Source organism: Cyprinus carpio, unplaced genomic scaffold, assembly GCF_018340385.1.
Source record: "Cyprinus carpio isolate SPL01 unplaced genomic scaffold, ASM1834038v1 S000006494, whole genome shotgun sequence".
NCBI classification, from domain to species: Eukaryota; Metazoa; Chordata; class Actinopteri; order Cypriniformes; family Cyprinidae; genus Cyprinus; species Cyprinus carpio.
Genome location: NW_024879167.1, coordinates 212,869 through 357,047, shown reverse-complemented (window position 1 = coordinate 357,047; position 144,179 = coordinate 212,869). Strand labels below are relative to the sequence as shown.

The 144,179-nt window shown below is 37.9% G+C and overlaps 1 protein-coding gene, 1 long non-coding RNA gene and 2 pseudogenes across 2 annotated transcripts; 2 read left to right on the top strand and 2 right to left on the bottom strand.

Moving 5' to 3' along the window:
* Positions 1 to 1,703, bottom strand: part of LOC109062044 — a 9,284-nt pseudogene extending 7,581 nt beyond the window's left edge.
* Positions 1,704 to 8,866: 7,163 nt separating this feature from the next.
* LOC122143736 (polyglutamine-repeat protein pqn-41-like) lies at positions 8,867 to 38,878 on the bottom strand. The gene is made up of 5 exons (XM_042754339.1): positions 38,773 to 38,878; positions 12,857 to 12,954; positions 12,062 to 12,723; positions 10,135 to 11,749; positions 8,867 to 9,528 (listed from the first exon to the last, which is right to left on the bottom strand). Exons 2-5 carry the CDS (start codon positions 12,858 to 12,860, stop codon positions 8,867 to 8,869), a joined length of 2,943 nt encoding a protein of 980 aa, XP_042610273.1. The 5' UTR covers positions 12,861 to 12,954; positions 38,773 to 38,878.
* Positions 38,879 to 63,593: 24,715 nt separating this feature from the next.
* Positions 63,594 to 118,422, top strand: LOC122143737 (annotated as a pseudogene).
* LOC122143738 lies at positions 85,336 to 85,704 on the top strand. Its single transcript, XR_006159333.1, has 2 exons — positions 85,336 to 85,410; positions 85,566 to 85,704. It is a non-coding gene; the product is annotated as an uncharacterized LOC122143738 (long non-coding RNA).
* Positions 118,423 to 144,179: the final 25,757 nt, after the last annotated feature.

The window sequence follows — 144,179 nt, the reverse complement described above, 5'->3', positions numbered from 1 at the left end:
GCTATATTATTATTATTTTATTTTTTTATTTTACCTGGCATTAGAGGAGGCTGCTCTCTTTCTGTCTTCTTGGTCCGTGACCTGTCTGTCTGTGGAAATTTGTCTCTCTGGGAAGATTCATGGATGATGGTGTGAGTTACAAGCTACATGTAAAAATAAAAAATCAGGGAAATAGGTTAAAAAAAAAACAGGGAATCACAATATGCATTAATATTATAATATGCACAAAATAGCAGCATTTTTGCTGCTTTGTGATTATTATGATAACGAATTCCTGAACACATAAACACACATACACATGTTGGGCAGAAACCAGAACATTCTGCAGAGAGAATGTTTTCTAAGAGCATGCTTGGATTTTCTTGCCCATGATGAGCAAAAGTATTTCAGAACCCCAAAGGATACAAAGATGATGCGCTTGTTCACAGTGAGCTTAAATTCATGATGAATTATAATTTATAAAATGGCATTGAGGATCATCCTAGGTATGTCTTTATAAATGAGGCCCCTAGATTTCTAAGCCCTGCACTCTATTTTCTATTTGCTGCAAAATGTTGTTTTTTTTATATTATATTTTTGTGTTAATTATTTGAGGTTTTTTTGAGTTTGTTATGGTTTATTTTTTTGTTGTTTGCTTTTCTTTTTTATTGTTTGATTAATAAAGCACATTATAATTTAATATTTTACACTAAACTAATAGAGTGATACTTATTTTGGTAGTTTGTTTTAGTTAAGTCTAATCAGTTTGAAAGGATATAGCATGCTAAGTCAGAACAGTCTGAAGGTATGACCTGTGTTAAGTGCATGCAAGTTCTCAAGCCAGTATAATAAAACTTACCATCTCTACTGCTTCCGTCTGTAATTGTCTGTGCCTATGTGATCCAAAAATAGCAGATTTTGCTCCTGCAGCAAGTCCTAATCCTCCCAGTAATTCTTGGCTAAATCCAGTTGCTCCTGCTGATGCTGCTGATACTCCCAGTGATGCACTTCCTGCTGCTGCTAATACTCCCAGTGATGCTTCTGATTCTGTTTGTAACACTCCTCTTGATAATGCAGATTCTGCTTGTGATACAGCTGACTCTGCTTGTGATGCTGCTAAGTCTGCATGTGATGCTGCTGATTCTGCTTGTGGTGTTCCTCCTGATGCTGCTGTTTCTGCATGTAATGCTACTGATTGTGCTTGTAATGATCCTCCTGATGTTGCTGATTCTGCATGTGATGCTGCTGATTCTGCTTGAGATCCTGCTGATTCTGCTTGTGATGCTAGTGATTCTGCTTCTGATGCTGCTGATTCTGTTTGTAATGCTTCTCTTGGTGCTGTTGATTTTGCTTGTGATGCTACTGATTCTGGTTGTGATGTACCTCCTGATCCTGCCAATTCTTCATGTGTTGCTGCTGATTCTGCTTGTGATGATCCTCCTGATTCTGCTGATTCTGACTGTCCTGCTCCTCCTGATGCTGCTGATCCTGACTGTGCTGCTCCTCCTAATGCTGATGATTCTGCTTGTGATGCTCCTCCTGATTCTGATGATTCTGACTGTGCTGCTCCTCCTGATGCTGCTGATTCTGACTGTGCTGCTCCTCCTAATGCTGATGATTCTGCTTGTGGTGTTACTGATTCTGATTGTGATGTTCGTCCTGATGCTGCCATTTTCTGCTTGTGATGCTCCTCCTGATGCTGATGATTCTGCTTGTGGTGCTACTGATTCTGATTGTGATGTTCCTCCTGATGCTGCCAATTCTGCTTGTGATGCTGCTGATTCTGCCTGTGATACTCCTCCTGATGTTACTGACTCTGCTTGTGATGCTGCTAAGTCTGCATGTGATGCTGCTGATTCTGCTTGTGATGCTGCTGATTCTGCATGTGATGCTACTGATTCTGCTTGTGATGCTCCTCCTGATGCTGCTGATTCTGCTTTTGATGCTGCTGATTCTGCCTGTGATACTCCTCCTGATGTTACTGATTCTGCTTGTGCAGGATGGTGCAAATGAGGAAAGGGATTATCTTATTTTATAAGGTACACCAAATTTCATTTTTAAAGGGGTCATATGATGTGATTAAAAATTTTTCTTTCTCTTTGGAGTGTTACAATCTCTTGGTGCATAAAGAAGATCTGTAAAGTTGCAAAGACTAAAGTCTCAAATCCAAAGAGATATTCTTTATAAAAGTAAAGAGTCAACCACGCCTACCTAAAACAGCTCATTCAAATGCATAATTTGCATAACACCGCCCAAATGTTCATGCAAAGAAAGAAGGCGTGACTTTTATTCTCCCTGTTGCTGCCACCGCCATGTTGTGGAGAAGCTGTGTGTTTCGTTGTGAAAGCAAAACTACTTTGTTTGACCTAAAATACTTTGACTGCAAGGACAGTCTGGCGCTTCTGACTCTCAGCCTGTAAGTAATTTTTTTATATTTAAATAATTTGCCAATGATGATTCAAGTGAGTTTTGAGCAGTGTAGAGTAGGCTTGTTGTTCTTAGTTGTTGACTAAGCTGTAATGCAGGCAAAACTATTTCACAAATGCTTATAGGTCAATAAAATTGTTGAAAAACATTTATAAATCATTTGGTAACACTTTAAAAAAATGTCTAATTTGTTAACATTAGTAAATGCATTGGTAACACTTTATAATAACTGCATCCTATGAATCATTAGGTAAGGATTAGTAAATATTCAGTTCATCCTCTATAAAGCCTTGTCCCAACATTAATAAGTCATTAGTAAGCAGTTTATAAATACAGCTAAAAATACCTTGCTCTTGGTTTATAAGCACATCTATTACAAAGGAGATTAAAGTTATCTTCGGAAGAAAAATAAATAAATAAATATATAAATAAACAAAAACAACACACAGGGATACAGAACTCAGAAATATTTATTTCATTATACAATAAAATGAAACAGTACAACTGTACACTTGAATGTTTTTATATAAAATTATATATAAGAGTTTTTTTATTTTTTTCATTTTTTTTTTTTTATCAAGTGTACAGCTGTGAAGTTTAATTTTTTTGCATATTGAAAAAATATTTCTGTGTTTTGTATACCTCTGTGTTGTGTTTAACTTTTCTGTTTGGAAGATAAATTATCCTTTAAATCTCATTGTAAATGTTTTAAAATATATAAATAGTCCTCACTTTAGATGAGCTCACAAAAATAGATGGCTGGCAACAACTAAATGTTTTATAACAACCTGACTTAATCATGAATTACAGCAGGAATATGTGTTAATAAAGCATAAATTAACACACTGTGCAACTATTATCATGTGTCTAAACAATGAGATTTATATATTTACATTTAAACAGTTTATTAATCATTTACTTACACTTTCTTAATGATCTTATCAACCACTGACAACTCCTACAGTATAGATGTGCTCAAGAACAAAACATTTATAGCTGTATTTATAAACTGCTTACTAATGTCTATTAAAGGGGTGCTATTATGCTTTTTCACTTTTTCGACTTTAGTTAGTCTGTGATGTTGCTGTTTCAGCATAAAAAAGATCTGCAAAGTCCAATTCGTAAGGAGATATTTTACTTACCAAAAATCACTTTTCAAAAACCACAACGAATGGCTTGTTTGGTCTACAACGTATATTTCACGAGTTCACACTTACATATAATTAGCTGAAGTATTATAATGCATATTTGGCGTGCTGTCCGGGGAAGGGCTCCGAGCTCGGGAATGGCCTGAACCTAGAGTACCCCCCCCCCCACATAAAAGTGTAAAATGAACTCTAAGAGGAGGAAATGGGGTGGAGGGGGGATGCTGATAAACCATCAATTGATAGGGGTAAGACAGCTGTATTTATACCCTGGTGTTGATTATCTTAAGTGAGCTCCACCTGTGCTAATTAGGCTAAGTATCTGACGTGCTCCTCCCGAACCTTGTTAATAAAACATAATTTCACGAGTTCACACTTACATATAATTAGCTGAAGTATTATAATGCATATTTGGTGTGCTGTCCGGGGAAGTGCTCCGAGCTCGGGAATGGCCCGAACCTAGAGTACCCTCCCAAAAAGGCAATAGTAAAAGGACAGCCGCCAGACTATGGACCCCCCCCACAATAGCATTGAGATCTGGCTGGGGCTGATATTTGGAAAGTCAGCTGGTTGGCAGGCCAGAAGAGCCTACGTACTCTGGTGGGAGCGTTTGGAATACATTTGGAAAGGTAGGCCCTACTGGCTACTGGTATCGGACTATGTGATTTGGGGCGCCCAGTCGGGAGGGCTCGAGCCATTGCTCAATCATGGCACCTCATTGCATTGGAACGGATGAGCCCTACCGGCCGATGAAGGAGGAACAGCATGATTGAATAGCCCGACCAGGAGGGCCCGAGTTGCCTCAACTGGAATAGATCACAGTGTTGGCGTACGGGCCCTACTGGCTGATGAGCCCCTGCTAATCAGTGGGCAACCAGGGCAAATAACTGAACCGAGAGGGCCCATGAAGACTCTGACTGGAGATCGAGACTCAGTTGAGCAGATAAACAGCTTTTGGGCCGCCAGCAAAGAGGACTCTAGCGACATCCGACGGGAGATCAATACTCATGGCATCAGATGGATAAGACCTGTTTGTGGGCAGCAAGTAAAGAAACCCAACTGGGAGCACTCTCGCTGACATCTGACACGAGCACAATACTCAACGGCATCAGACGGGTAAGCCTCGCCGGCTGGGGAGTGGGAAAAGGAAAACCCGACTGCGCGGGCTCTCGTGGCATCCTATGGGAGATCAGGACCCAGGACATCGAACGGGTAAGCCTCATCAGGTGGGGGGAAAAGATTTGGACAGCGTTTGGCAGGAGGTCGAGACTCTTAACATCGTACGGCTGAGCATCGCCACCCGCCAAACAGGAACGAAAAGTTAGGTGGCCGTGAGACTCTCGCCGACGTCCGATGGGAGCTCAATACTCAAGGCATCGAAAGGGTAAGCCTTTTCCGACCGTAGCATGGAGAAAGTGAAGTTTATGTGGCTGGGAGACTCTCGCCGACGTCCGATGGGAGCTCAATACTCAAGGCATCGAACGGGTAAGCCTCGCCGACCGTAGAAAGGAAAAGGTAAGGTTGTCTAGCCGGGAGGCTCTCACCGACATCTGATGGGAGCTCAATACTCAAGGCATCAAACGGATAAGCCTCTCCGGATTCAATACCTCTAATAGTTCAGACTGTGTTCAAGAAGGCACCATCCATAAGGGACAAACTTGTAAGAAGTTACCTTCCAGGTCCTAGACAAAAAACATGGCTAGAAAAAGGGTTGTGGGGAACCTATAGGTGTGGATCTTGCAGTCATTGTGAGGGTGTCATTCAAAGTAAGACTTTTTGTGATCTGAGAACACAGAGAGAATTTAAGACTAATGGTTTTATTAACTGTAAATCTGAATATGTGGTCTACCGCCTACAATGCCCATGTGGGTGTTTCTATGTGGGCAGAACTAAAAGAAAACTAACAGAGCGGTTTTATGAACACAAATACGCAATTAGAGTCAATAACGAAGATTACCCCATGGCCAAACACTATAAAGAAATACACCATATTGACCCTTTGTCTTTGAGAATTCAGGGCATTGAAATTATTATTAAATCAATACGGGGAGGTGACATATCTGACATGCTCCTCCCAAACCTTGTTTATAAAACATAATTTTCCAGGACTTGTGATATCACAAAAATTGACAAATGGGACCAGACTTTGTTGAGCTGCACTAGAGAAGGCAGCGAGTGTTATCACTATTTCGTAGACACGCTAGCTTCCCAAGGCAGACGAACTTAGAGTGGTTACAATCATCTGAGTTTAAAACACACTCAAATTGATTTGATTTTGATGCAATATTTACACTGAAGCTGGCAACAGGCGGATATGGTAAGGGAATGACATTTCCCGACCAGGCATCGAGTGCTGCCAATCACAACACACACTGGTCCAGCTAACTTCTCGTTTGGCTCTCAACAAAGGCGGACGCATTTTCTCTCCCTCTCCTCCCCCTTACCTTCCCTGCTTGCTCTCTTGTCTCGTCTATTGTCTAATACTTTGAGAGACTCTCTCTGCACTGCTCTCCAAACTGAAAAATCATGTTTTTTATCAACTGGTCTCTCAACGCAATTGACACCATCTTCTCGACGAGAAGCTTGGGTTTGGGGGAACCTGATTGCCCTGCCAGGACGTTCGCAGCTGGCTACACGATAGACGCATGGGAGAGGTGGCGGGTAGTGCGTCTGGCGGTTCTTTCTGTGCAGAACATTGAAGATATCTACCTATTTGGAACCATGATAACAGGTCTTCTGCTGATTGGATTAGGCTTTGCCCTGGGTTATCGAAGAATTCAGAAAATGGTAACAGCTGTCCAAAACCTCACAGGGCTGCCCGTTATGATTGAAGTAGTGGGCAGAGCGGTCAGCACTGAGACTGAGACTATTAACCGCAATATGGATACCATCACGGAGAAGCTCACAGGTTTGCAAAGGAAAATGGATGGATTTGGAGACCAGAATGGACAAAGAGAGTAACCGTGTAAGTTGAAATGCGGCTAATCGCCCCAAGACCAAACAATCGCAATCTTATCTTCTTTCAGCTCCCCTCAACCAGCACTGGCCTCAGCCCCCGACTTCCACAGACACCTGCTGATTGTTGATTCTGTCTGGGACCTGATCAAGGCTGTCTCCATGGCAACTTGTTGTGTTGCTATCACAATCTACGGACTTAGGTACCTAGATTTGAATGCCAGCGTGGCGGCTCTTCAGGCCTACAAATACACGAACTCTTACATACATACATACACACACACATACGCACATATATACAGATATGCATTCACCCCCCATCCCTTGCCTACACCGCTTTGTACCGCCTGTCTGACAAGCGGGTCTGTGACCAGCGCCGAGAATGGCTGCAGGACCGGATGGCTGCTTGTCTGCACTGGATTACCTCGACCCCCCTCTTCCCCTCCCCTGTTGCAAACTCTTGTGTTTATGCTGTATTGATTATGTGCTGTTGTTGCTGAGGTGTTTTTCCTGTTCTCACACTGTACTCCCAAAGGAGCATAGTCTGGGGGTCATGTTATGCTGTATTTCTTCCTCAATTCCCTGTCTTCCTGTCCTGTCTACCCCCTTGGCATATTGTATGTATGTTGTGTATACATATGTATGGACAGGTTGATGGCTAATTTCGCTGGTACTTGTGACTAGTGACAATAAAGGGCTACTACTACTACTAACCAATCACAGCACATTTCGGATTTCAGAAGGCGAGTCTTCATTTGATACAGGAACTATATGAGCCGTTCATGCCAGACTGGGGAGAGAGGTGTTGTAATAATGTACAATATAAGAAAAATAATGTGTTTTTCGAACAACTTAGTATGAGAGCCTGTTCTAGTAGACCCCCAAAACAAAATCAAGACTTTGTAAAAGAGCATAATAGGACCCCTTTAATATTGGAACAATGCTTTATAAAGGATGAACTGACTATTTACTAATTATAAAGTGTTACCAATGCATTACCTAATATGAACTAACAATGAACAATATATTTTCACAGCATATATAAATGTTTGTTGATGTAAGTTAATTAAAATGTTCATGTTAATTCACAGTGCATTAACTTTGTTTAATGTTAACAAATTAAACAATTTTAATAATGTTTAAGTTTTGAACATTAACTAACAATAATCGCTATGTAATTATTGTACATGTTAATTTATATAGTTAATGTTAATAACTGAAACCTTATTGTAAATTGTTACTAAAGTTTTATATATTGTTCTGTGTATGTCTTTCACAGTCTTGATGGTTTTGATTAACCCTTTAAATGTCATATCCCTTAAAACCACACTGCTAGAGGGTTACTATAAATGCTTGTGCCCACTGGGCACAGTTTTCCTGATACCACTGGGGTGGCGTTTGCACTGATGGTTTGGGCTCGCCATTGCTGCTGGCAGCTATATTTTTATTATTTTTTTAATTTTTTGTTTATTTTTTATTTTACCTGGCATTAGAAGAGGCTGCTCTCTTTCTGTCTTCTTGGTCCGTGACCTGTCTGTCTGTGGAAATTTGTCTCTCTGAGAAGATTCATGGACTTTGGTATGAGTTACAAGCTACATGTGAAAATAAAAAAAAATCAGGGAAATTGGTAAAAAAACAGGGAATCACAATATGCATTAATATTATAATATGCACAAAATAGCAGTATTTAATCTGCTTTGTGATTATTATGTTAACAAATTCCTGAACACATAAACACACATACACACGTTGGGCAGAAACCAGAGCATTATGCAGAGAGAATGTTTTCTAAGAGCAGGCTTGGATTTTCTTGCCCATGATGAGCAAGAGTATTTCAGAACCACAAAGGATTCTTGTTGGCATTCTGTGGGTGGAGATGAAGCATTTGTTCACAGTCAGCTTAAATTCATGATGAATTATAATTTATAAAATGCCATTGAGGATCATCCTTGGTATGTCTTTATAAATGAGGCCACTAAATTTCTAAGCCCTGCACTCTATTTTCTATTTGCTGCTAAATGTCATGTTAATTCTCTCAGCTTTTTGTGAAAAAAATTGCAGTGAATTACAGAGTGCACTACTTTACTTTTTAATGTTAACAAATCACTGTAATGAAATGATTAATAAAGCATATTATAATGTTATATTTATTTTTATATTTATTATTTTATATACACTAAACTAATAAAGTGATAATAATTTTGGTAGTTTGTTTTAGTTAAGTCTGATCAGTTTGAAAGGATATAGCATGCTAAGTCAGAACAGTCTGAAGGTATGACCTGTGTTGAGTGCATGCAAGTTCTCAAGCCAGTATAATAAAATTTACCATCTTTACTGCTTCTGTTTGTAATTTTCTGTGCCTATGCGATCCAAAAATGGCACATTTTGCCCCTGCCAAAAGTCCTAATCCTCCCAGTAATCCTTGGCTTAATCCAGTTGCTCCTGCTGATGCTGCTGATATTCCCAGTGATGCTCCTCCTGCTGCTGCTGAAACTGCCTGTGATGCTCTTCCTGCTGCTGCTGAAACTCTCAGTGATGCTCCTCCCGCTGCTGCTGAAACTCCCAGTGATGCTCCTCCCGCTGCTGCTGAAACTCCCAGTGATGCTCCTCCCGCTGCTGCTGAAACTCCCAGTGATGCTCCTCCTGATACTGCCAGTGATGGTCCTCGTGATGCTTCTAAAACTGCATGTGATGCTCCTCTTGTTGCTGCTGATACTGCCAATGATGCTCGTCCTAATGCGGCTGATTCTGCTTGTGATGCTCCTCCCGATGCTGCTGATTTTGCTTGTGATGCTGCTAATTCTGGCTGTGATGCTCCTTGTGATGCTGCTGATTCTGCTTTTGATGCTCCTCCTGATGCTGCTGATTTTGCTTGTGATGCTGCTGATTTTGGCCGTGATGCTCCTTTTGATGTTGCTGATTCTGCCTGTAATGCTGATGATTCTGCTTGTGGTGCTACTGATTCTGATTGTGATGCTCCTCCTGATGCTGCCAATTCTGCTACTGATGCGGCTGATTCTGCCTGCAATACTCCTACTGATGTTACTGATTCTGCTTGTGATGCTGCCGATTCTGCCTTTGATACTCCTCCTGATGTTACTGATTCTGCTTGTGATGCTGCTGATTCTGCCTGCGATACTCCTCCTGATGTTACTGATTCTGCTTGTGATGCTGCTGATTCTGCCTGTGATACTCCTCCTGATGTTACTGATTCTGCTTGTGATGCTGCTGATTCTGCCTGTGATACTCCTCCTAATGTTACTGATTCTGCTTGTGATGCTGCTGATTCTGCCTGTGATACTCCTCCTGATGTTACTGATTCTGCCTGTGATACTGATGATTCTGCTTGTGGTGCTACTGATTCTGATTGTGATGCTCCTCCTGATACTGCCAATTCTGCTTGTGATGCTGCTGATTCTGCCTGCGATACTCCTCCTGATGTTACTGATTCTGCTTGTGATGCTGTTGATTCTGCCTGTGATACTCCTCCTGATGTTACTGATTCTGCCTGTGATACTGATGATTCTGCTTGTGGTGCTACTAATTCTGATTGTGATGCTCCTCCTGATACTGCCAATTCTGCTTGTGATGCTGCTGATTCTGCCTGCGATACTCCTCCTGATGTTACTGATTCTGCTTGTGATGCTGTTGATTCTGCCCTGTGATACTCCTCCTGATGTTACTGATTCTGCCTGTGATACTGATGATTCTGCTTGTGGTGCTACTGATTCTGATTGTGATGCTCCTCCTGATACTGCCAATTCTGCTTGTGTTGCTGCTGATTCTGCCTGCGATACTCCTCCTGATGTTACTGATTCTGCTTGTGATGCTGCTGATTCTGCCTGCGATACTCCTCCTGATGTTACTGATTCTGCTTGTGATGCTGTTGATTCTGCCTGCGATACTCCTCGTGATGTTACTGATTCTACCTGTGATACTGATGATTCTGCTTGTGGTGCTACTGATTCTGATTGTGATGCTCCTCCTGATACTGCCAATTCTGCTTGTGATGCTGCTGATTCTGCCTGCGATACTCCTCCTGATGTTACTGATTCTGCTTGTGATGCTGTTGATTCTGCCTGTGATACTCCTCCTGATGTTACTGATTCTGCCTGTGATACTGATGATTCTGCTTGTGGTGCTACTGATTCTGATTGTGATGCTCCTCCTGATACTGCCAATTCTGCTTGTGTTGCTGCTGATTCTGCCTGCGATACTCCTCCTGATGTTACTGATTCTGCTTGTGATGCTGCTGATTCTGCCTGCGATACTCCTCCTGATGTTACTGATTCTGCTTGTGATGCTGCTGATTCTGCCTGCGATACTCCTCCTGATGTTACTGATTCTGCTTGTGATGCTGTTGATTCTGCCTGTGATACCCCTCCTGATGTTACTGATTCTGCCTGTGATACTGATGATTCTGCTTGTGGTGCTACTGATTCTGATTGTGATGCTTTTCCTGATACTGCCAATTCTGCTTGTGTTGCTGCTGATTCTGCCTGCGATACTCCTCGTGATGTTATTGATTCTGCCTGTGATACTGATGATTCTGCTTGTGGTGCTACTGATTCTGATTGTGATGCTCCTTCTGATACTGCCAATCCTGCTTGTGTTGCTGCTGATTCTGCCTGCAATACTCCTCCTGATGTTACTGATTCTGCTTGTGATGCTGCTGAGTCTGCCTGCGATACTCCTCCTGATGTTACGGATTCTGCTTGTGATGCTGCTGATTCTGCTTGTGATACTCCTCCTGATGCTACTGATTCTGCTTGTGATGCTGCTGATTCTGCCTGCGATACTCCTCCTGATGTTACTGATTCTGCTTGTGATGCTGCTGATTCTGCCTGCGATACTCCTCCTGATGTTACTGATTCTGCTTGTGATGCTGTTGATTTTGCCTGTGATACTCCTCCTGATGTTACTGATTCTGCCTGTGATACTGATGATTCTGCTTGTGGTGCTACTGATTCTGATTGTGATGCTTTTCCTGATACTGCCAATTCTGCTTGTGTTGCTGCTGATTCTGCCTGCGATACTCCTCGTGATGTTACTGATTCTACCTGTGATACTGATGATTCTGCTTGTGGTGCTACTGATTCTGATTGTGATGCTTCTCCTGATACTGCCAATTCTGCTTGTGATGCTGCTGATTCTGCCTGCGATACTCCTCCTGATGTTACTGATTCTGCTTGTGATGCTGTTGATTCTGCCTGTGATACTCCTCCTGATGTTACTGATTCTGCCTGTGATACTGATGATTCTGCCTGTGATACCCCTCCTGATGTTACTGATTCTGCCTGTGATACTGATGATTCTGCTTGTGGTGCTACTGATTCTGATTGTGATGCTTTTCCTGATACTGCCAATTCTGCTTGTGTTGCTGCTGATTCTGCCTGCGATACTCCTCCTGATGTTACTGATTCTACCTGTGATACTGATGATTCTGCTTGTGGTGCTACTGATTCTGATTGTGATGCTTCTCCTGATACTGCCAATTCTGCTTGTGTTTCTGCTGATTCTGCCTGCGATACTCCTCGTGATGTTACTGATTCTACCTGTGATACTGATGATTCTGCTTGTGGTGCTACTGATTCTGATTGTGATGCTCCTCCTGATACTAACAATTCTGCTTGTGGTGCTACTGATTCTGGTTGTGATGCTTCTAGTCCTGTTTGTGATGCTGCTGCTGCTATTGCTGCAGATCCTGATCCTACAATTAGTGTTGCAGTGGGTAACGCCTTTAAACACCATTCTACTGCTGCTTTTACTCTTTTTATCAAGGCTAAAACCCACTGTAACTTATCTATTACCACCTGTATTTTATTTACCACCCAATGTAATTGTGTTCTTGCTATTGGTACTATTGCAGCTCCAGCCATTGCTCCAGTTACTGCTGATGCTGTCAGTGATTGTGCTCCTACCAGTGATCGCAATATTGCTGCTGCTATTCCTGCTAGGCCTCCTGCTACTGCTGTTACTAATACTTCTCCTGTTTTTGTTTCTGCTTCCCATAATGATTGTAAAATGCTTACTCCAGCTGCAGCTCCTGCTGCTGCTCCTATTACTGTGTCAGCTATTGTTATTCCTGACATTGCTACTATTACTGCTACTGCTACTGTCACTGCTATTGTTACTGTTAGTGGTTTTGGTTTCCATGTTGCTTGCAGTGTGTATTGTAGAGTTGCCCTTTGTTCTCCTGTTGCTTCTTCTCCTGGTCCTGAAAAAAATAAATAAAAGAATAATAATTTTAATCAACATGTCATCATCACAGAAATACAAACATCTTACGATTTGCTCAGCATATGAATAGGATAATGATGTTATCCAATCATATAAATTTAATGTCTTACCCATGTTGTCAGATTTTAAATCACCAGGATATGAGGATTCAGATCTTCTAATCACTCTTGTCAAGTTCACACAGGGCCTGCCTGTGGTTTGTGGAACTCTAGGCAAGATCATGACATAATATTGACATAATATTAAAATGTAACAACTACAATCATGACAACTGCACTGAAAAATAGATGACTAAAACAAGCACACTGTACATAGGTTGTTGACCAATAAAATGTCCATGTCCATTTTTTAACATTAAGTTAAAATGTGTACAGTATATTTAAGGCACTACTTCACCATTAATTATTAAGTGTTTCAGTATTTTACTACTAAAGTTGTGACAAATTATTGAAAATACAAATAAATCATGTTGTGCTTAATATGAGGTCATACAAACTGCAGGTCTAGAATTGAAGTTTACATTTAAAATATGACACTTGAGTGCTTGATATTCCATGTAATCAACTCATATAACTACATATAAACACTTAGGGCTGCTAAATAAATATATGTAAAAATTTATGTTTTCAACATTTATAGTCCCTGTTTTCTCCAATACATAGATTGACGCTGTCACTGTCTGGTCACAGCCAATCAAGTCAATTCAAGGGCTGAAGCATAATTCCTTCTCCCGCATCTATCACCATCCTCCTTCTCATTTGAGAATAACCTTATTCAACGCACAAAACAAAGCAGGTGTTTCATGTTAATCCAAACGATTACAGTAGATGCAAATAGACATATTTACAAAAACAATGCTAATAACTGAGATGGAGATGATGGATGGTGCAAAGGAGGAAAGGGATTACCTTCTTTTATAAGGTAGACCAATTTTAATTTTTAAAGGGTTCATACGATGCGATTAAAATTTTTCCTTTCTCTTTGGAGTGTTACAATCTCTTGGTGCATAAAGAAGATCTGTAAAGTTGCAAAGACTAAAGTCTCAAATCCAAAGAGATATTCTTCATAAGAGTCAAGGACGCCTACCTAAAACTGCTCATTCAAACGCCCCCACATGTTTACGCCACGATGTGGGAAGATTTACATAACACCGCCCAAATGTTCATGAAAGAGAAAAAAGGCGTAACATTTACTTTTGCTGTTGCCGCTGCCGCCATGTTGTGAAGACACTGTGTTTCGTTGTGAAAGCGAAACTACTTTACTTTGTTTGGCCTAAAATACTTTGCCTGCAAAGACAGTCTGGCGCTTTTGACTGACAGCCTGTAAGAACGTTTTTTTATATTTAAATAATTTGCCAATGATGATTCAAACGCGAGTTTTGAGCAGTAGAGTAGACTTGTTGTTTGTTGTTTCTCAGATCACAAATGCAGACATGGTTTTATGTTTATGCAGCGCGATATGCAGCGAGATTTGCAACGCAACATGTAAAAAGACCGTATAAGTCATTATAATCAGTAATTATGTCCCCACTGGATGCCACATATGCCTTATTTGTAATGGGTTTTATTGTTTTTTCTCGTCTAGTGATGTCCGGATCGCAAAAAAATCGTTATATTTAACTGGATCTTCTTTAATTCCACCAAATTAAACTGAATTGTTTGATATGGTTCGCGTCTCCAGTATACACTAATCCACAAAATACTTAAGTTATTCAGTTTGTAAACATGCCTGACACTCCCTCTGACACAAAATAAACCAATATCCTGAGTTATTCAGTTACTCCTAACAGTACATTGACTGAACTGCTAAAAGAGAACCGATGATGGGATGTGCACGAGCAGAGCAGTTGGATGGCACACAGTGTTAAGAGGCCTAACATTTCCATCACACACTTGAGGGATTTGGCCAATCACAACGCACTGGATAGCTGGCCAACCAGAGCACACCTTGCTTTTTGTTTGTATAACTGTCTACGACAGACACACGCATCTAAACATAGGTTCCTACGTTGCGGAACGCAAACCGGACTTTGAGTTCTTGAATGCTGGCGCTTTGTTTATAGACACCGCATCAGAGCCCTTTGTCTGGGCTGCATGGGCGCGGCCGAGGAAACGCTGCCGGAAAAGAGGGAAGAGAGCCGGCGTCCTTGTCAGACTCAGACGTCTTCCCCTCCAACCTCCTCTCCCATCCATTTTGCTAGCTAACATTCAGTCACTGGACAACAAACTCTGCGAACTGCGGGCGCGTATCTCATACCAACGAGAAACAAGGGACTGCTGCATTATTTGCCTCACAGAAACCTGGATGTCTGCAGTGGTTCCAGACTCAGCAATCAAGCTTACGGGGTTCTCCGTGCACCACTCGGACAGAACGAAAGAGCTCACAGGGAAAAGCAGAGGTGGGGTGTGATGAAAGGAACCTACACTCTATTAAATCCTTCTGCTCCCCTGAGCTGGAATTTCATATGCTTCTGTGTCGACCATTCTGGCTACCGAGCGAATTTACAGCGGTCATAATCACAGCCGTTTACATTCCTCCTCAAGACAACACAGACCAGGCACTCAAGGAATTGTATGGGAATATAAGTGAGCAGGAAACCGTGTACCCAGATGCAGCGTTTATTGTTATGAGGGACTTTAACAAAGCCAACTTCAGAACAATAGCTCCAAAATATTTTCAACACATCACCATCCACATGCGTGGTGATCATGCACTGGACCACTGCTACTTTCCTTTCCGGGACGCCTACAAATCTCTCCCCTGCCCACCTTTCGGCAAATCGGATCACTCTTCCATTCTGCTGCTGCCTGCTTATAGGCAGAAACTGAAACGGGAAGCACCCGCCCTCAGGACAATTCAATGCTGGTCGGACCAATCAGACGCTATACTACAGGACTGTTTTGATCACGTGGACTGGGACATGTTCCGGGCAGTGTCTGATGACAACATGGATGCGTACTCAGAAACTGTAATGTGTTTCATCAGGAAGTGTGTAGAATCCAAAAACTGTGGATTTATAGGGATGTTCGAGCAGCCTTGTCAGCGCGGACACCCGTTTTTAAATCTGGGAATGCTGATGATCGCAAACAAGCCAGCTATGATCTCAGGAAATCCATCAAAGCTGCCAAAAGACAATACAAAAACAAAGTTGAAGAACAATTCAACACGAACGATGCAAGAAGCATGTGGCAGGGAATCAATAACATCACAGATTTTAAAGGCAATAAACCAGCTACTGTGAACATTGCCGCCTCTCTACCGGATGAGCTTAATAACTTTTATGCTCGTTTTGAGGCTCACAACACCACCCACACAGAGAGCGCTCCTGCAGCTGCTGCAGAAAATGTGAGTGCACTCTCCACCTCTGTTGCGGATGTAACCCGATCCTTCCGTCGGGTGAATATCCGCAAGGCTGTGGGTCCTGATGGCATCCCAGGCCGTGTGCTCCGAGCATGCGCATTCCAACTAGCTGGTGTTTTCACAGACATTTTCAACCTCTCCCTCTGTCTGTGGTTCCCTCGTGCTTCAATATATACACCATTGTGCCCACACCAAAGAAAAACAAATTCACAAGCTTGAATGACTGGAGGCCCATTGCTCTCACACTCATCTACAGTAAGTGTTTTGAGAGACTCGTCAGAGATTACATCTGCTCTGTACTGCCTGCCTCATTGGATCCGCTACAATTTGCATATCGCAGCAACCGTTCTACAGATGATGCTATTGCTTTCACCCTACACACTGCTCTCTCCCACCTGGAAAATAAGAACACCTATGTGAGAATGCTGTTTGTGGACTACAGCTCAGCATTTAAATCCATAGTGCCCGCCACACTTGTTGCGAAGCTCCAGACTCTGGGACTAAACAGATCTCTGTGCAGCTGGATCCTGGAGTTCCTGACAGGCAGAAGTCAGGTGGTCAGAATGGGCAACAACACTTCATCCCCGCTGACCCTCAACACTGGTGCTCCTCAGGGCTGTGTCCTCAGCCCGCTCCTGTACTCTCTGTACACACATGACTGTATAGCCACACACAGCTCCAAATTCATCATCAAATTCGCTGATGACACAACGGTGATAGGCCTGATCACCGACAATGATGAGACAGCCTACAGTAAGGAGGTGAGCACCCTGACTAAATGGTGTCAGGAGAACCACCTCTCATTCAACATCGACTAGACCAAGGAGCTGGTGGTGGATTTCAGGAGACAGAGCAGAGAACACAGACCCATGACCATCGACAAGACACCTGTGGAGCGGGTAAGCAGCTTCAAGTTCCTCTGCGTTAACATCAGTGAGGATCTCACCTGGTCTACACACACTGACGCAGTGCTGAAGGCGGCACATCAACGCCTCTTCTTCCTGAGACAGCTGAGGAAGTTTGGAATGAGCCCCAGCATCCTCAGATCATTCTACACTTGCACTATAGCGAGCATCCTGACAGACTGCATCACTGCCTGGTTTGGAAACAGCACCGCCGGCAATTGTAAAGCTCTGAAAAGGGTCATGCGAACTGCCAGCCGCATTGTTGGAGGTGAGCTTCCCTCCCTCCAGGACATCTACACCAGGAGGTGTATAAGGAAATCCCGGAGGATCATCAGTGACTCCAGCCATCCGTCCCACAGACTGCTCTCTCTGCTGCCCTCAGGAAGACGTCTCCACAGTATCCGATCCCGCACTAGCCAACTGAGGGATAGGTTTTTCCCTCAGGCTATCAGACTTATGAACAGTCAGAACTAATACACTCTACAGCATACTCCGACAATATGGTATGCCACACGCTGCACTTTAACAGTTCAACACCAAACTATACATACACATTGCATTTAATACAATAATCTGCCTGCTACCACTGGATACCATCCGATGCACATCCATGACATTTCTGTATCCAGTTCACGTACACTCTGTTGCACCTTAGCATATTTTCATGCATATATATGTTTACATATTGTAGAATGTGTACATTCTGTGTATAGTGTATAATGTGTAGTGCTAACTGTATGTATGTACATATTGCGTAAAATGTGTAGTGCTAACTGTAAGTATGTCTAATAGTACACTGTGTGTACTGACTATATGTATGTGCATATTGCACATTTTCACCTGTTGAAGTCTGTAAAGTTATATGTTAGCTGTTTCTGCAATTTCTGGAGCACGCTCCCAAGAATTTCACTCACCAAGGCACATGTGATGTGGGGATGTGACAATAAAAGTGACTTGACTTGACTTCCACAAAACGATCCTCATATAAGTCCCTGGTCTGTCTAGATGATGCAGAACATAATGCAGTCCAATGTTTACTGAATCATCCACAGACCTGTTTGCTCTGTAGGCAAACTGAAAAGGATCCAGTAAGGGTCCAGTAATGTCTTTCAGGTGGGCCAGCACCAGTTTTTCAATGACTTCATGACCACAGTTAGAGTCACAGGCCTGTAGTCATTTAGTCCTGTAACTTTGGATGTTTTTGGGATGGGGATGATGGTTGAGTGTTTGAAGCATGAAGGGACTTTGCACAGCTCTGTTGAAGATCTGTGTGAAGATGGGGGCCAGCTGGTCAGCACAGGATTTCAGACAGGCTGGTGTGACACAATCTGGGCCTGGTGCTGAAGACCTGGCACACCTCATCCTCACTGATCTGAACTGCAGGTGTGGGGGAGAGAGGGGTTGCAGGAGGTGTGAATGGTGTGAGCGGTTATTGGAGAGGTGTTCAGAGCGGGTTGAAAGAGGTGTGAATGGTGTGAGCGGTTGTGTGGAGAGGTGTTCAGGGCAGGTGATGGGTGTTCTTTCAAACCTGCAGTAAAACTTGTTCAGATCATCTGCCAGTTGTTGATTCTCCACAGTGCTGGGGGATGGTGTCTTGTAATTGGTGATCTCCTTCAGACTTTTTCACACTGATGCTGAGTCGCTGGAAGTAAACTGAGTCCTTATTTTTCCAGTATAATTCCTCTTTGCCATATAAACTGATATAAGATGTTACAGTCTCTGTGAGATTGTCCAGATCTGTGGCAGCAGCTTCAAAAACACTCCAATCAGTGAGATTGTAAATCCTGCTCTGCTTCATTAGTCCATCTTTTTACAGTCCTTAATACAGGTTTAGTTGATTTTAGTTTCTGCCTGTAAGTCGGTATAAGATGAACCAAACAGAGTGATATGCATCCTTATTGTGGTGTAACAGTGATCCAATATATTACTTTCTCTGGTGGGACATGTGATGTGCTGTCTGTATTTTGGCAGTTCACGGGAGAGATTTGCTTTATTAAAGTCCCGAAGAATGATTAGGACAGAGTCCAGGTGTTGTTGTTCTGTCTCTGTGATCTGATCAGCAAGTTTCTATAAAGCCAGGCTCACATGCGCTTGCGGAGGGATGTAAACGCTCACCAGAATGAACGAGTGAAACTCCCGCGGTAAATAGAACGGCTTGCAGTTAATGAAGAGTGTTTCTAGATCTGAACAGCACATCTTCTTTAACACTGTTACATCCGCACTCCACTTTTCGTTGATGTAAAGGCATGTCCCGCCGACGCCGCGCGATTTCCCAGTTGATTCTGCGTCACGGTCTGATCTGAACAGCTGAAAGCCCGGCAGATGGAACACGCTGTCTGGGATGGCGTCGTTTAGCCAATTTTACATGAAACACAGAGCAGCAGAATGTGAGAAATCCTTATTTGTCCGGGAGAGCAGAAGGAGTTTGTCCGTTTTGTTGGGTAGAGGGCGGAGATTTGCCAGATGGATGCAAGGCAACGGTGTTCAAAAACCGTGTTTTTTGAATCTCACAAGCGCCCCCACTCTCTTTCCCCGTCCTTACGTCCTGAAGCACGTGATCAGCGTAGCTGCTCTGCCGACGAAAATTTCCAGCAAAGCATCAGATTCGTTGAAAACCGGTAATATATGGGGAGATGTGTGGTGCCGAATGTCCAGCAATTTGTCCGTGGTGAAACTGATTGCAGGAATATAACTAAAGACAGGACAGACTAACAAAAACAACTGGAGAGCACGTCATGGAGCCAGCCATCCTTTATCTGCGCCAGCGTTAACTGTATAATAAAATAATACAGACCCCTTTTCGGTTAGTGAAAATGGCCACTGCCAGATGCAGTTAGAAATTTACTAAAAACAAGCCTATACCTTACCAAAAAGCAGTATACTCCAAGTTTATTTTATTAAGTACACTTAAGTAAAGTATTTTTAAGTATACTTTATGTAACAAGTATACAAATATCAGTTTTCTAGTAGTATACTTGTAGGTGTACTGTTTAAATACTCCTTGGGACTAAATTGGCCCACTTTCTAATATATAAAAGTTTACTTTTAAGTATAACAGCAGCAAACTTTGAGTACACAACTAGTTACCTCTATGTTTGTAGTTTGTACTGCAATTATACTAAAAGTGAACTTATAGGTATACTGATAGTTTACTAATTAAATACTTTGTACACTTTGAAGTGTAGTCTCAGTAAACTACTAGTTAAGTAGTTTTATACTGCAAGTATACTCATAAGTTTTCTTTAAGTGAACTTTACATGATTGCTTCCATTGTCCTCATTAGTAAGTCGCTTTGGATAAAAGCGTCTGCTAATGACTAAATGTAAATGTATTTATTATTGAATTATTTAAGTCTCCTGTTTAAAAAGACGCGCTATACAGGTGCTGGTCATATAATTAGAATATCATCAAAAAGTTGATTTCACTAATTCCGTTCAAAAAGTGAAACTTGTATATTATATTTCTTTCATTACACACAGACTGATATATTTCAAATGTTTATTTCTTTTAATTTTGATGATTATAACTGACAACTAAGGAAAATCCCAAATTCAGTTTCTCAGAAAATTAGAATGGAAAGGATTTTTAGAAATCTTGGCCAACTGAAAAGTATGAACATGAAAAGTATGATCATGTACAGCACTCAATACTTAGTTGGGGCTCCTTTTGCCTGAATTACTGCAGCAATGCAGCGTTGCATGGAGTCGATCAGTCCGTGGCACTGCTCAGGTGTTATGAGAGCCCAGGTTGCTCTGATAGTGGCCTTCTGCATTCTTGGGTCTGGCATATCACATCTTCCTCTCCACAATACCCCATAGATTTTCTATGGGGTTAAGGTCAGGCGAGTTTGGTGGCCAATTAAGAACAGGGATACTATGGTCCTTAAACCAGGTACTGGTAGCATTGGCACTGTGTGCAGGTGCCAAGTCCTGTTGGAAAATGAAGCAGGAAGGAAGCATGAAGTGCTCTAAAACTTCCTGGTATACAGCTGCGTTGACCTTGGACCTCAGAAAACACAGTGGACCAACACCAGCAGATGACATGCCACCTCAAACCATCACTGACTGTGGAAACTTTACACTGGACCTCAAGCAACGTGGATTGTGTCCCTCTCCTCTCTTCCTCCAGACTCTGGGACCCTGATTTCCAAAGGAAATGCAAAATTTACTTTCATCAGAGAACATAACTTTGGACCACTCTGCAGCAGTCCAGTCCTTTTTGAAGTGAGACGCTTCTGATGCTGTTTGTTGTTCAAGAGTGGCTTGACACAAGGAATGTGACAGCTGAAACCCATGTCTTGCATACGTCTGTGCGTAGTGGTTCTAGAAGCACTGACTCCAGCTGCAGTCCACTCTTTGTGAATCTCCCCCACAATTTTGAATGGGTTTTGTTTCATAATCCTCTCCAGGGTGCGGTTATCCCTATTGCTTGTACACTTTTTTTCTACCACATCTTTTCCTTCCCTTCCTTCCCTCTCTAATAATGTGCTTGGACACAGAGCTCTGTGAACAGCCAGCCTCTTTTGCAATGACCTTTTGTGTCTTGCCCTCCTTGTGCAAGGTATCAATGGTCATCTTTTGGACAACTGTCAAATCAGCAGTCTTCCCCATGATTATGTAGCCTACAGAACTAGACTGAGAGACCATTTAAAGGCCTTTGCAGGTGTTTTGAGTTAATTAGCTGATTAGAGTGTGGCACCAGGTGTCTTCATTATTGAACCTTTTCACAATATTCTAATTTTCTGAGATACTGAATTTGGGATTTTCCTTAGTTGTCAGTTATAATCATCAAAATTAAATTAAATTAAATTAAATTAAAAAGTTAAATTAAAATTAAAAATTAAAAGAAATAAACACTTGAAATATATCAGTCTGTGTGTAATGAATGAGTATAATATACAAGTTTCACGTTTTGAATGGAATTAGTGAAATAAATCAACTTTTTGATGATATTCTAATTATATGACCAGCTTAGTGTTAGCGGTCGACTGATATATCGCCAATATCGACCGATATTTGGCATTTTTCAAATATCGGCATCGGATGAAAATTTTTTCTGCTTGGCCGATGTATTCGAGGCGGGACTCTTGTTTTGACGGCGCTGAGAGCAGAAACACCTGAGCGGACACACAGTGCTCACACACTCTCTCTCTTGTTCATCGTCGACGTTAACAGTTCTGTCTAATACGAATAGATGTCTGTCTAATAATCAGATAGAATGGTTAAACAAAGGAATTAATGTATACAAAAAGTATTATAACGATTGCTTTTATATTAGACCTATTATTAATAGAAAGGCAAAAATTATAATATGTTCACGTTTGCTGTCAGCATTAAGCAAATACGCATTTATATAATTTAAACATCTTTGAATGACTAATGAACATTTAATTTCACAAACCTTGCAAACTTTTTTTAAATCCAGCTGTGAGATCTTGTGAAGTGTGCATTTTTATCCAGCATGATCGCGTGTTCTCTGTGTGATGGTCGGTCCGTGTGAATTGAATGCTTTAAACTTTAAACTTTAAACTCGTGATTTCAAAGTCATATTCATGTCATTTTTTCTGTGTGCTGTATGTAAAATGAGGGTTACCCTGGCTTTATTTAAAAAAAAAAAAAAGATTCCCAGAGCACACAAACTTCCCAGAATACTGAGTGCCCTCTAGGTTACAGTGTTTACTTTCTTTTTAATTATATTTTTATGAAATATTTATTTATTTGTGAAAAATACTGTCATCTGAATTACAGTGGTTACGGAAATTATTCAGACCCCCTTAAATTTTTCACTCTTTGTTATATTGCAGTCATTTGCTAAAATCATTTAAGTTCATTTTTTTTCCTCAATGTACACACAACACCCCATATTGACAGAAAAACACAGAATTGTTGACATTTTTGCACATTTATTAAAAAAGAAAAACTGAAACATCACCTGGTCCTAAGTATTCAGACCCTTCTTTTCTAATACAGCCATGAGTCTTTTTGGGAAAGATGCAACAAGTTTTGGATTTGGGGATCCTCTGCCATTCCTCCTTGCAGATCCTCTCCAGTTTTGTCAGGTTGGATGGTAAACACTGGTGGACAGCCATTTTCAGGTCTCTCTAGAGATGCTCAATTGGGTTTAGGTCAGGGCTCTGGCTGGGCCATTCAAAAACAGTCACGGAGTTGTTGTGAAGCCACTCCTTCGGTATTTTAGCTGTGTGCTTAGGGTCATTGTCTTGTTGGAAGGTGAACCTTCGGCCCAGTCTGAGGTCCTGGGCACTCTGGAGAAGGTTTTCGTCCAGCATATCCCTGTACTTGGCCGCATTCATCTTTCCCTCGATTGCAACCAGTCGTCCTGTCCCTGCAGCTGAAAAACACCCCCACAGCATGATGCTGCCACCACCATGCTTCACTGTTTGGACTGCATTGGACAGGTGATGAGCAGTGCCTGGTTTTCTCCACACATACCGCTTAGAATTAAGGTCATCAGAGACCAAGATAGAACTTTTTTTTAGCAATCTCCATTCGGGCTTTCATGTGTCTTGCACTGAGGAGAGGCTCCGTCGGGCCACTCTGCCATAAAGCCCCGACTGGTGGAGGGCTGCAGTGGTGGTTGACTTTCTACAACTTTCTCCCATCTCCCGACTGCATCTCTGGAGCTCAGCCACTGTGATCTTTGGGTTCTGACTACAGCTAAATCCGAAAAATGCTAAATCCGAAAAATGCACTGACTACAGCTAAATCCGATTACTACTCCAATGTGATTGGAGTTAGCAATGGGAACTCTAGGTCTGATTCTTTGCCATCTGATATGTATTCCACTGACTTATGTGATCGCTTTTTGACTTTTTTTTTACATCTAAGGTTGAAAATGTACATCGGCAATTACTTACTGGTACTCTTCACAATGACTCTTGTCAGTCTATCACTCACACACCTCCCCACTCTGTTTTCTCTAACTTTACACTACCAACTATTTCAGAGATAGTGGGTCTGATAGGTAAATCTAAAATCTTCGACTTGTCAGTTAGACCCTCTACAAACTCCTTTAGTAAAAGCTTGTTTACCAGCCCTTTTGCCGTTGATTACTAAAATTGTTCATGGTTCACTTGATTCTGGTTTTGTATCTCCATCTCTTAAATCTGCTATTATTACACCCATACTTAAGAAACCAGGGGGTGATCCATTTAATTTTGAAAATTTTCGTCCAATTTCAAATTTACCATTCATCTCTAAGGTAGTTGAAAAGTGTATTGCAAATTCAAATTCATGAACATCTGTCCAATAATAACTTGTATGAACAATTCCATCTGGTTTTCGTCCCCACCACAGCACTGAGACTGCTCTTGTCAGAATAACCAACGATCTACTGTTGGCAGCTGACTCTGGGCTTTTAACTATACTTGTCCTTCTTGACTTGAGCGCTGCCTTTGATACTGTCTCACATAACATACTTCTTGACAGATTAGTTTCCATTGGCATTACTGGCACTGCTCTGTCTTGGTTTAGTTCATATCTATCTGGACGCAGTCAGCGTATTCAATTAAAAGGTTTTAGTTCAAGACTATCTACAGTCACCACTGGTGTTCCCCAGGGTTCTGTTTTGGGCCCGCTTCTCTTCATTATATATATGCTCCCTCTTGGTGATATTTTAAGGAAATATGGTATTAATTTTCAATGTTATGCGGATGACACCCAACTTTACCTGTCTGCCAAACCTACCGGTTCTTTTCCTCCGCCATCTTTGTCAAGCTGTTTAGCTGAAATTAAAGACTGGCTTTCAGCGAACTTCTTGAAATTAAATGGCAATAAAACTGAGGCTCTGCTTGTTGGCACTAAATCTGTTGTGTCTAAATCTAATTGTTTCTCTTTACACATTGATAATACTGCAATCTGTCCTTCCTCTCAGGTTAAAAGTTTGGGTGTCATCATGGATAGCACACTATCTTTTAAAGCTCAGATTAATAATATCACATGGATTGCATACTTCCATTTGCGCAATATTAATCGTCTACGTTCATTTCTTTCAAATAATACTGCAGTTCTCGTTCACGCACTAGTCACCTCACGTATAGACTACTGCAATGCTCTTCTCACAGGTATTCCCTCCAAATTGCTGCATAAGCTTCAATTGGTTCAGAATTCTGCAGCTCGTGTTCTCTCTAGACCTTATACTGATCACATTTCTCCGGTTCTCCAGCAATTGCACTGGCTTCCAGTAAAATATAGAGTTGAATTCAAAATCTTGCTACTCACTTATAAGGCACTTCATAATCTTGCACCACAATACCTTACTCAACTTCTCCAGGTTTATACTCCTTCACGTGCACTTAGATCTTCATCTTCAATTTCTCTTGCGGTACCTCGGATTCGACTTACTACTATAGGTGCCAGATCTTTTAGTTATGTTGCCCCCCGCCTATGGAACTCTCTTCCCCTCAATGTTTGCAATAGCGAGTGCTTGTTGACTTTTAAAATGCGTCTTAAGACATATCTTTTTATACAGGCTTTTTTATAACATGTTTTATTGAGACTTAAATGCACTTTATATGTATATTCTGTTTGTTTTTTTTGTTTGTTTTGTCTTATGCAGTGACCTGTATATTGCTTGTAAGGTGACCTTGGGTGTTCTGAAAGGCGCCATGAAATAAAATGCATTATTATTATTATTATCATTATATAGACAGGTGTGTGGCTTTCCTAATCAAGTCCAATCAGTATAATCAAACACAGCTGGACTCAAATGAAGGTGTAGAACCATCTTAAGGATGATCAGAAGAAATGGACAGCACCTGAGTTAAATATAAGTGTGTCACAGCAAAGGGTCTGAATACTTAGGACCATGTGATATTTCAGTTTTTCTTTTTTAATAAATCTGCAAAAATGTCAACAATTCTGTGTTTTTTCTGTCAATATGGGGTGCTGTGTGTACATTAATGAGGAAAAAATGAACTTAAATGATTTTAGCAAATAGCTGCAATATAACAAAGAGTGACAAATTTAAGGGGGTCTGAATACTTTCCGTACCCACTGTATAAGCATGTTTCTTTTACACATTTATTTTTTAACCCATTGTCAAATGATTTAAAATTTCTTAAATATTAATAATAATAATTTTAAAAATAATTAAAATTAATAATTAAAAAAATTATATTGGCTATTGGCCCCCCTGCTTTCCAAGATTTTGGCATCGGCATCATCTGTCAAAAAACACATATTGGTCGACCACGAGTATGTATATATATATATATATATATATATATATATATATATATATATATATATACTGTAGTGGTGTGAATTCCCAGAGGAGACATGGCAAAGAGAAATTGGAAAAGTTGCTGCTTAAGTTTTTATAATAGCAATTTGCATATACTCCAGAATGTTATGAAGAGTGATCAGATGAATTGCATAGTCCTTCTTTGCCATGAAAATTAACTTAATCCCAAAAAAAAAAAACCTTTCCACTGCATTTCATTGCTGTCATTAAAGCAGGGGTTCCCAAACTTTTCAGACCGCGACCCCCAATATTAGATTGCTGACGACCCGCGAACCAACCCCCCCCCCTCCCCACCCCTCTCTGTGTTTCCCTCTTGTGAGGATTTGTGATTTGGTTACATACTGACAGAGCTAAAACAAAAAGGAACACAATCTCTAAGCCAGGCTATTTTATTAACAAATTATGGACAAAAACAAACACATCCATAACTGTGAAATGCTTACAGACAGAATATGAACAAGCTGCCTATAACACGCATACAATAATAACTTTGTATTTTTATATATTGTATATATAAAAAACGCCTTACATACATGTATGGATTTCCCAATCAGGACCCAGATTTGGTCAATGGGTGGAACAGATAATTTTATATTTTTATAATTATAACTTCATTTAAGATTACAAGTAGCTAAACAGCATTCAAGACTGCAAGAGTTCCAATCTATGTGGGCCTTAGTACTCTTTTTGATGTTTTTTTTTTTTTTTTGTGATTGCATTGTTTGTGTAATATGTGCTAAATTGTGAATAAAAAAAAATAAATAAAAAAAACGCCTAATGTGATGGATGGGCGCTGTGCGCGGAGCAAAGCAGGTCCACTCTAGGTTTAATTTTGGAGATCCCCACCCGCAGATCATCTTCCACGTTAAGCCGTGACCTGTGTTTATTCTTAATGTAAGTCAGCGCGGAGAATGTCTTTTCACATAAATACGTCGAGCCAAACTGCATGAGGACATCCAACGCGGCTTTCGACAACTGTGGATATTCCAGCGCGACAGAAACCCAGAACTCATCCAGCGTCTTGCCGTCAAATGCTGTCCTCAGGGTTCGATCGGTTGAAAGTTCTATCAGCGCATCTTCCATATCTGACGCCAGATGATTTGCCGTGGTTACATTAAATGGTGACCTTATCCAGTCATATTGGTCGGGAGCGTCTCCTTCAGGGAAATACTTATGAAAGTGATCCAAAAGGGACTGAAGGTGAGCCGTAATAGACGCCTTGATGCTGTTAACACTGAGTGCATTTTCCTCCATGAATTCTTCCAGTTCAGAAAACATGTCTATGCGTCCCATTTCCACTCTCTCTCTCCAACGCACCAACTTTCTCGCAAATGCCTGCACTTTATCGTTAAGGTACAAGATGTTTGTGTTTTCACCTTGCAGGGACACGTTTAGTCCGTTGAGTTTTTCAAAAATACATGACAAATATGCCAGTCTTGTCACCCGTCAGCATCAGACAGATGGTCAGCTAGTGGGGATCTTTGGTCTGTGAGGAAAATGCGCACCTCATCCCGCAGCTCGTACAGGCGTCTCAGCACATTTCCTCGCGACAGCCACCTGACTTCTGTGTGTAGGAGCAGGCCTTTGTGCTCTGATCCCATTTCATTACAGAGAGTGGAAAACAGTCGTGTGTTCAGTGGACGTGATTTTATGTAATTAACAATCTTCACAGCAGTGTCAAGAACATGTTTGAACTCTGCATTCAGGGTTTTGCACGCAAGGGCTTCTCTGTGTATGATGCAGTGCGTGAAATTGAGGTGAGGTGCTACTTGGAGGACTCGTGCCTTTAGTCCTTTCTTTTTTCCCAGCATTGCCCTAGCTCCATCTGTGCACACTGATATACACTCGCCCCAAGATAGTCCTGCATCTTTAAGTTTGCTGTCCAGCTTATTGAAAATGTCCTCGCCCGTGCGTGATCCCTCCAGTTGCGTACAAAATAACATTTCCTCATTTAGTTTCCCCTCAAAAATATATCTGACAAATACAAGGAGTTGAGCGGTGCTGGACACGTCTGTAGATTCATCCAGTTGTAAGGAGTACCTCCCACTCTTCTTCACTCTGTCAATCAGTTGACACTTGATATCCTGAGCCATGTCTGTAATGCGGCGGGATACAGTCCCATCAGAGAGCGGCACTTGTTCCAGCTCAGCGGCCAGTTTATCTCCATGCATGACGCGACTCATAACTATTGCTGCTGGTTTGATTAAAGTTTCTCCAATGGTGTGTGGCTTTTTGGTCTTTGCAATTAACCCTCTGGAGTCGATTAACGCGTATACGCGTTTTGGGGTATTTTCTCCTGATAACCCCGAAAAGAACTTAAATTACACTTTCAGTTTTGATCGTACAGAGAAGAGCAATACATCAATCGAATCTGTAAAGGGGTCTACTTTTTTTTGTATACAGACATAATAACAACAAAACTTTGTGCACTTATAAAATAAAGATAACAAACAAGGAGTGCTGTCTGCAGCCTTTGTCTGCGCTGATCTTCAGATACAAATGCGTCATTAAAATGAACTGTAACTCAGTGAATACTCAACGAAGAGACATGAGAGAGATATCTATAGAAAGCCTGACATGTCTACTTTTAAACTAAACGAGTGCTGCTGAAAACAAATATTCTGTGATAAAGTAATCCATATGAAAACAACCCGATGTCCGTTTTTCACGTCTTCCTTCATTATCTTCTAATGCGACCACGCCCCCGCGCCGAGCGCGCTTTTGAGATTCAAATGTTTCACTGAAGCGCGCGCGGCTTTTGAATACGCCCACACAACAGAAGACAACGCAGCGAGACTGTTCTTCAAGTTTTTTTTTTTTTTTCTGTTTGCTTCGCGATGAGAGGAATAAGACATAATTCACCCCAAAAAGATGTGATGTGGTTGAGGATTTGAGATTTGGATTTCCTCAGAAAAAAGAATGAAGCACTTTATTCAGCAGAGATCATAAACATGAGTTAGTCTCTTTTTATTTATTTATATACTTGTACTAGTTTTCACATAACGTGTAAACATTTTACTAGTTAGACTTTTTTCCAAAGACTTTTTCCAAACTATAATTCCTGACTAAATGTATAATCAAGTGAAATATATGAAGTTTCAATAACAATATACACTACTATACCATTCAAAAGCTTGATGTACATAATAAATGTAACAATAAATGTAACTGTAACAAATGTAACAATCATTGCTGTTCTTTTCAATTTATTCCCCCTAAAAAAACTAAAAAAAATTATATTCTCAGCTCTTTTCAACATTAATAATAATAATAATAATAATAATAATGATAATAATAATAATAATAATAATAATGATAATAATAACAATAAATTTTTTTTTTTAGTAGAAAATAAGATTGTTAAAAGGATTTCTGAAGGATTGTGTGACTGGAGTAATGATGCAAAAAATTCAGTTTGAAAGTCAGCTTTGATTGTTCCTAATAAACTGTTTAACTGCACTCACAAGTGAATATTAATTATGTTGTGGGATAATTAAATATATTCTAAATAAACTACAAACATAAAATTATATACATTTATTTTGTCCTCACATTCTTTCTTGTAACTCATCCCTCTCAGTGACACAGCTGACTGAATGGCTCATTATGCAGCTCATATGCGGGCCTTTGTCTTCTCAGGTGTGAATTCATGATAGTTGACGCCTACTCGCATATGACTTTTACCAACAAAAAGTGTCTTTAGAAAATTTAAATCAATATATTGTTTTCTGTAAGTGAGTAAACAAGATGATTTTCACATCATTTAGAAAAAAAAAATTCTAGGCTACAAGCTCCAGTTCTCAAAATTCCTGGGAACCAATTTTCTGTATGTGTTTTATTGCCTTATTCAAGTGATTTAACATTTTTAGTTTTTCACTAACCACGCATAACATTTTTTTTCTCAAAAACACAATCATGTACATACATGCTGCTCACATATTATTATAGCCCAGTGTCTGCTGATTACAGTGAGATTAGACTTTAGCCATTTAGATATTTATAAGAAACTGAAAAAAGCACAAATGTCAGGGCATGACAAAACTTCTCCAGGCCCCAAAAATACCCTTAGACTCCAGAGGGTTAAATATGCCACTTCATATGAAGCCTTCTGAGCTTTTGTGGGGATAGCTGTTTGTTTAAAAATTACTTTTTTTTGTCCCTGTAACTCTTTCTCCTTTCTGCGGAAAAAGTCAGTGGGTTTATCTGTGAGGCTGGGGTGTTTGGTGTTCAGGTGTCTTTGCATTTTCACGGGCTTCAGACTCTCATGTGCGAGGACTTCGGAGCACACAACGCATTGAGGGTGTTGTACCTGATTTATAACAATGCACGTGAAACCATATTTTATGTATTCCTCTCTGTATTTTCTGGCTTTCGAGGAGGGATGGTCCGTTTGCGGGGCACGGGTTTGGCGGGCTGCCCTTCCAGAGGTGGAGGGTAGTCCTGACGGCTCATCCTCTTCTCTGCCCTCTGTGTTTTCTGCTGATCCCGTTCTCTCATCAGCAGGTATCTCTGCTCCCTTCTCGTTCTCTTTTGATGATAATAACCACCGTTTCATTTTTTATCAAATTTAGATCTCAAAATAGACCGGTCGCTGTTTAGCAAAACACAAATGTGCATCTAGCTAGCTAGCGCATGTTGTTGTGCTGTAAATTGTGATTGACAGGTCACTGTCATAATTAATCGGAGCAAACAAAGTTTTATTTTCCAGTTTATTTAAATTATCCTAAATTTATACTCACATCATTACAACCTTTTTTTAAGGCGAGACACTACAGGTGAATAGGGTATTTTTTTAACTAGCACATATCACCATGAAACTTTCCCAGTTGATTACCTACGTTGAGATGAGAAAAAAATGTATTACAAGTTTTCTGTAATTTAATGTTTAAATATGCAAATTAGGCAATATCTAATTAAATATGCGCTAATTTGTATATATTTAAAAAACGAAATCTGAGTATTGGATAAATCCAGATTAAAAATTATTTTTTCATTGTGCTCACATATTAGATGGGGAAAAATTACAGAGGGATTTATTGATATCTACTTTTGTTATCCTGTAAATCAGAATATACTATCAATAGCCTTAAAAAATGATTTTCGCCATGTTTTTTTGTAATAAAATGATATATAAATCAGGCTAGGAATAATATATTTACAAATCCCTCTGTAAATGTCTTCATAATATAACTAGGTAAAAGACTGGAAAGTTTGGTGTATATAGGTGCTACTAAAGTGGAGATTTCGTACTTGGAGTATGAGAGAAAGGTCATTTTGAACAAACAGGCTTTAAAGATTTATCATCAGCCAATGAGATTGCGCATTCAGCCCTTTTACTTTCGCGATTGGTTGCTGATAAAAAGGAAATGACCATATTTGGATCTGACAGCATTGTACAGTGAAGAGAGAGCTTTCCAGACGTGCCTGTGATGAAAGAGAGCAGACAGAGATCGCGGATTGGCAGGATCATTTACAACGCTAACTTTTGTTGAATTTACGCGAAATCTACAGACGCAAACAGACAAAGTGTAATAATATAAAGACCTAAATGTGTATTTCGGACTTTTTTTTCACCATCTCGCATTGACATATAAAAAAAAAAAAAAAAAAAAAAAAAAAAAGGTTTCTGTAAATCATCTCGCGACCCCCCGCTCCCCACTCCGCGACCCCCCGGGGGGTCGCGACCCCCACTTTGGGAACTACTGCATTAAAGGACCTGCTGAGATCATTTCAGTAATCATCTTGTTAACTCAGGTGAGAATGTTGACGAGCACAAGGCTGGAGATCATTATGTCAGGCTGATTGGGTTAGAATGGCAGACTTGACATGTTAAAAGGAGGGTGACGCTTGTAATCATTGTTCTTCCATTGTTAACCATGGTGACCTGCAAAGAAAACGCGTGCAGCCATCATTGCGTTGCATATAAATGGCTTCACAGGCAAGGATATTGTGGCTACTAAGATTGCACCTAAATCAACAATTTATAGGTTCATCAAGAACTTCAAGGAAAGAGGTTCAATTCTTGAAAAGAAGGCTTCAGGGCGTCCAAGAAAGTCAAGCAAACGCCAGGATCGTCTCCTAAAGAGGATTCAGCTGCGGGATCGGAGTGCCTCCAGTGCAGAGCTTGCTCAGGAATGGCAGCAGGCAGGTGTGAGCGCATCTGCACGCACAGTGAGGCCAAGACTTTTGGAAGATGGCCTGGTGTCAAGAAGGGCAGCAAAGAAGCCACTTCTCTCCAAAAAAAAACATCAGGGACAGATTGATCTTCTGCAGAAAGTATAGTGAATGGACTGCTGAGGACTGGGGCAAAGTCATATTCTCCGATGAAGCCCCTTTCCGATTGTTTGGGGCATCTGAAAAAAGGCTTGTCCGGAGAAGAAAAGGTGAGCGCTACCATCAGTGCTGTGTCATGCCAACAGTAAAGCATCCTGACACCATTCATGTGTGGGGTTGCTTCTCATCCAAGGGAGTGGGCTCACTCACAGTTCTGCCCAAAAACACAGCCATGAATAAAGAATGGTACCAAAACACCCTCCAACAGCAACTTCTTCCAACAACCCAACAACAGTTTGGTGAAGAACAATGCATTTTCCAGCACGATGGAGCACCGTGCCATAAGGCAAAAGTGATAACTAAGTGGCTCGGGGACCAGAATGTTGAAATTTTGGGTCCATGGCCTGGAAATTCCCCAGATCTTAATCCCATTGAGAACTTGTGGTCAATCCTCAAGAGGCGGGTGGACAAACAAACCCACTAATTCTGGCAAACTCCAAGAAGTTATTATGAAAGAATGGGTTGCTATCAGTCAGGATTTGGCCCAGAAGTTGATTGAGAGCATGCCCAGTCGAATTGCAGAGGTCCTGAAAAAGAAGGGCCAACACTCCAAATACTGACTCTTTGCATGTCATGTAATTGTCGATAAAAGCCTTTGAAACGTATGAAGTGCTTGTAATTATATTTCAGTACATCACAGAAACAACTGAAACAAAGATCTAAAAGCAGTTTAGCAGCAAACTTTTTGAAAACTAATATTTATGTAATTCTCAAAACTTCTGGCCACGACTGTATATATATATATATATATATATATATATATATATATACTGTATACACACACACACACACACACACACACACACACACACACACATCATATATATATATATATATATATATATATATATGAATGTAGCAGAGTGAGGTATAGACCCAGTATTATTGGCTAGCGCAGTGGTCTCCAACCCAGGATGGTAGCTCTCCAGGAGCAGGGTTGGAGATCCCTTGGCTAGCGTTATCCAAACAAGTGAACCTATCAGTGGTTGTACTTGATCATCATTGGTCAGTTGGGTAAGTTTCATGAGACAATTAGTACCCGTGTTGTGAGTATTGTGTGGGTTTAGTGTTTGTTTTGTTTGTATGAATGGTATTTTTTGGCTGCTTGGGATGCATCATCCTTGTTAGAGAGTTTGCTAGCAGTTGGGTTATCCTCCTGTCTGTGTGTGCTGGCTGATGGCCATTTTTTTGGCTAGTTCCTGTTTTAAAAGTGCCTTTTGCCTGTTAAATAGAGGCCTTACCTTGTTTGTTTTTAGATATAGGCCTGCAAGAAGCTGTAATCCTGTGTGGTGAGCGACCATGTGAATTGCAGCATTGTACTGTTTCCTAGGTAGGTATGGGGAGGTTATAGTTTGTTTTGAACAATGTTTTTATGTGTAACCTTTTATTTAACGTTTAGCAGGTTTGATTGCACTTCCAGGGGTTTCTAATGATCTTAATTGAAGCCTAATGAACATCAAGTAACTGACTGCACCTCTGCTCTGCTCTTGTCTTGTTCAGAACTCATCTGGTTCCATCTGTTTTGTGTGGATTTAGGTGGGAGGGGTTGGCCATGATACCCTGTACTGTGTGTTTACATGGAGTGCTGTGTTTAACTTTGTTTATTTGTTTTTTCACAAGAGTGTGTGTGTGTGTCATGGGTACTGAGTGTGGGATAGAAATCTGGGGGTCCTTGTTGGACACCTACCTCTTTATTCGTTATCCTTTTTGTATTGTACTTATTGTTTTGTATGCAGTGTTGGGGGTGTAACGTGTTACTGTAATTAAATTACTTATCCACTGAAAAAGTATAGTAAGGGATTACTGTTCATTTTTAGGTAATTTAATTAGTTACTTATAAAGTACTTGCATTACATAAAGTAAATCATTTAAGCAGTTCTAAAATCAATATCGAATTTGAAATCTAAATTTACCGTCTAAAGATAATTTAATGCAGCGTCTTTAACCCTCTGCGCACCAGAGTGTTTTCACTTTCAGTTTTTCCTGATTCACAGAGAAACCTTAAATACAGATAAGACTAAACTCAATCGAAACTAAAAAGGGCCTACTTTTTTTGCAAAATAAAAAATAAATAAAAAACCATGCACTTTTTGCCATCTAGGTCTCCGTGAGCAACTTTCTACACATCACAAACTCAGCGAAATTTGACACAGAGACATGATAAATATGTCTTTAGAAAGCCTGTGTCTACTTTTTAACGAATTCAAATTGAAAACGAATTTTACCTGATTATGTAATCTGTATGAAACTAAAGCGAGGTCATAGGTGGAGGGTGAACCAACTCCAGGGTAAGACTAAAAGCAGCCAAATGTATTAAACATCATAAAACCGTTTCTTTAGGAAACAGCCAGACATGGGTCCCAGCAAACATTGGTCCGACGGCGACGTCGTGTCCCTGGCCAAAAATAGTCGTGGTAGGACAGCATAATTCGGTAAAAATATGTAACACAGGACATTTCCTAAAAATGCATTCAGATACGTTTGTACATGTCTATAGTTCTATGGTGTTGCATGTATAATTGTTACTTTGACTTTTTAGCTACATGTAGTTCAATATATATATATATATATATATATATATATATATATATATATATATATATATATAATATATATATATATATATATTTATTTATATATATATATATATAGATATACACACCCTGGGCCTGTTGTGAATCGGTTGTAGGAGGACGTCACTAGGTGATGTCTTTTACACGTGCATTTATAGTCCATCATGACCCTCTATGAAATATTTGTGAAATATGCAAAAGCTTGGTTGTGAAAATCCATCCAAGCAAGACTAGCAGAAAAAAAAAAACAGGAATCATCTTTATGAAATACATGATTTGTATACAAAGTAAATATATTTCTGAGTTGGATGTAATTGGCAAAACTGTGCTGCCAAGATGTAGTAACAAAAGATAGTAATAAATTTTGTGATATTACAAAATCCCGCGATATGATCGATTTTCTCGCAAGATAGTGTTAACGCGTTCTTCCGGAACATTGAACAACCACGAGGAGAGGAGGAATCGAGGAGGGAGCTGTATCAGTATGTATTGTATAAAATCTACTGTTGGGTAAGTACATTTTGTATTATTTGATTAACATGCTTGAGTTTTACTTGTTTGACACGAAGGAACCGAGAGAAATGATGCCCACATTGTCAACTGAGAATTACTGAGTATGGCTAAAATTAGGTAACGTTAGTAGGCTAAAAGTTACTTTGAATTTATACATGGTATACCATTGTATAAAGTATGTTTAATGATACAGTGAAAGTTATTACTGTGAGTTGTTAATGTCGCCTTGTTCCTTGTTTATTGATGTTATTTTTATTGGTACGCTTTATCTATTCAGGGGACAGCACAGCCAACCTGTCTTTATCAGAAATGTCCTGTTCACTTTCTCACAGTTACACCTAGTTAAGGGTCTTTCTCAAGGGCACCACAGTGGTATTGAAGAGGGAGGGGACAAATGCTGCTTTCCCCCAACTGATCTAACACCCATTTAAAGCACAACAGCTTTTATACAATAAAATAAAATGTAATGCATGTTGATTACCTTTTTCTAATGTTTCATTCATGATTCATTCATCTTGTTCCATGTTTTTTTTTATTTTATTTTTGCTGTAGACCATAAAGATATTTTGAAAATAAGTGGATGTCATTTACCTCAAATTTTTCATTTTATTTATTTATTTTTTTAAATAAATATATTCTCTTTCATCAGATGCTGTGAAGAGGTGGGGAAAATTGATGCAGCAATGACAGAACACCAGAACACCTCCAGGAAGAGCTGGGGGTGGTGCTTACAAGGAATGGGATAGTTCACCCAAAAAAATAAAATGGTCATAATTATTCTCATCCTCATGTTTCAAACCTGTATACCTTTCTATGTTCGGATGAACACAAAGATATTTGGATGTTTGTAACCAAGCAGATCTCGCCTCCCATTAATTATCATAATCATTTTTCCTATGATGGTAGTTAATGGGTTGTGAGATCTTCTTGGTTACAAACATTCTTCCAAATATCTTTGTGTTTATTAGACAACTGTAAGTCAATGACAAGATTAATAAAGACATTTTATTAGGAAACTGTGTTTGTCAGATAAAAAGAAACCGTCTTTTAACATTCTAGTAGGGTTGTATTCTGTTTATTATTGTTTGTTCTATTTTGTTTTTATTAATTTAAATGATTTCAAACATATTTTATGATGAGGGTCTAATATGTTTTATGATTTTCTTGTCACATGACAACAATGGCTCCTGCAAGGTGGTAATGCCACATGTTCAAATATTAATAATATTCTTAATTAATAATTATTATTATTAAGAAAGAAAATATGATTAAAGTATTTTAAAATAAATGCAATTAAATAATAATATTGATTTATATTATTATATATTAAAAACATTAATAATAAAAAATAAAAATACTGCGAAAATTTAAATTTTTGACAATAAAAATAGAGTTCAAGATTAAGTATTTCAGCACTTTTTATTCAGTGATGACCATCATTAAATAATTTTTCTGATCAAAATGGAAGGCCTGTAAACTTCTTTCAGAAATCCAAAGTGGATACAAAGATTACATTAAAAAACTAATTTTTTAACTAGAATTTTATCATCTTGAATATTCTTGTTCGTCATTGTCCCAAACGCGAAAACAATATCGTCAGAAGATAGAAAGGTATACAGGTTTGAAACATGAGGGTGAGTAAATGACAGAATTTTCATTTTTGGGTGAGCTATCCCTTTATATAATAATTCAGTATTTTGTAATTGTTATTTTAGTTTGGTTAACAGATTCTAAACTTTTCAAAAACAATAAAATGTTATAAGTTTGTAAACTGTTCAATTTTTTTTTTGCTTATGTCCACAAATAATGTGTTCTTGTTTGTGATGTACACGTGATTAAAACGTTTTATGGACGTCCAGGTCTGACTGGACCGATTTTGAACCATCAAGATGTTCAACCTCAAGACATAATTGATTGCCTGTCACGATGTTACACAATGGGTGTGTGATTATTTTATATGCAGGCTTATACAGTATATACACTTAAACTATGCAGCAACACATTTAAATTGCAGGAAGAAGACGAATTTAGACGTCCAGGGACGTGCAGGAAAGACGTGGAATTCACGGCCAGATGACGTCAAAGACGTCCGTTCAACTTTCATTTTGGAAGTATTTTTCAACCATGAAGGGACGTGCCGGAGAGACGTCTTTTCAACGGTCATTAAATGTCCAAATGTTTGCTGGGTAGCATTTCTCTTATTGGTAACCTTCTCAAACCACCTGACCGCTTACCCTGCTACACACACACACACACACACACACACACATATATATATATATATATTAAGTAGCATATATATATATATATATATATTATGTAGCATATATATATTATGTAGCATATATATATTATGTAGCATATATATATATATATATATATATATATATATATATATATATATATATATATATATATATATACATATATATATGCTACATAACTATATAGCTGCCATAAAGACCCATTTCGAATGTTTGTGTGCTTTTCTTCTCTTTCTGATCCCAGTTGCTGTGACCAGTTATAAAGTATTGTTCTTTTTAAATTTTTTTCAGCATCTCAGAAATATGTATGCAAATTACATCGAAGTACAAAGTTAACGTACCTTCGGGAGTGCTCAAAGGGTTTAAGCAGTGAATTTTGAATTTCTTCTAAACTCGATGTGGATTCGGACAGCAATGAAATCATCACACGACCTCGTGTTTGTCTAAAAACAATAAGTCATTTGGCCAGGGATTTTTACGGGGTGGTGAGAGGAAAAACACAGACATCCTGGATTCGGACGGTAATTAAATCACCAACTACCCCCTGTAAATGGTGAAAATCACTTACTGAGAAAAACGTACCCGAAACAGCAACCGTCATCGAAACAGATTTCTATGGTCTCACAACATGCAAGAGTAGCCTAGTCATAACTACAAAAGACCAATAGCCTACTTTATTTTAACCTTTTCTGATTAGAAGTGTGTGCTACAAACGCAAGCAATTTATGATAGAGATACTCCAGCAACAGTAAAAAAAGTCATGTCTGGTGTCAGGAGTTCAACCGAAAACAATCAAAGGAAAAAAGGGACATCATACCTTTATTATGAGAAGGTGGTCGCGAGACGAATCTTTAAAGACAAGCGTCCAGTGCCAATCATCCAACACGTTTTGTCAACAAGTGTTATGGTGGATCAAAAAAATATAGACGATTTCTCAATCACTGGTTCTCCAATCAATTATTTTACACACTAAACTCTCACAAACAAAATGAGGCCACCGCCAAAGGTTTTTTTTTTTTTTTTTTAACAGAGAGATAGTTCAAATATCCAAACAGTGCAGTCTGAGTTTGTTGAATGTCAAACTCTTGGAAGAGTGGGCTGCGCCTGCAGTCAGGGGAGGAGTGAAATAAGCAGACCATTCTCTCTTCTTCGAAGTGGGATCAGCCCAAGGACTTTTACAACGTCTTTCATGCAAACTAATGAATTTAAAAGCAAACAAAACAAACCTACTGTCAATCTTACTGGCCCACCAGAAAGTTTTTTTTAGGCTTTCATGAAATCATTCATTCAAATCAGTGCGTTTAGAAACATTGATTTATTCAGGAAGAAACTTGTTGCTCAGGAATGGTCTGATGTGGCCCTTGTTATTGTCCTAACCTTTCCTGTTAAGGCGGCCCTCCCTGGATCTTCTTTCCAGTAAATCACATGACATTAGAGAAATGGATAATAGTAGAGGGTCTGGGAGGGACCAGGGTGACTTAATGGGATAGTACCAACTATAAAGTAGGTCTGTGGAGGCAAATTTATTTCCTTTCCTCTTAACCATAGAGAGCTTGACTCCTAACCCTAAGGTTGTGGGTTCGAGTCTCGGGCCGGCAATACCATGACTGAGGTGCCCTTGAGCAAGGCACCGAACCCCAACTGCTCCTCGGGCGCCGCAGCATAAATGATACCCACTCAGGGGTCCAACTATCCAGTGTTAGGGGGGTATGCAGCAAAAAAAATTGACCCTAATTACAGCTTACATGTCACCCAGCAGATGTAACTGTAGCCTGTATGTCTGACAGCACAGCTGAGCTAACATGAACAGCTAATGGTAAAAAAACAAACAAACAAAAAAAAATCTATTTGTTTCCATGATAAACCAGCCTTATTGCATAAGTAATGTTTGTCCATGCTACCTTATATTTACTAGTTGTTATTTTACTTTAATAAAATTGAGATATGTCATGCAATGGATTGGTACCATAGGGTTTAACCAAAATCTAAATGTAGATATCAGCAACACTTATTTTACAGTAAGTTTTGGTAACACACTGCCAGTCAACATTAGTAATATTTGCAAGCCTCCAAGTTTGGTAAGCAAATCTATGCATGGTTCCACGGTAAACCAGAGATATTAAAGTTGTTTTCCAGATTCTTGTCATTTATGTGTAATGCTACCTTATATTTTTTCAGTTTTCAGCTCAGCAACATGTCGGTATTGGTTTGCATATTCTAAGATAGCTACATATTGTGTCTGCTACATTCCCAGTGTTAGCAAAACGCTAGTCGTTAACATGATAACGTATTTGCAAGCCCCAAGCATAGGCGTCACATTTTAAATCCTACCTGTTGCCATTTCACACCATCCACTTATTTAGCTGCCTGTTGCATCCCCTGACATGCATCTCCTTTTCCCTCTTTCTTTTTCTATTTTTAGCCCCCGATAGCTTTTTTGCTTTATCCGTCTTTTTGAGTTTCAACGGCAACTCGCTAACGTTACTGCTGCTCACGGCGCCCTGCCCACTCGCGATATTACCCTTCTATGTCTAAATTCTATGATGGAATCTTATGAGGGCACCGGCGCCTACTCTAGCCTGTTAGTCCTCTAAAATTTATATAACTTTTTTTATATATAACTTTTATTATTAAAAAAAAAAAATGTAACCATCGCTTTGGCGCCCCCCTTGGTGCGGCGCCCCTATGCACCGCATATAGCGCATACCCACTTTTTGCGCCACTGCCTGCCTGTACTACTATTTTCCCATCTTTGTTGCCACAGTTTTATTATTTCCTTATTTATCACTGATTTTACCTCACTTCTTCCCAGGGGTACCTTAATATCCACCAAGTTTTTCTTTAATACTTCTTTTGTTAATTGATCAGCCTTTTCGTTCCCTACTATCCCTATGTGTGCTGGTACCCAACAGAAATATACTACTATAGTCTCTGCTTTCAGTCTGTATAATAATGTATAAATTTCCACCAACAGGTCTTCTCTATCAGTTCTTGTTGACATTCTATACTTTTGAGAGCTGATGAAGAGTCTGAGCAAATTACACCCTATTTGGCTTAACCTGTTCAAACCCACTGCAATCCTACATATTATAGCACTTAATTCTGTGGAATATACAGATAATTTATCACTTAATTTTAGGATTATTTGTGATTTAAATCTGGGAATATACACATCCTATACCACTTTCTGACTCACTGGGTCTTTTGATCCGATCTGTATAAATATGTATAAAAGAATAAAATGTTTCTCTCATAAAAACCACTGATTCAAAACTATTACTATACCCTTCTCTTTTTCCCGGGCATCTAATAATCTCCATTTCAACAACAGGTTCAGTAATATTCCATACTGATACACCATGTAGTGGTATATTAGGACAGATAACTTCATCCTTCAGGTCACACTCCTTGACCCATCACTCATATTTCCATCCAAAACTATTTCCTCCATTCATTTTATATTCCCAGCAAACTTTTAAAACTGTTCGTGTATGGTGATTTCTTTCTGAAAAAACTGCTGAATACTCTTGTCTAACTCAGGTTCGGATTCATTGAACTGCTACAAGGTGTCCGGTCAGAACATTAGGTCTCACACCAGGAATGTACTTCAGGGTGATTTATTGTGCAAAGATGTGTGTGGTTCTGTAATATAAAAACCGTATACAATATGAATAAATGAATAAATACACCGAACATCTGCAGAAAGTTTTGGAATAGTCCAAATCACGAACACAGGCGGGAGGGTTCGGAAGAGTTCACTTTCGAGAGGTGGTCTTTCTTACAGCCGCCCCCAAATTCACAAAGTGAATTTGAACAAGAAAGGCCTTACTAAGTATTGGAATGTCATTCAGTCAAAGGAGGTAGGCAGATGATCTTGGTCACTGGCCTTAGGTAAGTTCTGTCTTTCACTTTGATCTCAGCTGATCTGACTCTGTTATCCTTCCCAGGGAAAACTTGAACAATCCTTCCTACAGGCCAAAGGTGCGTAAGGAAGCTGTGGATCCACGATCATAACAGTTTCACCTATCCATAGGTTGTCTGTTTCTGACATCCATTTCTGTCTGGTTTGAAGACTGGGTAGGTAGTTACGGATGAATTTGCCTCCAAAAGTGATCAGCTAGCAGCTGACTATGCCTCCATCTCTGTCGACTCAGAAGCTCAGAATCCTGGTATGTCACTTGGGGAAGTGAGGCGTCCCGCCGCCCCATCAGCAGGATGTTGGGTGTAAACTGGGTCAGGGTCAGCAATGTTTGAAGATGTGTAACCAAGAGGTTTGGCATTGAGGATCCCCTCAATTTCAATGAGAACAGTCCGCAATACTTCTTCAGTGACCGTCTGTGCTCCGAGTGTCACTTGCAGGGCTGTTTTCAAGGACCGAATTTCCCACTCCCAGCATCCACCAAAATGTGGGGCATTAGGTGGATTGAATGTAAACCTAATTTGCTGGCTTGCCAGTTGAGCTTGGAGCTCAGGTTGAAGAGCAGTGTAGGCATCCCGAAGTTCCCTTTCACCACCTTTGAAATTCGTTCCCTGATCTGCCATGATTTCAAAGTGCTTGCCTCATCGAGCAATGAAGCAATGAAGGGCCATCAGGAATGAGTCACTGTCCATACTTATGAGGAGATAAATATGCCTGCACGGGTGGTCATACAATTGAAGAGGATTCCCCAGTGCTTCTAATTTCGGCGTCCAAACTTTATGAGATGGGGATCAAAGCAATCTATACCTGTCGAATAGAAAACTGGCTGGTGAATTCTTAACCTGGCAGGTGGGAGGTCTGCCATCCTGGGGGGATGCGGTTTAGCCCGCCATTTTTGGCATTCAACACATTGGCGTTGGTGATGTTTGACTGCTGCTCGTCCTCTTAATACCCAGTATTTCCTCCTGAGCTCCGCAAACACCCTCTGTGGTGAGTCACTGTCCATACTTGTGAGGAGATCAATACTAGTCCACCCGGTGAGCGGGTGATGTGGGTCAAGGACAATGGGGTGAATGGTATCCTCGTCTAGTTGACTTATTTGTCGGAGGCGACCGCCAACCCGAATGAGATTGGTTCTGATATCTAGTTCAGGGGCTAGGCAAAGCAGTCTACTATTGATTGGTAGAGGTTTACCAGATTTCAAGTGCAATATCTCGTCTGGGAATGATTCTGCCTGGATCTGTCGGAGGGCTGTGAGCTCAGCTTCTATATAGTCTTCTGCAGTTTCAATGGAGGGAGAGCTTTCTGCTGATGGTTGTATAAGAGCTTTTAAGTAGTCTGTGAAGGTGCAAAATTTATGAGGATCTGGCAGTGACAGAGCAGAGGTTAACAGTCCACAGAAAGTTGACCTTTTCAGCTCACCGTCTTGACTTATGTGAGCTAATGGTAGCATCTCTGGCCAGCTGTCTGGTCTTTGTCTGTGGAATGCTGGGCCTTGGTTCCATATGCTGTCTTTGTTGAGAACAGAGGGAGACTTTCCTCTTGTAATTGCATCTGCTGGGTTGTCGGATGACTGTACGTAACATCAGGTGTCAGATTCAGTGAAGTCCTGTACTTCTGCCACCCTGGTCCCCACAAAACACCCGCCAGGAAACTGATAAAAGCCAAGTTAGCACTGTGGTGGAATCAGACCACAGTGTGACACTACTGAGTGGTAACGTTAGCTCGGCCTTCAGGACTTTAGCTAGCTGTGCACCTGTGAGTGCTGCACACAGCTCAAGACGAGGGATACTCTGCTGTTTCTTGGAAGCAACACGAGACCTAGCTGTTACAAAGGCCACCTGCACTTTGCCTTGAGGGTTCTCTGTTCTTAAGTAAGCCACAGATCCATATGCCTTCTCTGAGGCATCACAAAAGATGTGCAGTTGCCTAATACTACTAGAGCATTCTTGTTCCTTGCTGCAGTAACATCTGGGCGAACTGATATTCTGCAGATCTTCCAATTGACTCTCCCAGTGTTTTCAAGAGTATAATAGGTTCTCTGGCAGCCTTGGGTCACCCCACTCACTTTGTTTGTCCCACAACCTCTGCACTATCACCTTGGCTCGAGTGGTGAAGGGTACAATATAGCCAAGGGGATCATACTGGCTGGCAAGGATCTGGTAAATGGTTTGTATTGTGGGCACTTCACTGTCTGGTTTGCGTTGTTTGTAAGAGAGGGTATCTGATTGGCAATTCCGTTGCAGGCCAAGTGTTGATTCCTGAGCTTCTTGGTGGCCTTCGCTGAGCCAGAGGATGCTACTCTGAGACTGAATGTCAACTGGCAGATGGCTGATAACTGAAGGGTCATTGCTAACCCACTGTCCTAGCTCAAAGCCACCAGATGCTAGAAGGCTTCAGAGTTTGTCTACAAGATTCTTGGCCATGTCACGGGAAGCAAAGCTCTGGAGGCAATTGTCCACATAGAATGATTTCTCCACTGAAACTTGTGTGTGCTCTCCTTGCTGGCTGTGATCTAGAACGTGCTTCTGTAAAGCAAACAAGGCGCAACATGGAATGCAAGTGGTCCCGAAAGGCAGTACCTGCCATTCATAGACATCTGGGATTCTGTCTCTTTGCATGTCTCTCCAGATGTATCTCAGCAGAGGTTTATCTTGTGGCAAGAGGCGTACCTGATGGAACATGCCGCGGATGTCACTACTGATGGCAACAGAGTGCTACCGGAAACGCAGAAGGACTGCCAGGAGAGATGGACCAAGTGTTGGACCAGGTAACAGTAGCTCGTTCAGGTTGTGCCCTTGATATGAGAATGAACGGTTAAAGACCACCCTGTTCTTCCCATTATGCTGCACCATGTGGTACAGGATGTACCAGGCTTCCTTTGTTCTCTCCACTTGCTCCTGACTAAGTTTGACAACATACCCAGCTTGCACTAGCTTGGCCAGCTCCGCTTTGTATGCTGCAGCTAGAACAGGGTCCCTTTCTAGCCATTTCTCGATTCCTCTCAACTGTGGCAGGACAGCTTCCTTTGGTGCACAGAGGCGAGGCATGTTCTTGACACGGAGCAGAGGAGTAGCGTATCGCTGGACACCATTAACATCCACTCTCAATGTGTTTTCTTGCAGAAGCTGAATGGACTCTTTGTCTTGGCGTGACCTGGTGATCACCTTTTCACTCTGGTAGGGTAGAACATCCATTTGCCACAGTCTCTCCACATTTGCATAAAGGTCATTGACAGGCCGCAGCGAGGTGAAGATGCATTGATCAGGGGAAAGATGACTGCTCAATTCTTCAGTTGGACCCTGCAGTGTCCATCCCAGACGTGTTATTACTGCTGCTGGCCCACCATGAGCTGCACTTGGCTGAGATGGCTTGACCTGGTCATTGACATCATGTAATACCATAAGGTGCTTCTTGTTGCAGGTTGGGCAGAGAGTCTTTAGTGTGCAGTTAGCTGCTTGATGTCCACAACCACAAGGCCAGCATCGGTTATTTGTCTTTATCCAGTCTATCTTCAGGTCTTTGCTAAGAAGCTTGAAGTTGTCACAGCCATTCAGATAGTGTTTATTATTGTCACAGTATGGACAATAAGCTCTCACCTTCTCTTCTCTGACTAATTGAGACATGTCTGTAGCAATCCACACATCCAGCTCGAAGGACCATGAAAAAACTGCTGACTACTCTTGTCTAACTCAGGTTCGGATTCATTGAACGGCTACAGGGTGTCCGTAACATTAGGTCTCACACCAGGAATGTACTTTATTATTTAAATGAATAAATACACATTAACAAATCTTTATAGCAGTACTTGAATACTCATAAGTAACAGCATTGTAAATTATATAAATATAATATAGATACAAATACGACTCAAAGTTGTGTCTAGCTCACGTGCCTAACTCGTCAGGTGAACAAGCCCGAACATGTTCCCCGAGATGTGTTTCAAGTCTATGTATTATAGCCTAATATGCAATATAACATTAAATATTCTATAAAATAAAAAAACACAGGAGAATTATAACATTTTGTCTACAAGAAAATGTGCAAATATAATAAACAATGTAAACATTTAGGCGGAATGCCACTGTAGCAGTCATTAACCTCTCTCGTTAATTTATCATACAATGAATTATGTAAATGTATTTACGATTAGTTGCACGCACACATATATCCACACAATCCTTAAACGGGCCAGTCCTAACTTATTTTACTATGAAATATTGACTATAAACACATCTACATATCCAGCCTTCATACTGTCTTGGTTCTCACTCTGCGAAACGTTTTGGAACAGTCCAAATCACGAACACAGGCGGGTGGGTTCGGAAGAGTTCACTTTCGAGGGGTGGCCTTTCTTACAATATCAGTATTTTATTCTCGAGTTGTGTATTCTGAGTTGTGTTGCAGTAAAAAGCGTCAGTAGCTCACAGAGTGCAACCATTTGACCTCTGTGCACATAAAATAATGGCGCCCCCATAGTGTAAAAAACGATGTTGATTTTTTTTTTTTAAATACATCTTTCGTGGGTTTTCTATTAGATATTTCAATAAGAGACATAATTTATGTTATATTAAGCTATACATGTCTTAATACATGGGGATCCCTTTAATTCCATTTGCATTTCTGATCATATACCTGTTATTTTCAGTGTAAATGTACAGAATGAAATGAGCGTGAGTCAGTCCGCTTATGTTTGTTCTCGTGCAATTACTCCATCTGCACAACAGGCTTTTGGCAAGATCTGTAGTACCTTTTCTGGTGTATCATGGTTAGCGTCTGCACCTCTCATGGCTGATCCATATGAGTTACTTACTGTTTTAACTCTTGTTTGCTCTGAAGTCTTGGGCTCTGTTGCTCCTTAAAAGATTCAAGCATCGTAAAACATATCATCAGCCTTGGTTTAATGAACATACTCGTGTTCTTAGACAGTGTAGAAAGGCAGAACGGGCTTTGAAGAAAAATAAACTTCTGATCTCTCATCAGATTTTATGAGATTCACTTCTTAGGTATCAGAAAGCTGTTAAGGATGCTAAAGCAGCCTATTTTTCAAATATTGTATCGCAGCACTCAAACTTACCAAAATTTCTGTTTCAAAGCATTAACAGATTGCTTAATCCAAATGCTGTCACGATTCCTCCATCTGCACAGTGTTGTGAGAAGTTTTTAAGTGTTTGCTCTGGAAAAACTAAAATATTAGGTCCAGGTTTCGTGAGTTAGATGGAAAGGTAGGAGATGACTCTATTAATGTCAACACTTTTGACGAGTCAACAGATTTTGATTATCTGGTTTCATCTATTGGTATAGGTCATATTATTGCTTAATTGAAACGTTCAGCTACCAGTTGGAGTATTTTGCCCTCAGGTTTCCTTGGTGCGACAGCTGAATTTATTTGGCCAAGTATTAGATCTATACTACTGTGCAAAGGCAAAAGACCGTAACTTCTTTTAACTTTTTAACCAACTTTTTATCAAAAATTATTTATTGATATTTTTGGGACATTCAAGACATCGTTTACCATGTGTATAAGTATCTTGAGTCAATTTCGTAGTTTTTCTGAGAAAATAATGGGTCGTCTCAACTGTAACTTCAAAAAGCCCCAGAGTAACCACAGCAGAACACCGTATAACACCAGTTACCACTCTTTCACTTTGTTTGGAATGCTCAAGTTGAATTACGGCATTCTGACTTTGTTTTGCCGCGCGTCAATATGAAGTTACGGTGCCGGTTTGGAGTTATATGGTGTTCTGCCTTTGTTTTACTGTCCATTAAAGTCTGCCGCATTTTAATTATGGTGTAGACAAACTAATTAGATCGCTATTTACTAAACGGCTCTATAAATTAGATAGATCGCGATTTACTAAACAGCTCCATATAACAAAGCACTGTAAAGACTAGGTAGGCCTACCTTGCCAACAAAACATAATCGTGAATAACCTTTAAAGATTTTTCTTTTTGTTGTGCAGATTGTTCATCAGGCTGTCACTTCAAGTTGGATGTGTGTGGACTCGAATGTTGTAGCTAGCACGATCAATCATAAAATCAGTAGCCTACTAACAGTTCGCAAATAAATCCATATCCTACCTTTTCTTGTAACCCGATAATATCAATCCATGGTGATGAACGTCTTTGGAGAGGTTTAATCCACAATTATTCTGAGCATTATTCCCATTTGTCTGCGTTCACATCAATCCACAAGTCGTTCTTTTAGGTTAGTCAATATAAAAGCAATTATGCTATGTCGAGCATTATTTTATGTTACTGAGCATAGCAAATGAATTGGTATCCACGGTATCCACTCATGTTTAACTTTTAGTCTGCTTGTTGCGATAAAAAAAATAAAATACATAAAAAAACCCCTTAATACATTCACATTACTATATGCAATATCCTATATGAGACAGCCCATGATCACTAGATTTTATACAGGTGTTAATATAATGAATTTGTAAATGGTTATCAGCAACCAAATATTAATAATGTGGAAGTTACTGCCTTTTGCCTTTGTGTGACTTCTCATGTTTTGCACACAATGCAAAGGCAGAGTACATTAACTTCAAAATAGAGGCAAAAATCAAGTTTGAGCTCACAATTTTCATTACTAAAAACATCTAATTGTTAAATTTCGAGTGTCCTGCCGATAAGACCAAGATGGTGGCACGTACACATCGCGAGGCTCAGCGTCTCTCCAGTTTTTGCAATTTTGCAGTATTTTTTATTTTTGCAGTAGTTTCAATACACAGACTGGAGTATGTTTGCTTCTCAGGCTGCCTGTGGCTCTCACACGGACATCGACATCTATACCTCCCCTGTACTGACTTACATCAACACCACCATTGACAGTGTTACATCAGAAAAACAGATAACAACATACCCTAATCAATAGCCATGGATGAACAAGGAGGTGCCGACTTCTGCTGAAAGCCCGGAACACTGCCTTCAGGTCAGATGACGCTCAGGCCTACAGTAAATCCAGGGCTAACCTGAAAAGGTGCATCAAAAATGCCAAGTACTGCTACAAGCTGAAGGTAGAGGAACACTTTTCCAACTCTGACCCCCGACGCATGTGGCAGGGCATCCAGGTCATCAGTGACTACAAGTCAAGTAAACTCCACTCCAACGGTCACGGACGTCTCCTTCCTTAACGAGCTAAATAACTTTTATGCTTGCTTCACCATGACAGCAAGGAGATGGCCACCAAACCACACACTCAGCAGATCACCAACCTCTCAAAACTCACCTCCACAGATGTCCACACTGCATTGAGCCGGATCAACGCACACAAGGCTGCCGGCCCGGACGGCATTCCTGGACGTTTGCTTAGGGCATGTGCAGAGCAGCTTGCAGGGGTCTTCACAGACATTTTCAACCTGTCCCTCACCCAAGCAACTGTGCCAACATGTTTTTAAGTCCACATCCATTGTGCCAGTACCGAAACACTCCTCCCCAATGTGCCTTAGTGATTATTGGTGTTTTGGTCCTGTCTAGTCTAGGTGACTAGTCCTGACTAGTGATGTAGTCCTATATATTATAGACTGCCTCCCACCCACACTGGACCCACATCAATTTGCCTACCGCAGAAATAGGAGCACAGAGGATGCAGTATGCACAGTGCTGCACTCTGCACTCACACACCTGGACAATAATAACACATATGTTAGGATGTTGTTTGTTGACTTCAGCTCAGCATTTAACATTGTCATTCCCTCCAAGCTGACCACAAAACTTGGAGACCTGGACATTAATACCTCCCTCTGCAACTGGATCATGGACTTTCTGACCAACAGACCTCAGCATGTCAGGTCAGGCCACACCCACTCCACCACCATCACACTTAACACCGGCGTACCACAGGGCTGTGTGCTGAGTCCATTCCTCTACTCCCTCTACACCCACGGCTGCAAGCCTGTGCATGGATCCAACTCCATCATTAAGTTTGCAGACGACACCATGGTGATTTGGCCTCATCAGTGACAACGATGAGACTGCCTACAGGGAAAAGGTACAGCACCTGGCCACATGGTGTGCTGACAATAACCTGCTCCTTAACACCAGTAAGACAAAGGAGCTCATTTGTGGACTTCAGGAAGAAGAAAGGAAAGCACGCATGACCCCATCCACATTAACGGGATGGTTGTTGAACGTGTCTCCAGCTTCAAGTTCCTGGGAACCACCATCACGGAGGACCTGTCCTGGACCACAGACACTTCCAGCCTGGTCAAGAAGGCTTACCAGCGCCTCTTCTTCCTCAGAACACTGAAGAAGAACCAACTGTCTTCAGCCATAGTGGTAAACTTTTTACTGGTGTGCGATCGAGAGCATCCTGACCAGTTGTATTACAGTCTGGTATGAGAACTGCTCAGTTGCTGACCGCAAGGCACTGCAGAGGGTGGTGAAAACTGCCCAACGCATCAGGGACAATACTTCCTGCTATTGAGGACATCCAGAGGAAACGCTGTCTACGTCGAGCTCACAGCATTCTTAAGGACTCCTCTCACCCTGACCATGGACTGTTTAACCTCCTTCCCTCCGGGAGGCGCTTCAGGAGCCTCCGGACAAGGACCAGCAGATCCAGGAACAGCTTTTTCCCTACAGCTGTCTCCTTGCTGAACTCTGCCCTCTGACACCCCCCCCCACACCATACACACAGACTCCTGCCCCCACTTCATCACTACATCTGACCGATTTATTTATTTATTTACAACAAGCAAAAAAAACTCCAAACTTCCTATTACTTGCACTACTGTCTGTTCATCCAGAAACACTGAATAATCAATTTGCACACGCAATATTTTCTATGCACTTTACTGACCATTGCAATAGTGTAATTATGTTCACATGTTCATAGTTCTGCCTATAGTGTACATACTGTACACTTTGTATAGTATGTTCATAGTACACCTATCTGTATATCATGCTGATAGTATTTAAAATCTGTAAAATATGGCCATAATCCTTATCTGTATAGTTATTGTACATATTGTAGACCTTGTATATTCTGTACTTACTGCTTATTGCACTTCTGGTTAGATGCTAACTACATTTTGTTGCCTTGTACCTTACATGTACAGTGACAATAAAGTTTAATCTAATCTAATCTAATCTAATGTGACTGTATAGTTTAATCTAATCTAATCTAATCTAATTTACTGGAAGCGATTGAAACAAAAAATGAAATCTGGGAGGTCTTTTGCCTTTGTAGGACAGTATTGTGAACTGTAGCCTCTCCACAGGTATTTTTTTCATTATGTCTTAAGCAAGCGGTCGTTCACACCATAGGAAAGAAAAATCAAAAGTGAGATTTCTTTAACATCTCAAATATTTATCCTAGACAGAAATTAGGTTAATTTAAGATCGAATGGAGATTTTTGCTTGAGTCTCCTGCTTCTCAAACTTGTCTTCTGAGACAAAAGCTCTAACAATCTCACTATGGTCTCCTTTAAAGCTTTAAAAGAGATCTCAACAACATCAAAAGTTTCTCCAAAGTTTCAAACAAGATCTCAACAGCATCACACACCATGCTCAGATATTTATTCTAAGCCAAAGACTCTGGATCTCACATTTTTTTCTCTTGCGTTCAAGGATCGGCGACAGCCCCAGATTATTGTTGTTTCACTTTCATAGCGCGTTAAACATCACACTCTGGACAAACTGTGCAATCAGTAGAAAGATTAAAGACTCTAGTTTCGATATTTGACCACTTAATAAAAAATTGTTGTTAAAACATGGTTACAGTAACAGTAATTTGGTAATTTATGTCAGGAGTGCAAAATAATAAATCAGTATTATGTCAAATTTTGAATAGAAAATTCACCACGCATTCATATTCAGTCATGTTAGCAGCGGTTTTTATTTGTGTTCACATAGATTCACTGAACAGAGTCAATAAGGGATTATAGTCCAAAGATGCATGTACATGCAGATATATGGATATATTTACTCATGCTTACTTCATATTTCTTCAGACAGAATCATCATTTCTATTCATTTTCCACTGATTTACACGATCTGATGATAAATAGCCTCTCCCAGTGCTGTGTGTGTTTTGTGCAGTGCTCCGTGCTCGCGCTGTGACTCAGCCAAACTCTGATTCGTCCTTCACCTTGTCAATCTTTAGTGTCATAACAAGACAATGTCATCATGTCACATGCTTTCTTCACTCTTCCGCATTGATATCTGACCACAACAACACAGAGAAACCTCTGTACCCACGAAATATCCAAATAATAAACACACGATTATGATAGTAAATGGCTGGTATGTGATTTTCTTGAGATTTGGGGCATGTGTATAACAATATTGAAAAATGTACATCTGAAATGCTAACTTGTGCAGCAATGTAAAAGGCTATAAATAGCATATTTTTACAACAGTAAACGACCAAATTCCACATGAGATCGCAAAAAGGAAGTTATTACAAACACTCGATCGGGTTAAAAGTGAGTTTTGAGTAAAAGTGTACTTATAATTTCATAAATAGCCTGATGTAGCTTGATGCTAACGTTAGATCTAATGCAGCTACATAGCAGGTGCAGTTCTTCTACATAATGAATTTTGACATTATAATTCATGTAAGGTCGTAAGAAAATGATTTGTTGTATTTTTATAGTAAGGCTTTTAATAATAGAGTGGTAAAAGTATACTGGGAATGAAGCGAGGTGTCTTGGTAAACCTTGAAATACTAGAAAAATGGCTAATAATGGCGGAATAAAAACAAAAGAATAATGATAAAAGAATAATGCGGATAATGTCTCATACCTGGCGGAGGTGTGAAAGGCTCGTTTCGTGAGAACAATAGAATCATGAATGGGGGAGTATTCAGAGCAAACCATAAAGAAAAAGCACACAGGATTGTTTACATGAGAGTTTACCGGAGATGACAGGGCCATAAATCAATTTTATTAGCCTTCTCTAAAAAACACACATGACATGGCCTTAGAAAATATTTCATAAAATTCACAGTTTTACAGATTATATTATGAAATTTCAAATGAAGCATTGGTAGACTTGTGGCTTTAGCTGTATTGTGTTTCTAAAGTCATATCCTCAACAACAATTTTTTAAATACATTTTATTTTTGTTTTTATGTTTGAGCTTATATATCTTTATTATAATAACAGTCTGAGTAATTCTGATTCTTGAACAGTAAACTTTGAAGGGTCAGCTTTGTGAACATATGTTGATTATGTATCTAGTCAGAAAGAATCATGAGCAGAAACCTTTTTATTTTGGGTTAGTCATGTCATTTCTGTCTCCATGCCGAAAATGGTGGGTGACTGGTAAGGGGTTAAAGCTTTAGAAGAGATCGCAACAACATCACACACGGTGCTCAGATTTTTCTCCTTACCTAGAGACTCTGATGGTCTCACATTTGTCTTCTCCAAAGTTTTAAACAAGATCTCTACAACATCACCCACTGTGCTCAGATATTTCTCCTTAGCTAAAGACATCACACACTGTGCTCAGATATTTCTCCTTAGCTAAAGAACTCTAGTTCTCTCACATTTATGGTGTACTTAGATTCTTTTTCTCTTTAGCTAAATCTGGGGGTCTCATATTTGTCTCCTGTAATGCTTTTAGAAGAGATCTCAACAAAGTTACAAAGTGTGCATCAAGTCAAGTATTTGAAAGGCACTAAATAAATTGGGAAAATCTTAAATTCAGTTAAAGGCTATATTGAGAGAGAAATTAAGCAGAAATAAGGATTATGTTACTTTTTATAGGACAATGTTTGTGTATTTAGGCACATAATTTGTTGTTGGAAATAGTAATGTACTGGATGCCATAATCAAAACTGATCCACAGAAAATGTAACCCTGGAGCTTTCTTTGCTGAAATGAATAAATGGCTTATGACTCAGTCTTGATTATTAATACATGGAAGAAATGTTTGAGCTCATATTGAGGCATTTGACTTGGTGCACACTTTGTGAAGTTATTGAGATCACTTCTGAAATTTAGAGGAGACAAATATTGAGAGCTCTCGAGTCTTTAGTGTAGGAAAAAAAATCTGAGCACATTGTGTGATGTTGTTGAGACCTCTTCTAAACTTTTAAGGAGACAAATGTGTGAGATTCAGGGTCTTTAGCTAAGGAGAAAAAATCTGAGCACAGTGGGTAAAGTTATTTCCTCTAAAGCTTTAAAGAAGACCTTTGTGAGAGTGTTAGAATTTTTGTCTCAGTAGACAAGTTTGAGAAGTAGGAGACTCGAGCAAAAGTTTCCATTCAATCTTAAGGTAACTTAATTTCTGTCTAGGAGAAATGTTTTTAAATGGTAAAGAGATCTCTATTTTATTTTATTTTTCTCCTCCCGGTTAGCTTAAATGTCATTTATTTACAACATTTCAGTCAAAGACAATACATGCATTGTCATATTTGAAGTTGTTTTATGTAGGCAGTGTTCTATTGTACGGTGATTTAACAGAGAAAACCATAATCTATAACTAAATGCATGCAAACATGCAAAAATGGGCTGTATAAGACACAATTTAATATTAAACAAAGCAAAAAAAAAAAAAAAAAAAAAAAAAAAAACTAAAACAAAAAAAAAAAAAAAAAAAAAAAAAAAAAACTAAGAAACGGTGTTGCTCTTTTACTAAACATCTTGCACTTGTAAGTACTTTCTAATGTGTTGGGAAAATGTGGGTTTACAATGCTGTACATTAAAGATAAATTTAAACATTTAGTCTAGTAACCCTTGATTCTGAAATGTTTAATGCTTTTAAAATGATATTTTTAGTATTAAAAATATTAATAAAAGTTTAACGTTTCTCCTAAAATAAAACTGAAGACTTCTTAAGACAAAACATATCTCAATGAGACATATAAGAGAATCACCCTTAATATTCTGAGCATAGATTAACCTCTGTAAGAGTCATAGCCATGTAGACAGCACATTGACTTGAATACACAACTGCACCTCAGACAACATGGGGTCAAATCCCAGGTAAAGGTACTTTCCTGCTACTGTTCAGTTCTCACCTGTCAAGTTGTTTCCTGTCTCTACTTCTACTGCCCTGACCATTAAAGGTGAAAAACTCCATTGCAATAAATAAGCAACAGCAACCCTCTGAGCAGTAAAACATTTTTATAATGGAGTCTTGAAAGAGATTACAGCAAGACAATAAAGATATCTCCCATGTTTCTTTCCCGTTGTCATTTTGGATTACTTTCTTTCAGAAATTTCTCATGTCTCAGTTGTGTCTACGTTTATTTCTCCTAAGGATTTTTAGGAGAAACATTAGAGACACTGTGGAGATTAAAATGAGACATACATGAGAATCACAACAACAAGTCTCCTGAGGTTAGAAAGAGCAACCACTGAGCAAAGAAATATTCCTATAATAGAGTCGCAATAAAGATTGCAGCAACATAATAAAAATATATTATATATTTCTTCCAACACATTCTCTGTTTTGACTTTTTTTTTTCTCAAATATTTCTCATGTCTCATTTGTGTCTACCACAATTTCTCCTAAAGTATTTTAGGAGAAACATCTGAAATGCTGTTGATATTAAAATGAGAGATATATGATAATCTCATTTTAGTCTCCTGAGCTTAGAGATAGCAACCACTGAGCAATACATACCCCTTCTCAAGAAGTCTGCTTTGTACCCTTTGGATTTCACAAATTATCAGCCAATTTTAAAGCTGCCTTGTATTTCAAAATATTAAAGAAAGTGGATCTCAGCTGAGTTCTTTCTTGGCTGAAAATGATGTGCTAGATGCTTTTCAGTCTGGTTTCACGGCAGGACATAGCACTGTATCAGCTTTATTGCGAGTTTTCAATTATTTGTTAATCATTACAGACTCTGGTAGTCAAGGAGCTTTATTTACTTGACCTTAGTGCAGCTTTTGATTAAATAGATCATGATATCCTTATAAAACCTTTAGAGAATGTTGCGGGTCTGAGAGGGACTGTTTTAAAATAGTTGTCTTTGTATTTGAATGAAAGATCCTTTTCAGTGAGGGTTAGGGAATTCCTCTTCAGTTTCTATTGACTGTGGAGTTCATCAGGGCTCCATTTTGGGGACTATACTGTTTTCACAATTTTTGCTGCCTTGAGGCCTTAAAAAAAATTAAAAATAAAATTTAAAAAAACTATGTCTTATCATCTTTAGGCTGATGATATTCAGATTTATTTACCTATTAGATCTGGAGGACCAACTTCTCACTAATCTTTGTTCTTATGTCTTGAGGATTTGCCAAAAAAAAAAAAAAAAAAAATTTTTTTATTGATTATTATTTTTAAGGGAAACTTTGACTCATGTTCAATATAGGATTTTTATATAAATGTATTGTAATGATGTAGTTATTATTATACTCATTTTGACATTTAGTCAATTTAGAAAGTATAAATTTGTTAAATATTGAGTATTAAAGTCATGTGAGAGATCAGGGCTAAACAAAGAAACTGAAAAGTAAAATGGAAATGAAGGTAAAATTTACTATAGAGAACTTGGTGACGCTTTATTATAATGTTCGTTTGTAAGTCATTTATAATTGATTAGTTAATGATGAACTAATCATTTACAAAACAGTCATAAGCAGTTAATAAGTGATATGCTAACAATTTGTGTATGTTTTGTTAACTGATTTTACAAGTCATTTACAAGTGATTAGTTATCATTTACAAAACATGACTATGCATTCATAGATTAATAAGTGATATGTTAATATTTTTATCTATGTTGTGTAGATTGTTAAAGTTTTAAATAATATTAGATGATGATGAACTAATCATTTACAAAACATGACTATACATTTACAAATGATTACTAAGTAATATGGCTATACATTTACAAATGATTACTAAGTAATATGCTTCAGTACATATTTACTTTTTTCAAGTTATGAACATACTTTCTTATGGTTCTATTTTCAGTTTTAGTAATTTTTTAAGGTAAATGGTTGCAAACAATATATTTTAGCTACATTAAAATAAATTAAAAAAAAACAATGTTGAAAGTTAGTAAAACTAAATTTGTTTATTTAAATGTAGCTAAATAAAAATAAATTGATTGCAACCACTTATCTTAATATTTTTTAGTAAATTCAATTAATCATTTGTTTTAGTATAGTTAAGTTACTAGGTAATATACTATTAATCACTTATAAAGAAGTGAAACGTCAACATTGTACTATTATCTCACAGCGTTCTAAATCATCCACACTGAAAAAAAGTGTTTTATTCATCCAATAGGGTAATAATTCACATCTATATTTTTTTACTCGAATGATGAGTAAAACATTTACAACTGATGAGTAGTTTACACTTTAGATTAGAGGATCCAGAAAGGAATGATGAGTAAAACATTATGCGCTTACACAACAGGTTTTGAATACTTTGTAGTGTGTTACTGCAATGTAAAGGCTGACTGGTGAGGGTGTAGACTGATGTCTTTTTCTGACACATGGAGTAATTTTAATGCTGTGAGATAATAGTAGAATGTTGACATTTTAATGATTTTATAAGTGATTAATAAGATATTGACTAGTAACTTATTAACCATTTACTAAGGATATTATTTCATTGATATGCTGTTTTTTAAGATAACTTATGACAGATTTGTAAATTGTTAGCATATTACTTAATCATTTGTGAACGTATAGTCATGTTTTGTAAAAGATTAGTTAATAATCATCTAATCCACTTGTAAATGATTTATAACTCAATCTACAAAACATAGATAAAAATATTAACATATCACTTATTAATAATTTATGAACACATAGTTATGTTTTGTAAATTATTAGTTCATCATTAACTAATAACTTATATATGCCTGAACGTTAGTACAAAGTGTTATTGGGAACTTTTAATAATTTTGCATGTCCCCAGTCTAAGGATTTAAACCTTTTTTTATGTAATGGCATACAAAGAAAATTGGGTTGTCTGTGTCAAAGAAGTTGTTGTGGGTACATGGGATGGCGATGGCCTGGATGAGTGTGAGATCCTCTGGCCTAAAATGTTCCCCTAGTCCGACCCTGCTTACCAACTATCTGTCACAGTGTCTGGGTTGTGTTCCCTGGGTTACCACTGGATGTCCTCCTTCCCCACGGTGTATGTCACTTCCTGAACTACATTCCCCACGATCCCTGTCTCCTCATTGCAATCAGCTGTCCCTGGTCATTAATCATTGCACTCAGCCAATTCCCCATTAGTATTGTCATTTCCCTGTGTATTTATACCCTGTCTGTTTTAGTATGTGTTACGGAGTCCTTGTATTTATCACGCCACTTCGGAGTTCTGTTCTTGCCCGTTTGTTTTGTGCCTGTTGATTTTTGATTGCCACTTTGGTTTTGACCCCTGCCTGGACTGGATGTGATGTAACGGTTTTCCCTTATTAAAAGACTTACTGCTATTGGATCTACCTGTCCTCTGTTCTTGTGTGTGGATCCTGACAGAAGGACTCCGTCCCACAAAAGATCCAGCGGTATGTTTTTTGAGGTTTCTCCCCCAGCCATCGAGCGGGAGAGAAAGATTGGGTTTGAGGGAACCCTCCTGGTCGTTTTTCGTGGGACCCGGGGAGGTCGCAGAGGAGTGAGTGGTCGAGAGGAGGTCCGGCATCGCTCTCCACCATGGCCCCCCTTTGACCCTGGGCTCGTGAGGGACGGATCGGAGCCGCCGTCTCGCCATTACGGAGGGAGAAGGGGGAGGAAGCACACGTCTGTCGATCCAGAGACAGTTCACGTCACGTCTGCCGAGCCTGTGTCTTCGGACAGGATGGCTGCCGCCGAGTCTGTTCATGTCACATCTGTCGAGCCTGTGTCTTCGGACAAGACGGCTGCTGAAACATTTTTTGGAGTATTTTTCTATGCTGTCCAAAATCCTAGAGATTCCCAAGAGTGTTCATGTCACGTCTGCTGATCCAGAGACTGTTCACGTTACATCTGCTGAGCCAGCGCCACAGTACAAGATGGCCGCCAGACCAGCGCCACTGTACAAGGTGGCCGCCAACCCAGAGCCACTGCACAAGGTGGCTGCTAGCCCAGAGCCACTGCAGAAGATGGTAGCCACAGGTGACTTTCCAGAGTCGAGTCAGGTCCCCGTTGACTTTCCAGAGTCGAGTCAGGTCCCCGTTAACTTTCCAGAGTCGAGTCAGGTCCCCGTTGACTTTCCAGAGTCGAGTCAGGTCCCCGTTGACTTTCCAGAGTCGAGTCAGGTCCCCGTTGACTTTCCAGAGTCGAGTCAGGTCCCCGTTGACTTTCCAGTTGATCCTCCAGAGTCAGGTCAAGTCACTGCTGATCCTCCAGAGTCAGGTCAAGTCACTGCTGATCCTCCAGAGTCAGGTCAAGTCACTACTAACACCCAAAAGTCAAGTAAAACAACAGGTAAACTTCATGAGTAAAGTCAGGTCCCCGTTGATTCCCAGAGTCTAGTCAGGTTACCGTTGATCAGGTCCCGTTGATTTCCCAGAATTTAGTCAGTTCACCGTTGACCGTCCAGAGTCAGGTCAAGTCACCATTAACCTCCCAGAGTTAATTCAAGTCACCATTGATCTTCATGAGCAGAGTCAGGTCACCAATGATCCTCATGAGCAGAGTCAGGTCACCAATGATCCTCATGAGCAGAGTCGAGTCACCAATGATCCTCATGAGCAGAGTCAAGTCACCATTGATCTTCCTGAATCCAGTCTAAACTCTGCGGAACTACCGGAGCCTCTCCACGTCTCAGCCGAACTCTCTGAGTGCTCGACTGATCCTGTCGTGGCCACGGAGGCCACCCTTAACTGTTCATGTTCTTTGTTTCAGACTTGCCTATTCAGACTTGCTCTCATGTATCATCGATCCCACTGTGGTGGTCTTCTGCGCCCGCCCTGGTGGGCTTCTGTCTTGTCCGCACGGCTGTGGTGGTCCTCTGCTCCGCCCTGGGTGGCTTCTGTCTCATCTGCTCGGCTGTGTTGGTCCTCTGCGCCGCCCTGGTGGGCCTCTGTCTCAAACCGCACGGCCACCCTGGTCTCCTTGTGTTGTTGTTTTTTTTTTCTCACTTCCTGTTTTTGTTTCTCTTTATGGACCTGACCCTCCGTCCCTCCCCCTGAGCCTCCACCAGTCCACCTCCCCTCCTGGTCTCCTTGTGTTGTTGTTGTTGTTGTGTTTTTTTTTTTACACTTCCTGTCCCTGACGTCTTGGAGCGTCTGGTAGCCCGCTCCGTAGAGGGGGGGTTTTGTCACAGTGTCTGGTTTGTTGTTCCCTGGGTAACCACTAGATGTCCTCCTTCCCCACGGTGTATGTCACTTCCTGAACTACATTCCCCATGATCCCTGTCTCCTCATTGCATTCAGCTGTCCCTGGTCATTAATCATTGCACTCAGCCAATTCCCCATTAGTATTGTCATTTCCCTGTGTATTTATACCCTGTCTGTTTTAGTATGTGTTACGGAGTCCTTGTATTTATCACGCCACTTCGGAGTTCTGTTCTTGCCCGTTTGTTTTGTGCCTGTTGATTTTTGATTGCCACTTTGGTTTTGACCCCTGCCTGGACTGGATTTGATGTAATGGTTTTCCCTTATTAAAAGACTTACTGCTATTGGATCTACCTGTCCTCTGTTCTTGTGTGTGGATCATGACACTATCTTACTAACTATTAATAAGCAGCAAATTAGGGGTTTATTGGGGGGAAACTCTTAATTAATAGTGAACATGTGTCCCCATTCTAAAGTGTTACCATTTTTATTCAAGTATTTTTGATTGTTTTATCTAGTACATTTAAAACGTAATCAAAAACACTAATATCATTTTAGAGTAGTTTCCAATGTCAATGTAACTCACCATCCTCAGTATAATTACTGTTAATGTAAAATAGGTGGAAAAAACTAAATATTTGTATTCAGCACATTGTCCCCTTGGAATTATATGGTTCTATCTGCATCCTGAGTAGTTTTGAGATATTGAGCTTCAAAGTTTTTTGCATTCTATTCAACCTTATAGATATAACCTTTATATAAATATAATATATATAATATATATATATATATATATATGTCCCAAAATGTACACAACGTTAAAAAAAAATCCATCACATAATGTAAATAAGTCACAGAATAAGAATATGTGAATAACTCACATTTTGACAAAAATGTCAGATAGAACCTTATGATTTCAAGGGGACAACATGTATTGCATGTGTTCAGTCTAATTCTATGATGTGATTTATTTTCCCCTGTAGCCTGAATGATTGTAACTTAACAGATAAAAGCTGTTCAGCTTTGGCTACAGTTCTTGGATCAGATACCAGTCTGAAAGAGCTGAACATAAACAATATAATCTGCAGGATTCAGGAATGAAGCCACTCTGTACTGGACTGAAGAATATAACTTGTAAATTGGAGATACTGAGGTAAGCTGTTTTGACAACAGACAAAATCAGAGAATAAAACTGTATGTAACATAAAGGTATGTGTTGTTTGTTTTTCTATCACTGTATAATAAATAAAATAATAAAATCTCTGTATAATAATGTACTGTTTGAAAAGAGTAAACAAAATTTTTATTAAAGGGAAATATGTGTAATGCTTACGTAAAATCTAATTTTGTCTTAGTGCTATTAACATTAGCTGAAATAATATACCTTGTTGTAAAAGGCATAACCTAGTGACTTTTTTACAAGTTTGCTCTTTTATTTACATTTTAATAGTCTAAATAGTCTCAGATGAATTCACTGATGGGGCAAGTCCAATTTCAGTCAATGTGTTAAAAATCACAGTTTCCAAACTAAAACTAATGGCAACTAGCATTTTCTTTTTTGTTGTAGACCGTCAAATTGCAGGATTAGTGTAGAAAGACTTAAAGGCTTAAAGTTTTCTCTGCTAGAGGGCCTGTATTCAAAATAAACCAAGAAACAGTCGTAATTTGATGACGCCGTGACTGAGTGTGGAATCATGGGAGTTGTCATCTTCATCTCCACAGCCGACACAGTCCGACGGGACTTGGGCATAAATCATGTTCATGGATGAGCTAATGATTTATTAACATAGTAGAATGAAGCAGGGTAAGGCTGAAAGCCGTCAATGCAAAACGAGGCCACTAGGGGTGTAAGAAAATATTGCGATATTTTGTTTGGCGATACTGTATCGATTCTCAAAAATGGAATATATATATCCGGTGTCCGGTGTGAAGAGGGGCTCGTGCGGGGCGGGGCGGGTCGAGGTGGGCGGTAGGGTTGCCGCGAGGCGCAGTTGCAGATTTCTCTCATTTTGTGGGCGTTTGGTACAGTTGGGGCGGTGCTCACATCACGGTTTTGGCAATTCCACGCAGAACATAAATACAAAATGAAAACCTGTGGAATCCAAGTAGAAGGTTCGACATCTGCATTTATTTTATTGTTTTTACAATTTTTTTGTTTTCTTTAGGAATATTGTAAGCATTTTTTTATTGATATTAAGCATGATGATTTTTTTGTTCAGATCAAAATGTTTTGACATTGTATGTCAAAATTGTAAACTTCAAAAACTGTGAACCTTTAAAGCAGGTTGTAATATATATATATATATATATATATATATATATATATATGGTCTTTTTTATAAAATACATTTTATATGTATTATACCCATTTAACTAAAGGATCCTGCAAGCACTTTAATTCCGAACACCCACACCAAATGCAAATGCAGATCCCACTGTGTTTGGGTTAAACAATTTTTATTTACTTATTGCTAAGGTTTGCATATGGTGGTGTGTTCTTACAACAATACAGAACTACCAAATTTTGCTATAAGTTTGATTGCATCATATAATAATTGCTGTTTAATAGTGTTCATCGTCTGTTTGATTACGTCTTGAATTTATTTTTTCTGTACATTTCTGCCATATGTACATAAACTGACAGTTACCACTGATAAGCTACTACTAAATATTGTAGAAACTTAATTTTCTGCTTTGCAACGATTTGTATTGTAAAAAGCGCTATACAAATATACTTGAATTGAATTGTGTTCTTAATGACAGCTTTCCTAAAAATATATCCTATTCCTAAAATAAGAAATATCCCAATATATCGCCTTGCTGACAGTATCGCAATGTATCGCAACATATCGTATCGGAAACCCCTGTATCGTGATACGTATCATATCACCAGATTCCTTGGCAATACACAGCCCTAGAGGCCGCTGAACGAGTGTGAGACAAGGCTCGAAAGTAGCAGAGCTTTTATTATCCCACAGTCGACTGCTTCCACTCCTCCCAGTCGTGAGCATGTGGTGTAAAGCAGCACTGTTTTTATCATACTAGATATATTTGAAAATTCTGTTATAACGCTACTCTGTGTGGTCGTCACTTTTCTACAAAACAAAAACCAGAAAATCGAGGGGGTTATGACGTCATTTGGCAGGCAACACAATGACACTATGGACATGGTCCATGTCACTAGTTAAAATTGCTTATTTCTCTGGATTTAAACATTCTTCGAAAACATTTGGGATACTGTAAGCACAGTCAGCAAAATATATACACACTGTTAAATCTTACATATTTTGCCTTTAAAACGTTTTCCTTGAAACAAACCTGGAAAATAACATACAAATTAACATAATGACTAGAAAATGTTTTCAAAGTCATCTGCTGATTACTCTGTTGCTGTTTCATTTAAAGCAACTCATGCAGCAATAATAATCATGTATTTTGATCATTGATTTTTTCATGTTATTTTCAGGCTCAGTAAGTGTGAGCTAACAAAGAAAAGCTGTCCGGCTTTCGCTTCAGTTCTTAGTTTAGACTCCAGCAGTCTAAAGGATCTTGACCTGAGTAATAATAATCTACAGGATTCAGGAGTGAAGCTCCTCTCCAATGGACTGAAAGAAAACTGGAATCTGGAGAAATTCATGTGAGTTGGTTTCTAACATATCATATCCAGTTTTGCAATTAGATTTCAATTTATTTGCATAAGAAACAAAATAAAATTCACTATTTCCCTCAATTGATTTAATATTGTTCAGGACTTTTCTAGAATAAATGGTTAATCATCTATGTGTTACATTTTCCCTCCCTGTTATAGACTCTCTTACTGTAATGTAAAAGAACAAGGTTATAAAGCTTTGGCTTTAGCTCTGAGATCAAACCCTTCACACCTGATAGAGCTGGATCTCACAGGAAATGATCCTGGACAATCAGGAGTGAAGGAGCTCAGTGATTTACTACAGGATCCAAACTGTAAACTGAAGACACTGAGGTGAGAGAAACCTTTGAAACTCTATGAGAAACTAAAGTTATCCAGACTTTCCCACATTTTCTACAGTGAAACTGTAGCCCTTGACTATAACTTTAATTCTATATACAGGTCCTTCTCAAAATATTAGCATATTGTGAAAAAGTTCATTATTTTCCATAATGTAATGATAAAAATTAAACTTTCATATATTTTAGATTCATTGCACACCAACTGAAATATTTCAGGTCTTTTATTGTTTTAATACTGATGATTTTGGCATACAGCTCATGAAAACCCAAAATTCCTATCTCAAAAAAATTAGCATATAATGAAAAGGTTCTCTAAACGAGCTATTAACCTAATCATCTGAATCAACTTATTAACTCTAAACACCTGCAAAAGATTCCTGAGGCTTTAAAAAACTCCCAGCCCTGGGTTCATTACTCAAAACCGCAATCATGGGTAAGACTGCCGACCTGACTGCTGTCCAGAAGGCCATCATTGACACCCTCAAGCGACAGAGGGTAAGACACAGAAAGAAATTTCTGAACGATAGGCTGTTCCCAGAGTGCTGTATCAAGGCACCTCAGTGGGAAGTCTGTGGGAAGGAAAAAGTGTGGCAAAAAAATGCTGCACAACGAGAAGAGGTGACCAGGACCCTGAGGAAGATTGTGGAGAAGGACCGATTCCAGACCTTGGGGGACCTGTGGAAGCAGTGGACTGAGTCTGGAGTAGAAACATCCAGAGCCACCGTGCACAGGCGTGTGCTTTTGAACCAGAAACAGCGGCAGAAGCACCTGACCTGGGCTACAGAGAAGCAGCACTGGACTGTTGCTCAGTGGTCCAAAGTACTTTTTTCGGATGAAAGCAAATTTTGCATGTCATTTGGAAATCAAGGTGCCAGAGTCTGGAGGAAGACTGGGGAGAAGGAAATGCCAAAATGCCTGAAGTCCAGTGTCAAGTACCCACAGTCCAGTGATGGTCTGGGTTGCCATGTCAGCTGCTGGTGTTGGTCCACTGTGTTTTATCAAGGGCAGGGTCAATGCAGCTAGCTATCAGGAGATTTTTGGAGCACTTCATGCTTCCATCTGCTGAAAAGCTTTATGGAGATGAAGATTTCGTTTTTCAGCACGACCTGGCACCTGCTCACAGTGCCAAAACCACTGGTAATGGTTTACTGACCATGGTATTATTGTGCTCAATTGGCCTGCCAACTCTCCTGACCTGAACCCCATAGAGAATCTGTGGGATATTGTGAAGAGAAAGTTGAGAGACGCAAGACCCAACACTCTGGATGAGCTTAAGGCCGCTATCGAAGCATCCGGGGCCTCCATAACACCTCAGCAGTGCCACAGGCTGATTGCCTCCATGCCACGCCGCATTGAAGCAGTCATTTCTGCAAAAGGTTTCACCTCAGCAGTGCCACAGGCTGATTGCCTCCATGCCACGCCAGGTTGACTTTTTTTGTATTAAAACACACTTTTTTTATTGGTTGGATGAAATATGCTAATTTTTTGAGGTAGGAATTTTGGGTTTTCTTGAGCTGTATGGGCAAATCATCATCAGTATTAAAACAAATAAAAGACCTGAAATATTTCAGTTGGTGTGCAATGAATCTGAAATATATGAAAGTTTAATTTTTATCATTACATTATGGAAAATAATGAAGTTTTTCACAATATGCTAATTTTTTGAGAAGGACCTGTACTAATAATGAACTTTTTCACAAATAAGAGCAGGTGCAAAAAATATTATTTTATTTAAACATATCTTCTGATTACTGTAGGTTTTTGAAAAGTCCTTCTGCAGAGGAAGTGTGTGCATATCTCACTGAAGTTCTGGGTACAAGTCCATTATTACTGAATGAACTTGATCTGAGTGAAGATAAACTAAGAGACCTGGATGGGGAGAAGCTCTCTGCACTTTTGATGGACTCTCATAGCAAACTGAATAAAATAAAGTGAGTAAACAAACATCATTATATTTAACTGAAACTAAAACTAAATTCCCCATATTAGCCTAAAAAATAATTAAAATTAACATTTTCCCAACAAAAAATGAATTGGTTCACTCCAAACAGAATCGATATGTTAACATTTCTATTCATGCATTCCGAAACTGGTTTGAGTAGAAACAATACCGGTTAATAATGTTGTTTTTTAATATTTTACTTTGCCTATAATAATAATAATAATAATAATAATAATAATAATAATACTTTTAATAAAGAATAGCATTTTATTTCCTCAAAAAAAAAAAAAACATGAAGAGAGTCTTGATCTGGTATATCTTTCATTTATTTCTCAGCCAATGCAGCATCATATTTTTTAGATTTTGGTCAAAGCACCCTGAAATGCCCCACAAAAAAAAAAAAAAAAAAAACACTTTACATATATTGAAGTATTTTTTCAAGATATTTGAAAGTTTTGCTGCATGTTTAAAAATGCTCCTCGTATAAATTTTGCATTTTGAGAGGAAAAAAAAACATAACATTGCATACATTGCATTTTTACATTCAGAAATAATGTAGGCTAAATACCAGTAAAAGCAAAATGTTTACAAACATTAAACACAGCTAGACCATTTTAGCTTCCCTTCTTTTCCACAACAAATCCTCTAAAGTTAACAGCATTTAGGTTTAGGCAGGCTAAATAAACGTGAAAAGTGAAACTGGAGCCTACTTCTCACATTTGGCACAAATATATAAATGTTTTCATATTCGCAACGTATATGAATACTAAAATAATATTTATTATGTTTTATTATGTATAGGCTTTGCACTTCACTCCCATTATCGACGTAGATCATCGTCGTTCACATAGGCCATATCAGCACAGTGAGGTGGTCACGCTGAACGGCACAGATCGTACTACGGACTATTTAAATTGAGGCAATCTATCTTTTTTATATGATTCTTTAAACATATTTTGATAATGAACACGGTTGCAATGTCAAGTTAGCAAAAATATGTTGTGTGTGTGCATGAGGTGCTGGCACGATCACTGCATTGCACTCCATTAACTGAAGCATTGCAGGTGCATGTGACCTTGAATCCTTGTTCTACTGCACTATCTAATAGTTTGCGCGCACTCAAAGCAAACATCCAGCATCACTACGATGACCCAAGCGAAATTGTTGACACGCGTCAAGTATAAATCAGCCTTCACACAGAGAAAGGGACCAATGGCGGCCAGCCAGGGTTCGTCTTTGGGAGGAAAAATGAGAAGATTATTATTATTATTATTATAATTTTAATTAAATTGTATGTGTGTACTTCTAACATGTTTGGTTAGTAAAATAAATGTAAATTCAAATCAGAGAGTCTTTCGTGTCTGGAATGGATGTATTCTTGAGTCTATTAAGGTAACAATAATATAATAAGGATAACCTTGTTTGAAATGGGTTTGGCTAAAATAAAATTTTGGTTTCGTCTATACTTTCTAGGTACTTGTACTATATTGACTGGGGTTAAAACAGAATTGCATTACTAAAAAGAGACTAAAATACCATTTTCTTTGACTAAAACTAGATTTAAAATGGTCATCAGTTTTTGTCGACTAAAAACTAGACTAGACTAAAAAGAGTATGAACGTGACTAAAAACTAATAAAACTAAAATGACAGCTTACACACAAAGACTAGGGGGGGGGGACTAAGGACTAAAATTAAAACAGGCCGCCAAAAACAACACTAGCAAGTAAACGACAGCGTGCAAAATACATGCATTCAATAGCGGGTAAATTTGACTCACTGGCGCTTATAGGTATAAATGCCACGTTTTTTTTTTTATCTGGTTTATCTAAATAATTGTAAAAAAAATTACATAATTTTAGTAAAAGTCAATGACTGGGAGACTTGAATGTTTTATTTTAAATCTGCTATGTACATTTGAAAAACAGCCATGGGTAAAATTGACCCCTCAGCGGTTCTAGTGTTAAAATAATTAACAGGAACCATGAAACAGATACAATGATAGACAAATAACCAGGGCAAAACATAGGGGTTTGAATACACATGATAATGAGGAAGTGAGGGGGAAAAAATTAAATGAATGTTTATGGAAACTAACAGGGACCGGCCTGGGGCATAAGGGACATAAGCAGTTTGCCTAGGGCGCAAAATGACTAGGGGCACCATAGGAAAGTATTTTGTTTGTTTGTTTTTTTTTGTCGGAAGTGCGCCCTCTTGTGACCATTCTGCGCTCTACATCCATTTATTAAGCAAAATAATGTCCAACAATTAATATAATTTTAGTACTGATCGATCATCAAACTGATTAAAATAATTTTAGAATAAAATAAAACTGAAATCAACAGAAAATCATAAGATTTGACAACATGTCATGTTGGACTAATTTAAACACTTCTAGCTACTGTTCTTTTCCTCCAAAACCATCCTGAAAGAGCTGAACCTGAACAACAGTCGTCTGCTGGATTCAGGAGTCCAAGAGATCTGTGAGGGGACTGAAGAATCCTGTTTGTGAGCTGAAGATACTAAAGTGGGTATATTTCACCATCTTCTACTCTCAACACTCAACATTTGATTATATTATTTCCTGTCCAACTGTCGTATGTGGATTCGGTTGTTCATAAGCGCCAATGAATTCTGAAACTTGAATGAGAAGTGATATGGTAGCAAAGAGGTCATTCAGCACAGGCAGTGTTCCCTCAATTATTATTATTTTTTTGTAAATCATGCTGAAAAGTTATTATATTATATTAGTATTATGAAAAAAATGATATTTTTTATTATGATAAAAAGCAGACATTGTTTCATGATTTCCCTTTTTGAGGTCAATTATTCATTTTTATAATATAATATAATATAAACTGAAGCATTTAAACTGCGATCTGTAAGCTAAATATTTTCAAAAACAATGAAAGTGAATTATTATATATTTATCTAAACACCCCCTATGTAGTAGAGTTTGCACACTACATACAGCTGAATGGTACAGTAACTGTAAATGTCTCTGAATTTTGTTACCATTCTGTGCCCATCCTCCACTTATTTCCACCAATCAAGCCAGTCTTCTTTAAAGGAACATTCCACTATTTTTGAAAATAGGGGTCATTATTCCAACTCCCCTAGAGTTTAAACAGCTGAGTTTTATCATTTTCGAATCCATTCAGCCAATCTCGGGTCTGGCGGTAGCGCTTTTAGCTGCAGCTTATCATAGATCATTGAATCTGATTAGACCGTTTAGCATCTCGCTCAAAAAAATGACCAACGAGTTTCAATATTTTTCCTATTTAAAACTTGACTCTTCTGTAGTTACATCATGGTACTAAAACGGACAGGAAAATGAAAAGTTGTTGAATTTATAGGCTGATATGGCTAGGAACTATACTCTCATTCTGGCGTAATAATCAAGGAACTTTACTGCCGTACCATGGGTACATCAGGCGCAATGATATTACGCAGTGCCTGAAAATTTGAGTCATGCATCTATTGTGGGCGTATGACCATGGCATCGCTGCGATGCTCGCATCTCATCTCTCTCCTCACGGGGAGTCCTCCCTCTTCTCGTCTCCCTCTTCTGTCCTCACTACCCTCGATGGTGGGACAGCTAGGGGATACGCGGACATTCCACGGGGTGGAAAGAGCAGCTATTTGCGGTGCACCTGTGCCACAAAACGCCACCACTCGAAGAAATCATCTGCGTCTCCCATCCATTGCCTGTAAGCTGTCTGTGCCTCTCACTGCCTCCACCCTGCATGGCTATCCTTTAGGTACACCATGCCAAGGTGCTTAAACAAATGCATGAGGGCAGTAGCGAACTGAGGTTAATGCAGGAGCTGCTCACAGCAACTGACTTTGCCCCTAGGCGATGAAAAGTCATGGTGCTGTCCCTCGGGAAGGTGATGTTCACTCTGGTGGTCCAGGAGCGCCATCGCTGGCTCAACCTGGCTGAGATGACAAATGTCAACAAAGTATGCTTTCTCGATGCTTTCCATCTCCCAGGCTGGCCTATTCGGCAACACTATCAAGGACTTTGCCCAGCAGTTCTCGGTAGTACAAAAGCAGACTAAGGCCATCCAGCACATCCAGTTTTTTGCAGCGATCGACCTAAAGGATGCTTACTTTCACATCTCGATTCATCCTCGTCACAGACCGTTCCTATGGTTTGCGTTCGAGGGTTGGGCATGGCAATACAAGATCCTCACCTTTGGGCTCTCCCTGTCCCCCCATGTCTTGACCAAAGTTGTGGAGGGGCACCCTTGCCCCACTATGGGAAGTGGGCATCAGGATCCTCAACTATCTTTGACGACTGGCTCATTTTGGCCCGCCGCTTACGAGAGTAGGTTTGTGCGATCACAGGGACCTAGTGTCAGCACCTCAGTCAGTTGGGTCTCTTCAGGCAGAGAATCTCTTTTCTCGGTATGGAGTTAAACTCTGTTGAGTATGATGGCACGTCTCACCAGAGTTCCTTCAGAGGCAGAGCAGTGGTACCACTGAAACACTTTCAGAGGCTCCTGGGGTATATGTCTCAGCTGCAGTCATTGCCACTCGGATTGCTTCATTGAGACCACTCCAGCACTGGTTACACTCCCCCGGGTCCTGAGATGGGCATGCACCACAGTACACACAATGTCACATCACACCGATGTGACACTGCCTATTCAGCCCCTGGTCGGACCTTGTTTTTCTTCGGGAAGGGTGCCCTTAGAAGAAATATCCCGGCATGACATTGTCACGACAGATGCCTCCAATATGGGCTGGGGCACTACGTGCAACATTCATGCAGTTTCGGGGGTTCTGTACGGGACCTTTGACTGTTTTTGGCACATCAACTGTCCTTGAGTTCCTGGCAGTGCATCTAGCCTTGCAGCAGTTCCGGCTGCTGCTGCTGGACAAGCATGTGTTGGTCTGCATGGACAACACTTCGACTGATTCGTACATCAGCCGACAGGGTGGTATATGATCACGTCACATGTCTCAACTCGCCCGCCATCTCCTCCTCTGGTTGCATGCCATCCACATTCTGGGAAGCTCAATCGTGTAGCCCACATACTCTCACGACAGCTCACGTTCATGGAGAATGACGACTCCATTCCAGTGATGCGAGTGCCTTTTCTTCTCCTAGTAGAGTTCCCCAGTTGGGGGAACCCTGGTCGAGCAGGGCCTCGGCAGTCAGACTTGGCGGAGCAGTCTGACACCAGGCCCAGTACTGGTGTCAGCCCCTGTAGTGGGCTAGGTGTCCACATGGCTTGATTTCCCTACGGGTAATGCCATATGTGTATTTTTCCACTGTAAGGTTTCCCTCTCTGTAAGCCTGTGTCTTCCCTTAACCATCTGGAGTCGATTAACGTGGAGGTAGCTCAGAGCATTGCGTTAACAAGCGCAAGGTTGGGGGTTCGATTTCCCGGGAACACATGATAGGTAAAAATTGATAGCCTGAATGCACTGTAAGTCGCTTTGGATAAAAGCGTCTGCTAAATGCATAAATTTAATTTAAATTTAATTTAATTTAATTTAATTTAATTTAATTTAATTTAATATGGGAACACATGCATCTTCTCCTGATCACACCGAAAAGAACTTAAATTACACTTTCAATTTTTTGATCATACAGATAAGAGCAACACACATCAATCGGATCTGTAAAAAGGTCTACTTTTATTTGTATACACGCATAATAACAACAAAACTTTGTGCATTTACAATATAAAGAAAACAAACAGGGTGCCCTGTCTGCAGCTTTGGTCTGCGGTGATCTTCATTTAGAACCCCCAAAATGCGTCATTAACATAAACTGTAACTCAGGAAATACCCAACAAAGAGACATGAAAGATATATCCATGGAAAGCTTGACAGTCTACTTATAAACTAAGCTGAAAACAAATATTCCGTGATAATGTAATCCATATGAAAACAACGCGATGTCCCGTCTTTCACATCTCCCTTCATTATATCTAATGCGCCCTCACCCACGCGCTGAGCACGCAAAATCACTACCATGAGGAATTCCACTTTCTCACCAACATTCCATCCTGTCAAAAAATAACCATGAGCAACATTTCTAATTTCCTCAGAAGACATCACCCTCTCAAACAATTAATGGAGAGAAGAATCAAGTTGCTGCTCCTGGAGCAACTCAGAAGGAGAAACAGATATGTTATCAGGCACAGAGAATGGTTTGACTACAGCAGAATCAGACGTTACCCTTGGCTGAGTGGAGGTCATGGAACGAGTTACCGCACATGCAGTAAACACTTCCGGATAATTTTTGTGACTCTCGTCAGAACCTGGAAGAGGAACAGATAAAACCACAGGAGATGAAAAGGTATCAGGCCACACCCTACCCCCTGCCAAATTATTCCCCATGATTATATCCACCCCATCCACAATGATGGACGTACTCCAATCACCACTTCACCACTCACAAGCTCAGATGACGTTACTCTGTGTCAGGGAACAGACATCACATCCAACCCAATTCCTCTAACAAGAACACTAGTACCAGGGTCACTCAAAAATGAAAATGGCAAGACATCCTCCAATATAAAAAGACTCCGAAGCTCCCGTATCTCTTAATATTGTTACTGGAATTTTTTAACTCTGTTCCAATCATCGACACATGTCCATAGGTGATAAAAGGTGCATAATCAAATTTCCCCAAAAGGTTACCCGATTTAGGAAATCCTTCACACAATGAATCAACAGGACTTAACACAGATGCCACAAGAGCAGCGGGGTTTAACGCGAAGAGCCTTCTCCCCTCTACTCTTGGCTTTAAGCACATGGCACTCATTTTTCCAATGGCCTTTACCATGGCAGTAATTACAGATAAGAGACGAATTTCTGGACATACGATCTCCCTTATTTTAAAAAATTTGTCCCCTTTCCGAAACTCAAAACTCTTTTATCTTGTAACACATAATCATCAGCTAATTCAGCAGCTTTAGCAGCTGTATCCGCTTTCTGCTCATTTATATATGTTGCAATACGAGCGGGTACAGAATTCTTAAACTGTTCCAGCACAATCAAGTCAGTCAAACTCCTCAACTGTGGTTACCTCAGATGCCATACACCAGCGATTAAATGCAATACTGAGCTCTCTAGCAAACTCAACATGAGCAACATTAACACCTCTGGACAATGTTCTAAATTTTTGTCTATACGCTTCTGGTACTAACTCGTACGATTTTCAAAACTGCTGCTTTTACGATGTCATAATCGTTACAGTCTGAGACTGGAAGAGAAGCAATAGACTTCCTGAGCCCTGCCAGTAAACACACACTGTAAAAGTAGTGAAAAGTAGTCATCTATTCTGCCTTCTCTTATCATATCCAAGCGATATTTCTGCAGCTCTATATCTGTCTGTTTGATTCTATTTCTCTCACGCTCCATTTCTAATTTTACACACTCCTGTTTCAAGCTGTAACAGTAATAACCTTTCTTGTTCAAAGTTAAAAGGTTAACAGGTGGTTTAATTTGAATAGCAGTAGCTGTATCAGACATTTTCAATTAATATAGCTTGTTCTATCAATTTTGTTTCAAATGTTTCTCTAATTTGTACTCTTTTTAATCTTTTATCTTCAAGTTCGATTTCATAATGATCCGCAATCTTAAATAACTGATCTTTTTGTGAACAATTCAAGTAACGTTTCAGAGGGAGAAATAATAAAATCTTCTACGAGATTAGACATACTTCCTCTAAAATATACGTTACAATGAATATAGTGATTCAAAAATCTCACGTGGTAAGAAAAAAAAAATTCCCTTTCCCTATCTATAGAAAAAAAAAGCAACTACCTAACTAACTCACCCCTAATCTTCGTGTGGTTACTGGCGAGGGGTATTTAAGCACCAACTCCCGCTGGTACAAAAAAGCAACCAGCAGGCTGGCGACTATCTCATACCACGGCCATGCTCCCAAGACAACTTCTCTACTCACGGTCCACCACACAAAAATAACAAAAATTACATTGCCTACTTGTTCCCAAAGGGGACCAAGCAGCTACACCTAACAAGGGAACATCAACAATAATCTCCCCATGATAAGATTTGCAAAATCACTTTCCTCTTAGAAACAGCATAGAACAGCTAACTGACGATACAGCAACATATGTCCTCAAAACAAATAAATTCAACGCGCCATTCCTTCCAAACGACGAAAATAAAGACCTACCAAAATAATAGCGTTAATCAAACAACATTCTTCCGGTTTTATGTTCAGTAAATGAACATGCCAAGTTCATTACAAAATAACCGAACGCAACAAAAATGCTTCTAAATCATGTTGACAAATAACAGGAATTTTTTAAAACAAACAAGCAGACGAGCCTCCATTTGTCACGGCCGGCTCGCAAGCCATGACAAAGAAGGGAATAAAACACGTTGAAGTGGTATGGCAAAAAGGAATAACATTTATTAAAGTAAAAGTAATAAAGTAAGAGAATAAGCCAAAAACGGGAACAAGACAACAACTAAAATGGCACGAGGAGAGCAACCCCGTCACGACTGAAGGGAGCTGCTTTAGTTTGCCGGCATCAGCTCTAACACAGGTGTAAACCATCAGTCATTATGACGTCACTCACTCCAACTCCTCCAACCTACAAAACAAATAACCAAAGGCAACCAAACCCCACACAATATGACCCACACTGGGGTCGTTAACACATTACAGTGACTCACTCCCACTGACTCTTATTCTGCCTGAAAGAATGAAACGGGCCGTGGTGAAGGTGGAGCGATTCGACCAATCAGATTAAAGGAGCGAGTTTCAGTGCCCTGGTTCCCCACAGGTGCGATTAAAATATTGAAGCCATACACCGATTTTGTAAACCTCAAACCGAAAAAGAGAAATCGAGCCAAAAACTAGTTTTCTGTTTGTAAAACTAAACAGAAAAACGAATAAAACGAGCCATTTTTCCATTTCTTGTTATTGCACACATTCTCAAATAGGAAAATAAAATGATCAAAACGTACACGGACCCTCATCAACACTTAAATTCATCAAAGCTGTTCAGATAAAGTAGAATCACCATAGTCTTTATACAGAGCAGTGAACTCAGCACCAGTTTAGGAATTGATTTTTTTCTGGCAGTGACTTTCCCATTCTTATAAAAACATACATTGAACAACACCGGTTTATGGTCCGAAAAGACTACCTCATCAATCATAATGTCCTGAATATGCAAGTTAAAAGGTAAAACAAGATCCAATGTATGGCCCAACTTATGAGTTGGCCCCTTTGACCCACTGTATCAGATCAAAAGAGTCAATCATATTTTACAAACTCTCTGGAAAACCACATCTTGCCCACAGCACATGTGTACATTAAAACTCTCCAATAATTAAAAAAAACTGTCGAATTGTGTAATCAACCTACTCACAAATTTAGAAAATTCATTCATAAAATCCTTATTTGGCTTGGAGGATGATACACAAGAGCCACTAGCACAGGATTAGTCAACATTATCTGAAACGTTTGTAGCTCAAAGCTATTATAAATTTTCAGATATCATCTTTAAAAATAGACATATTTTGTCCAGTTAACCTAGGAGAAATTATAATAGGAGTAACCCAATGGTAAAAGGTCAGCCAACGGGAGTAAGATCTCCTACCTTTAACCAAGTTTTCCAGTTTATGTGTTCATAATAAAAATTGAGTATAAAAGTTTTGTTTCCCACGAATCGAAGATTGAGTAAAGCCATTTGCATTGTGGCATTTTCTTTTTTGTCATTTGCCACTCGAAGCAGACAGAGCAAAGATTCTGCAGCTCAATGCCTCTCGGACAGACGCGTGACCATCCCGATTTTCTCACAAAGGCCAACGCCATCAGAAGTATCGGGTGAATCCAGCCACACACGCACGATTGTTCCTAATAAACTGTTTAACTGCATTTGCAAGTGAATTTCAAGTTATTTTGTGGGATAATTAAAATATATTCTAATAAACTACAAACATAAAAATATATACATTTATTTTGTCCTCACATTCTTCTTGTAACTATTGCCTCTCAGTCGCACACCTGTCTGAAAGGCTCATTATGCAGCTCATTATGTAGGCCTTTGTCTTCTAAGGTGTAAATCACACTAATATTCATGGTCAATCACGCCTACTTGCATATGCCCATTAGAAACAAAAAGTGTCTTGATTTTCACATCATTTTGAAGCAAAAATTCTAGGCTACAAGCTCCAGGTTTTGTGAACAAATGTTCTGTATGTGTTTTACGACCTTATTTCAGTGACTTCAAAATTTTAGTTCTTCTCTAACTTTCTCAAAAACACAATCATGTACATACACGCTATTTACATATTATTGTAGCCCAGTTTGTACTGAATATAGTGTTTTCAGACTTTAGCCATGTATATGTTTATAAGCAACTGAAAACAGCACAAAAGTCAGGACATGTCAAAACTTCTCCAGGCCCCTTAGACTTCAGAGGGTTAACAGACCCGTTCTGGCAGTCTCTCTTGGCAGTTGTTCCATCCCTACTCTAAGGTAGGACCTTCCTCAGAGACACATTCCATATGTAGTACTGAACCCTGGGTCAGTCATACTAGTATCTCAACATGTCACCTCCCTATGGGTAGGATGTGGTCTCCGTAGTGACCTTTTCCTGAAGGCTCACTTCCCCATCGTTCTGCCAGGCTTAAAGAACAAACAGGGAAGATTTAAAGCAATCTTTCACTGAAGGTTGAAATCCCTTCCAAAAAACTTTTTTTTTTCTGGACGGGACAGCAGTATGGCCTTCTCACAAGGGCTGGGCGATATATCTAAAGATATGATCAGGTGGTATGGAAGCCCAGGTTTCTTTGACAGTGGCCTTTCAGCTCATCTGCATTTTTTGGTCTCTTGTTTCTAATCTTCCTCTTGACAATACCCCATAGATTCTCTCTGGGGTTCAGGTCTAGTGAGTTTGCTGGCCAGTCAAGCACACCAACACCATGGTCATTTAACAACCAACTTTTGGTGCTTTTGGCAGTGTGAGCAGGTGCCAAATCCTGCTGGAAAATGAAATCAGCATCTTCAAAAAGCTGGTCAGCAGAAGGAAGCATGAAGTGCTCCAAATTTTCTTGGTAAACGGGTGGAATGACTTTGGTTTTCAAAAAACACAATGGAACAATACCAGCAGATGATATTGCACCCCAAATCATTACAGACTGTGGAAACTTAACACTGGACTTTAAGCAACTTGGACTATGAGCTTCTCCACCCTTCCTCCAGACTCTAGGACCTTGGTTTCCAAATGAAATACAAAACTTGCTCTCTCATCTGAAAAGAGGACTTTGGACCACTGGGTAACAGTCCAGTTCTGCTTCTCCATAGCCCAGGTAAGACGCCTCTGACGTTCTCTGTGATTCAGGAGTGGCTTAACAAGAGGAATACGACAACTATAGCCAAATTCCTTGACACGTCTGTGTGCCTTGACCCCAGCCTCAGTCCATTCCTTATAAAGTTCACTCAAATTCTTGAATTGATTTTGCTTGATAATCCTCATTAAATAAATTCAATGCACACATACTGAAGTAGTTTAAGATTTTTTGGCTCACATTTAACAAAAACCTACCAATTCACAACAAATTCATCTCAACAAATTTGATTATGGTGACATGCCAATCAGCTAATTAACTCAAAACACCTCCAAAGGTTTCCTGAGCCTTCAAAATGGTCTCTCAGTTTGGTTCACTAGGCTACACAATCATTGGGAAGACTGCTGATCTGACAGTTGTCCAGAAGACAGTCATTGACACCCTTCACAAGGAGGGTAAGCCACAAACATTCATTGCCAAAGAAGCTGGCTGTTCACAGACGTGTCAAGGAATTTGGCACCAGTCACCAAGGTATTGGTGTGCTTGCCTGGCCAGCAAACTCACTAGACCTGAACCCCATATAAAAATCTATGGGGTTTTGTCAAAAGGAAAATGAGAAACGAGACCAAAAAAATGCAGAAGAGCTGAAGGCCACTGTCAAAGAAACCTGGGCTTCCATACCACCTCAGCAGTGCCACAAACTGATCACCTCCATGCCACGCCAAATTGAGGCAGTAATTAAAGCAAAAGGAGCCCCTACCACGTATTGAGTACGTGTACAGTAAATGAACATACTTTTCCAGAAGGCCACAATTCACTAAAAATGTTTTTTTTTTTTAAAAACATGAAGTATTCTAATTTGTTCCGATTGTGATTTGGTGTTTTTTTTGTTAAATGTAAGCCTAATTGCAATGAAAAGAACCAAAGACTTAAACTACTTCAGTATGTGTGTTTTTGGATTTATTTAATACACGAGTTTCACAGTTTCAGTTGAATTACTCAAATAAACTTTTCCACGACATTCTAATTTATTGAGATGCATATTGTGACTACAAATAAACAGAAATGGTTTATTTATAAAACTAGTAAAACATTGATGCTTTTGGATTTAAATCTTTCAATAAACAACAAAAGATTCAAACAAATGGGCGCTTTTATCACGTTCATTTTGTGACTGCCCTAGCTCCAGTGATTTATTTTTGATTAGATTTCTGATAACTTCTTGTGATGAGGTTCGACACAGTATTCTCAGGAAGGAAGAAGACAGGGGTCGGCTTGTGGCTGGGACGCTCGTTTTTTATTGTTCCAAAATAAATAAATAAATAAACAATCCTGCGCAACAAGCGCCAACAGTGTGCCCGTTGCACAACAAAATCCAAATAACTCAGACTTCTGGTCGTTGTCACTCCCCAGCACCAACACGAGGTCCCAGCCCCGTCTCCCCCTCTCTCTCTGCCCGTGCTCCGGTTTATATCCGGACTCTCCACGGCAATTACTGAAATCAAACACAGGTGTTCGTTATTTGCACTTGACCCACTTACGCCTCGCTCTGCTCCCTCGTCTCTCTCCCGTTACAGACTCGGCAAAACCACGCCCCCCTCGCCACACGGTTTTTTGTTGGTAAAATAATGGGGTTGCATGACATTGTTCCAGAGAGGCACGTAAAGGGCGCAGCAGAGCTTCCCCACGGTAGAAACACAGCATAATTTTTGGGCTCGGTGCTACAGGTCCGAGGCTATTAGCCCACCCGGCCCGCTAAAAGCACTGGTTTGTACAGGAGTTTCTTCTGCTCATCAAGCCTGCATTTATTTGATCAAAAATACAGGAAAAAAATTTAATATTATGAAATATTATTGTGATGTAAAATACCGTTTTTCTATTTTAATATAAATTAAAATGTAATTTATTCCTGTGATAATAAAGCTGAATTTTCAGCATCATAACTCCAGTCTTCAGTGTCACATGATCCTTGAGATTCAGAAATCATTCTAATATGATGATTTATTATCAGTGATGAAACTGTTCTGCTGCTTAATTTTTTTTTGTGTGATGTTTTTTTTTTTTTTTGTTTTATTTGTTGAATGTTAAGAAGAAGAGCATTTATTTAAAATAGAAACCTTTTCTAACAATATACACTACAGTTCAAAAGTTTGGGGTCAGTAAATTTTTATTCTTTATTTTTTTGAAAGAAATGTAAACTTTTATTCAGCAAGGATGTGTTAAATTGTTAAGAAGTGATAGCAAATATTTTTTATTGTTAGAAAAGATTTCCATTTTGAATAAATGCTGTTCTTTTTAACTTTTTATTCATCAAAGAATCCTGAAAAAAAGTATCGCAGTTTACAAAAATATATTTGGCAGCACAACTGTTGCCAAGATTGATAATTCTAATAATAAATCTGCATGTTAGAATGATTTCTCAAGGATCATGTGACACTTTTATACTGGGAGTAATGGCTGATGGAAATTCAGCTTTGCATCACAGAAATAAATTTTATTTTTAAATGATATTTCTTTTATATTGTAATAACATTTTGCAAGATTACTGTTGTGTTTTTTTTTTTTTTTTTAGGGGTTTTTTTTTTTTTTTTTTTTATTTATCAAATAAATGCAGCATTGATGAGCATAAGACTTTAAAAAAAAAAAAAAAAACATTACATGTCTTAATGATCCCAAACGTTTGACCGGTAGTTTGTGTGTATATGTGTGTGTGTGTGTGTGTGTGTGTGTGTATACATACACACATACATACATACACACATACATACACACACATACATACACACACACACACACACACACACACACACATATACACACACACACACACACACACACACACACACACACACACACACACACACGATTCTAAAGAAAAAAAAAGATTAGAAATCTATTCAAAATACCATAATTTACTAGTTACTAAAGTCTTTTTAAAAATATATATTCATTTGGAGAAAAAAAAAGATGGAGTCAGTGTCTCAATTCATAAAAGACATGTTTCTCAATTAGAGTCTTCTGACTGAACGATTCAATGACAAATATTTTTTTGAATGAACAATGAGAAATACTTTTTTTAAACGGGCAGTTTGAAGAGGATATTGCATTACAATACATACACGTGTTAAGATACTTTAATTTTGATCGCTACTGTAGAAAGAAACTTTCATCCCCAGTACTTCTGTTATCTAAATGTCTGTAACACAGAAATGATGTGTGGCTGAAAAGACTGTTTGTGTTGCTCTTTTTTTGGATCAGCTGCAGCATGAATGATTCATTAACATGGGCAGCAACAAAAACATGCTTCTCAAGTTCCACTGACACTCGCGATGTGAAACAGTCATAACAGACATAGCTGAATCAGAAATAAGTACTAGTGTGTGTTTGGTTTTTGATTTGAGTTTTTAATCTTTTAATGTTGCAGCTCTTATGTAGTGGGTGTTTGAATTGAGATCGCCATCTTTAAACGATTAATCTTGCAGCAGTTGGATCTCGTAAGACACATCGGATTTCGTCACATCCCTAATATATTCACACTCACTAGCCACTTTATTAGGTACACCTTGCTAGTACTGGGTTGGACCCGCTTTTGCCTTCGGAACTGCCTTAATTCTTCATGGCATAGATTAAACAAGGTGTTGGAAAAATTCCTCAGAGATATGGGTCCATATTGACATGATAGCATTACGCAGTTGCTGCAGATTTTGTTGGCTACACATCCATGATGCAAATCTCCCGTTCCACCACATCCCAAAGCTGTTCTATTGGATTGAGATCTGGTGACTGTGGAGGCCATTCGAGTAAAGTGAACTCATTATTATGATTTGAGCTTTGTGACATGGTGCATTATCATGCTGGAAGTAGCCATCAGAAGATGGGTACACTATAGTCATAAAGGGATGGACATGGTCAGCAACAATTCTCAGGTAGGCTGTGGTGTTTAAATGATTAGTACTCCGTTGGTACTAATGGGCCCAAAGTGTGCCAAGAAAATATCCCCCACACTATTACACCACCACCAGCAGACTGAACCGTTGAGACAAGGCAGGATGGATCCATGCTTTAATGTTCTTTATGCCAAATTCTGACCCTACCATCATGAATGTCGCAGCAGAAATCGAGACACATCAGACCAGGCAACGTTTTTCCAATCTTATATTGTCCAATTTTGGTGAGCCTGTGTGAATTGTAACCTCTGTTTCCTGTTCTTAGCTGACAGAAGCGGCACCTAGTGTGGTCTTCTGCTGCTGTAGCCCATCTGCTTCAGGGTTCAACGTGTCAGACATAGAGAGATGGTATTCTGCAATAATTTGGTTGTAAAGAGGGGTTATTTGAGTAACTGTTGCCTTTCTATCATCTCTAACCAGTCTGCCCATTCTCCTCTGACCTCTGACCTCAGAAGTTAATGGTGTGATACATGTTCATTGTTGATGTAAGTTTAAAATAAGCACCCAGACAGGAACAAGTGTTGGCCCAGATACAGCCCACGTGGATTTCACACGGGCCAGATGTGGGCTGGATCTGGGCCAACACTATGTTGCTGTCTTGGCACTTATTGAAAGTTAACACAGGAAAACTGTTCAGCTCTAGTTTTAGTTCTCAATTCAGACTCCATCAGTTTTAAGGTTCTTGACCTGAGCAATAATCTGCAGGATTCATGAGTGAAGCTGCAAATAGCATAGATTTTTATACTGATTAAGATATTTCTATGATAACTGATTAATGAGCTGAATGTTTTATTTTCATCCATGTACTATTTTAGAGTAGTAAAAAAATCATTAGTATGCTTAATTTTTTTTTTTTTTTGGTCTTCCATCAAACCCTTCACACCTGATAGAGCTGGATCTCACAGGAAATGATCCTGGACCATCAGGAGTGAAGGAGCTCAATGATTTACTACAGGATCCAAACTATCAACTGAAGACACTGAGGTGTGAGACATGATGAAATGGCACAAAATACATAATATGATATGCAGGTGAATTATATTTAAAATGAATTAGTTTATAATTAATGATTCAGTTGACAGAATTAAAACTAAACTTGACCTAATTATGTATGTATGTATGTATTATATATATATATATATATATATTATCTATATATATATATATATCATATATATATATTATTTAGTTGTTCTTGTTGTAAAATTTAGCAATGATTTTCACCTTATTTATTTATTTTTGGGTAGCTGACTACTAGGGTTTTTACAGAGCCCCTAAAGGGACATTTGCAAAAAGACTTCTGCGTTCATAAGAGAAACGTTTCGCATGCTCACAAGATTACGGTTTCGATTGTGTCACTTCTTCTGCCAGCTTACAAAGAAGAAAAGATCATTAAGAGCATGGATGCACATAAATTAGCCTAATTGAGATCTATTTTAAACTTGGTCTTCAATACTAAAACATTGTTTCTGTTCTTGAATTCCGACACAGATAAATCATCACTGAGCGGCATAAGAACTGTTTTGGCTAAATTCCACCTGAACAATACATAATATTCAGGACTGTACATCAGTACATAACTTCTCAAAACTTTTTATCTGTTAAAAAAGCTCATTCCTAATTATTTTTTTTTCTCTATATTTTGTAAATAACTAGGGCTGCACGATTAATCAAATACGATTGTCATGCACATCTTGTCAGTAAAGCCAGTTTCTTTTATTAGTAGTAAATCTCAATCACCTGTTTCAGATGGAGCAGCATTTACTACACAGAGCCGTAATTCTCTGACAAGCTAATAGTAAAAATAAAAGAGAATAGACAATAAAATAAATAACTAAATAAATAATAGCTGTAAAAAAAATGTTTTGAGATGTACAAAATATAGAAGTGACGCAATCGGTACGTGTAACGCATGACCTGGCAAAAGTTTTTTTTTTTTTGCAAATGTCCCTTTAGGGGCTCTGTAGGTTTTAAAGATTTATTTTCTTTCTTTTTTTTTCTTTTTTTTTTTTTTATTAGCCAAGTTTAATTGAGAATTGAATTAAATCCTTCTTCATCTTCTCTTCTGTAGGTTTTGGGTCCTGCTGCAGATGAAGCCTGTCAGTATGTGACTGGAATTGTGGGTAAAAACCCGTTACTCCTGAGAGAGCTGAATCTGAGTGGATGTGAACTAGGAGACACACGAGTGAATCAGATCACTGCTCTACTGCAGGATAAACACTGTAAACTCAACACACTGATGTGAGTATTTTACTTGCTGAATCTGAGTGGATGTGAACTAGGAGACACACGAGAAATGTAACATTGTTTGATGCTATATTTTCATTAACAGGTTTGGATTAACACCATCATTACTGTTCATTAAAGAAGGTTTTGAGATCAGCTGAAGAATGTTTTTTGTGATTGTTTTCTTTCTCTACAGGCTGAATAATAACAGCATTACAGCAGAAGGTTGTGCTGCTCTGACATCAGCATTTAATTCAAATCCTTCAAACCTGATAGAGCTGGATCTGAGTGGAAATAAACTAAGAAAATATGGAATTAAGAAAATCTGTCCTCTGTTGGAAAATACACCGTGCATGCTGGAGAAACTGAAGTGTGTCTTTTCATTTATCTAAAATTCTGAATGATTATACACATTCATACATTTTTAAATATCAAATTTGATTAGAATGACTGATATGAAAAAGCTATGAGGATTTTGGAAGTTGAAGTGATTTTTTTTTTTTTTTAAGTGGATTTTGTAAAATTTGTTTGTAGATCATTTATGACATTAACTTTAAATGTTGTGTGAAATATGTAGAAAAGCAGTTGAAGCATACAGTATGTTATCATTAAGGCTTTAGTTGCATATCATCTATGTGGTGATATTTTTGTCAATATTAAAACAAGCAGTCACATTAGCACACTATATATGGCAATATTATTTTTCTAAATATTATATATATATATATACATTTTTTTTTTAAAAATATATAGGCTTTCAGACTGCAATATCACTGAAGAAGGATATAAAGCTCTGGCATCAGCTCTGAGATCAAACCCTTCACACCTGATAGAGCTGGATCTCACAGGAAATGATCCTGGACAATCAGGAGTGAAGCAGCTCAGTGATTTACTACAGGATGGATGCTGTAAATTAAAGACCATTAAAGCTCTGAAGCTTTCAGATAATTCAAAAATAAGTCACAGACATGGATTTTCATGCATGAAAATTTGATTATAATAGGTTGCAGCAATAATGGAAGTTCCAACAAATATGTTTCACTGATGATTAGCTCCTGTATATTAGTGTGCATCAAAGAAACTGTATTACTTGCAGGTGTTTCCTTGTTAGACAGTCTCAGGCACTTGCACCTGAAATACCTCAGAAACTTGTATGACCAGGAATGTGTTATCATGCCACTTTGTGTAAGGATTATTTTATTCAATCTCTGCACCATATGGAAACTGGCATATTGAGTTTAATCACAATACAAAACAGTCCTTAGATTAAAAAAAAAAAACACCAGAACCGTTTTGTCTGTGAGTTTTGAGGCAAAGTGAAACTAGTGTAATTGAGTGAACTGAGTGTAATTGTACGGCATTACTAGTTGACATGTTTCTGGCATATTTTGTGTTTGTTTTGTACATGCTGTTGTTTTATATTTGATTTAATTTTGGTTTAATTCATTGTTACAAATATTTTAACTTATTACGGTTGTTCTGCTATGTTTCCATCAGAATTAACATTATTATATAAAGGACATAATAAAATTAATGCTAGTTCAATAAAATTGGTTTCTCATTAAACCAGCAAAATATCTGTAATCACACTGGTTTAAGTGAAAGTTTGTAATTTATTAGGTAGCAACACCATTTTAAAATCTATCTGTTAATGGTAACTACCCTGAAATACCTTATCAGTGCACCCCTACACTGGATCCATTGGTATGAAGGGTGCTGCATGGGGGCGTACAATGCATGATGCTCCAATTTAAAATTATCCTCTACCCCTTGTAGGGTTTTTGAAAAGTCCTTCTGCAGAGGAAGCATGTGAGTATCTCACTGAAGTTACTGGGTAAAAGTCCATTATTACTGAAAGAACTGGATCTGAGTGTAAAGATAAATTAGGAGATCTGGATTGGGAGAAGCTCTCTGCTCTTTTTTGATGGACTCTCATAGCAAACTGGAGAAAATGAAGTTGAGTCAAAAATATTTTATACATTCTAACTTCTGTTTATTCATAATAAAGACCGTCAGTCACATGTTTTTGATCAGAAATAAAGGGCCTGTTGATCTGATGTGGTGTTGAATATGTCCTGAATATTAATTAATGCTGTTTTATTCTTGTTTAGGCTGAATAATTGTGAGCTGACAGAGAAAAGCTGTTCGGTTCTAGCTACCGTCTCTCTCCTCCAAAACAGTCCTGAAAGAGATGAACCTGAACAACAGCCGTCTGCTGGACTCAGGAGTCAAAGAGATCTGTGAGGGACTGAGAATCCTGTGTGTGAGCTGAAGATACTCAAGTGAGTAAATTTCACCACTAGAGCTACACTCCACACTACAGCAGTCAATTATTTATTTGATGTTATTATCTAACAGAGGAAAATTGTTCAGCTCATGCTTCAGTGTAACACTTTAGTATAGGGATCAATTCTCACTCTTAACTAGTTGCTTATTAGCATGCATATTATTAATATATTGGCTGTTTATTAGTACTTATAAAGCACATCTTCTGTATGACCAAATTTCACCTCCCTGATCCTACTTACAGTTTTTTTAAACAAGAAGGGTGCATTTCTCACATCACTATTTACATTTGCACAACAGTTAATGCAGGTTCTCAAAACAATTAGTACCAACTGCAAAACCTAGTTGATAACCTGCAAAAGCGTGTCACTTGCTCAAAATGGATAGGTCATTCCTCAAAAGCAAGTATTCATGTTGCACAACGTGTCAGTGTCATCAAGATGAAAAGTCCTGACATCATTGTTTTTGAACAAAGATAATCAAATGGCTTTGTCATGTTTCCATTATGACAGTTTACTCTGTCAATGTTTTCCAAATGCAAAAAAGTCAGATCTTGGTTACACTACCTTGAAAATGCTCAAGACAGCACTATATACTATTGCACAGCCATTTTGAAAAATACAGTAAAGTTACACATTACTGTATTTAGTGAGGTAACCGATTACAAGACATGAATATGTATATTTCACATTTTTACTGCATATGCTCTTTGCTATTCTAATTTGTTCACAGCATTGTGCAAAATAAAAAATACACCCTTTTTACAACATAAACTCCCTTTGGGTAGAGCTGTGCACAACTGTAAACAATATTACAGTACATATTGGAACTGAACATACAACATACATAGTACTGTAATCATTCATGCACATCCAGACGTTCCACTCTGTCTGGCCACATAATTTCATCCACATCACAGCGAATAGCATCTCTTGCAATGCAGCGAGGAAAGTATCTCCTCGAGTGGCGAATCCACCCTCTGCAGGACTCTGCTGTGATGTCATCACATGCCGCATCCATGGCCGCTAGCAGGGCCATTTGTGTATGTGGATGCCGGTCATATACCTTCCACCTCCAGGAAGAGAAAAACTCCTCTATTGGATTTACGAATGGTGAGTAGGGAGGGAGATATGCCACCAGCATCCTATCATGTGCTGCAAACCACTGTCTGACGACATCTGAGTGGTGAAAACGCACATTATCCAAAACAACAACATGCTTGCTCAGATGGTCTCCGGTTAGACCCCTCTCATTCTCAGGGATTATGTCCCTGTAAAGAGTGTCTAAAAAAGCCAGCAGATGTTGTGTGTTGTATGGACCAAGACAAGGGATATGGGTGAGGACACCATTTTCTGAGATGGCTGCACACATAGTAATATTCCCTCCTCGTTGGCCTGGGACATCAATGGTTGCTCTCTGTGCAGCGGTTCCCTGGCCTCCAGCTCCAGTACATGCTTTATTACAGAAGAGGGAGTGAGAAAAACCATAACAACTTTTCCCGTGTAACATAATGCATTTTGGACAACAAAATGTACAGTATGCACTGTGAATACACATTCACAGAACTGCCATGTAAGTGTAGTGCATGACACTGCACAAAGTAAACAGTTTACAGCACTGAACATTAGAATATGCATAGAACACATACATGTTTTACTTATACATACTGGTGACGGAGCTCCTTCACTCTGTCGCTGTTCCGTTCAAATGGCACATTGTACTATTGTTTCATGTGCATTTCATTCCTCCTGAGCAGTCTGTCAATTGTAGTGACTGAAACAGATTCAGTATTCCCAAAGATGTTGTCATCCTCTTTAACAGCACTTTGTATCTCTCTCAACCTTATGGCATTGTTTGCAATCACCATTGCACAAATGGCTTCCTCTTGTTGCGGAGTAAAAAGGGGCCCTCTTCCACCTCTGCAAGGTTGTCTTTGCAATCCTGTGGTGCAGAGTAAAATTACAGTAAATATGGCAAATCTTTACTGTAACACTACTGTACACTACAATACACTAAATGTGTGATGAGTAAAGTTGGTACATCTAAATGTAAAATGTACAGTGACAAGTTTTGTCACCACTGCAAGCTTCATGTATGACATAATGACAGGTAGTGCAGTGCAGATTGTTTAGTGCTGAATTACTGTCCATTTATACACACCTGTTCTCCCGAAGAAATGTTTGAATAGTTGAATTTACAGTGGTTCTCCCAACATTTGGCTGCACCCTTCGACCAGCCTCAGCCATTGTGAGGCCGACAACATGATCCACAATTGTAGCCCTGATTTCATCAGGGATCCGCCTATGTACTTGGCCTCTTCTTCCTCTTCCCCTGTTTTGTCCCCTTCCCCTTCCTCCCCCCACCCTCACCCCTCTTCCACGAGGCTGACCTTCCATTTCTGTGTCACAGTATTGTAGAAATGGTACACACTATGTCCTGCTTGGTTCATATATGCTTGTAAGGTGGGGGTTTATGGGATTCAGCTCTGACAGTGATCGTAGAGAAGTGGCTTATCATTGGTTGCAACTAATGCTTCAAACGCCACTTCTCATCAATGAAAGTTGAGATTCACCTGAGAGAGATTGTTCAATTTAGAAGATATTTAGTAAAAAAAAAAAAAAAAGATTTAAAAAAAGTGGTAAAATTAGCTTGACAGATTTTGACAACTAGTTTTTGTATGTAAGTAAGACTCAAGCAATGAAATGAGGACTAGTAGTTTTATATGGAATGACTATTCAGCATTCACAAGTATAGTTAATTTGAATTAGGACATGACATAAGCAAATGATAATGTTATGAAAACAGCAGAGAGTTGTATGAAAGCAAGTGATGCATGTCCAGAAAGCATTTGCATTTGTTCGAAGGAATGTGAGAAAACGTGTACTATGATGTGCACAAATGACTAAATGTTGTGGAGGTTGAACTAACTGTTGTGCAAATGTAAATAGTTGATGTGAGAAATGCACCAAAGTGACTGAGAAAAAACTGTAATACATAAACTTAACCACTACCTTACTAACTGTTAATAAGCAGCAAATTTGGAATTTATTGAGGCAAAAGTTGTAGTTAATGGTTTGTTAATAGCTAGAATTGGAAAATAAAAATAAAGTGTGACAATAAATATTGTTTAGGACATTTCTAGAACAGCTGTTTCATCAGCTAAATTATTTATTTTCACTCCTGTTTTAGACTTTTCAAACTGCAGTATCACTGAAGAAGGTTATAAAGCTCTGGATTCAGCTCTGAGATCAAACCCTTCTCATCTGATAGAGCTGGATCTCACAGGAAAATGATCCTGGACCATCAGGAGTGAAGGAGCTCAATGATTTACTACAGGATCCAAAATGTCAACTGAAGACACTGAGCTGAGACATGGTGAAATAGCACAAAATATATAATATGCAGGTGAATTATATTTTATAATGAATCAGTTTATAATTAATGATTCAGTTGACAGAATTAAAACTAAACTTGACCTAATTATATATATATATATATATATATATATGTGTGTATGTATATGTGTGTGAACCCGATTCCAAAAAAGTTGGGACACTGTACAAATTGTGAATAAAAACAGAATGCAATGATGTGGAAGTTTCAAATTTCAATATTTTATTCGGAATACAACATAGATGACATATCAAATGTTTAAACTGAGAAAATGTATCATTTAGGGAAAAATAAGTTGATTTTAAATTTCATGGCATCAACACATCTCAAAAAAGTTGGCACAAGGCCATGTTTACCACTGTGTGGCATCCCCTCTTCTTTTTATATTAACAGTCTGCAAACGTCTGGGGACTCAGGAGACAAGATGCTCAAGTTTAGGAATAGGAATGTTGTCCCATTCTTGTGTAATACAGGCTTCTAGTTGCTCAACTGTCCTAGGTCTTCTTTGTCGCATCTCCCTCTTTATGATGCGCCAAATGTTTTCTATGGGTGAAAGATCTGGACTACAGGCTGGCCATTTCAGTACCCGGTTCCTCCTTCTACGCAGCCATGATGTTGTAATTGATGCAGTATATGGTCTGGCATTGTCATGTTGGAAAATGCAAGGTCTTCCCTGAAAGAGACGACGTCTGGATGGGAGCATATGTTGTTCTAGAACTTGGATATACATGACACACTCATGCAACCCCATATCATCAGAGATGCAGGCTTCTGAACTGAGCACTGATAACAACTTGGGTTGTCCTTGTCCTCTTTAGTCCGGATTACATGGCGTTCCCGGTTTTCCAAAAAGAACTTCAAATTTTGATTCGTATGACCACAGAACAGTTTTCCACTTTGCCACAGTCCATTTTAAATGAACCTTGACCCAGAGAAAACGCCTGCGCATCTGGATCATGTTTAGATATGGCTTCTTTTTTGAACTATGGAGTTTTAGCCGGCAACGCCAAATGGCACGGGTCGATTGTGTTCACCAACAATGTTTTCTGGAAGTATTCTTGAGCCCATGTTGTGATTTCCATTACAGTAGCATTCCTGTATGTGATGCAGTGCCGTCTAAGGGCCCGAAGATCACTGGCATCCAGTATGGTTTTTCGGGCCTTGACCCTTACGCACAGAGATTGTTCCAGATTCTCTGAATCTTTGGATGATGTTGTGCACTGTAGATGATGCTAACTTCAAACTCTTTGCAATTTTTTTCTCAGAGAAACTCCTTTCTGATATTGCTCCACTATTTTTCGCCGCAGCATTGGGGAAATTAGTGATCCTCTGCCCATCTTGACTTCTGAGAGACACTGCCACTCTGAGAAGCTCTTTTTATACCCAATCATGTTGCCAATTGACCTAATAAGTGTGTAGCTCTCATGAAATCCAAAATGAGCCAATATTTGGCATGACATTTCAAAATGTCTCACTTTCAACATTTGATATGTTAGCTATATTCTATTGTGAATAAAATATAAGTTTATGAGTTTTGTAAATTATTCCATTTTTTTCACCATTTTAAACCATTTTGACAAAGAGAGAGCAAAATAAAATTTATTTTCAATAACAGAACAAAATACTTCTCTATGACACCATATTTTCCAAAATAAAGAAAATCACTTAAAAGCCTTGATTTGATCACAGCTGTAAACACCCTTTCAACATTATAATCAATTATTTGCTCAATTTTATCTCTTCTGCTTATGTAATGGCCATTTTGGCTTTACCCGAAATAAAATTAAGCAATTGACACTCATTCTTTCACTTTTGAACATATTTGAAACCCAAAATAAAAGTTTGCACAGAAAACTTCTCATTAAAAAACAATTAAAAAGATTTTGCAAACCATCAAAATAAAGGCTTTAGTCTTGACCAATACAAAAAAAGGTATGAAAAACAGTCTCTCTCTGAAAACAAAAAGGACATTCATTGCTAACATCTGGATTTAAAACAGAAATAAAAGCATTAACAGCAATAATGCCATGCAGAATTCACCATTGTACTGTAGATCTCCAGCTCTTTTAGTTAACAGTGGCTTGTACAGTGCTCTCCACTCTGGTCTAACATTATTACTCATCTTAAAAACAGTATGCCACAGTGTGTCAACTCTTTCATGTAGTCCCTTTTTGTTAAAAGATTTTACACAAGCTTTATACAATTTTTACCTATTACTTTCTTACGAATCCATTTCAGTCACCTTTTCAGATTCCAAATAAACCCTTGTACAATCACCTAAATTTTTGCGAAAGAATCAGATTTGGAAACTGGTCCTTCTCATTAGGGATAAATTCCCCTTCACTGTAACCTTGAAGCAGTTTCACTCCTAAAAGAACGGCTATATCCCCAGCTTTTCCAAGACTTGGGCCAGCCATTTTGACTAAATGTCCAATTGTTATAATCTTGGAATTAATTAATGCTGCAGTCATTGTCCCACATGCACCCAAAATGTCCAAACGTGATCCATAGATCAGGGGTTCCTTCAACAGCCAGAATTAAGATGATGTAGAACCAGTTCTTTTCACTAAGAGGTCCCATAAGATTCCTTTAAAACTCTGGCATTCTGGATATGTTGACTTTTTTTGGGGGATCTAACAAGAACAAAGACTTATCCAAACAGAGTGCCTCAGCAGTCTTTAAAATCATACTGTCCACTGGCCTCCAGCTTAGGGTCTCTGGGCCTTTAAGGAATCGCTGTATAAACTATAAGTGAAAACCTGCAGTCCTAGTTTGTAAATGTACAAGTCCTTGTCCTCCTTCTTCCTTTGGTAAGTACAATACATTATGGGGCAACCGATGCATTTTTTTTCCCCAAAAAAATCTATTAAAATGGACTGGACTTTCAGAAGTAAAATATGCGGTCAATACAAGCCAGTTGGTGTCATAAAGAAGAGGCCACCAAATTATTAATAATGAGGGTACGTCCTTTATATGACAATTTTTTTTTTTACAATTCATTTCCATTTCATTAAACAACCTTTTAGTTTTTCTATTAATCCCTCCCAATTTTTTTGAACAATCATTTCATCTCCTAAATACACTCCTAAGTATTTTAAACCATCTTTTTTCCAGGTTAACCCATTTGGGAGTGTTGGTACCCCTCTTTCCCACTTTCCTACTAACACTGCTTCACTTTTACCACAGTTAATTCTTGCTAAAGAGATAATTTCAAAATCCCTCAATGTTTTTAATTACATATCCACATCATTTTGCTTATTAAGTATTATGACAACATCATCAGCATATGCTGATGGACATAAAGTGCTTTTACAGGCTTGTACAAATACCCCTTCTTAAACTCTTCTCAATTTATTTAAAAGTGGTTCAATTGCCAACGTGTAGAGTATCCCAGACAGAGAACAGCCCTGTCTTACCCCACGACACACTTTAAAAGGAGCACATAAGCCACCATTAACTCTCAATACACTCTCAATGTCATTGTATAAAAACTTTTATATATCCAGTAAAATCAGAACTAAAACCAAATGCATATACAGTTCTCCACAGATAGTCATGTTATATACGATCAAATGCTTTCTCTTGATCTAATTAAATCAAACACATATCTATACCCATAATTTTAGAAACATCAAATAAATCTCTCTTATTAAATGGATGTTATCAAAATTGATTATCCAGGTACACAGTAGGACTGACCAGAATGGGATTACTTCCTCCAAAACCCTTTCTAGTCTAGTAGCTAACACTTTTGAGAGCAATTTATAGTCACAGCACAACAAAGAGTACAGGTCGCCATTTTTTTATGTCTGTCACGTCACCTTTTTTTTGGCAAAAGGGTAAGGACTGCTGTTCTACAGCTCATAGGTAGAAGTCCTCTGACTAGACTGTCACTGAGAACTGCAAGCAGATCCTCCCTTATCACAGGCCAAAAGGCTTTATAGAACTCAACTATCCCAGGAGCCTTGCCATTCTCCATACTTTTGAGAGCTGCATGCAGTTCTGCCAGGCTTATAGCTCTGCATTAGAATCTTCAGAGACCTTTGGCGTTCCTCAAAGAAACACTGTTCAAGAACCTGTCTCAGAAAAACAAAGAATGTATAACACGTTTTTGATCTTTCTTTTTTCTAGTCTAAAGAAGAACTTTGACAGCACATCGATCTGGTCTATATCTTTAAACCGTGATCGAACTAGCGCGCCCCCTGTGCTTTCACTCTTTTGCATGGTCAGACAACACAGATTTCTTTAAAAAAAAAAAAGGGCATCAATATGTGTTTGATTTCCACGTGACTGTGCCACTTCTTGAAATTTCAGAATTTAATCCTCTAAAACTTTAATAGATTTATTTATATTTTTGTGACATTGTGATTGTACTGTTGACATAATTGCTTGATTTGAGTTTTACCAAAACCCCACCATGCTTGTAAAAACTGAAACTTTCTTTTTCATTCAAAAAATTTTCCCAAAAGAATTTTAAAAATTCTTAAAATGTGCATCACTTAATAGATTTGCATTAAAATGCCAGTAAGCACTTTTTCAGCTTGACAGAGCTTAAAGTTACTCAATAGACTATGATCAGAAAACCCAACTGGGGTTATGAAGCAGTTCTTAAATATACTAAGATGGTATTTAAAGCAATATAATCTGTCCAATCTTGCTAATGACCAACACGTTAACACAGGCATGTGCTCATGTATACATGTATATATTAAATTCCCATTTGAACTCCTCCATATATCACATAAATCATTAGCTTCAATCATCTGAAGTCGTTTACAAGAAAGTCTATGTGGTTCTACATGATTCCTGTCTATGTTACTTTCCACAGAGTTAAAGTCTCCACCTAAAAATAAATAATCTTCACTATTACAGGTGCATCTCAATAAATCAGAATGTTGTGGAAAAGTTCATTTATTTCAGTAATTCAACTCAAATTGTGAAACTTGTGTATTAAATTACAAACATTCATTGCCAAAGAAGCTGGCTGTTCAGAGTGTTGTTTTTACAGTGGTGTTGAAGGAAATTTTTGTGGAAGTTAAAAGTGTGGAAGAAAAAGATGCACAACCAACCGAGAGAACTGCAGCCTTATGAGGAATGTCAAGCAAAATCGATTCAAGAATTTGAGGGAACTTCAGACGGAATGGACTGAGGCTGGGGTCAAGGCATTAAGAGCCACCACACACAGACATGTCAAGGAATTTGCCGAACCACAGAGAACGTCAGAGGCGTCTTACCTGGGCTAAGGAGAAGAAGAACGTAAGTAAGAAAGAAAGTAATCTTTTCAGATGAGAGCAAGTTTTCATTTGAAAACCAAGGTCCTAGAGTCTGGAGGAAGGGTGGAGAAGCTCATAGCCCAAGTTGCTTGAAGTCCAGTGTTAAGTTTCCACAGTCTGTGATGATTTGGGGTGCAATGTATTCTGCTGGTGTTGGTCCATGTGTGTTTTTGGACCATTGTTTTTTTTTGAAAACCAAAGTCACTGCACCCGTTTACCAAAAAATTTTAGAGCACTTCATGCTTCCTTCTGCTGACCAGCTTTTTTCCAGATGCTGATTTCATTTTCCAGCAGGATTTGGCACCTGCCCACACTGCTAAAAGCACCAAAAGTTGGTTAAATGACCATGGTGTTGGTGTGCTTGACTGGCCAGCAAACTCGTCAGACCTGAACCATTATTGGTGTTGTCAAGAGGAAAATGAAAAAACGAGAGACCAAAAAATGCGGATGCACTGAAGGCCACTGTCAAAGAAACCTGGGCTTCCGTACCACCTCAGCAGTGCCACAAACTGATCCCCTCCATGCCACGCCAAATTGAGGTTGTAATTAATGCAAAAAGGAGCCCCAATCAAGTATTGAGTACATTTACAGTAAATTAACATATTTTTCAGAAGGCCAACAATTCTTTACATGTTTTTTTTTTTTTTTTTTATTGGTCTTATGAAGTATTCTAATTTGTTGGGTTTTTTGTTAAATGTGAGCCAAAATCATCACAATTAAAAGAACCAAAGACTTAAACTACTTCAGTCTGTGTGCACTGAATTTATATAATATATGAGTTTCACAATTTGAGTTGAATTACTGAAATAAATGAACTTTTCCACAACATTATAATTTATTGAGATGCACCTTTAGCAACCCCTCCACTAGATGAAGATTTATGACTTAAAAAGGAGAGACCTTTAAATTATTTTTTCCCATTTAAAAGCATTGGTTTTCATCACTATGTGTTTCCTGTATAAGTAACACATCAAGTTGTTTCTGATTCATAGTTTCATATATCACGGTGCGTTTTATACAATCTCTAGCTCCATTCACATTTAAAAGACACAATGTGAATGTCACCCATTTGAAAAAAATAAATAAAATAAACTTAGACCATAAAGGAAAAAGCAGCCACATAAGCGCCAAAAAAATTGAGCCAATTTACTGCCATTAACTTTTCAACTGGTTTTGTAGTTTTGTCACAATTTTTTTTCAGCCTATAAACCTCTTTGTTTGTAAAACACCCCTCACTCATGAACAGCCTAGTATTTTCCACAAATCCTTTGATGTCCGGAAAATACCCCCCTCAGACTTTTTTGTCAGTCAGTTTTAAAAACTTCCTGATTTCCTCAGTATCATAATCTTGACATGTCCGTTCATTCTGGGAACAACTAAAAGCACCCAGAATCAGAACAATCACTCTCGTCAACATCCGACTTCTTTCGATTCTGAAACCTTATCTTTCTTTTTTCCTTTAAAGGTGATTTATAAACAGCCTGATCCATATCCATCATTAAATTGTTACTGTTCAGCTTGGATTGGGTCAGGAACATTATCTGTTTGTTCCTTCATTCCCGAGTTGCACCCCATTTTCATTTGAGGCATCCTGTGCATTTGTACCATTTTTGTCTGGACAAACACGCACAAGATGCCCCATTTTACCACAGCCAAAGCACTTCATCACATCAGTACTTACAAAGATAGTGTAATCAAAGTCCTCAATTCTAAGTTTCAGGTTCAGCTCAGTTCCATTATCTTTCAGGATCATGTCAGTAAATCTCCTGAAGAATACTACATGTTTAAACAAGTGTGACTTACTTCCAAAAGTGATCTTTTTTCATAGGACTGGCTATCTTTCCTTTCGGTGGAACATTAGACAACTAAGAATAGCAGGGGTAGAAAGGGGAAGCACTGGGGTAAACACACTACTAATTACTAATTACTACTCCTTTTTCCACAACTTTGTTTGCTTTCTCAACTGAATTCAAAAACAAAACAATAGCGTTATTCATTCTAGATGCCGCTAAAATACATTCATGGCCAACGACATCACCAACGGCCAGAATGCACTCCCCCCACATTCACTGCGGACACCACCTTCACTCCGTGGCGCCGTGTGAGAGACTTCAAATTAGTGCTTGTGTTTTGGGCTGTCATGCTTCCCAGTGATCGATTCACTAGTTGGCAATGGCCGAAAACCCCTCAAGGAAACCTTATTACATCAATTGCTACGCCACAGATATCAAACCCTTCTGAAAAAGAATAAGAAAAGAAAAAAAAAGAGAGAAAGCAACTGTTCTTGCCACAGCGGGCAAACACCGCTCACACTCACCACGCATTCCTCACAAATGCTCAACAGATGCTCACACATGCATAGAGAGAGAGAGAGAGAAAGAAAGAGATAATCAGATTAAGTTTAATTAAATTAAAAAAAGGTACATTCAAAATAGACCATTTCTCACGCACACTACAATCCAATGCTGTTTTTCATCATACCATGTTCAGTAGAGAACTGAATTGATTTCTGCTTCATCGTGAGATCTGAATCTGAGTGAACGTGAACTAGGAGACACAAACGTGAAGCGTCTCACTGCTCTACTGCAGGATAAACACTGTAAACTCAAAAACACTGATGTGAGTACAAAAAAATATATTTTAAATGTAACATTATTTGATATTACACTTTCAACAACTGTTGTGCATTAAGGCTTTTATTGGTAATTAATGAAAAGGATTTCTGCTTGTTTTATTAATGTAAATTCAAGACTTTAAGATCTTTTTAAGATCAGGTCAGTACAGAATTCATGGGATTGACTCCCAGCAAAGTTAACATGCACAAACTAATAAAAGTGTACATCTTTAATGCAGTGTAAATTTCTACATTAGAGTGTCAAAACGTTACATGCATGAAAACAAGATTAAACTGAAGAATGTTTCCCTTTTTCTTTCTCTGCAGGCTGAACAACAACAGTATTACAGAAGAAGGTTGTGCTGCTCTGACTTCAGCGTTTATTTCAAACCCTTCAAACCTGATAGAGCTGGATCTGAGTGGAAATAAACTTGAAAACTCAGGAATACAGAAGATCTGTTTTCTGTTGGAAAATCCTCAATACAGATTGAAGAAACTGAAGTGTGTATATTTTAATTTGTCTACATTTACAGTATATATGTGAAAAGTTATAGTTGCACTATTTTTAAATATTGTATGAAATGTTGTTTTCTAAATATTGTGAATTAATATGTAAATGAGTAATTCAGTCTAATACAATTTTAGGTGTTTTTGCCTAATTTATAATAATTGTATCATTTCAAAATATTAATTTTAGGACATGTACATACAGTATCCAGTATAAACAGTATATCCAGTAATATACAGTACATGTCTCTTCTTTATTTTAGTGTAGACTATGCACTTCCCCCATCTGCGAGAGGGTGCTCTTACACGCTTGTTCTGCCACCAACATGTACTCAGTTTCCCATAATTCTTTGCTTGTCATCAGTGTAATCATGTGCAGCTGTTGCTCACTTTATTATCTCTTTGCCTATTTATACTAGTTCTAGTCTTGTTTAAGTTTAAGTTTAAGTCTTGAGTGGTTTGACTGTATTACTGAGTGGTTTCCTTGGTTTCCTGTTGTTTGTGGTGTTTGATGTCTGCCTGTGTCTTGGATTTCTCATTCTGTCTTGCTCTCTGGATTCTCTTTCTTGTCTTGCCCCCTGGATCTGTACTGTATGTTTGTTTGGACTGATTACCTGCGCTCTGACCTACTGCCTGTTTCATGGACTGAGTGGATCCTCAATCTTTGTGTTTCCATGCAGTGCATAACAGTTTGGTAATCTGTGTCATATGGAAGAATAAATTGTAACTTTGTTTTCTAGACTTTCAGACTGCAGTATCACAGAAGACGGTTATAAAGCTCTGGCTTCAGCTCTGAGATCAAACCCTTCACACCTGATAGAGCTGGATCTCACAGGAAATGATCCTGGACAATCAGGAGTGAAGGAGCTCGGTGATTTACTACATGATGAACACTGTAAATTAAAGACCATTGGGTATGGAAAAGGTTTTATATCATTCAAATAAGTCACAGACATGGATTTTCATAAATGAAAATCAATTAAAATTGTAGCTCCAATAACAGAAGTTCCACAGATATATTCACTAATAAACTAGTTCCAGTTTTGAAACTAGCATTTAGTTTAAAACCTAAAGCAGATCAAAAAAAAATCAGCTGTGTGAAACCTCAGGGTTGGGAATTGAAGAGGAATTTGAAATTAATTGAGAAGGAATTTAGAAAGATATTAAAAAATGAAAAAATTAAGTACTGAAATATATCAAATGAATACATAGGCAGTATCACATAAGCAGGGTGTACAATAGTTGGCTCTATATCAGCACTGTGTTTCTGCCTTTGAGAAGCTAAATTCGACCTGGACTAAAATAAGGAAACTAGAGCCAATTTGCTATACAAAAAACCAACAATTTTAGAGAAAGAAATGTGTGAAACTCTGCTAAAATAATCTAAACATTTCTATTTACTGTTTAATTCTCTTCAACACCCTGCCACAGGAAGCGTGTGAGTATCTTACTAAAGCTCTGGGTACAAGTCCATTATTACTGACAGAACTGGATCTGAGTGGAGATAAATTAGGAGATCTGGATGGAGAGAAACTCTCTGCTCTTTTGATGGACTCTCATAGCAAACTGGTGAAAATGAAGTGAGTCAACATCATCTATACATTATAACTTCTGTTTATTCATTATTAAAGACTGTCAGTCACATGCATAAGCAGATATTATGAGCTGTTGATCTGATGTTAGTTGAATACAGTATGTGCTGGACAATAAATAATGCTGTTTTTGTGTTTTTAGGCTGAATAATTGTGAGTTGACAGAGAAAAGCTGTTCAGTTCTAGCTACTGTTCTCTCCTCCAAAACCATCCTGAAAGAGATGAACCTGAACAACAGTTGTTTGCTGGACTCAGGAGTCAAAGTGATCTGTGAGGGACTGAAGAATCCTCTGTGTGAGCTGAAGATATCCACTCAAGTGAGTACAATTCATCAGCAGCTACACTCAACACCACAGCAATCACAGGAATATTATGTAATTGTTGGATCTGTTCACAAAAAGTGGGAAAAAAAATAAAATAATAATAATACGATCTTTTATTTATTTTGTTGTTGTTGTTGTAGACAATGTTTTTTGTTCACTAGCTGTACATAGACACACATTTGTACACTTTTCACACAGAAATGAGTCATTTTTACCTCACAACTATTATCGCTGGCTAAGTACAATACTAATAAAAACTGTATTAGTGGTTCACAATTATTTTTTTCTTACATTTAGAATGCAATTAAAAACAAACTCAAACCACATAAACTGTATGTGAAAATCACAAACTCCTACTTTCACATCTTCCTTAAAAACAACTCAAGCCTCCATTACTAATTCAGAATCAGAATAATCTTTATTCTCCAAGTGTGTGCAAACACATTAGTTTTTTTTGTTTGTTTGTTTGTTTGTTTGTTTTTTTTTAGGAAGTCTTGGTACAAACATACATATATGACATGAGAACAGAAAACATTTAAATAAGACTAGGAAAAAAAAATAAAATAATGTGGTATACATCTGAAACAGAAGATTTATGTACCGATTTGTGCTTTATTTACTGCACATACATCTGTATAAATAATATGTTTATGTATTTACATAATACGTGAGAGAGAGGCAATAATTAGTGATTAAGAAATTAATTACAGAAAACAGGTGGTAATTTCTGTGTTAGCTTTTAAGATGGAGATAGCATGGGGAAAAAGCTGTTTTTATTCCTAGATGTAGTGCACAGAGATCTGTACCGTCTGCCTGAAGGTAGAAGTGCAAACCGGTTGTGGCTGGGTTGAGATGGGTCTGTGATGACGTTACCTATCTGTTTCTTCAATCTGGACTACAGACCTGTGGCTCTCTCACACTGGTTCTCATGAAGTGTTTTGAGAGTCTAATCAAGAAACACATTCAAAGGATAGCACCAGCCACCTTGGACCCATTACAATTTGTGTACAGAACTAATAGGTCAACAGAGGATGCCATTTCATTTGCCCTTCACAAAATACTAACTCACCTGGAAAATAAAAACATTAAGTAAATAAAAACGCTATCATCCCCTCCAAACTCATAAACAAGCTATATCACCTGGCCCTGGCTTCTGCACTGTGTAACTGAATACTGAGCTTTCTCACCAGTAGACCTCTCAACATTTCCGCCTCGGAAAACACTTCTCCAGCACCATCTTAATGAACACAGGCACTCCTCAGGGTTGTGTACTCAGCCCGATGCTGTACAGTCTTTTCACTCATGGACTGTTTGCTAGCCATCCTAAACAACATCATCATAAAATTTGCAGATGACACCACAGTTATTGGCCTTATCACAAATTATGATACCACATACAGGAAAAGAAGTGTCTGAACTGGTCACATGGTGTGAAGCTTACAATCTCTCCACTGAATATCAGCAAGACCAAGGAGATGGATGTGGACATGAGGAGGAGTGAGCGTGTGGGTTCGGTGCCTTGCTCAAGGGCACCTCAGTCATGGATTTGCCGGCCGAGACTAGAAAACCACAACCTTGGGTTCCCGAGACTCCCGAGACTCAGGAGTCAAACTCTCTAACCATTAGGCCACGACTTCCCCAAAGGACAAGACCTCTGTTTGCAGAATGTGGGCACAGTACACAGTACTAATTCAGATCAGCGGCTGCAGCCTCAAAAACACTCAAATCAGTGCAGTGAAACAGGCTTGTAAATCCTGCTCTGCTTCATTAGTCCATCTCCTTACAGTTCTTACTACAGGCTTAGCAGATTAAGTTTCAGCTTGTAGCATGGTGGAAGATGAACCAAATAGTGTTCAGAGAGTCCCAGAGCCGCTCAGGGGACCTTGCTCTCTCTCTCTCTCTCTCTCTCTCTCTCTCTCTCTCTCTCTCTCTCTGAGTTTGTGATCTGATCAGCCAGCTGTTCTTGCACCATGCTCACATGTTTCAGGAGGAATGAGTGTACTCACCCAGAATAAAACAAGGAATACTCCTGCAGTTAATAAAAAAGTCTTACAGTTAATAAAGAGAGCTTCCAAATTTGGGCTGCACATCTTCTTTAAAAACTGTCATGTCTGTACACAAACCTTTGTTGATATAAAAACATAATCCACCGCATCTCATTTTCCCCAACAACTCTGTGACACAATCCGCTTTGAACAGCGGGAAGTCCAATAGATGAAGCCCGCTTTCTGTGATGGCTCCGTTCAACCAGGTTTACATGAAGCAAAGCACAGCAGAATTTAAAAAGTCCTTGTTTGGGCGAGTGAGGAGTAGTAGTTTGGCTGTTATATTTGATTGGGAGTGGAGATTCACCAGATGAATGCTCGGTAATTACTTAAAGTTAATTACTTAAAAATGACACCACCAGCTCACTACTGACATGTACCTTTGTAGAACAAAACTATTGATTGATAAAGTTCACATCCAAAATGGTAATAATGGTTTGCCACCAAGTTTTTGTGTGTGGGTTGTTTCAGTGTGTGTGGGGGTGTGTGTGTATCTGTATGTCTGACTGTCTGGTAAAATCATTTAAAATGAAAGTATATCCAATTCACTATTTTTATGATCAATATGTTACATTAAAAAATGATAATAATAACAGCACCACCTCTCTTGTCCGTGTGTTCTGAGTTGATATCCTGTGTTTCAGAGCTGCTCAAGCCATTTTCTCATCGCACTGTGAGAAATACAGATTGAATGGCAGCTCAAAACACTCAACCGCTGCATGAGCATATTATATATGGAAACTCCAGCTCTCAGCTGGATAAAACAACCCAATGTCGCACTAGTAAGGTTTTTGATAGATGACAATAGTAATCAAGGTAAAGACGATTACAGTGACACATACAAGAGTCGTACATTAAGTGCGCGTTTATCTATTATTTTTGATGCGCAACCAAACCTTGTAACATTATGTGCACTCTCGGCGCACTGATCACTAAAACAACATGTTTCTGCTTGAACACAGTTCAGTATATTGATGTAGTTTGTCAAAATTAATAAACAGTGAGTGTTTTTAAAATGGATGCTCACCAAAGTGTGTTTTGGAGAAATTTGTGAGGATCAGTGGTGTTTATGTACATTTGGGCATCAGTCGCTCCAAACACAGACACAATCCCTTGTTCTGAGAACTTTTTCATTACTGTTCACTAATAACGTTGAGCCACCTTCAGATTGCAGATTCTCCACACATGCAGAATGTTTCCATTTTTAATTTGTATTTTGGTTTGTTTAGTGATTCTGAATAGGGCTGTATAGTAGTTAATATGCAGTCCTTTGGCACCTCCCTGTTGTCTTGTTTTGGTTTGTGGCAGGTTAACTTGTGCTTATTTGTTTAAGTTACTTTATAATTGAGCTTTAAGTACTTTTAAGTTGTAATGAATTCCTGCAGTGACATTTTTGCAAAGAATGCAAAAAAAGAACACTGAATATTTAAATCTATCTTGAATTTGTTTTGTTTAAAAGTAATTAAATGGAATTGAAAAGTAATAACACATGAGAATACAAAGGTTTTTGTGAATAGAAAAGGTTGGGGGTTGGGGGGTGCTTGCAGTATTGATTCGGAGAGGAGGGGGGGCCTCGGAGTAAATGAGGTTGAGAACCACTGCCCTATGTTATAGGGAAAAAATATCACCACAGAGATGGCAATATCTAAAATCCTTAGCCATGTGGGGACATTTTTGGTTCCTATGAGGAAGCAAGCTTATAAATAATACTGAAAGAAATTTTTTGAAAATCTAAAAATGTAGAAGTTTTCTGTGAGGCGTAGGTTTAAGTGTATGGCTTGGGTAGGGCCACAGAAAATACAGTATGTACAGTATAAAAAACCATTACGCCAATGGAATGTCCCATAAAACATGGAAAACCCAACATGTGTGTGTGTGTGTGTGTGTGTGTGTCTCTATGTATGTGCTTGTGTAAGGAAGAGAGCCAGCAGGAGAAAAGAACCGTCCATACCATACATTTTATAAATAGTGCATGCTATATATGTATATCCTATTTTTTTCATATTCATTTGCTTGATTAAAGTCAACATAATCTGTTAGAGTGATGTGTAACAGTAATGTGCTCAAGATCTGCCTATAATTACTTTAGCTTTGCAGTTATTGAAAAATGAACGCTCTAGAACATCATTCAGCCAATCAGAATCAAACATTCGTGAGTGCTGTGGATAATTATAATTAAACAGTTTGCACAATAATACACAATAAATAATAAAACTACAATTACTGTAGTTTACCTGCATATTTTTCCTGCTCTGATCTGATTTAGTCATATTTATTAGACCATTGTGGTGGTAATACATTAGTTTGAACAACAAAGTTGATTTTAATTCATGTTTACTCTCTGTAGACTTTCAAACTGCAGTAATCACCGAAAAAGGTTATAAAGCTCTGGCTTCAGCTCTGAGATCAAACCCATTCACCACCTGATAGAGCTGGATCTCACAGGAAATGATCCTGGACAATGCAGGAGTGAAGGAGCTCAATGATTTACTACAGGATCCAAACTATCCACTAAAGGCACTAAGGTGAGACATGATTAATGCAGATTATATACACAGATAAATTACGGAAAGTTATTTCAGTAAAACAATATGTGGCACAATCTGTTGTTGTGTCAAAGTTATTTTCAAGATAAAAGTCATGTAAAATGGTTTTCATCAACACCAACTGAGAGCTATATATATCTATATATATATATATATATATATATATATATAGCTAATGTGTTTTATATACAGTATAAATAAAACACATTAGTGCTGTCAAGCGATCCAAAATAAAAAGTTTTTGTTTACATAATATATGTATGTGTACGTAAGTATATTATTATTACCTGAATAAACAAATACAAATCGCAGTTTAAACATGCAAACAGAAAAAGATGTGAAAGAGCCTTATTCAGCACCCCGCGCGAACAGGTGTGCACAGAGAGACGCAGAGAGACGTGCCTCAAAGCACTTTAACACCGAATTTGCCTCTTCTTATTCTTGTACTGACAAATACATACAAAATTATATCAAATATTTTCAGGTTTATGAAGTGTTTCAACTTTGCTTCAAATGTTGATGAACACATTCATTTTTATACGCTTTGAATTATCACTCGGCAGAGCTGGGTAGATTACTTACAAATTGTAATCTGTAAACTGATTTCAAATTACATGACAAAAACTGTAGTTAGTAACCGTAATTCATTACATTACACATTTAAAGTATACAGTATAATCAGACTACATTTTGAATACTTTTAGATTACTTTTGACCTATCTTATCATATTGATTTAAATAATATAATCTTATCATATTCATTCATGTCATAGAAATCATATTGATATAAAAATACAAAGATTAAGAAAATATCAGCCATTCATTGAAAATCAATAGCCATAAAGTGCATTGAAACATTGCATTACATCAAGGTTTTCCAAACTGGGGTTGGTAAGGGGTACTGTGCAAGCCCGGACTGGCTAATCGGTAGAGAACAGGGAGGATTCCCGGTGGGCCGGTCTGATTTTTTGGCCACTAGAGCCGGTGCTGTCATGCCACTGGGGTTGAAATATGGATGCCTGTATTTAAGACATCAAAGAAGCATCCCGTATCAAAACTATAACGTAATCTGCAGTCTCCATATGGCCACCAGACCATATGAATAAAAAATTCTTAATGGATAATTAATCATTCTTTTTTGTGCAAATTATTGGTTGTATTTGTGAACGTAGCCATTAGAGGAAGGCAGCAAGGCAGAAAAAACATTCAGTCTGTCTACCCGAGGGAATTTCTTTCACTATTATAAGTTAACGCTGTTAAAATAGAGAGAGAGAGAGAGAGAGAGGAGAGAGAGAGAGAAAAATGTAAAAAATGTAGCTTACTTCTAGCTTAGGCTATTCTTAAACTTAGACCTCATTATATTGAAATATAAATCCAAGCACCAGAAGCAGCCCACGCTCTCAAATTTTTTTCTTGCTTAAAAAATGCTTTTACTGACTGACATTTCATAGACATTCAGTTTTTATGCTTTATATTTCATGCCATTTGTATGTATGTAATTTCAGAGTTTTTTCACCTCCTGAATTACTACACTACTGCAGTCACTATTCTATAATTGTAACATTTACTCAGGCCGATTAAATTTTTTTATAACATTAAAATTTTTTTTTAGAATAACTGTACATAAATAGGTTAAGCAAAACAAATGTGCTATTTTTTGAGAACTTTTTTAACTATACATCATGGAACAGTACAAATATTTTGAATGTCCCTTATTCTGTCCCTTAATTTTCTTATAATTAATCACAATTGTCTCTTATTTTACATTTCTGAAGTTAATTGGCAATTATCTGTTGACCTCCCCAGACAGTGACTGGCATGTTGCTCGGAAGATAAAAAAAAAATGTTGTTGGAGATATGTGAGCAATAAATTAGAGGTAAAAAATAGATAATGAGAAAGTGCAAAGACAGTGCTGAAAAAGGTCAGTGTGTATATATATATTATATATATATACTATATATATATATATATATATATATATATATATAAACCCCGAAAGCTCTAGAGAAATGCAATGAATTACAAGGCAGTAGAGAACAGTGCACTAATGCAGACTTTTATACACTGGTTTAATTACATTATTTTAATAGCTCCGTCGTGAACTAAAGTGGGCTGGTCTAAAGGCCTTTCTACATTGAGCATGAAAAAGCTAAATGAATATCGGCAATGACACGCTGGAATAAAAACCTCAGATTTCTATGGATGCTTCCACATAGACTGTGATCACCGAAAATGCAAATTTTTTTTTCAACCTCTCTGACGTATCTTTTCAGTTTTGCAAAGCTAAAAACACGGGCCATAAAATAAGATTAGGATCACGTGACCGGAGCAGCTGCTGTTGCGCAAATGGTTGAGAATGGTGGCACTGTTTGTTGAAAACCAGTGTAAACAAACAAAGAAGAAGAGTAACAAAATACAATAGAACCCTTTATAATCAGTCATGCTGTCTACACTGGATGCGGCGCGACACGACAAATCCCTGACAGCAAACTAATGCCCTTGTTCTATTTATAACATACTGACACAAACAGGGGCATCAATTTCATCTAACAGTTGGGGGGACAATTAACATAACATTTCTTAAGAGCGATTTTTGAAGGGGCACATACAGCTAAAATTGTACTTGTAAGGATATGGATACACAGAGGAAAGCCTTACTACTATTAGAGCAGCAGTGAGACCATGCCAAATAAGACAATGTCAAGCTGTTGTGGTCGCGCAGCGACAGCGCTCGTGTCCGTTGTAGACATTACTCTCCATCATAGTGTTGCCAAGTCTGCGGTTTTTATGTGGAATTGTGCTACTATATCCCTTTTGACACAGGTTGTTTTTCATGTCAGTGGGTTGAAGCGACCCAATTAACATGTATTTTTGTCAGTGAATGCGATTTTTACCCTGGGGAACCCCTTCGAAAACGCCATTAGTTTTGGGTACCAATTGGGAGGGTTTTGTTGTAAAAAACCTGGCAACCCTTTCCATCAAGCAGGTAATGTTTGTATTGCTAACATAGCGACTCATTGAAAAATGCATTGGCATCATCTGTATTAAAATAGAAAATAATCACTTCATCTGATGCTTAAGTGAATAAAACAGCCTTGACAGCCTTGGAGTTCAACAACTATTGACTTTGTTCTCTCTCACTGGACTTGTGTGTGTGTGTGTGTGTGGGTGTGTAGAGGTGATGTAAAAGAGGAAAGCAAGCATTTTGGACCAAAGCACTATGAGGCAAGGGAGGGGGGGACTCAAAATGTTTCTAAACTTAAAACTCATCGTTGCCCCGTTTGTGGTCCTTTTACTACTTACACAATTATTTTAAAGTATAAAAAAAATGTTATTTACAATACACAGACTGGTTTTTAATAATATTTTTAGTGGAGACAACATTCAGATAGGGGTGGTCCTGCCCATGGTCACAAAGTTCAAATGATTTGCATTTGCAGCCAGTGTAGATATGATGTGACAGCAAAAACAAGGCGAGTGTGAAGAAAAGAAACGTGGATACAGAAAAAAAGATGATTCAAATGTGAATGAACTGAAGAGTTTTTAGTGTACGAGTGACTGATACCATCTTTGTTATGGATAGGGAATGGGCGATATATTGCATGTGATTGTCACGTGCATCTCGTCAGTAAAGCTGGTTTTCCTGATTAGCGGTAAATCTCCATCACACCTGCTTTCAGATTGAATGGCATTTAATAGACAGAGCCGTAGATCACTGACAAGCTACGCAATATCGTGTTTATTATCGAAGACTGATAAAAAAAAAACATGTTGTTTTGCAGTGAGTTCATAGTTTGATTTAATTTATTTTCAAGATCTGTTGCTTTCACTATAAAAATCACGGAAAATAATCTTCAAACTCACATTAGACACTTTTAACACTGAATAAAGCACATAATCATTACCTGAGATTATCACAGAGTGTAAGCCGCCTGAGTACTGCTCAGAATTGACAAAATGGCGATATGCTGATTTGGAGAGACACAGAGGAAAGGAATGTTAAATAAAGTCAATATTTTTGTTGTCTTTGTGTACAAAAAGTATTGTTGTCACTTCATAATGTTACGGTTGAATAACTGATGGCAGATGTACTATTCTGACGATGCTTTTCATACTTTCCTATACATTGTTATTTATGTATAGGAAAGGAGTATGTGAATAATGACAAAATTTTCATTTTGGGATGGAGTATCCCTTTAAGTGTCAATTTTTTCAAAATTGAGATTTCTAGGTCACATGAAAGCTGAATAAATAAGCTTTCCATTGATGCATGGTTTGTTAGGAAAGGACAATATATAGTCGAGATAGAACTATTTGAATATCTGGAATCTGAGGGCACAAAAAAAAATATCTACATATTGAGAAAATAGCCTTTAAAATTATCCAAATTAAGTTTTTAGCAATGTATGATGCTAATCAAAAATTGAGTTTTGACATTTACGGTAAGAAATCGATAGCCTTGTGGGCAGTGCTGACATATATCACTGTTGCGCTACGGGCATCCCGAGTTCAAATTTGAGGATGTCCAAATTAAGTTTTGATAGATTTATGTCTATTGCTACAAATATACCCCAGCGACTTAAGTCAGTGGCCCTTGGCTTGGTATTGTCGGCAGAATTTAGCCCTCTGCGAGAACTAATTGAGGAAGCCTGGTCTAGATCTTCTGTATTAAAAAAAATAGAGTGAAAAATTTTTCTGCACATGAAATATGAAAGCAAATAGACATGATTATGATGATATATTTTCTGTATGAGTTTTGTATGCAGTTCATGGTATTTTTATAGCAATAAAGGATGTTTATGACAAATATTAGCAGTTTAGCATCATTAAACATACAAAGAGTGCATTTGTCTGCTTATTATAGAATCAAAATCAACTATAGATCACAATCAGAAGTTATTACAAGCACTCGATGATGGTGTAAAGTGGGTAAGCAAATACATTAATAATTACATACATTTTCAAATGTAGCTTGATGCTAATTGTACTTCTAATTATATTTTAGGATGTAGCCTTTTCTTGTAAGCATTATACTGTAGATAGTTTGTGTGTCTGGTGCAGAACCAAACTTTATTTTAATTTATCTTAATGTTAAATCATTTAGCACTCTGTGTGAGAAACACCGTTCGTCTGCGATTCGCATCACGCTCAGTGTGGAAATGCCTTAATGCATGAAACTCCAGGGCTGAAAATGAGTCCCACTCCGGCCCTGCTGGGCTTCGTAAAGGAACTGCAGGGGGTTTGTGAGTTTAATGGAAAGCTAAGAATGAATTATAAATCATAAAAATGTCAAATTAAAATAACAGAAATCAAATTAAATTGGGAATTTCATTTGTTTACCTGCATGTCATGTGACCATTTAACCAAGGTCAGAGAACCATAAACATGCAAATGTGATACTTAATTATAAAATATTTATTTTAAAATCTCAGGGGTACTTCAAGCAAATACATTAGGTGAAAGAGGTTCAGGTGACAAAGTTTGAGAATACCTGCATTGCATGTAAATAATAAATGATGTGAATTTGTGCATTTTAACGTTTAAGACAAAAGCCTTCCAAAGACATTGTAATAGGTGATGAAATAACTATAGTTCAAATAAACATTACTGTGTTCATAAGTAGCTGATGTAATTTTGAAATGTTGAGAAAATGCTTTTTAAATTTGAAATGATTTTTGTAAATCTAGTGGTCAAATGCTGTCTTGCCATAATACTGTCTTTAGAAGGCTTTTGTTTTCCAAACATTAAAATGCACAAATTCATGAATTCACAAACTTTTTTTCCTCATCTGATCATCTTTCACCTGATATATTTACTTGAAGTACCCCTGAGATTTTAAAATAAATATTTTAATAATTAAGTATCACATTTGCATGTTCACGGTTCTCTGACATACAAGTAAACAAATAAAATGTTTCTTTTTTTTTTCCTTCTTTTTTTGTGCACATTTTATTTTGATGGATTTTAAAATTATTTATTTGTAAATATATATTTTACATTATTATTATTATTATTATTATTATTATTATTATTATTATTATTATTATTATTAGCTTTTCATTATTATACAAAATCCCCTGCAGTTTTTTCACAAACCCCAGTTTGGGAAACCTTGACATAATTCATGTTGCTAATAACAATGAATGGAATATATTTTCTAACTCATTTGTATTTTTATATTAATATGGTACAAGTGTATTCTATTTAAATCAATGTGATAAATGCATTAGGTAAAAAAAAAAAAAAAATCTAAAAGTAGTTTTTCATTACATGAAATTTAGTAAAGAACTGAATTTATTTCCTGCTTCATGTTCTCTCTTCTGTAGGTTTTTGCGTCCTGCTGCAGATGAAGCCTGTCAGTATGTGACTGGAATTGTGGGTAAAAACCCATTACTGCAGAGAGAGCTGAATCTGAGTGAACATGAACTAGGAGACACACGAGTGAATCAGATCGCTGCTTTACTGCAGGATAAACACTGTACACTCAACACTCTGACGTGAGTATTCAACATCATTTGACATGTTACTTGACTGATAGTAATGTTATGCTAAATAAGTGATAGATTAAGAAAAAAACAACTGCCCTATCAACACATGAGATGTCTTTCCTAGCAAAGTTATTAAAAATAACTTCATATGGTTAATTTTGTGTATGTTAAATTTAATGCACATGTTGATTTCTCTTATTTTCGAATGTTTGATTGCTGCACATGATCATGTTTACTGATCGCTGGTATGTAACTGTGAGAACACAACTGTTCATAACTGCTTTCATTTTAATGTTAGCATTTTACAAAATTAATGTCTAATTTCTGAGCAGCTTAAACTGTACTCTATAAAAGTGTGACAAGGGCATTTGTGATCTGTTTTGATCCCCAAATTTCCTGATCAGTGCAGGGCTTATTAGTTAGTGCTGAATTTAATATTAAGATTAATAAATGCTCTATTTTTAAAACATTTAGTAATAATTTTTGATTTGTTCTAAAAAAATTACAAATGTGACGTTAAAATGATGAATTACTGTCAGACACAGTGGGCCTTGTTGAATCACCAGGGGCCCCTAGAATCGTCCCCACCTTTCTCCATACTAGTGAAGGTCCTGGTCAGACATGACATAAAAATCCTTCTAAACCATTATCACAAATCTGACCTATTGTCTTTTCTCTTTCTGTCTTCAGTCTGTATAGATGCAGTATTACAGAGAAACAATGTTTCATTCTGCCTTCAGCTCTGAAATCAAACCCATCACACCTCAGAGAGCTGGACCTCAGTGGAAATAAAATAAAAAACACCCAGGAGTGAATCACTTATGTGACGTACTGAAGATTTCACACTGAAACTGGAGAGATTGGAGAGATTGAGAGGTCAGTAAAGGTCCCGAAATACTTCAAATAATGTTTGTTTTTGTTCTTCGTTTGGGGGCAAAAAGAATTTCGAAAAGGCTGAGCGACGGTTATACTGTTTCCAACACCCCTGCGCTGCTGGAGGCGGGGGGTGTACATTAATGTAAACTTGTGTCGCGACGCTCGCGCTTATCCCCTAAACAAAACAACAATGAAATTAAGAAGTGTAGGCAATCTTGGTGTGAGACGGGCCCCAATGGTCAGCATATTATAGACAAAAGATTAATGATTAGCAGCAGTTCACATATGTACATTTGTAATAATAATAATATTAATAAAAAAATACATTATTTAAAAAATTGCTTTCTCTGCTGTGAAGTCAAGACATCTGTAAATATCATTCAAAGATGAATATGCGACAAAACTACAGAATGACACATTTTATTATCAGGTCTTTCGAGACACGTTTTACCAAATTAAAAGGACAGCACTTTTAGAGTTCATCCCACCATTTGATGTGAGCTTAAGTATTGGAACAGTTGAATTTAGGGCAGATGTAAAAGATTAAAAGCTAATATATAGTTGCAGATCCCTTGTATGCAATCAGAAGAGTGAGTCTGCAACCCATAGACATCACCAGACTCTTGGTCTTATGCTTTGAAATGCTTTTCCCCAGCCTTTAATGCAGCCAATTCCAATTGTTGCTTGTTTTGGGGAGTTTCTGTCTTTAGTCTCCTCTTCAGCTGGTGAAATTAATATTCAATTGGATTTAAATCTGGAGATTGATTTAGGCAATCTAAGACTTTACATTTCTTTGCCCTGATAAAGTCCTTGACTGAACTGGCAGGGTGTTTTGGTTCATTGTCCTGATCCTGATGAAGTGCTTTCTAATGAGTTTGGTTGCATTTTCTTGAATATTGGTAGCCAAGATGATTTTGTACCCTTCCAAATTCATTCTGCTACTGCTATCATACATTAAGTCATCATTAAATTGAAGAGGTCCCGTTCTAGAGACAGCCATGCATGCCCATGCCATGACACCACCTCCACCAAGCTTTACAAATGAGGTTGTATGGTAAGGATCATTTGCAGTTCCCTTTTTTTCTCCACACTTTTTGCTTTCCAATCACTTAGATAAAGGTTAATCTTTGTCTCATCGGTCCATCAACTCAGTTCCAAAACTCTACTGGCTCACATTTGTGAAGAATCTTGCCTTTCTATTTTTGGTGCTGATCAGAGGTTTGCATCTTGCTGTGTATCTTCTGTAATTCTGTGTGAAATTCTCCTGCGGACTGTAGATTGTCAGAGCATCACCCCAGCGTTCTGGTGATTGTTGGTGATTTTACAGACATGTATTTTAGGGTTCATTTTCACAGCTTTTATGATTTGTCTGTCATCAACTACTGTTGTTTTTCTCAGCCGATCAGGTCGCCGTTGCTTGCTGATGTTGCTGGTAGTTTCCAAATTCTTGATTTCTCTATGCCCTTTGTTTTTCCTATAGTTCTAATGGACTTCCTCTTTTCTTTTAGCATCCAAATTGCAGGTCAGTAAAGGCTCGGAATACTTCAAATGAAGTTCGTTTTGGGGCAAAAAGAAGTTTGAAAAGGCTGAGCATGGTATATACTGTTCCCAAACTTTACAAACACCCCCTCCACTGCTGGAGGCGGGGTGTAGATTAATGTAAACAAACGCTCCCGTGTATGCCCTAAACACAAAAACAATGAAATGATGAAGTGTAGGCAATCTAGGTGTGAGACAGGCCCCAATGATCAGAATATTAAAGACAAAAGAATGATTAGAAGCAGTTCAGAGTCAAGTATCATGTTTGCAATACAAAGTAACCATACCATTTTCCATAATCAATCCTTTATGGGAAGTGTGAATGGCTCATAGGCTGTTTCTCAATTCCAAGAACGCAAAGAACGGACTTGTGTTCTCGTGGAGACCGGTCTTGCTAAGCTTCCTTGGAAGAACGAACTCGGAAGGACGCGAGAACACTCTTATGAGTATTGAGATGTGCTGCGTTCTTGCTTAACTGACCGCATAGTCACAGCATAAGCAGTGGCCAATGAACCATAAATATAATATAAGATTACAAACAAATGTCTTAACTTATTCAAACATTTTATACTATTATAGATATTATTTACATATAATTGTATAACGTTTTATTTTACAGTGTTATATGTTTAACTATGACTATGTTAAGATGCCAGTAAAAATACTGCAGACTTTCTCCAGGTCTCATATCTTTATTAAAATTAAGTAAAACAAAACGCTAAATGTTTACTTTTCAAGAGCCGTCAAACATTTGCGAGAGCGAGTTTAAAGCTTGCAGGCTTCCGTACACCGGCCGCGCGCAGCGTCTTCTGTGATTTCTAACGGCTCGATTCTATCAAGTCTGCACTCGATGCATCCTCGATATCAAGAACACATCCGGGCACTTCCATGCGTCCTCTGTACTTGCGTTCTTGAGAATTGGAATTGAAACTTCGACGGTTAATGATGACGTTAAAGCGAGAACACAAGGACGCAAGATCGCTAAAGAACGGATATTGAGAAACAGCCATAGTCTGAAAATTTTAGCATGATGTGGAAAAAAAATATTGGAGTCAGTTTTTTACTTTATTTTATTAGTGTTAATTTATTTTATTAAACTGGAAAAATTGTTACAGCTTTTTATATTTTATGTGGTGTCATGATTTTTGATAAAAACAAAGGTTTATTATTGTATGTTCGTTAAATTATTGTATACCCTTTAAATTCGCCTATGGAAAGAACAAAAACAGCAGCAGCAGCAGCATGGTGTAACATTTATTTGAAATGTATTTGGTACTTGCTACCTTATATCTTTACTCTTTCCTTTCATTCTTTTCATGGCTTTGGAAAACTTGTCTTGGATGTTTCTCTCCGTCACTTTTTTGTATAACTCCAGGTCGTCGACACCAAGCTACATTGCAATTTCTTTGAATCTTTAAAGTCTGTCCGCGATCTCTCCACATCTCTCCACAAGCTTTGTTACAGGTCTGCTATTCGACACTCCAGTGTATTCATGTAGCTAGTGTTTGTGCCAGCTCAACCTCCTGTCGGACCTCCATGGAATGAGAAACGAACCGGGGAAAAAATATTGCACATCAAAGAAGGTGGAGTTTCAAAACACCCACCGATTGCGCAACCTCCACGGACAAATGGAAACTCAAGGGTGTTTTTAGAAGCCAAAACGAACTTTCCTAGAGTTTGGGAAAATGGAAGCTAATTAATTTTTAGGAGTGGAGAAATGGTTTGTTTAGAATTTTTAGGAGCCAAGACAAACTTTGGTTCGAAGTTTGTTTGTTCTTCAATTTCGTTTGAAGTATATTGGGGCCTTAACATTCACATACAAGAGTCAAAATGCTTAAAATCACTTCAGCAGTTTAAAACCAAAACACTCAATATCTCACAAGGACCCTGAATTCACATTATATTTGTGAAAAAAAAGAAAAAAAAAAAACTTTAAATTAGTGATCTGTCTTGTGATGGGGTGAAATAGATTTTTTTTTATTTGTTTGTTTATTTAACAGGGACAATACATTAGGCATTGTTACACAGAGACAAACGATGCCGTGTACATAGGGCATATAGCGTAAAGCTAGTTTGCAGCCCTCTTTCCTGGTTAGGCTTTTACATAAAATCAAAAAACAACCAAATAAAAAACAAGCACAATCATCACCAGAAAAAAAAAAAAACAGCTACACTTTTAGTATATACATTTTATTTGTCCCATTTCTTCCAATGTAGGTTAAGATACTGTGATGTGACAGATGAAGGTTGTTCTGCTCTGACTTCAGCTCTGAAATCAAACCCATCACACCTGAGAGAACTGGACCTGAGCAGGAATCAAATAAAAAACACAGGAGTGTGAATCAATTATCTAATGTATTGAAGGATTTACTCTGTAAACTAGAGAGATTGAGGTGAGAAATATTCACATACAAGACTCTAAATGCTTAAAACTACTTTAACAGTTTAAATCAAGACATTTTTATACTTTATATCTCATAAAGACTCTGAGTACACATTACGTTTAATATATATATATATATATATATATATATATATATATATATATATATATATATATATATATATATATATATATAAAATAAGCCATGTATCTTCTTTTGTACTCTCTGTTTCTCTGAATGTAGGTTCAGTGACTGTTATATGACAGATGAAGGTTGTTCTGCTGTGACTTCAGCTCTGGAATCAAACCCATCACACCTGAGAGAACTGAACCTGAGGGGGAATGAACTAGGAGACTCTGGAGTGAAAAACCTCAGTTATCTACTGATGAAACCACAATTCAAGATGGAGAAACTACAGTAAGTGACATTATACTGTACAGCAGTTACATTGTGATTAAAGATTACTGTCTTTTTTTAAACAACAGTTACATTGTTTATACTGTAGTATTGTACCCTCTAAAATTTCTTACAGTTAAATTTAGGTGACTAACTACTAAATAATGCATTTAAAATATTTGATAAAATGTAAAAATTTTTGTTGTTCTGTTGTAATCTTATGAGTTTCACATCTGCTGCTACAATAAACAAAACAGACAAAAAAATAATTAAAAAAAATAGGAAATGAAAAAAGCAGAAAGAAGAAACGATAGCTTCCAGCCCACAGAATTAGTGTGACACAGTTAAAAAACACACTATGGGAACTACAGGCTAAATTACTACTGTAGCTCTTTGATAAGATTGACTCAGATCTATGATGTCTTTGTCTTTTCTCTTTTGGTCTTCAGTCTGTATAGATGCAGTATTACAAAAAGAAACAGTGTCTCATCCTGACTTCAGCTCTGAAATCAAACCCATCACACCTGAGAGAACTGGACCTGAGTGTGAATCAAATAAAAAACACAGGAGTGAATCACTTATGTGACGTACTGAAGGATACACACTGTAAACTGAAGAGATTGAGGTCAGGAACATTCTCATTCAAGAAAGAAAATGTGTTTTGGTATTTGCATTAAACTATATGAAGATTGTATTTCTTTTATCTCAATGTAGGTTAAGGTGCTGTTTTATGACAGTTGAAGGTTGTTCTGCTCTGACTTCAGCTCTGAAATCAAACCCATCACATCTGAGAGAACTGAACCTGAGCTGGAATGAACTAGGAGATTCTGGAGTGAAAAACCTTAGTGATCTGCTGATGAACCCACAATGCAAACTGAAGAAACTGGAGTTAGTCTCATTCTACTGTGTAGCATTTACAGTGTAATTAAATGTTAGTGTTTTAAGTAAACAGAATCCAAGTCACATCATTTATAGTACTGCATCTTATGTTTTTTTATTTTAATTATTTCTTCTCCATATGAAGAAAGATTCATAAATACTATTAGTTAATGGTTTTGTATCTGTATTTGTAAAAGTTTCATATGCTGAAATCTGAAAAAAAAATATTTGCTGCAAAACAAGACAGCAGTGAGATCAGACAAAAAAAAAGTACTTAAAAGTACTTAACGCAATTTTGATTCTCTGTATGTATGTACTGTACATGTGGAAGAATTGACAATAAAGCAGACTTGACTTGACTTAATTCTGTATGTGTGTAATGTTTGACAATAAAGCAGACTTGACTTGACTTAAGCATATGAAACTCAACAATGGTGAAAATCAACAAAATAATTTTTATGTATGGTTGAATTTATATCTTAATCTAGACTCATAATTTTTTCTCTAAATGAAGATGTTCCAGAAATGGGTTCTAACTAGTGTCCTCAAAGTTATGCACCTGACTTGGTTTATCATTGTACAATTACTGTAGGTTTCTAGATGCTTGCTAGTGTTTTTAATGTATTAGTGACTGTATGGCATTTAGTCATGATGAATTTAACTCTTCTCTTTTTTCCTCAGTCTGTGTGGATGCAGAATCAGAGAGAAACAGTGTCTCATCCTGACTTCAGCTTTGAAATCAAACCCATCACACCTGAGAGAACTGGACCTGAGCGAAAATACACTAAGTGACTCAGGACTGAAAAACCTCAGTGATCTACTGATGAACCCACAATTCACGCTGGAGAACCTAGAGTTAGTATCATTGTACTATACAGCAGTTACAGTTTCATTGTTTATATTTGAAGACAACAGGAATTGTTAGCATTGTATTTTCACCATCTGAAGAAAGATTCAGAAATACTAATAGTCAACTGGTTATTTGTGTCAGTAAAATGAGCACAATTATTTAATTTTTTTCTATATTTAAACTCCAATTTTAAATTCATTATGTAAGTTTTTTTGTTTGGTTTTGTTTTTTGTTTTCAATTGGTTCTTTGGTCGTTCCTGTGTCTTAATCTACTCTTCAAACAAAAACTCACACATTTTCTGTTTGTCTTAGCGAAGACGCTCCAAACTTGAAATGTACCTAGTATCCTCAAATCCTAGTTTTGTTTTGGTTTATGGTTATACAATTATATGTAGGTTCCAGTTGTTTGTTAATCTAATATTTAGTGTATGGCATTTAGTCATGATGAATTTAACTCACATGAACTTAACATATTATCTGAGACATTGTCTTTTCTCTTTCTGTCTTCAGTCTGTGTTTTATGCAGTATTACAGAGAAACAGTGTCTCCATCCTGACTTCAGCTCTGAAATCAAACCCATCACACCTGAGAGAACTGAACCTCACTGGAAATAAAATAAAAAACACAGAGTGAATCAATTATGTGACGTATTGAGGGATTCACACTGTAAACTGGAGAGACTGAGGTCACTAACATTAACATACAAGAAGAAAAATGCTTAAAATCACAGTCCGAGTTCATATTAAATTTGTTTACAATTATTTTATTATAATGATTTGTTTTGATCATGTTTTTCTGTATTTTTAGTCTAAATGACTGTGGCATTACAGATGTTTCTGCTTTAACTCAGTCTTTGACAAACATATAAAAGCACTGCAGTTTCTAAAAGAGCTTGATCTGAGATTACAATGTGATTGGAGACTCAAAGCAGGAGCTCACTGATGTGCTACGAGACTCAAACTGTAACCTGAGGTGAGTAAACAGTTCTCTGTTGTACTACTAAAGAGAGCTTCCTTTAACTTTGAAACATGGGAAATTTTTCAAATATACATGGAAAGCAGTTCTCATACATTTTTATTGCAATCTGTTTGTTTCAGAACAGAATAATCAATTAAAAAAGTTTTCAATCAATTAAAAAAGTCAATTGAAAATTATTATTAATATTATTAATATGCTGCCTATGTTCCATTTGAACTAAGATTACAATTTTAACAAATAATGTGCATGAGTTTCAGATGAATCTACAGGTTTAAATATAAATACTGGGTTTACATATGACTCAATAAAGCCCTGACATTCGGTTCTATTTATTTAATGAATCATAATGCGATCGTATTATTCAACACGCTATTATTATGTTTGAGATATCAGCCACTGGTCGATGACCATAATGTTTGTATAAACTGGAGGTAACAACTGGTAAAATGTACACCTAGGTCAGGGGTAGGCAAGTTCGGTCCTGGAGAGCCGCAGTCCTGCAGAGTTCAGCTCCAACCCTAAAAAAAAACCTCACCTGCCTGTAGCCTTCGTAAACCTGAAGACATTGATGAGCTTGTTCAAGTGTGTTTGATTAGGGTTTAAGATGAACTCTGCAGGTTTGCGGCTCTCTAGGACTGAACTTGCATACCCCTTTGGGTTTAAGATGAACTCCCGTAATGATAGCCTACCATAATGTTTTTTTTTTTTTTTTTTTTTTTAGAAGCCAGAAATATACAATAATAGACAGAAATTTACATATTAATGCACAGAAAAATAAGTAAAAACATGCCAGAGTGTACAAACCATTGATTGATTCATCAAAAAAATGAATATTCTTTAAAAATATGACAAGTCTTCCTTGCTTTTTTTATTTATATTTATATTTATATATTTATATGTTCTCCAAACTGGTGCAGCAGTAGTCTTTTGTATCCTGAAGAAAATGAATAAAATTTGACTTGGATCCTAACCATTTCTTCTTGTGTATATGAAATTTTCCCAAAATAATAAACAATTGTACAATAAAATTAGGAAATAGGAAAATCGGAGGTATGGAAACATTTTAAACTAGTCGCGGGGCGGGGAGTGACAACATATGTGTTGGCTTTGTCTCGTGCATTAAATGCGGCACGCTGCTCGCCTATGACAGAAAAAAAAAAAAAAAAAAAAAAAAAAAAAAAAAAAACACGGTCTGAACACTCAATTATGAGCAACTTAAATGAGTTGGTCCAACTCAATTTTGATCAAATAGTTTTGATGAAATGGATACATTTATAAAATTAGTTTTATGCTTCTTAAACTTAAATTAAAACATTTAATTGAAAAATCAATTAGGAAATCCTTCTTTTCCACCCCATAAAGACAAGAGACAAATCTTGATCGAGATTTTTATTTAGATGTGTTGTTTAATGTGAAAAGTACTTAGAAAAATGCAAGTACACATTTTAAAGCCTTTTTTTCCAGCCTTTGTGGCGCATGAGCAGTTTATGGAATTCTAAAGTCAAAAACTTGACTATTAAAAACAAACAAAAATAAACTTGACTCCAAAATAAACTTCAGAATCATGTAAACATATGCATAATGGCTTGTCTTAAAAGGGATAAATGAAAATTTTGTCATTTACTCATCCTCAGGTTGTTCCAAACATGTACAAATGTCTTTATTCTGTTGAACACAAAGGAAGATGTTTTAAAGAATATGGGAAACTGAACAGTTCTGGGCCACCATTGACTTCCATAGTAGGAAGACAAAAAAAAAAAACTATGGAAATCAATGTTGGCCCAGAAACTGTTCAGTTTTCCCATATTCTTTAACACATCTTCCTTTGTGTTCAACAGAACAAAGACATTTATACAGGTTTGGAACAACCCCAGGATCAGTAAATGATGACACAATTTTCATTTTTGGGTGAACTATCCCTAAAGACCAGAATGACTAACTAGAAATACACAAAAAGTGTTGTAAGAAAAAGCATGCAAGAATCTATAAAAAGGACATGTACTTTTTTGTGTGTGTGGTGTGTGTGACGTGCATGTATTCTCAAATAATTCTCATTGTGTTCTCAAAAAAAAGTGCATATCTCATGCAAACAGCTTGATTTTGAGTTGCTGGATCTTTGCATTCAGCCTATGTCCTTCCAAGTTCATTAGGATTTTCTGGATAAACTCGAAGGTGTACTTGAGGTTGTCAGGAAAACTAAGATCAAGAGCATAAATGAGACCGAACAGCATGATGAATGCCAGGATCACGCAGTCTAGGTTGCTCAAAACCTTAATGCCCTCGATCACAACTCCGATGTCTTCTGTACCATCTCCTCTTCGGATTTTGTAAATCCCCATGACTGTGTTTGGGGATTTCATTTTCTGCATCCTCAGTGGCCTGGACAAAACACAAAACACTTTGGTTAAGCCCAGGTGAATTTGACCCTTTATATTTTAAAAGTAATCAGCAAATTACATTGCTACTTTTCAGTCTGAAACTTAACATCTTCCTTAACTTCTTGGACTGTTTGATTTGGCATACAAAAAAAAACAGAATCTCAATAATACGCTTTACAATATGGTTCCATAATGCATTAACTAAAAAATATAAATACATTTGTTACAAGATTTATTAATCTTTGTTAATAGTTAATCCAACTGCTCATTGTTAGTTCATATTATTATTACACTGTTGGCATTTACTTCCATTCTATGGACATACACATCTAAAAACTTCTACAAATTCTATGTGTTCAGATGAACACTGAAAGGCATACACATGGAATGAAAAAAGGGACACACATTGGTGAATAAATATGAGTTTTCATTTTGAGTGGACTATTCACTTAAAAACCCTGATTTTACATCTACCAGGCATGTCAGGGCTCACAAAATCGCTAGCCCGATGTACCGGGGCTATTGTGTTTTCCAGTCGGGCTGCCAAAATGCGTAACCAGCCTGCCCGACGGGCTTTCTGAAATAGTGTTTGCTTCAGTCTTGTTATAATCAGACCTCATTGGTCTGTCACTGCTCGTCAATGTCAGAATATTTGATATGGCCAATCAAATCGAAGTAGGCGGGATTTATGTTCACAGAAGTCGAGCGCGAATTTTAGCAGAGTGAGTGACGCTTCAGTTTACAGTCAAGTGCGAGATAAGATGCAAGTGTAGCCTAAGTAAATTAAAAAAGTTCAGATTTAGAAGGGGAAGGTAAGATGCGAGGAGACAGATAAAAGAAAGAGTGATGGATAAGAAGTGAGAGCAGGTATTTGACAAATATTCTACTGCCGCTGACACTGATGGTTTTTAAGGCTATTTCTTATCCTTTTTTGGCCTTCAAACGTCCTGAAATGCACATATCAGAGAAATAAAAAAAGGAACCCCCCCAACAACCTTAAATTTAGAACCTCTTGATTATAAAGCCCCGTATTCCGGCCACTGTATTAGGAATGACGATCAAGAATAAATGTGTACATATTGTGAATGAATTTAATTAACTTAGTTATAGGCTACCTAGCTTTCCTAGTAGCTTTCAGTAAATGAACTTGTCTGCGAAAATGATTCATAAATCAACCTATCCGTTGATTGATCATAGTTGTGTGCCCCCACTCGATTTTTTTGAGATTTTAATATGCCAAATGACACATTTCTGAGCATTTTATTAAACAGAAATGTTTGCAGTTGGATGTATCAGCCCTAAAACAACACGCTCGCCAGATTGTTTATCTAAATAGTCCCCTATGTTGTTAGAAATTACTGTTTACAGGTAGGAGGTGCATCCCATGCAACAAGAGATTAAACAGGGTTGCCAAAATTGCTTTGTTACACTTACTTTCGCATCACTGTTGTGTAAACCGTAAAGGGTGTAACAACGTTCACAAAATTCACGGTTTGGTTCCATACGATACACTTGTGTCACGGTTCCGGTTCAGTTACAATATTGTTGATACAGCAAAAAGAAAGAAAGCCAGAGATATTTTCGCTGATCTTTAATTAAAAAAAATAAAATAATGGACCCTCCCCCATGCAAAATTATGTACTAATTAATAAATATTATTTTATTAAAATTAATAAAAATCTTATTCCATTAATACGAAATTGTTTTATTGTAACATGAAAATGAAAATTGAGCATTTATAATAATCAATCATACAATCATTCTATTATAAAACAAAGTATTAAACAGAATTGTTGTTAGATATAAAAATAAAAAAAACACACTTACCACATACTCCTTGAAGAAAGAGTCTGGAGTCTTCAGTCAGGTAGATCATCCAGGCCTTTCAGATGCACTCTCTCTTGATGTTTTTATGTTAGTGTGTCCACACTAGAGCAGGGGGAAAATCAAGACTGAAATTAGGCCAAATGCAGAAAGCTGTACAATAAATAGAGAAAACAGAAGACATTGCATGCATTTATACTAAACAGAGTCTGTGATCGCCAGGGGCGTTTTGATCTTTTGCCCCTTCACCTCCTCCTTTGCTCTTGAAGATCTGCATTTCAGTTTTTTATCTGAAAAGTGGTCCAGCTGTGAAAGTAAACATTGATTGCAGTGGCTTCATAGTGATCCCATGAAACTCTGCGTTCACCTTCAAAATGAAAAGAAAAAACAACAAAAAACAAATTTTTGTTTATCCTTCTTACTACGAAAAAGAACCTAATAATGACTAAAAATAGAACACTACATAACAGGTTTACTTACTTCACTCTGCTGAAAAAAAGAGCTGGCCATGATTCTTGAACACCTCTATCATGGGCTTTTGCTCCAACAATGCTGATGTCTGTGTCTTGGGAGAATGTTCTTTTCCATTTTTTGCTTTTATCATCACTTCATTGTCACGCTTTTTTACTTCCGACAGATAAAGAAATTCTCTCGTACTCCAAGCTCTCTGTAGATTACCTGTTGGATGCAGTGAGGAATGTAGTTGACCTCAGCTTTCCTTGGTTTCTTGATGTTGGCAGCACCTGCCTTGTCCTTTTTGTTTGTATTTTAAGGGAATTTACACAGATTTCAGGATGTCCAAGAAGGCCAAGCTTTGTGCGGTAATTTTGCATCTTGTACTTAAGTGACTGCTTCCATCCCCAAATCCTGTCTTGGAACCAAGTTGCCCCAAACAAGGATGGACCCCTAGTTAAAGCTGCTGCTACCTCTTCACACTGATAGTCTTTAGGATATTTTGGTATTTTACCATTTCTTGGGGTTAGGCATTAAGAATTATACCTTTTCAGCTTTTGGGCCAGGGTTAAGTATGTCCCTTTGCCCCTCAAACGTCAGTGTTTATGTTGTAGCTCAAATTTCTGCATCATAAGTAAACTTGGGGACCACGAAAAAGCTTTGGCACCATGGGGAAAAAAACCTGAGAGAGATTCTGTAGATAGTGAGAAGTAGATGCATACTGTATATCATCAGTCAAAGGCTGAGGAATCAAGTGATGGTTTTGTGGCTCTGAATTAGTGGGAGTCTCAGTAAATGAACGTACTGGGTACAATGTGATGCAGGGCTCAGTCCCTGGAGCTCCAAACGGTGACAATGCAGGCATGTGATATCACCTTCAGTGTGCTTTTTGTGTTCAATTTCAGAAACTGAAGTTAAGTTAATATACTCTTTGCAGTCAGCATCCATGTGATTGAACAGGAAGGTCCTCATTTATCCGAAAGACACAGTCTTATAAATTTCATGAAGTTCTTCCACAGTATCTGGGAATTCCCAGACATCAGGGACAGTTTCCTGGAGTCAAAGTCTCGTCACCAAAGATAGATCCTTTTGCAGAGCAAAGGACCCCCATAATGGAACACCTTAATCTAGGGGGAGAAAAAAGAGAAAAATTGGAAAAGAACACGAAATTATCAAATCTTATATTTTTGTTATCTTTTGAAATTAAAAAATAGAATCTGAGATTTAGCAGATGAGAGAATAAGAATACGGTAGACAATTGGCCTCCAGAATGCAGACTAGACTGAAAGGATTATACTAACCTTAAACATGATTGGATGAATCTTCCCAAGCACCCGCCATATACATACGCCAACCTCTAACCATGTAAATCCACAAGGGGATATGGGCTCTTTCAAGTCACCAAGCTCAATCAGCGGCAACCTCTGTAGTGGTTAAGGCAAGTCACTCAAACCTCTATAATGCTCCCCCTGTACCAAGTGCACCAAAGGTTTCACAAGGAAGTACAACTTCTCTTTATGAATACACGAGTTTCATAGATTTCATTGAATTGTAGGCAGTACCATCTACAAGATCCATGTACAATTAGTCATCTCCCCCTCAGTGTCAAATGTATACCACTGCATAGACACATTTTTTGCCATTATGAACCTGAGTCCACATTTGGGATCTTTGCTTCAGTGTACACATTACGCCTTTCATTAAGGACATCAACAGGCATAATTGAGACATCAGTGACGTCCAAGATGACTTCTTGAGACTCCAGGAAATGTGTTGTGATAGCAAGCATGGAACTGAGTGTTTAATAGCTAACGAACGAGCTATATTCTTAAAAAAACCAATTAGTAATGACGAGCACCCTGCTTGAAGACGCTGTGTTTATGCCTCAAATTTCATTGTACCACAGTCCAATTAAGTCCGAAAGCACAGGATCATATGCGGATAGTGCTCTAAAAAAGGGATGCTTTGGTAGGAAGCTTGACAGAGGAAAGAGTTCAAAGATAGCGCTGTCTGGGTGTTCAAAAATCTTGGACTCAAGATATGCAATGGTCCCTCGTCTGTGTGTTGAACAGGGGCTACAACTAGTTCAACCCCTAATTCTTTAAGATCTTAAGATCACTGCCATGCGTGGCTCATCGATCTGGAAATATTTGCCCAATAATGGAAGGAAGCACTCTTAGCAAGGTCCCAATTTTCATGTGCATTGCCACCTATAGTGTTGTTGGATGCGAAAAGACCGTGCTATGGCATGTGGGCGATTAGTTTTTTGTCCTCCCATTTGTAATGGAAATGCCTGTATCAAGGTATTGAGAATGTCAAGAGTAAAGTACTTTTGGAGATCAACAAACCTAATACAACGTGCCAGTTCAACTGGAACAACACCCCCAAAGAGGATCATGTACAATATCTGGAGGAGAGCCAGTGCTGACATTGTAAACATGTGAAAGGTGCTCAGTTCAAACCACATCTTCTTTTGACACCCACAGCAGAAACTTTCATCTCCTTTGCTGTCTGACATGAGCATCATGGATGTCTCTGGTTCTAAGTTAGGGAAGCCCCTGACCCCCGACATCCTTAGTTGAAATTGCTGACTTTTGTCAGTACAAAAATTACATATTGAACCTCCAGAAAAACTCTCAAGAAAATACCACCAATAGATCGTGGAGCTCCCAAGGTTGTCCTCTATTACACACAGTACAGTTCCTTTTAACCAACTGACCAAGCTGAGAAATGAAAAACACCATGCTGTTCTAACATACTTTGTAGGTCTTGCAAAAGGGCTCCAACACACTTTTCCATAGCATAAGTCTTGACATCAATCAGATTTGCAAAGCACAGCTAGATAGATTGAGGATAGATTTGAATGGTACCCTGGAGGCAAAATTACAAGACCCAATACACACCACAGAGTTTGTGCTTTTTCCGAGATGTTCCCAAGTGGGTTACATAACTCGAAATCGTCAACATTAAAGATAAAGGGTTTCTCTCAAATCTTCTCCTGAAAGAAAAGAAACAGATTTTGCTTCCCAGTACTCACCGTCTCTTATGTTTTGTAATACTGGAGACCAGTCAACTGATGGTCTTCAGTAATCTGAACGTCAAGATATTCAAGGACACCTGTATGACTAAGCAGATTTTGCAAAGACTGTAAAATAGGAATATATTGAAAACGTCCGTTTCTTCTGTAAATCAACGAATGTATTCAACTGTCTCTAAAACAACAAAATGAGAGGTGTAGTACTGTTTACGTTTTATATGCAGTAGCAAGAGGGCCCATCCCTTAGAAATAGCTCTGCCCAGTGGATTAGATTGTGCATATAACAGTGGAAAGCTCATCAACTACAGATTCCTCAACTTGAATATTGTGACTTTGGAATAGATCAGATACAACTGCTTTTGTGATGGTATAGATGCTGACTTAATATATAGTGAAGTTCCAGAAAAGGACCTCATCAACAGCTGCCACTTTGGAATGTGAACAATATTTTCCAACTTCAATAAAATGCAAGCAACCTTTTCATCAATAGACTTTGGCAGGTCCTACTCCTACAGTATCATCACCACTTAGAGTTTCAAAGTTAATAATCTGTACCACAGACTCTGCTGGCCCATCTACAGAATTGTCTGACTGATGCAAGTGACCACTTGAACTGACGGACAATGGGTTTGAAGTCTATTAATGAATGTGGATTGTGTTTCCCGGGATCTGTGGGTGTTAAATGTGCTGTTAAATATTACGTTTTCAAATGTACATCCTACAAACATACATTGGCCTGTTTCATTATGCCCTGAGATGTCCATTTATGTGGTGGAAAATAATCTCTTTCTGTTGCTAGCTCCTTGCACTGAGCACACAATGACACTGGAATGGTGTTAATTCTTCTGGCTTTGGAGTTTCTGTTTAGCATGTATTTTGTACGTGTGATGTAAGAAGCTTACTCCAAGTACTAAACCGTGCCATGGGCAATCTGTGTATGGACATGGATAGCGAAAACTGCCCCTAAAGCACACATGAGTCTGCCTAAAATGCTGCAGCAAAACAAATACCTGCTAGCTAGTTGCGCTGGACATTCTTTGCACTGCCACATTCACAATCCTAAAAGAAGAAATAAAAAAGTATTATTAGATACCATATTTAACAAATGACTAAAGTAAATCAGAATATTTGAATATGACTTACTATATACTAGGAGGTTGCTGTTTCACCGGTCATGTTTATAAAACTGTGAAAGAGAAGATGTTGATTAGGAGTGGGACACAGTACGCATATGAAAATATGCTTTTTGTTTACATGGTTCTGTTTTACCCAACTCGTTCACTTAAAGGATTAGTTCACCTCAAAATAAAATTTTCTGATAATTTACTCACCCCAATGCCATCCAAGATGTTCATGTCTTTCTTTCTTCAGTGGAAAAGAAATTAAGTTTGAGGAAAACATTTCAGGATTTTTCTTCCCCACATGGACTTCAACGGTCATCAAACTGTTTTAAGTCCAAATCAATGCAGTTTCAAAGGGCTGTGCACGATTCCAGCTGAGGAATAGGGTCTTATCTTGCGAAACGATCAGTCATTTTCTAAAAAGAATAAAAATGTATATACTTTTTAACCACAATTGTTCATCCTGTGCTGGTCTGCGACGCAACAGGCATTACGTCATCACGTTGGAAAGGTCACGCTTCACATCATCTAAGTATTTGTCCCTGTACTCGGTTCAAAAGGTAGGGAAGGGTGAAAAATTCAATCTCATTTTTCTCCTTCAACTTCAAATCGTCCCAACATCTTTGTTTTAATTTATTATCATTATTTTTATTTCTTTCGTGACCTTTCCCCCCAATGTGATGATGTAATACGTGGGGCATCTCAGAGAATGGTACCAAGACAGACATTTAAAAAGTATATGTATATATATATATATATGTATATATATATATATATATATCTATATATATATATATATCTTATATCATATATATATATATATATAAAAAATAATTTTTTTTTTTTTTTGAAAATGACCGATCGGTTTCGCAAGATAAGACCCTATTCCTCAGCTGGAATCGTGCACAGCCCTTTGAAACTGCATGATTTGGACTTAAACAATTTGGTGACCGGTTGAAGTCCATTGTGGTGTGGAGAAACCTCCTGAAATGTGTTCCTCAAAAAATTAATTTCCTTTCCCACTGAAAGGAAGAAAACCCGACATGACATGACTTGGATGGCAATTGGGGTGAGTAAATATCAGGAAATTTTAATTTTAAGGTGAACTAATCCTTTAATATGACCACACTTTACAATTTTCTCAAGTAATTAAATTGATTTAAAATAATTTAAAATGTTTTTACTTGGTACAATTTGTCTGTACCATATCTGTGTCATATTATATCACGGCATTGTGTTTCATCGTGCAATGATATGCCAAAATGGACTTTTTTACGTGCATATTTACGCACTGTAAACCCATTGGGTAGGTTTAGTGGTGTGGGGTACATGCAATATTATACGCCGTCAAAGTGCGTATCTTATGCACGCTAAAACTGCATATCATTGCCCGGGAAAACAATTTGTTTTTGCTCCTTACGTCTCAAGTTTTAACTCTTTTTATGTTGTCAAATAATTGAAAATTTTTAATATTTGTAATATTTATTAAGAGAAACTAAACTGTGGTTGTGAATCACGTTGATGGACCAACTTTTAAAAAAACATTAGGTTCAATATTTTGATCTGGGTTTATCATGACATTCTTTAGTCGCCTATTTCAACATTCCTTCAATTAAGTTTGACAAATATGTAAACTGGGGTACATATACAGTTAAAAAGTACCACACTAGGCACAAACAGGCACCAGTATGTTTTTGTGCATTGCTTCGCATGCATTTAGGGAATGGCATAACCATAGCCTAGGACTTGAACACAGGGTGCTGGGAAATTGGTTAAGTGTTTAAAATCTCCATGTATCACATTAAGAAAATATAAAGTTGGAAAGCAAAAACCGTTCAAACAATTAATTGTGGTTATAGAGATACTGTTTTTTCCACAATGTTCCAAAAAAACGAAATTTGTTGACCTTTCGTAAGCCTGACAAACTTGGAGTGGTTAAAATTTTATTTTAAACACTGCTCTGGAGATTATTCCACAACATTTATTCGGTCACTGCACACTTTATGTATGTGTGTGTTGTTGTGTATATATATATATATATATATATATCTATATATATATATTTATATATATATATATATATATATATAGGCCTATTTTTTGAGAAACGAATGGGAGTTCACAGAATACATAGATCGATAATTTCAGCAAATATGTTTTATAGCATTAATCAAATAGTGTGTTTACTGCAAAAACAGAAGACTATCGTCCATTCTGTCACATTTTTCAGGTGTTCTGATTAGGGGTGGAATGGTACACACAAGTCACGGTTCGGTTCATACCTCGGTTCGACATGACGGTGATACGAACCGAACCGTGGGTTTTGTGAACCGTGCCACCCCTATTAGTTTATTAATCAAATTAATAAAAAGACCTTGAGATATGTTTGGTAACTGTACCTGAATGAATTTAAAGGGGTCATGAAATGAGAAACCAAATTTGCCTTGATCTTTTGGAATATAAGAGGTCTTTGTACCATTAAAAAGTCCTGCAAGTTTCGTAGCTTAAGACGTCCTCCCCATTATAAACGAGCCATTTATTTAATCAAGCTCTAAATACAGCTCGTTCTGGATCCATGGTAAGAAGTGACGTTCCAACATTTGCATATGACCGCCTCCAGCACAAGACAACTACGCTCATTTCGTGTCGTTGTCACGCCGCACGCCTCACAAGTTTTCAGTCGACGGACAGCGAGTGGGTCTGTGTACAGGAAAATTACAATGCCACGCAGATGTGCTCAAACATATAAGGTTTTATCATTGCAAGAGCCATCGCTTCGAATGCATTAGGGCTGGGCGATATATATCTAACGATATGATCATGCGCATCTAGTCAGTAAATCTGGTTCCCTGATTAGCGCTAAATCGCCATCACCTGCTTTCAAATGGACCGGCATTTAATAGACAGAGCGGTAGATCACTGACAAGGTACGCAATATCGGGTTCATTATCGCAGATGTATCGCCTTCGATAATAAACGCGATATTGCGTACCTTGTCAGTGAACTACGGCTCTGTGTATTAAATGCCGCTCCATTTGAAAGCAGGTGATGGCGAGTATCGCCTTTGATAATCAATGCGATATTGTGTAGCTTGTCAGATGATTATATCGTTAGATATATCGCCCAGCCCTAGAATGCATCACTCGCTACTAAACAGTTACGCTCAATCCGCAAATGTTCTGGCTGGGGGTGTTAATAATTAATCCATAGGCACTGTCGTTAGCCAATCATAACAGCGGGCGTTAACACTGAACTCTTAAAGGGGAAACAACCCAAAAACAGACTGTTCTTTCAAAGGATGAGAAACAGGGTGGGAAAATGTCATAATTCACTACATTTCAAAAGTAAAAAAAAAAAAAAAACTATAGTAATACTATAATTGCACCTAGGGGACCATAATAATAAAATAAAAAAAAACATGTCATGACACCTTTAAAATTAATTTGCAATATTTCAGATCAATATATTTGTTTTCCTTAAAATTTTAATAAACACTAACTTTATTCTCATCTGAATTATAAATAATTTATTTTTGTATAAAATAATACTAAATACTCAATAAATGAAAATCAATGCAATATGATGAATGTCCAAAAGATGTTTTTAAATGGGGTTGGATTAATATTTTTTGCACGCGGGTTTTATTCATTTTTATACCGTGTATTCTCCGTGTATATTCATGCACCGAACCGTTACGCCCGTACCGTTTCGGTTCAATACGAATACATGTAACGTTAACGTTCCACCCCTAGTTCTGATGTAGGCTAACCCCTGTCTGTCACGTGCTCTGATTTACCATGGGCAGCTCAGCTGCGATGTTGTAAATAGGTAGTTTACATGATAAAAGTAATCTTAATATTGAGATATGTTACCTCTAGTTTTAATCATTTAAACAGGCCTTTGAAGTTTGGGCAAAAACTATGTTTTCGTGTATTTTCCGCCCACAGCGCTTAACGTCAATGTCATATGGTGATTGTGAAACATGGACCACCTCACTTCATGATTTTATGGTGAAATGTCTTATTTTTCACGTTAGGCGGGTCAAATTTGATCAAGAACAATGCACTGTGGCCAATTCAGCGTGAGTGACGCAGCAAAAATAGACTCGGCGCCGAAACAATCGCGGCGATCGCAAGCCTCCAATTCATTTTATGACGGATATATCAATCCAGCTATCAAGCCAATTAGTTAAGAACCAATTTTGCACAGTTACAATCACAATCTGAATCGTTAGACTGGTCTAACACAGAATTTGCAAGTTGCGTGAGTAAGTTAAGCTATCGAAGTGACACTTAGAACAATTCACCTCACACAACTTTCACTGCTGTTGCATATTTCACTCAAAATTATTATATAACTTAAACATTCTCTTACAGTTAGGTAAATTTTTTATTACAAATACTCAAACAAGATAATACTTACCAATAACGAATACGCCGTGGCAGTCCTTGCGGCAGCAGACGAGAAAATGGCGGCCACACACACGCTCTCTGAGCATGTTCTTCTCTGAGCTTTTCTTGCACATGCGCAAATGGCGCGCTCCGAAGCCAAATTAATTTGAGTCAACCAAATTAAAATAAATCTCATAGATGACACTATTTATACATTTTACGTTAGACTTATTAAATATATATACGTATTATTCATAATTAGCTATATTTAAATAAAGTGAACACAATTTAAATGTGTCATACCTAAGAAGGCCTTGAATCATTTTTTTGAGTGTAGATATCGTACCTCAAAGTGATGATGTTACTGACCATTTCCTTGTATCGTGCATGCTGCATATTACTGATATTAACTAGATGGCTCCTCGTTATCGTCCGGGCAGAACTATTGTTCCAGCCACCAAAGACAGATTCACAAATAACCTGCCTGATTTATCTCAATTGCTCTGTGTACCCATAAATTCACATGAACTAGACAAAATGACTGGCATCATGGGCACTATCTTCTGTAATACATTAGAAGCTGTTGCCCCCATCAAATTGAAAAAGGTTAGAGAGAAACATATTGTACCATAGTACAACAGTAATACCCACTCTCTCAAGAAAGAAACTCGTAGTCTTGAGTGCAAATGGATAAAAAACTAACTTGGAAGTTTTTAGAATTGCGTGGAAAAACAGTATGTCCAGCTATAGACAGGCTCTAAAAACTGCCAGGGCCGAGCATATCCACAAATTCATACAAAACAACCAAAACAATCCAAGGTTTTTATTTAGCACAGTGGCTAGATTAACAAATAACCAGACACCACCCGATCTAAATATCCCCCTTACAGTTAAATAGTAATGACTTTATTAATTTCTTCACTGATAAAACAGATAACATCAGAAATACAATAACAAATGTAGATTCTACAGCATCTAATACTTCAGCTTCATTCATCGCACACAAAGATAAACTGCAGTAACTAAAGGACAGGAAGAGCTAAATAAACTTATCACTGCATCTAAACCAACAACATGCCTGTTAGTTCCTGTACTGTCATCGTTATCTTTAGGTCACATCCCAAAACCATTCAAGCTGGTGGTTATTAAGCCTCTTTCTAAGAAACCACAACTAGAAAGTGACGTGACATACAGCCAAGTATGGTGACCCATACCCAAAATTTGTGCTCTGCATTTAACCCATCCAAAGTGCACACACACAGCAGTGAACACACACACACTGTGAACACACACCCGGAGCAGTGGGCAGCCATTAATGCTGTGGCGCCCGGGGAGCAGTTGGGGGTTCGGTGCCTTGCTCAAGGGCACCTCAGTCGTGGTATTGCTGGCCCGAGACTCAAACTAACAACCTTAGGGTTAGGATTCAAACTCTCTAACCATTAGGCCACGACTTCCAAATGCTGGTCTGCAACTTGATAATTATTATTTTTCTGAATGGTAAGTCCAGACAATAATGTCCATCCTGCAGCTTCAATGAGTTCTGTAAAATTTAGGATTTAGCCAATTTTCAAAAACAACCTGTTTAACACAAAATACGTTTCTTCTCATGTTTTTCACTATATAGGCCACAAGAGAAATATTAAAGGAATAATTTAAGACAGTTATATACCATTATCAGCATATGTTGAAGTAGTTTCGTCTTTTGTTGTCTCAGAGACAATGTGCCATTAATGCAGTGTTAGAAAGCGCCGTCAGTTTTCTTACTTTCACTTTCTCTATAGTGAATTGACTGACGTTTACTGGCGTAACTCTTGTGCACAGTTTGCGCGTTGCTTGCTTGTGTTGCTTGACCCCTCCCCCATAATATAAATTGTTTATTGGCCAAATATTAGGCACTTCTTTTTTTCTTCTTTTTTTTTTTTTGTTTTTAATGATTAATTTTAAATGTTAATGAAAATGACACCAAAAAACAGGAACATCATTAGGAAATCTTTGGGGGGGAGGGGGCTGTGCCAGGGCTAAGCAAGTTTCTGATAGGGCTGTAGCCCAGTCAAGCCCTGCTCTAGTGCTCCCACTGCGTAGAGGACAAAAGGTTCATTGAAATTTTCCTTTTTAAGTCGTTTACAAAACAACAACATTTTGTTGATATTGTGAGTGCACACAAAAATAAGGGTACACCATTTGCAGTTACGAATGCTATATTTATCTTCTCTGTATGAGCAAAAATGATGCCATTCTTCAAGTTGTTTCCACTGTTATGACGAACAAAATGAGGTGATCGCGCCGGCGCCTCCATGCATTAAGCGCGCTTCAGCTTCCACTCTCCGCACAAACACTTAGATATATGCCTAACAGTGCACTTTTAAATGTTTAAACTAACATTGTAATATGCTTTAAGTGTTTTATATCTAGTGCAGATCTAGATTTTATTTTAAGCAAGTTGTGATGATTTGAGAACGCTAAATTAATCAAACGTGATCAACTCAGCTGTATACCGCTATCCACTTGGTTGTCACTCAAAAAAACAAAACAAAAAAAAAAAACACTTAAATTTAACAAACAAAAAATGTTACAAACATTTTTCTAAGTTAATTATTAATGAAACAGTAAGACATAACTTTGCAATTAAAAAGAAAACTGAACTATTTTAATGGCTGCAACAGCAGCTGTGTAATTAGGAAGCTAGAGACACGCCCTGCATCTCAATGTTCATACTATCCATACTAAATAGTATGTGAGATTAGAATAAGTGTGTCCCAAAGCATAGTATGTTGAAAAAAGTATGGCAAAAGTCCCTGGATGGTCTACTATTTCAGGTTAATTTTTGAAGTGTGGAGCAATGCACACTGTAATGGCTAAAACTGCCCACAATCCATTGCGCTTTGGCAAAGGATTCGGTCCAGAACTACAAACATGAATAAAACGCGTCAGAAAAACTACAAAAAACTACATGGCGGATGCACGATCTACGGTTAGGTAGAGAGGTTAACAAAAAGGCATTTGAGTTACTAATAATCAACATTAAACACGGTAAAAAATATTTATTTATTGTTATCCGTGTTATATTTAATCTGCAACAGCAATGTGAGCTTTTATAAACATCCATTTGGTCGTTAAATTTTAAATGCATCATTATGCAGAAAATATGAGCAGAGTTCTCTACCTGAAAGACCCGCGACTGGCAGATCAACAAGCTACTTCTTTTCTCTCCAGTACGGTAGTAAGTTAAATAAAATGAAATGTGGAGGATGTTAACTGTGACAAGATTGACAGGCCAGTTTACAGTGACAGGGTGAGTGTAACATATGCAACAGAGCGTTCCTTTAAAGATGCAATTGTGTGACATGATAGTATGTCCCAAAGCTTGCCTACTCTTCTACTACACACTTAAAAGTGTGTACTTTTTCTTCACCAAAAGAGTACATACTTTAAGGGCGTAGTATAAGTAGGCACACTGAGACGCAGCAACGGTCTCCAGGCCGACTCAGGCTGAGACTATACTGTCGGCCAAGGGCCGGCTATAGGGCTTAGGTTTGAGGCCCGTGCAGGGCTCTACCTGATTTCTGTGTTTGGAAAAGAATGTTGTGAATCAAGGTTTTTGTTTTTTTTGTAATTAAATGACCAAATTCCTAAGTTGTATTGTGTTTTATTGTTTACATTTTACCAATTCCCCCAGTCTCCCGCATGCCCAAACTCTGTATGCTAAACCATATTATCAGTATTATTATTATTATTTAAAAAAATGGTTTAATTATTATTTAAACACATTTTAATTAATACAAAGGAACAATAAAAAGTGATCCATTTCTTAATTCACAGACATAATTTTCTGCATGTCATGGGCTCTGTGTACAGGAATAAAATGTGTTTAAAAAGGCCAGATAACGAATAAGTATGTGTGACCTGCTGACATACATCAGCGAATTATTAAATGTAAGTTTCCAGCCTTTCATAATTTGTGACATTAATGTGACTAGTGCCAAAATGTGTGCTAGAACTAGGCCTAGCTTATAACTCTTAACAATATGCCACCTTTTCAATCGTTTTATTTTTTATGGCATAATGCACACTTCCTTAAATGTAATCTAAATATTCCAAGTTAATATCGTAGTTTTTGAATGTATTCTAGATTTTCATGTCGTTTTTAGCCTATTAATCTTGAAAAACTTTTTTTTTTGAATGAAATGTACCAAATTTCATTCAAAAACATTCATTAGCCTGTTAATCGAAATGAAAGCCCCTTAATACAACATAAGGAAATTGTGTAGCTTTAATGGTTTTCATAATGACTGTTTAATAAACATAACATGCAGTAAGAGCCTTTGTGTAAATTTAATTTCTTTTTCTTTTTTGCAGCCTACGACCTACGAGCTCACGTTTTGAAATAAACTTTCTAAAAATGTATTTAAAATTCATTTTCTAATGATTTTTGAGGATGTTATCTTATATTATAATGTTATTGTTGTTTTATTTCATTATTTGATCTGTTTACAAAACAACATATAATTCCAGTCAGTTTGCAAAATGTCCCTTTGCGCCACCTGGCGGTAGTTTCGTGAATGACTTTAACACACGACTGATTTGCATGGCCCTGCGGCGGTAATAGACAGTTTGGTTGTCCACTTACTGTAGCGTGAGACCATCGGGAGCTCCGTCTTACTCATGTTCAATCAACACTCGGGTCCATCCAATGTTAACGTTTCTCTTGACATTTATTTCAAACGAAAACTTGCAAAACAGGCAAAATAAACTTTGAGAAAATAAAGTCCAATAGTCCACTCGTTCCTTGAGTGTGCGAGCAAGGTCAATGACTGTTTCCGCTCGCTCCCCACAGTCTGATTGTTCTGCACTCCTTCGCCAATCTTATAGTGCACCTGTGAATACCATTTACCTATACAGGGAGCACTATCTCAAATCAAAACAAATAAATGTTAAATAAAAATACATTTAAATAAAGAAACATATTTAAAGGAAAATTAAATACAATGCTTAAACTCAAAAATAAACACAAACAAATATAAAGCTCCTACTTTTAAAAAAACTAAAAACATATAGTCAGTTTGAAATGTTGAAATTCATGTACTTGATCAGAAGTTTTATTACTTTATTGTATTCCTAATACGCTCCAACGCACCTGTACAAATACACTATTAATGGTTCTTTAATGGCCCTTTGCACTTTGAATAATTTGTTTAATAATTCATAATATTTTGACAGTCCAAATTTCAAATTATTCTGGCCAGCCCTCAAAATTACACAAAACGTGTAAATGTATTATATAATTTCAATTCTGCATGTTCATATTCTTCTACCAAATAACGGAACTGTCTGTGTTTTACTACGTGCACAAGAATAAAACTAATATTACACTGGTTTATGCAGTTGCTTCCTGCATTGTTAATGACAGATCATGTAAAGTAAAAGCAATACAAGTTGGTTTAACAGCTTCAACTTTAACACACTTTGTGTTCAATACAGGTCATTTCACGTTTATTTTCACACACCACTTACTGCACCAATATTAAGACTTTTCTCTGCACTTCACAGTCTTTAAATCCATATAATTTGTGCTGTCACTGATGGAAGAAAAAAAAATATGTTTGCTTATAGCAGTACTTGTAACAGTATAGAAATAACACAAAATAACCCCAGTTGTGCACGTCGTGTGTCTGCGTGGTGGTGCAACTGGTAAAGCGAGTGCACTTGAGTGGCAGCGACCCATGCTCTAATCCAGTCAGTAGTGTTTCCTTCATCTAATGTATGCATGCCTGTTCACAGTGTCACTGATATTCTACAGATAAGTGTGTTAGGCGGTATACTGGAGGTGTTAGTAAAACTCAAATTCATAATCTGTGCCATTATAAAAGATTAATTTATTGAATTAAAAGCACACAATAATGCCATTAGCACACTTCAGGTTTGCTTGAAATGATATTGCAATGTGTTTTAAAGTAATTAAAAGCGAAGGATATGACCTCAGTTTGTTATTAATAAAGTATTAATGTATGTTTAACACCCTTACAGTGTAACTGAATTGCAATTGTAATGTCCAAAATACATTTCAAGTTTATGCTGAGTGAATTCTGCATTTCAAAACTTAAAAACAAGAGTGGATATTTAAAGTGTACTTAAGTATACTTGGAATAGTTCCACTTTAGCACAAACAAGTATATTTATTACAACTTTAGTTGAACTTTAGCACTGCTTTTGGACTAAAATGCATTTAGTGCAAAATTAGTTATTCCAATTTAACAGATTTTAAGGATACCAACTTATGTGTGCCACAAATACATTTTGTTATACTAAGGTACATACAAATAAAGTGTGGTTAAGTATAATATTTTTCACTAGGTCGGGCATTTACTAACAGGATTGAGGTACAGTACTGTGGTAAAATCACAATCGTTCAGTGGCATTCGCAACTGATTTGTAAAGAAAACATCAAACTGCATGCATTTTCACATTAATTGCAGGCAATCAGAATGGTACTTTAAAAAACAAACCATAAAATAAAATAATTAACACAACTGGACAACGACGTTCAGTGAATTTAGTTCAGTTACCCCTTTGTTGTTTGGTAACGATGGTAATGACAGTCAAAACATTCTGTTGGTTTATTGCCATGTGGGTGAACAGAAGGGTTCTTCTGGAATTGCTCACCCAAATGAAAAAATATGCTGTTGCTGCCAGATCTTGATTCACAAGATTTGCATTAAACAATGTTATTTTCAGTAAAGTCAAAACCTGAATAACCTCTGATATCAGAGACTGGTATTTACAGGTCAAAAACAGTCAAAACATAGTTCTGCACACTAAAAAAATAAATAATAATAAATTAAAATAAAATAAAATCCTCAAAAGTTAAAACTTGTGTAATCCAAAGTAAAAGTTAACATTTTAAGCTTTACTATCATGTTCAGCTGACATGAATGAATTAAACAAATGTTATGTAAATTGATCAACTATGATTTAAGATTGTGTAATAAATAAACTTTATTATTTTCAAATAAATTGTTACTTGCCTTATATAATTATCTTACATTTCCTTAATTCTATTGAATAAGTGATCAAAACCATTACATTTTCAAACATTTATTGTGTTGCAATTGCTCCACGAGTCAAAATAAACATCTAATCTGACCAAAGAAACTCTTAAAGTAATCAACTCTTGTAAAAGGGGCTCTAAAATTGTGCCATATCCATATGACTTTACATGATCACTCTTGCATAAAACTGCCAAATAGATAAATGAAAGTGTTGAATTGCATCTGGGTGGCAAATTATTCAAAATCCAGTGGACCCCTCAAAGTTTGTGCTTTTTACGTGAGGTTCCTAGAGGGCATTCGGAACTGATTTGTAACGAAAACATCAAACTGCATGCACTTTCACATCAATTGCAGGCAATCAGAATGGTACCTTAAAAAACAAACCATAAAATAAAATAATTAACACAACTGGACAATGACGTTCGGTGAATTGTTGGGTTACTCCTTTGTTGTTTGGTAACAATGGTAACGACAGTCAAAACATTCTGTTGGTTTATTGCCATGTGGGTGACCAGAAGGGTTCTTCTGGAATTGCTCACCCAAGTGAAAAAATATGCTGTTGCTGCCAGATCTTGATTGATAAGATTTGCATCAAACAATGTTATTTTCAGTGAAGTCCAAACCTGAATAATCTCTGAGATCAGAGACTGGTATTTACAGGTCAAAAACAGTCAAAACATAGTTCTGCACACTAAAAAAAAATTAATTAATTAAAAAAATGTATTAAAATAAAATAAAAACCTCAAAAGTTAAAACTTGTGTATTTTAATTATGTGTCAATTTTCCATCCAATTTAATCACATAAATCCAATGTAAAAGTTAACATTTTATATATATTATATAGCGATAGGTGGCGGTAATGCGCTTATAGTTCTGTGATCCGCCATAAAGCAAGCAAGAAGATGGTGAAAGAGTAAGAGAAGGAATAAATAAAGAGAAAGACCCTTTATTTATTTTTTTATGATGTCAAGTGAAGTAGCTTCGAAAGAGATGAGTTTTCAGCTGTCACTTGAAAATTGTCAGGGATTCCGCATTCCGGATAGGGATGGGAAGATCATTTCACCAGCCAGGAATGGTGAATGAGAATGTTCTGGAAAGTGATTTTGAGCCTCTCTGTGATGGTACCACGAGGTGTCGCTTACTTGCGGATCTCAGACTTCTGGAGGGGATGTAGGTTCGTAGTAGTGAGTGGAAGTAGGCAGGTGCTGAGCCTGTGGCTGTTCTATATGCAAGCATCAATGTCTTGAAGTTGATGTGAGCCACAACCGGTAGCAAGAGCAAGGAGATAAAGAGAGGTGTAACATGGGCTCTTTTGGGCTCGTTGAAGACCAGTCGTGCCGCTGCATTCTAAATAATTTGTAGAGATTTGATTGTGCTTGATGGAAGTCCAGCCAGAAGAGCATTGCAGTAGTCCAGCCTAGAAATGACAAGGGCCTGGACAAGAAGTTGTGCAGCATGCTCCGTTAGAAAGAGCCTCTGATGATCTGATGTTGTGCAATGCAAACCTGCAAGAACGAGCAGTCTTTGCAATGTGGTCTTTGAAGGTCAGCTGGTCATCAAAGGTTAAACCAAGATTTCTGACTTAAGTTGATGGGGTAATTGTAGAAAAACCTAGCTGGGTGGAGAAATCATACTGTAGAGTTGGAGTGGCAGGGAAGACAAGAAGCTCAGTCTTTGCCAGGTTAAGCTGTAGGTGATATTCTTTCATCCATGCCGAGATGTCCGCCAGGCAGCATGAGATCCGTGGATCTACCATTGGATCATTTGGTTGAAATGAAAGATAGAGCTGTGTGTTATCAGCATAGCAATGGTAGGAGAAGCCATGTGCCCGTATGATGGGACCCAGTGATGTTATGTATATGGAGAAAAGGAGGGGTCCAAGAACTGATCCCTGAGGAACCCCAGTGACAAGTTGATGTGATTTGGATATCTCCCCTCCCCAAGCCACACTGAAAGACCTACAAGTGGAATCCCTGTGATGCCCAGATTGAGAGGGCAGACAGGAGGATGTGATGATTGACAGTGTCAAAAGCAGCAGACAGATCCAGCAGAATAATTACTGATGATTTGGAATCAGCTTCTGCAATCCACAGGGCTTCCGTGACTGACAGTAGCGCAGTCTCAGTTGAATGGCCACTCCTGAAATCTGAATGGTTAGCATCCAGTTTGTTTTTCTGCGAGAGAAACGATGATATCTGGTCTTTTGAGGGTTTTCACTAAAAGCGAACTCAGAATTCATGCTCTGCATTTAACCCATCCAAGTGCACACACCGTGAACACACACCCGCAGCAGTGGGCAGCCATTTATGCTGCGGTGCCAGGGGAGCAGTTGGGGGTGCCTTGCTCAAGGGCACCTCAGACGTGGTATTGCAGGCCCAAGACTCGAACCCACAACCTTAGGGTTAGGAGTCAAACTCTCTAACCACTAGACCACGACTTCCCCCTATGAATGGAAGGAGAGAGACAGGTCTGTAGCTATCTGTAAGTGAAGTGTTTAATGTAGGTTCTACCTTCTGCAGCTATTTTGTATTTATAGCTGACCTATCACATTAATGGTTGAATTATCAATTAAATTCATGAAAATGCTGTCATCTACTCTATCCTCATGAACCATACTGTACATGATGTTTTCAACTAAAATGTATAATTTAACTGGGAGAGTTAAGTTATTTTATTTAACCGATGCACACATTTGAATAACGTACAACCAAAAGCCCCTGTCACATAGATTGAAATATATTTTAAATAAATAGATTTTGATATATTTAAATATCTTAAATTCAAATAAAAGTAAATATATTTTATAGAATATATGTAAATATATTTTTGAAATATAATTAAAATTATATTTAAATATTTTATTTTGGCCACTTTTTAATATTTTTCACATATATTAAATATATTTTTATCAGAAATATTTACATATTTTATTTCCTTTATATTTAAATACATTAAGATATCAGACTATGTAAATATATTAATTTGCAATATATGTCCATATATTAATTTCTAATATTTAACATATTACATTTCTGTACATGTAAATATATTAGATTTTCTAGATTTTCTAGAACATTATTTAAATTTTCTAGAAAATTTGATTTTCTTAGATTTAAATCCAAATATATTTTAAAACATTAAAATATTCAATTAAATAAACATGTTTCATAGAATATATTCCCGTTTACTCAAACTTTATGTAAATAAATCTCCACACATGTAAATGTTTTCATTATATTTATTATGAAGGGGCAAAATTTTTATTTTAATTATTGAAAAAAAATTTTGGACCTTGAAAATCTCTAGAGAATGTGTAACTTAAAACAGTGACAATATAAATTGACTTATTAATATAAAGAGTACATTTATCAACACCAGTTCAGCATGAACCAACAAAATTATGAATGCTTATGATGTTTCTGGCACATAAATTAAAGATTATCCTTCTGTAAGCATCCAGGGTCAAAACATTATGCACAAATATGCACGTTTTAGTAGGCTTTAGAGGTCTGCATGGGCTTTAAACCGAAGCCCGAACCCGGCCCGTACCTGAGATCGTCTGACCCGCCCCGAGCGCCACAGTTAAATTTAGAGCCCAAACCTGAAATTTATTTGAATTAATTAATTGGGTAGAGCCGTTCGGGCTCAGGTCGGGTAGCAGACCTCTAGCAGGCATTCAACACACTGTATTTAAATATTTAAGAGCCATCATTAACTATGCACAATTTCTCATCTAATCACATGCTCCCCTATTGAACCCGAATCAAGCATTGTAATGCATCAGCTAATCAGGCCCTTAACCAACCCACTTCCAATATTTAATTGGAAATCATATGCAAAAATCTTAAAAAAAAAAAAAAAAAAAACCTTGCAGGTTACATTGTAATGCCAGTAGGTGGGAGCAATAGACTATCTTAATGAGTTAGTTAACCACTGAAAGAATACTATGACAAAGATATCACTTTATGGATATACAGCAAATGTGGAGGAAATTATGATTTACACTGGTGCACTTCTGAATAGATGTATTATAGCAAACCAAGTTTAATGAATCTCACACCTAACATACAGCATTATGGTCATTTCACACTGCCACAATTTTTGCAAAAACCAATAAACGCCACTTAAAAAAAAAATGCATTATTCTCCACGTATAGCGTGACCTGAACTCTAAATATGTTTGGTCAAAAAATCCAGTATTGTCCACTTTCAATGCCATTGGCGAGTTCATGTTTTTACTGCAGAAGCCGACAAGCGCCCTTGTTGTTTTTTAACAGAAGCCGATAAGTCCGTTTTAGCGATTCATCATGCTGTATTCAGGTCAGGTGACAAGGCTACTTTCACTTTGAAAAGACGTGCTAGCTGAGAGGAGTTTTGTCAAAGCTGACTAAAAGTGATCGAGGATGGATAATTTCGATGAACTTGACTAACCTGTGATATCTTCTTCAGGGCGTAAAAGGAAAATAAAAGCTGAAAAGTATTCACGGAACCTTGCAAAAGTAGCGTGTTACAATGGTGAGGGAAAAGCTCTGTGTGTAATCACATACATACAATCTATGATCACAACAACAACGACCTTTGTCAGGCATCTACATTGTCATCTGAGGAGATTACAAAGATTAAACGAATTATTTTTTTTTTAACTCTAAAACATGAAATGTGGAGTTATCTGCTTTGCCAAAAAACGACTGTTGGAGTTATCTGCTTTTGTTATAAACAAACAAATACAGGTAATTTACAAAATTAAAGTTCATTAAAAGTTTAAATTATTATTACTTAATCAAAACAACCCAACTGCAGTTTGATTGATGTTACTTGAAAGGCGCAATTAAAAAAATACAAAAATAAATGTGATTTCTGAAAAATAAAAGAAAAATGGAGCTATCGGTTTTTTCAAATGCACTCTTCATATAGTTTTTCATTATATCTAAAAATCAAATAACATCTGCATGCACCTAACTCTGAAGAGAACACATAATATGCTAGTAGACAGCAATCCTTGTGAGTGAGAAGTCTGGTGTTGAGGATGGATCTGGAGCTGAATTCTGTCCAGGCTGTCACAACAACTCTCAATATTCTATCTTCACGAACAGCCCTGAAATGTAATTCAAATATTAACAATGTTTTGTATAAATGTAATGTGACGTTTTTACATTCACAATGCCTCATTTTGATCTTGGTGGTGAAGTGTGCAGAAAATTCTGCTGGACTGAAATTTAGTCTGAAACTAAATTTCAATAAATTGTGGACTGAAACCTTTCAGGCTTGTGTGAGGTTTCCAAAAGAAACAAAGTCTACTTGAACAAACACTTTACTACATTTAAAGTTTAGAAAATCTTGCTTTTAATTCCCACCTTCACCATCGATCTGGCATGGCAGATGACCATTACAGACTGTTTCACTTTGAAGTGAGGCTCAGTCACAGTACTCGGTTCTGTCTTACCATTATTAATTTTAATTTCAAACCACTTTTTTTATTATCATCTGTGTCTCATTTTGAATTAT

Excerpts from the sequence above, each read along its gene's own strand:
- LOC122143736 (XM_042754339.1), bottom strand. Across the intron at positions 11,750-12,061 it reads CAGAATCATCAGTATCACAG|GCAGAATCAGTAACATCAGG; the intron begins GTAGAATCAGTA and ends TCAGTATCACAG. Across the intron at positions 9,529-10,134 it reads CAGCATCACAAGCAGAATCA|GCAGAATCAGCCGCATCAGT; the intron begins GTAACATCAGGA and ends GGAGTATTGCAG.